At 34.2% G+C, this 144,179-nt stretch overlaps 2 protein-coding genes across 2 annotated transcripts; both read right to left on the bottom strand.

The window, feature by feature from the left end:
• Positions 1-57,990: 57,990 nt before the first annotated feature.
• LOC132270320 (mannose/glucose-specific lectin-like) lies at positions 57,991-104,579 on the bottom strand. Its single transcript, XM_059771504.1, has 6 exons — positions 104,379-104,579; positions 102,826-103,260; positions 86,973-87,407; positions 71,101-71,535; positions 58,615-59,049; positions 57,991-58,227 (listed from the first exon to the last, which is right to left on the bottom strand). The coding sequence occupies exons 1-6, from the start codon at positions 104,577-104,579 to the stop codon at positions 57,991-57,993; spliced, it is 2,178 nt and encodes a 725-aa protein (XP_059627487.1).
• Positions 104,580-114,160: 9,581 nt separating this feature from the next.
• On the bottom strand, positions 114,161-114,730 carry LOC132270319 (secreted RxLR effector protein 161-like). The gene has a single exon (XM_059771503.1). It carries the CDS (start codon positions 114,728-114,730, stop codon positions 114,161-114,163), a length of 570 nt encoding a protein of 189 aa, XP_059627486.1.
• Between the last annotated feature and the right edge of the window lie 29,449 nt (positions 114,731-144,179).

The raw sequence follows: 144,179 nt of genomic DNA, 5'->3' as shown, positions 1-144,179 counted from the left end.
AAGGGAATAAATTCTTTCGATGTTCCAAGCTTCCCTACCTTTTCAAATTGCTCGTGCCTTGAAATTTTCTGGGAAATGGTTTCGAAAAGCCAAAAATTTGATTTTTCTGAAATGGTCTTCAGTTGTGTTCCGCAATTTTAGACCGGCTTCTTAGACCTTCTCAGCCCTAATTTTCATTCTCGAAAATTTCCATCGCTTCCTAGCAATTTCATCGGATCTTGAGAATGCTTCTCATGTGCATATTTTCTCATTTTTAATGCACAAGTTGGAAATTTTCTCAAAATTCTCCATGCATTAGAGAGAAGCTGCAAGGTTTGAAAATTTTCTCAAAATTTTCCATGCATTGGAGATGAAATGCAAAGTTTGAAAATTTTTCATCCAGGCATTAGAAATGTTGAGCAATTTGACAATTTTTCCAAAAATTTTCCACCCATGCATTGGAACGGACTGAATTTGCAAGTTTGAAAAATTATCCATGCATTAGAGAAAAGTTGCCAAGTTTAAAAATTTTTTAAATTCATCCAAGCATTGGCGCACAATTGCAAAGTTTGAAGAATTTTCAAAAATTAATCCATGCATTGGATTGACATTGCAAGTTTTAAAAATTTTTCTACATTCATCCATGCATTCATGTTGGCTGAAAAATTCATTTCCATGTTGCTCACATTGCACATTCCATTGCAATGAATTCATTTTCGAGCCTACTGATCCAATTTCGAGCAATCTACCTTCCCTGTCAAGTGCTCGTTGCTGCCTCCAATCTTGCATGCACCACTGTCCTAATTTCGAGCATTCAAGATCCAAGTTAGAGTGCTCGCAGCTGCACACCAATTTCAGCCCATCATTCGCAGCTACTGCCTCTATTTTGAGCCCTCGAATCCCAATTTTGAGTGCTCGAACCTCCTCCACATCTTGCCAATCTCTCTGCCCCAAGCTCGAGCACTCTAGCTCCCATTTGGAGTGCTCGAGCCTAGCCAACATGCCCACCATGCAACAAACCAAGCAACCTTCCAATCATCAACCAACCTCTTCACCCCATCCTCTCCACCAACCTCCAACCAACCCACAACCCCTTCACCTCACCACCTCTCCCATTCTCGGCAACCCAGCAACCAACACGCATCCATCTTCACCCTCCACCATCAGCCCCATGTAACACACCACCCAACTCCAACCTTACCACTGAACACTTCTCTCTCTCGGCATCCCTCCACCAAACAACCACCCCTCAACCTTAAACCTTCTCTCTCTCTCAAACCAAGTTTCCACCATGCAGCTTCCCTCCCTCACTCACTGCATGTCCTTCGAGCACTCGAAGAACCCATTTCGAGTGCTCGAATTTCTTACCACCCATCTCCTCAACCTCCAACCCACCTCACCATGCCACCCACCAACCCCACACACCCCCACCATCTTGGCTTCACCCATTCCCACCCCTTCATCCAACCACCACCTTCTCTCTTTCTCTCCTCAACCCACACCATGTATGCACACCACCCACAAACTAACTAACCAACCTCCCAACCTCACCCCCTCACGCCACCTCCACTCTCAGCCACCATGCAGCCATGCATGTCACAACTATGCCCCCCCCACACCATGCCAACCATCTCCACAACAAACCCACCACACCAACCCAAACCCACCCCTCTCTGCCGATTTCTAGAGCACTCGAACCCAAGTTTCGAGTGCTCGCCATTGCCCGGGCTCTCTCATGCAAACCAGCCGAGGCCACTGCCCCCATTTCGAGCACTCGAAGGCACCGTTCGAGTGCTCGAACCAAGCCTCTCTCTCCCTCCCTTTTAAAACCCCAGCCCACCACTCTTACTCAACCTCATCTCCTCTCCTCGGCTGCCAACCCCTCTCCTCCACCAACCTCCCAACCTCACCACCCCATGCAAACCCACCTTCACCTCCTCCACCTTTTTCCCCACTCTCCTCTCACCCAAGCACCATCATCAACCTCCCACCCATCCCCACCATTTATCCCACGCACACAGGGCCCTTGGTTCTCCATTGTGGGGTAAGTTTCTCCTTCTCTTTCTCTTTCACATTTTTGGTATCAATGGAGGATGGGCTTGCATGCAATGGAGATTTGTGATTGTTTGGGAGTCGTTCTTACAATTGCAGGGCCAAAAATTTTTGGGTTTCATCCTCCACCCCACTCATTTTCACCTTCTCCTTTTTGTGGTGCACGCCAGGTGTTCGCTGAAATTCCTCAACCATGCCAACCAACCTCAACCCTCCTGCATGCATGCATGCAAGCCCATGCATGCATGCCCCTCACTCTCTCATGCCACCCTCTCGGCATCCCCACCTCTCCACTCTCCACCAAACAACCCACACCTCCCCACCCAAGCATGCAAACCATGCATGCTCCCCACCCTCAACCATGCATGTCTTCCACGGCCACCCTCCCAACACAATCCCAACCATTCACATCAACACCATGCACACACCAACCAAACCAACCAACACCCCAACCTTCACCCTTCTCTCATTCACCAACTAACCCTCACACCAGCCTTCTCCCTCTCGGCACATCAACCTCCCATCATGCACGCCAACCTTGCCAACCATGCAGCCATCCTACCCAAACCAACCAACCTTGGCTTCTATCCCCTTCACCCTCGGCATCCACCCTCACCCACCTCACCTTCTCACTCACCACAAACTCATGCATGCCATTCATTCCAAAAAAAAAAAAAAAAAAAAAAAAAACATAATACTATATATATATAATAATAATATTATAAAACAAATTTATATATATATATATATATATATATATAAATAAATAAATAAGTCCTGTTTTTCTTATTATTTATGTTTTGATTTTTACCTGTGTACATTAGTTGTGTTTTGATCGGTCTTCATGTCCAAGTTTGGGGGACACATTTGCACACTCACATGGCTGAACATCTACGACGTCGTCACTCCACTTGGTATTATTGTTCTTTTCCCCCCTTTACTCTTATTTTGTTTCACTTGTCTTCACACATTGAGGACAATGTGACATTCAAGTTTGGGGGTGCAATAGGACATTTTTGGTTTCACATTTTGACATTTTTGGTTTTATAATTTTTGCTAAGCAATGATAGTGTAACTTGGAACTTGTCGGAGATAAAGCATATGTTTAATACCTTGTGTATAGAAGCAATGGACATTTTTGAAAATAAAGAAAAATTTGAGTTGAAATGATCATGTAGATTCAAATTAGTCTGTATAAATGTCTCAATTAAATTCTCGCTGGATTTGACACTCTTTTAAGCTTCACAATGCACAGATGCACATTGGAAACTTAACTGTGAGGCATGCAACTTGATCGACCTTGACCTTGGCCTAGTTAATTTGATTTGATGAACCTGATAGATGAATATCTTTGGCATGATTTAAGTTGTCTAAAAAAAAAAAAAAAAAAAAACTGAAAAGGAAAGAAAATAATGACCAGTTGACGTTCGTAGCCTTTCCAACTCGAGCTATTAAGCCCTAGGAGTGTCTCTACACTTAACACCCTAAAGCCATCTGGTTTGGGAGTTGTTGGCCTAACGCTTGCTACAAGGGTTGGTTAGAAAGCTTAAAGGACTTAAACATTGCACGGTCATTCAAAAAAATAAACTGGTAATAAACATGGTTCGTTGGAGTTCGTAGCCTTTCCAACTTGAGTTATTAAGCCCTATGGAGTGTCTCTACACTTAACACCCTAAAGCCATCTGGTTTGGGAGTTGTTGGCCTAACGCTTGCTACATAGGTTGGTTAGAAAGCTTAAGGGACTTCAGCATTGCACAACCATTCTATGTTTCGCTTATGAGTTGCAATAAATTGTCAACAAGCAATAAAAGTTGTCTTGTAAATAAAATCATGCCTTAGGGACCTCATTTAAAGGGGAATTCAATGATTTGAAAACTTGTGCTTTGGAATTGGAAAAGAAAGTAAAAGCCGCATGTTGAGAATCCAATTCACTTTCACTGAAGCTAGAGTTGATTTCCATTCAAGAGATGATAATTGAGTTATTTATATAGACTTTGATGTTGATGCATGTATGTGGAAATGTATTTAGCCAATTTTTGTATCAATGCTTCATATATGCAAGGTAGTTTTCCCAATGACCACATCTCCAGTTTTTGTCTGTTTCAAGTTGTATTTGAGCTATGTATCTATCTCATTTTACCATGGATGATATTTTTGTAGTATCATGCCCATGGTTGTCTTTTCATTGAAGTATTCATTGTAGTTTTGCTAAGGGACTAGCAAAATGTAAGTTTGGGGGTGTGATAAGCGCCGAATATTATATATTCAAGTGCCCTAAATTGCATTAGTAAAGTCCGTTGTATGTTAATTTATGTAGATTATCTTCATTTCTATGTTTTTATGCATTTTCAGGTTCATTGGCCAAAATGGAACAAGAATAAGGCCTTGTGGAATCTTGAGCAACAAAAGGTGCCAATGCTGAATTCTGGCAGCAGTAGAACCTGAACTTTGCTTGCCATTTTGACCTTCCAAACTCGAGAACTGGACTTCCCTCATGACATGAAAGATTTAGAGCTCTGAATTAGCTTTCTAAATCTTCAAACGGTTTGTCATTCGGAGCTCGGAGCAGAGAGTTATGGACTTGTTACCAGAGGTGCGCAGAACTGCCTGGCAGCAATGAAATTCTGCCTTGATCTTCATTTTCGACCAACAATACTTGAGAATTGGATCTCCACTAAAACATAAAATATTTAGAGCTCTGAATTAGCTTTCTAAATCTTCAAACGGTTCATCATTCGGAGTTCGGAGCACAAAGTTATGGCTGTTTAACCAAAGTAGGTCTGGGCAGAGCAAGTGAAGCATGGGCATTTTTACACTAAATTCGAGTGCTCGAGGCCTTGCTTAGAGTGCTCGAATTTTGGGCAGAATGCCCTTCGGAAATGGCTCATTTCAGCCCACTTGCACCTTGGTTTCTTCATTTTGCTTTCCTCTTTAATGAAGTGGTTGGAGATGTTGGTTGGTGGCCTTTTGGTGGTAGATAAGAGGGATATGAGCCACACAATATGGGGGAGCTTCATTCTACAAGATTAGAGGAGAGAGAAGAGAGCAAATGAAGGAGAGTTCTTGGAGCAAGAAAGGGGAGCTCGAAAATGGAAGGAGGATCCATGGTTCTTCTTCATTCTAAGGCTCCCATGTGTAACTAACTCCTCCTCTAGGGAGGTAATGGAACCCCTCATTGTAAGCATGCTTTACTTTTGATTCTAGTTTGGGAAAAATAATGTATTTTTGTGGTGATTCCATAATCTAGAACTCTTACTTGATGTAATGAATTGATTTTGATTTAATGATCATGTTGGACCTACTTTCTTGTCTTAGAATGTATGTTTTCATGGTTGTATGGTTTACATTTTCATGGTGACAATGAAGATGAGATTTTTGGAATGGTTTTAATGGCATGTTGTTGAGAGATTTGATAGGCCATAGCTTAGGTTCTTCCTTTGATGGCTTATTCTTAATTCTTAGCTTCATGTGCTCTTATCATGTGATTGATGGTTTGACAATTTCTAGCTTAGTGAACATGTCTTAAATTACACTTTAGTTTAGGTAATTGAGCATGTAAAATCTTTGATAAATTGTTCTTGCCTATTGATTCCATGAATCCTTTGAAGGTAATGTAGTAACCATGAGTAACTACTTATCATAGCCACATATTTATGTTGTTTTTCCCCGAATGAATTATAATCTAGCATGTTTATATTGTAGGTGGTGAAGTTACTTCCCTAGTCTCTTTTACCAACATTTTATCTCTTTTAAATTCTTACAAGTTCTATTTTATGCATCTTAATTTCATAGCCTTAGTGACAAACCAAGCAAACACCCTATTCCCCCTTATCATTCTAAAACGATTCTAGACGCTTAGGTTGCCTTAAACTAGCGCAGTCCCAGTGGTTCGACTTACCCGACCAATAGCCCTATTTTACAATGATTCGTGCTATTGCGAAGGTTGATGTATGATTGACCAACCGATCAGTTAACATATATTAAATTGGAATCATTTGAATGAGAATTGCAACTTTTATTTAATATTTATCTTTGGTGAAAGTTAAATTTATATAGATGTAACTTGCATGAAATAAGCTTGTAATGTGATATTACAATAGGCCTTGCCATGTTCCCTAACATATGTTAATTTGAGAACATTTAGATGAATTTGAAAATCTAGAGATTTTAATTAAAATGATTAATTAAAATATATTTAATGATTCCCTTGGCTTAAATAAGTTTTTAACTTGATATTTGTAATGACCATGACTTATTTACTAGCATATAGTAATTTGGGACCATTTGAAGTTGCTTTAGAACATTGGGATTTAAATTAGCATGATTTAATTAAAATTCCACTTTATTGCTCCAACAACCTAATTGAGTTTTAGAATAGATATAGGTGATGATCATGCTATATCCTTTAATATGTATTAATTTGAGATTATTTGGAATTGAATTGGGATCTAGAAAATTTAATTGTGTTTATTTAATTAAATTCTATCTAATTGCTCCATGGATTTAATTGCGTCTTGGAAGTTGTTTCTATGTTTAAATCATGGACTTAGACTTGTTGTGTATTCACTTGGTTACATTTGAGCATTTGATAACATTATTGTTGTATTTAAATTCATGAGCTTATGTTTTCAATATTGAAAGATATTGTTATAGCGTGTAACGAATCGCACACTGAAGATTCGACATTTGTCATGCCATAGTAGTTGTGGACTTAGTACATGTATTGTATGTGTTTCCAAATTTGGTTGTGCTTAGTAGATAGTTGATATCTTGTATATACATGTTCATATATACGTTGTTGCACAACTTGTTGATTTTGGAAACTCGGGGATGTCATTGTTTGGCTACGGCTAGGACTTGGTTCTAGTACAGGGGATTGTCCCTCTACATAGTCTAGTGCGTACATAGGGAGATTACCCATGGGCTAGTAACCCTAAAGTAACTATAGTGTCAGTCTGATCCGGCGTGACGTCCAAGTATCCACTTTGGTTGATTTCACATTTCTTTTCAAGTTGATAACTAGATGATATCGTAACTTGTTGTTCTTTGTTTGATTTACCATTTTAAGTTGCAAGATGTTAACTTTGCAAAATCATGCTTTATGCGTTGTATTGGAAGTTTCAATGTTGGTTAAATTGTATCGATATCATGATTTGTGTTTTGATGTTCAAATATAATTTAGGAATGATCCTATAGATTCATTTTGAACATAGACATTAGATGTCATGACCCACTCTTGTTGTTTTCGTATTTTAGGTTTCAAGTTGATGACTTTAAGAATGTATATCTTGTTCCTTTGTATAACATGTTTCTATATTGTTGAAATGCATGAATGATGTGATTTATGCTAAAAATACTCTAAGGTAGCTTAGAATGCTTCCTGAGTCTCATTTTGATATAGACGTTAGGTGGCATGAACCTCTTTAACATGTTTCACCATAAGGTGATAAAATTGTAAAATGCTAGGTCGATGCATGCTCATCTCCTACGAGTAGCTTTATGTTACTCATCCACGTAGTGGGGAAATTTTTCAGGTACAGGAATCAATGTTGAGATTCTCATTATGCTTGAATGATTTGTGGACTTGAAGATTTCTATTCTTGTGAAGGTTGGCTTGAAATGTCATTTGTAGCCGTTTTGTCAAATGTGTATATTTGATTCCAAACTTGTATTATGTGCTTAAGCACACTTTTTGATATTTATTCTATGTATATAATTTGTGGTCAAGGGCCAAACTTTATTTGAAATCCATGAATATTCATGAATGTTGAATTTTGCCTTTAATGAGAAAAGTATGAAAACTAGGGTTTTGGTATGTCATTCTCGCACCGGTATGTGCATTTTGTGTGAAATTCATCCTTTAGCATTCATTTGCCATATGTGAGATGTGGCTAAGGGCCAAACACCATTTAGTTTTCATTTTTGCATTTTAGTTCACATATTGCATTTTTGGACTAAAATAGTAGAAACCGAGCCTTTAATGGTTCATTTTCAAATCGGGTGGTGCAAAGTATATTCTGGCACCTCCACTAGTTCTCATTAATCTTGTATGAAGTGTGGCCAAGGGCCAAACGGTCATTTGAAACCATTTCCTAATTTTGGTTTTCATTTTTCCCATTTCAAGTTCATTTTTGTCTTTTATCCATTGGGGGGTCGGATTTTGTATCGGTGGTAGTTTTAAACCATGGACTATTGTAGCGCGTCAAAATAGGTAAGTTACGTTTGCGTGCATGATCGTTTTTAAAAAAAACCTCTTCCTTGGCAAATTGAGCCTCCTAGGGATTCATATTGCACTTTTGTTGCATAATCTGATCTAGGGGTATTCTAGACCTTCCACATTAGTTTTATTTTCTTTTTTCAATATGGTCGCTTAGAAAACATGATTTTAAGGGAGGTTTCTTTTTTGTGTTTTTCCCGAAAATGTTGTCTTGGCATCAGAAATCCATCGCAAAGTTCAGCATTCAATTTTGCATTTAGCAGCTTTTTGGCCTTCAATGACCAGATTTTATGGAAGGGCCTTTTGGATATTTTACCGAGAGTTTTTTTTGAATTCTCACGTAAGTCATGTAGAAATATCGATTTCGGGAGGGGTTTCTTTTTCGTGTTTTTCCATAAAAATTCATCTTCTAGCCCGTTTCCGCTCTCAGATCAGGACAGTCACTGTAGCAACTTTTGCCCTCTTGTCCAGTTCTGATTTAGAGGCATTTCGGGAATTTTCTTTAAAAAATAAATTCCGATCTTGACATGGTCAGATAAAAAATATGATTTCAGGGGGGGTTTCTTCACAACATTTTTCCAAAAAATGTCATCTCGGATCCGAAAACCCCGCGTCAAATCTAATTTCCTGTGTGCACCTACACTATTTGAAAAAGTCTGTTGTAAGGGCATTTTGAGTATGTCATGTCAAAATAAAATTTTCTTTTGACATGGTCAGCTTGGAAAAAGTATTTTAAGGGGGGTTTCTTCTTCATATTTTTCCAGAAAACATCGTTTAGTACCTCAAAACGGCACATGACTTCAGCATTTTTCCCAGGTTACTATTCACGGCCGTGGCGACGTCAAAACTTTGTTTTGACTTTTCTCTTCCGTCTGGACTCCGAATCATGCAATTCTTGAGTCCATCTTAATTAGTTTTTCGTTGTCTTTCCGGCAGTGTGCTCGGTGGCACCCGAATCCATATTTTTAGAAAAGACCATTTTGCCTCTGGGGGCTTATTCGTCATATTTTCGATCTGCTGCTTCCGCATCAATTCTCATTTAGTTCCACGACCTCATGGAAGGTCACTTTGACTTCTTAGAGCATTGTTTTCTATTTTCGCTTCCGCATTTGGATCCATTATCGGGTAAATCTTCGGTTCATCACAGGATGCGCTGGCCTAAAAACCAGGGTCGTCACAATCGGTGTCTTTGGAGCATCGAATACCAAAAGAGGTACGAAGTGGCAAAGAGGTAAATCTTTTATGGTTGAAAGTTTTTTGTTGTATTGCATATGCACATATTAGTGACCATGTTAGGGGAAAGCTTGACCCCAAGTCACTAAAATGCATCTTTATTGGGTATGGCAGAAATGAGTTTGGTTATTGACTCTGGGATAATCAGAATAAGAAAATCATCAGAAGTAGAGATGTGGTTTTCAACAAGAAGGTGATGTATAAGGATAGAGATGCAGCACAGTCAATTAGTCCTGTACAGAGTAAGGCTGAGTTTATTGAGTTGGATAATGATCCAGAGAGCATTATCGCAGAGCACACAGATGAAGGTTCTTGGTTAGAACTCATAGAGCATAGTTCATCGCGGATTCCAACTCCTAAGCCTGGACCCAAAAGGTCTACGCGACATCATGTACCAAATCGAAAATATTTGGATTATATGTTACTCATAGATGATGGTGAGCCTAAATGCTATGATGAAGTATGTCAGGTTGAAGATGCTAGGAAGTGGGAGCTTGCAATGGAAGATGAGATGAAGTCCCTTATCTCAAACAAAACATGGGAACTAGCCAAGTTGCCCATGGGGAAGAAATCTCTTCACAACAAATAGGTGTACAGGGTAAAAGATGAACATGATGGTTCTAGGAGATACAAGGCGAGATTGGTGGTCAAAGGCTTTTAGCAGAAGTAAGGCATTGACTACACATACATTTTTTCCCCGGTTGTGAAACTAAGTACCATTCGCTCAGTTTTTAGCATTGTTGTAGTAGAGGGGTTGCACCTTAAACAATTAGATGTCAAAACTGATTTCCTCTATGGTGACCTAGAGGAGGAGATTTACATGCAACAACCGGAGGGTTTCTCAGTCAAAGGGAAAGAAAAACTAGTGTGCAAGTTAAAGAAAAGTTTGTATGGTTTGAAGCAAGCCCCTAGGTAGTGGTACAAGAAGTTTGATGGTTTTATGAAGTGACATGGCTACAACAAGTGCAATGCTAACCATTGCTACTACTTCAAGAGGTTTAAGTCAAGTTTCATTATCCTTCTACTTTATATTGATGACATGTTAGTGGCAGGTTTTGATTTTGAAGAAATCAGCAAATTGAAGAAATAGTTGTCTAGTGAATTCGAGATGAAAGATCTTGGTGCAGCAAAGCAAATTCTTGGGATGAGGATTAACAGAGACAAGCAGAAAAGTACTTTATAGTTATCTCAGGCTGAGTACATTGAATGGGTTCTGAAGAGGTTCAACATGAATAATGTTAAGGAGGTGAGTACTCCCTTAGCTAATCACTTCCGTTTATCTCAAGATCAGTGTCCGAAGACAGAGGATGAGAAAAACTTCAAGGCTAAAATTCCATATGCCTCAGCTATTGGAAGTTTGATGTATGCTATGGTGTGCACAAGACCGGACATTGCATATGCAGTGGGAGCAGTAAGCAGGTTAATAAAGGATTCGGGCAAGCTACACTAGGAAGCAGTGAAGTGGATATTGAGATATCAATGGGGTACCACAAATAGATGCCTATGTTTCAGAAGGGGTGAGGTGAAACTACATGGTTTTGTAGATTCAGACTTTACTGGTGAGGTGGACCATAAAAGAAGTACTACCGGATATGTGTTCATGGTGGATATAACTGCAATTAGTTGGGTTTCATAAATACAGAGGATTGTAGCATTATTTAATACAGAGGCAGAGTATGTGGCAATGACAGAGGCCAGCAAGGAGATGATTTGGTTACAAGGTTTACTAACAGAGTTGAGATTCGAACAAGTGAAGAATGTTTTGCACAGTGATAGTCAGAGTACAATACATCTGGCAAAGAATCGGCATTTCATTTAAGGACCAAGCATATAGGACTTCGGTATCACTTTATTAGATCTTTGTTAGAAGATGGGTTGTTAACACTTGAGAAAATACTTGGCACCAAGAATCCGGCTAACATGTTGACCAAAACAGTGACTATAGAGAAACTGAAGTTGTGCGCAACTTCAGTCGGTCTTCTAGCTTGAAGATAGAGAGAAATGTACTGATATGTATAGGACATGCATGAGAAGAAGATAGAATGGGTTTACAAGTGCTCTAGCCTCCAAGTGGGAGATTGTTGTGGTTTTGTGGAGTCTAATTAGGTAAAAGATTTTTAGGAAGATTTAATTATATGGAAACTTCAAGACTGTTGAATTTTAAGAAAAATTCAATTTCCTGATCTATTCGAACTTTTTTGTTGGTTTAAGGAAAATTCAGTTTCCTGATCTGATTTAAATTCTGTATTGGTTTTGGATTATACAAAAAGTAAGTTCTTGTAGGACAAGTTTGGAACTCTGTGAATATCAACTCTAATAAGATTTTAGAGTGTGTGAGAGTTGGAGATAAATTTGTGCCAATACAAGAGAGAGCAATTGAGAGAGATTGAGAGAAAATTATTCACTATAATTCAATTTGTTCGGTGTGCGCCATGGACGTAGCCCTAAGATTTAGCTGAACCATGTATATTTTGTGTTCTTGTGTGTAATTTTTTTTATTCTTTGTGATTGCCTGTTTATTCTTTTAACAGTGTTGTTTATTTTGCGTTTCCGCCATAATAACTAGTATCAAATCCGGTTGATTGTGTAGAGCAACTCCAACAGGGACAAGGGAATAGTGCACCACCAAATCTACCACAATATAAGAAATTTGCCAAAAGATAAGCGGAATCAGGAATAGCCGCAAAGAAAAGACATGACATGGAAAAAGAATCCATATCCCTAACCCACACACTAGACATGATTGAGAGACTAGAAGCAACCAGGACTATTCAACACAACAGAAAGAAGAAGTGAAGAAAAGGAAGGAAAATGGGAAAACTAATCAAGACAATCCCCCAACACACCACTCCGACAAGCAGAGATATCGCCTATGAAAAGGGAAAACTCTTATGAAAAGGAGAACTCTTTTGGAACTTTAGCCCAACCTTCCATTAAGGCTCAGTTTGGTACAACAGAAATTAAATATTACGATTTTGATACGATGATATCGTATCACTTATTCAAGCCACTTACTTTCACATGGAGTGATTAGAAACTGCACAAATAATACAACCTCTATTCCTTTAAATAAAATATTTCACATATTTTCATAAAATACTTTTAAAATTTTATAAAATTTCAAACTTACTTATATATATATATATATATATATATATTTATTTATTTATTTATTTATTTAAACTTGAAACAATAACTTAGTAATTTTCAAATTTAATAATGCAATAATAATATATGTCCTCTTAGAAAGTTCTACTCCCAAAAGGAACATCTATTATATATGTCCTCTTATCTAAGTTCTACTCCCAAAAAGGAATATCTATTATGGGGCAGAGGAAGTAATCCCAAAATTATTGGGGGTATGTGGGAAATTCAACTTTGCATGGTAGTAAGTTTTTAAATATTTTTTAAGACTTAAATCATAAAACCCCAAATAATTTCAAATTTTGATTATAAACCCCTAACTAATTTTGGAAAAGTACCTATACTTTAAAAAGTGATCACATTACCCCCAAACCCATATTTGACCAGTTAAATGGGTTGTGAAATGTTGAATTTAACCTTACTATTTAATATTAAATTTAAAAATATAAGTATTATTATATATATAATTAAGTTTGAATTTTTTTAAAATTTTAAGGGTATTTTATGTAAAGATATGAAATATGTTATTTAAATTTCCTATATATATATATATATATATATATATATATATATATATATATAAACTTGAAATGGTAGCTTTGTAATTTTTAAAGGGGACAATGCAATAATGACATGTCACCTTAAAAAGTTATATTTTCCAAAAGGGACATCTAATATGGGACAAAGGGAGCATATTGTATTAACAGAATCGAGTTATCACATTTTCTTATTGTAAAATACTTGACATGTCATGTTATTATGTATTAGCATCATTGTTCAAATATTCTACGGTATTCACTGCCCCGAGTTATTACGTATTTTCATAATAAAACACTCAAATGTTTGTCATTATGTATTAGCGGCATTATTCAACGAGTCTTGCTATTTCACCTGACTTAAAAAAAACCGACATATTGCGACTTCCACATGCATGTTAGTGTGTGGACTACTTTAAGACCAAAATATACCAATACAACTGATGATGACAAAAGCTTATGATTTTTTTTTTTATATATATATTTTTAATTTTCTCCACCAAAATCACAAAGCCTGTGATTTCCCACCAAAGTAATTGCATCTCTCTTCCATTCCTGGCAAAACTGGGTCTTCATTTTCACATCCGTTCTGTCGAAATCGTAGGCCGATCGCCAAAGTTGTCATCAACCCATTACTCGATTGATACACCGGAATGATGTGATACTATAATAACAACAATTTTCTGACTGGCCATCAACGTTTTAGGTAACAGAGAGATTTGGAGATTTTGCAAATTTGATATGGAGAAAGTGTGTGTGTGGGAGTAAGATATCTCAATTTGGTTAGGGCTAATCATACTATTGGGTCTGCATTTGGAACCAAAAAGTATAAAATATACTTTCTGAACAGGTAATACAAAAGACAAGATCAGGGATAAAATCAAAATCACAAATATAGACAAAAGGAGTGAGAGAAATATAAGATAGATAGGAGAGGGTTTTCTGAAGGAGTGAAAGAGAATACGGGGTAGTGCATATTTTTTCGAGCGGAGGAGGGAGTTGTCCATAGAAGAGAAAGAGTCGTCCTATTTTAAATTAGCCACCTGCTTAATCGGTTTTTTTCAGCTAAAATAAGTCGTTCAAAATATCATTTTCCTTATTCTATTATGTGAAAATAGAGTTACGCGGGGTGCAGAAACAGTTAGTTGATTTTAATTGTGATTAACTCTTTTAATGACCTAGATCTGATTATTAGGTCAACTTGCTCAATTTATGATTGGTTAAATTATATGATCAATTTAAACATCCACAATCACAAATATAAATACTGTAAAATAAAGTAAGTAAAAGTTTAGAAAGATTGCACCAGGATTTTTAGTGAGGAAACCCCAGTTGATAAAATATGTCAACTGTTTGCATGGGAAAAACTTCAGGACTATTCAGTCCAAAGTAAACCGATCCACTATGTTTGAAACAAAGTACACCGAACTTTGACTCTGGCTCACACCCTATCGTTCTACCAAACACCAATTGCTGACAATCCTTTGGCTTTACGACTCCGCGTCTAACAGCAACTTGACCTCAGGCTTATGCTTAATATTTGTAAAAGAGTAGTAGGTAGATCAGATAACACTCCTCGAATACTCTAACCCTTTCAAAGTGTGATTGCTTTTACTTTTGTTCTTCAAGATCTGAACTCAATGTAGAAGAATTAAATCATATTCTTCATACAAAATATCTGAATCTTCAATATAGCTCCAATTCCGATGAGATAGAGAACTACACTACTAAATCACTCATGAATATATGTGTGTGGTCTCATAAATAAATTCAGAACAATCAGATTTGATTTTCTGAATTTTCTTTCTCTAAAAGGCTTTCTCAACATATAGAATTGATTTTCCCTAAAGCCATGAATAAACCTATGTGTATGACAAGGTTTGCCATGGCCAACTTTGGTTTTTGAATCGATTCAGCTCCCTTGAACCGGTTTAAGATTGACAGATTTGAAATTTTGGCTTTTTCTGCTGAAGTTGAACCAGTTCAGCAGGGCTTAACTAGTTCAAGATGGCCAGAATTTATAAAATCCTTCCGAACCTTCCAAAACCCTACCTAAATATTCTCACTACCTCTAAAAACTTCTTAAAGCATTGTTTTCATCATCTCGGAGTGTAGTATATCATGAACATGCACTTGAATTTCTTCAAATCCGCATCCGATCTTCAATCTTAGAAATTGTGAACCGAAAAATTACAACTCGGTCGGACTTGTTTTTATAATGAAATTGGCCAATTACAAAATATATATTTCACAATCTCCCCCTTTGGCAATTTCATGACAAAACCCTAAAAACAATTCAGCAATCTACCCAAGTAGGAAAGTAAATTACAATGATTGTTAAAGAAAATAAGCCGCAGAAATTTTTCTTGAACCTCATGAAGCTTCAACACTTGTAGCAACCTATAATCTACACATTAGCTCAAACACAACTATCCGTGAAGCTTAATCAAGAAAATAACACACAAACATAAAAATAACATATTTTAATGCCTGAATATCAACGCAAAGTGAACACATGCAATGATAGCAATGGTTCTTCTCCCCCTTAATGTAAAAAGTATCTCTCCCCCTAAATGATAAGACTCTAAACTCTCTCCCCTTTTTGTCACAAATTAACAAGGGTCTCAAGGAAGAAATATCATAGAAGTAGAAAGCAACCAATCATATAAATATTGTAAATTAAAACTAATGAAAATATAGACTCCACAAGATTATATGTATCAACAGAAATAACCAAGATCAAATATTTTAAGTTTCACAAACTTAGTAAGTATAGTAAAATCACCACTAAGTTCCAAAAACATATGATCTGTCCAGGGCTGGCCCTAGCCCAAGGCGACCAAGGGGGTCGCCTAGGGCCTCAGAATATAAAGGGCCTCCAAATTTATAGGCCCATGTATGACGGGGCACCAAAAAAAAAAAAAACCAAATGCAGCAAATCAAAATTTATAGGCCCATTAATGTTGGGCCACCAAAAAAAATAATTTATAACCACAGCAAAGGGCCTCAAAAATGATGGGCTACCAAAAAAAGAAAAAGTCTAACCAAATGTAGCAAAAAGGGGCCTCAAAAAAAAAAAAAAAAAATTATACTTATCAAAAAAAAAAATTCGCACTTTTATAAAATAAAAAATTTACGCATGTGAAATTATGTATAGAGGGTCTCACATTTTAAGTCCGCCTAGGGCCTCTTGAGATTTTTTCTATCTCAGGGCCGGCACTGGATTTGTCAATTGTTCAAATTTATGATAATAAATCAATGAAATCACATATCCTTCGAAATTAAACAATCAACATGTACAAAAGACAATTTTTTTTTTTCTCTCTTTGTGCTCCCTTTTTTTTTTTTTTTTTTTTGCAGATTGGCGGCTTTCACGCTTATGGGTAGCTAGCTCTTTCCCTTATTCCCATTTGTTTCGAGTCAAGGTAGCTCTCGAACAAATCCCAAAGGTAACCTTTTCTATCTTACCTTTTTTTTCTAAACAGCAAATATTTTTCTTTCTTTTTCAAAAACTTTTTATTCCAAGATATTTTTCAGTTTTCTTTTCTTTTCACTCTTTTGGTCATGTCACGCCCGGATTTTTCCCTACCTCTAAGCGTTATATTAAACACTTAATGGGTTAGAAAAGAGGCTTAATGCGATAGAGTGACTATGATCAAATTATTATTTATTTTGGAGTCGCCACCTAACATAGGTTTTATTGGTGTGTTAGGTCACCCTATGATGTCTAAGGACTAAAAAAATAATATTTAAATATTATTGATTTGACATCCATTTTAGTCTACGAAAACCAGATTAATTGGTTCAGGGGTTTGATTGTGCATGGGAAAGGTGTTAAGCACCGCATGACACCCGTAGAAACACGGTTACCTTATTTTTATATTGCATTCCAAAAAAAATAGTTTTAAAACTTAGAGATATATTTATTCAATTATGATTTGTAAACTTGGTTCTATCAAATAGAAGATAAAATCAATGCTTTCATAGTAGTATTAATTAAAAGATAATGACTTTATATCTAAACATAATGATGAGCGCTGAAAAGTGCGCAATTAAACCCCTTAAGCTTGGGTACTCTAGAACCTTTATCTATCTTACTTTCCCATTTTAGACTGATTTCATGTTATTGCTGTTTTTAGATGCTTATTCCAAAAATAAGTCAATTCAGCCAAATAAGAGCACAAAAGAAGTTAACTTAAGCTGAATGGAAAAAAGGAGCAAAGTGAAGTAAAATTAAGCAAAGTGTGGAAAGTCAGCAAGTTCGATCGATCTCACCATCTATTAGATCGATCGAAAGTTCATCGATCTAAGCAGTTCAAGACGGATCCGAGCTTTTGTCCTTATCCACAAGATTCCACAAAGTTCGATTGATCTCAATATTTCTTCGATCGATCGAAGTGCTTGATCTTATCCACATGTACTACTCCAGCTGCCATTTTTGTCTTCTTCCCAAAAATATCTCAAAATATCTCAGAGATTTGTCCTTATTCCAAAAGGCGCCGTCGTAGATGATCGATCTCTGCAGTATTCGATGGATCTCAGCCATGTTTGATCGATCTCACCACAGTTCGATCGATCGAACTTCCTCAAGTCTGAAAAAAGACAAAATCCAGCTCATTAAAGGTTGGCTCATGGTGCAATCATTGGAGGAATACTGGTGTGCGAGCCCAGACCATTGGGTGTGACACTTAACCTACCTATATAAGGAATATGAGCCATTCTTGAGAGCATACTTGACATAACTTACATACTTGTATAACACATATCTTAGAGAGGAGGCTAGAGACATTCTTGAGAGCTCTTCCATTCTTCTAGGGTTTCCATCAAGAAGGAGTTCATTCCTACATGGAGATAGCCCTTGAGAATTGGATGACTACTTCAATGAGTGGCTAGACATATACTTGGGGCTAGAGTAGCCTTTAAGTTTGGTTCCTAGACTTAGTTCTTTGTGTATTTTTGGGGATTTATTTGTAACAAATGTTTTAATCTTGGATCTATATATATATCTTGTGATCTCTACTTGATGTGTATGGATTAATGATTCCAATTGATTATCTATCTCTAACCATATGTCTATGTATGCTAAAATGGATGATTCATATGCTTTTCTCTAGATCTAGTGGAATTTATGCATGTCTATGTGTATGGATAAAGTTAATCTAGAGATGGTCAAAACATAGAGCTTAATGGAACACTCTTACAATTTATTTGATGGTTCACACTTATTTCTTGATGGGTTGTGCCACACCTTTAGTTTACTTAGTTTAATTTCCATGTCTTTAGTGTAGATGTAATGTAGTTACTTAGATCCATAGATAGGTGGACAATCCATTCTTGTTCCTTGGTGTTCCATACTTATGAATGCAAAAAGTGCATGTTTCTAGATAATAATGTGTGTGCACAAATTGTGGTTTCATTGAATGGATGTTGGTCTCATTTGATAGGTTGTGCTTTCCATCTTATTTGGCTTGACAATCTATTCTTATTTCCCTTCCATGCTTAGTTTCAATTTATGACACACACACACACACACAAGTTACAATTCAATTTCCCTATTAATATACAAGTGCTAATGTCTAGTGAAGTCAAGTTTAGTTGTGAGCTCTAGTTCCCCAAGTCCCCTCCTCTATATCTTTTCCCCTAATATTTCCATTGTTATCTTTATCTTGCTTTAATTTTAATTGCATGGTAGTTTAATTAATCCAAACAAACCTACTAACCCTATCCTTATTTCCATTGCATATTGGTTGCAATCAAATCCCTTGGGACGATCCCTACTCGCCTTATCTATATTTTGTAGTTAGAGGTAGTAGTGGCTCTTATAAATTAAACACTTGGCCACATTGCACACCCACACTATTTGCACCTCTTTTAAGCATTGGTCCCGCGATAACACCACATAATAGTTTTTGGAAACGAAATGATCTTCCAGAAAAATGTGATTTAATAAAGTATTATTTTAGGCATCTGATTTTTTGAAGATATTATTTCCAAAAGAAAATTTGATTTCTTAGAAAATATGAAATTTTATATAAATAATTCCAAACTTTAATTTTGGAATCAAATATTTATATAAAAAAGGTGAATCTTGGATTATTTTAGAAAAATAATAGCTTTTAGGAAAGCTTTAAGAAAGTTTTATTTTAAGAGAAAATATTATTGTCTAAAGAAAATATAAGTTTAGATTATTTTAGAAAAATATATGATTTTAATTTATTTGAGAAAAAGATATGATTTTAGATTATTTTAAGAAACCATTTATTTGAAGAAAATATTATTTTTGTGAGAAATATAGTAACGGTTGATATATATATATATATATATATATATATATATATATATATATATATATATATTTCAAATATATGTTATTTGAAAAGATATGACTAATAAGAAAAATATTTTTATTTGGAGTTTTTAGAAAACAATATTTAGAAAATTTGTGTTTTAAGAGATAGAATGTTGGGGAAAGAAATGTGCATTTTAAACATGGGGGAAATGTTTAAAAGGAATTATATTCTAAAGTGTTTTAAAGAAAACTAGTAATTTAGGAAATTGTATATATGTTTCTAAGGAAACTTATATTAAAATATGTTTTTAAGGAACTTGTAATTTAAGTGTTTATGTGCATTCTAAGGGGACCTGTATCTTTGAAATATTTCTAAGGAAACATTATAATTTAAGGAAGTATATAATTATGTATATAAGCTTATATTTTAATAAAGTTCATTTCTAAGGAAAGTATATACATATTTCTAGGGAAATTTGTATGATTGAGGAAGCTAATATCTTAAGAAAGTATATGACTTTATTTAAGAAAATATGATTTCTAAAAAAAGTGATTTTTGGGAATTTTTTAGAAGATATGGTTGCTAAACAAAAATATGATTTTAGGGAGTACTGTTTATATATATATATATATATATATATATATATATATATTAGAAGATACAATTTTTAAAGAGACATGTCATTTCAAAAAAAAAAAAAAATCATAGTTTCATTTTTTAAAATATATGATATTTTAGAAAGTATCGTTTTCTAACTCAAAATATGATTTTTATAAAATATTATTTCTAAATATATATATATTAGAGAATATGATTTTTATCCAGAAGATATGAATTCTAGAGTAAAATTTTATTTAAGAAAATATGAACTTAGGAAATAATGATTTTTAAGAAAATCAAGAATGGGATTTGAATTGGGGGAAAAATTATATTTTCGAGGAAAAGTATTTGAGAATAAGATTTTGGATTTAGAGTTAAAAAGATTTAATTTGGAAAAACATGATTTTTAAGAAATCAAATTTTCTTTTGGAAATAATATCTTCTAAAAATCGTATGCCTAAAATAATACTTTATTAAATCACATTTTTCTGGAAGATCATTTCCTTTCCAAAAACTATTATGTTTAGATATAAAGTCATTATCTTTTTAATAAATACTACTATGAAAAACATTAATTTTATCTTCTATTAGATAGAACCAAGTTTAAAAATCATAATTGAATATAAATATCTCTAAGTTTTGAAACTATTTTTTTTGGAATGCAATATAAAAATAAAGTAACTGTGTTTCTACGGGTGTCGTGGGGTGCCTAACACCTTCCCCATGCACAATCAAACCCCCGAACCCATTAATCTGGTTTTCGTAGACTAAAATGGATGTCAAATAAATAATATTTAAATATCATTTTTTTAGTCCTTAGACATCATAGGGTGACCTAACACACCAATAAAACCTATGTTAGGTGGTGACTCTAAAATAAATAATAATTTGACCATAGTCACTCCGTCGCATTAAGCCTCTTTTCTGACCCATTAAGTAATATAACGCTTAAAAGGTAGGAAAAAATCTGGGCGCGACAACTGGCGACTCCGCTGGGGATAAACATATGCTTAAGTGGGTTTAAGCCTAAAAATATTTTTATATTGCATTCCTTTTATGGCATCATATTGTATTTTATGTAATGATAATTTGATAATATTCATTTTCACCCAAGGTATTTAATATAATGCCTTATATTATTAATATGTTCGTTTTGTGTTTCAAAGGTGCAAAATTAAAAGTTATATCTTCCTCGATTCATATTATTGATTATTTTTATGCTTTAAATAATTACTATATTTTATTATAAAAGCATGTTTGCCTCTCTTTTAACTACACACACTACACTCATTTTTGCATCGCATAACCCTATTTAACCTTGTAAGTTAGATAGAAGGGGTAGTATGCTGGCCACCCATTGGACACTAGTGTATGCCAGAGGCAATGGTAGCATAGCGGAAGCTCTCTCGCTCGAATCACCAACCCAAGATGGCCCCACTTTCACTTCCTCGAGGAGAAGGAAAGTGGCCAGAGGTTTGAAGATTCGGGGACCGAGCCTTGTTAGATTGCATTAGCCAACCGTGAATCTCATGCTACCCATAGTATAAATGCTGCATTTAGGACACTAAAAGAGAGAGATATCTTATTATTTAACTAACCTCTTATTTTATCTTTATTTATCATGTATATTTTAACTGTTATTTATAAATAAATAAACTATAGTAGAGACTATAGCAGTTAGAGGAAACCTACCCACTCAAATCTAAGGGTTATTCACAACCCTAAGACATTATTCCATGCATTCATATATTGTAGGTACTCCATAAATTAAAAGAATGTGTTTTCGACAAGTAAGAAGATTTCAAGAAAAAAACAAGTAAGATGATTTCAAGAAAAAAAAGAAAATGTCTAAAAAATCATAGTTGTATAGGATAGTTTATTTCCCTGTATTCCAATTTCAAGGTTGTAATCTAAGCCCCTAACTGGGGCAGTTTGTATAAGTTTTATTTCTAATAATATCAACAAGATACAAAAGTTTCCATCCAATGAGAAGGCCCATCCCTCCAACTTCTACATTTCATGTTTAGAGTTCCTTCATAAAGAAAAATTACCATTGAGGCATGCATTGTATAAAGTAAGTAGTTTTTCGTAATACTAATTCATTTTCTTTCTCTTATTCGAAAGGTTAATAAGCTAACAAAATTGTTCCAAAGAAACAATTATATTTTATTTTGTAGTCCAATACTCAACAAAGGCCAGGCCTTCTAAAAGCAATCAATCCAACAAGACAAACATTGACCATGAGATCCATCAAGAAGTTTGCAACAAACTATCAGTGGATCTTGCTAAATTGGCTAACATTGTCCAGGCACTTGTCAATACACACAATAGCCAAATCATCCATTCCATGGTGGTTGAAAGACAAGTTTCTCTTGATCCTACTAGTAAAAGGAAGGCTTCCATAGTTCAAGAAGACATGCCTACTCCTAAGCAAGAAGATATCAGCCTCAAGATCCATAGTCTCGAGGAAACGGTCAAGTCCATTAAGGGCATTGGTTACCTAAACCTTCGACTCATTTGGAAACATCGTCCGCATTTACATCATCAATAAAGCAAGAAATATTGGTAGAATTACGTACAGATCGGACTAAGAGACTTTCTAATATGAACCTCAGGGCTCTTTTAAGGCAGATGATCTCACAACTTGAGTTTTGTGATACCCCCTAATTTCAGAGACATGAGTTGATCAAGTCCACGCTAAAAAACTAGGAGATATCAAAACAATTAATTTTTAGCAAGCACAGAATATAAAGATGAATAATAAAGAATAAATAAACCGCTGAAGAAACTAATAAATAATAATTCCATTAACTAAAAATCCTCCAAAGGTTACAACTCGGGAATCCAATAATTTAAGGACCCCTTAACCAATATCCATTAATCTGAAATTCATAAGTAAAACTAAAGTCAAATAACTTAACAACATCCTACTTTGAAATAAATGAGAGTAGATGATGGATAAGCCTCTAAGCTGCGGATCCTCAACCTCGAGACCTGAATTTCTATGAACTTGAAAAATAAAATAAGGTGGGTCAAAACCCACGAACAAATTCCCTCTAACAAGCCCCTGAAAACCGATGAATAAAACATCTCTAATCACAACCATCCTAAACCAATTTTAGCCTTTAATATAAAGTGATAAATAATAATAATACATAACATCACCAATATTAATTAATACCTCCATAATCCCAAACCGTGGATTAATAAATATATATATAGATTTATATATATATACACACGACCATCCATACCAAACCGTTCTCATTACATGGAATTCCTCTTTCCAAAGTTAATCCAAATGGTTAATTAACCATTAATAATACCATGCTCAACCCTAGGAGCATTTTATTTCCTCCTATTTATATAACCATAACCATAGATGTTTATTTAATAATCTAATTCATATAGCATTTTATTCATGCTTTGGCAACTCATCCAAGCCTCCACAAGTATAATATATATACTTAACCAATTGACATTCCAATTATATCCTGGCAATTAATCCATGCCTCCAATAGTATGTTTTGTTCATACTTAGTTAATGACAACTTATTCAAATCTTTGGCAAATAATACATGCCTCTAATAGTATGTTCTTGTCCATACTTAGATACTGACAATTTATTTATATCTCTGGCAAATAATCCATGCCTCCTGAAGTATGTTCTCTACATACCACATTAAAATAATATGTTTAGACCTTAGCAAATAATCCATGCCTCCAAATCAACCATATCTCATAAACATAAATTAAAAGCACAATAAAGCATATAATAAGCAATATAGATACTATACAAGCATACACAAATAGATATAAACTAATCCTTTAAACTTCCCATCCCAATTACAGCAAGTCCACATATGATAAATATCATAGAACAATTTAATAAATTGCCTAAACATGCTTCCAAAACAAATAGCCGTATAAACATCCAAAACTTTCCTTTAAATTATTATTAATTTAATCATTCCTTTGTCAATCTATTTAGATTAATTAAAATAGGTTTAAAAATAATTCTGGACAATTAAAACCAACATCCAGGTCGTGGTCCAACTGAGCAGGCTGAGTTCCCAACTTAGCGTTGGAACTAAGTTGGTGCTGAAGTGTCTTCTTCGTCGCGACAACAGCTTCTGACCTCTGTAACTTGTCCGTCTCGCCTCCGATTCATGTGAGAACAATCCTAATTAAATTCTAGGACAATCTAATACATGTTCTAGCATCTAAATACCAATTATAAACATGATATAACATGATTCATTCACATCAAAACAACCAAAACCAATTCCTACAATTATATAAATACATACACATACAACCAGTTTCCTTCTATGCTTTTAACCCTATGTCTAGGTGGTTGGCATGCAATTACAGTCTAAATTATGATACCTAAGGTGTAGAACTCATGAGTTCTAAGAGGAGAGGTAGAGAAGAACTTGCCTGAAGTTTCAAAACGAAACTGACGCCGCAAGTATCTCTGATCTGTTCTGAAATTCCGGCTGCCCTCTTCTTTGCCATCCTTTGGTCCAGCCTCCCTTCTGGTTCGGCCTCCTTCCTTCTTCTCTCCTTCTCTTCCTCGGATCTCTCTCTCTCTCCCTCTTCTTCCTCTCGGCAGACTTCTCTGGCTCCTTTCTTTCTTACGTAAAACTTTTTCTAAGGGTTACACAATAAGTATATATATATATATATATATATATATATATATACATACACCTAGTCTCCGAACCCTAATATGATAATTCCTCATATTTTTATACGAATATACATATATAAATATAACTATTTAAATACTTCTTAAATAATAGTCCAAAGATATGTATGTATATATATATATATATATATATATATATATATATATTCCATTTAATATGTATATAATAGATTCCAAAATAATGATATTTATATGCATTTGCGGGCATACATATATATAACTCCTTATATAACTATATATATACATATATATATTTATATAATCTATTTAATATACATAATATATATATATATATATATATATATATATATATATTCATGCATAAATCCACGGGCCTTTAAACCTTCCAAATCCTCCAAGGCTTCCCATTATCGCCCAATACTAAATCCTTTAATCCATCTCTAAATCCAGTTCACTTAATAACAATAAATAAAAATTAAATAATTAAACATCTAATTACATATAGTACATACTCAACAAGAAACACAATAACAAAGGCATGTCATACAAACAAAGTCAACACACCAACAAATTAATTAACAATCTAACACATAAACATTCACACAATCAATCATACCAATAAATCAAATAAACAAATAAATTAATTTAAACCAGTAAATCCATTAAATCCATTTAAAGGCAATTTATTTAATTAAATAATTTCCTTAAAATCTAGGGGTATTACATTCTTCCCCCCCCCCCCCCCCCTAATCTACAAAAGGAATTCTGTTGTTGGTTTCCTTGATGGAGTCGCCACAACCAACAAAGCTTGAAAGTTGTGTGAATTTAGGAGGTGGCCAAGTTTTACATTTATAGAAAGCCACTACTACTTTTCTCTATATAAAATATAGATAGTGCGAGTAGGGATCGTCCCAAGGGATTTGATGGTGTATCGAATTGTGAAACTATGGTAATTAGGGTTAGTAGGTCGAGTGATCACACAATTGGTTGGTTGGTTGATTAAGCTAAATTGAATTCAACTAAATAAAATAATATGAGGTAAACAAGAGAGAGAGAGAGGTCTTGGGGTGTAGAGATCACCACCTAGCAATACTTTTCTATACTACTAACAAGTGATCAATTGAGGGTAATGGATGTGTTGCAATATGATAAGGGTGTGTGTGCATTAGGTTGATTCAATTGGCAAGGATGACAAATCAAGTAAGTATTGTGTAAACATCATGTGAAGAGCACAATATATCTAAACAATAGAGCATATATTGTCTAGACAACATGGGGATAGCACAATAGATCAAAACAAGTCATTAATCCTTCATTAAGCTCACAATCCACATGCAACACAATGTTAGAGGAATATGCCATTTGGACTCACAAGCATGGAACATCAAACATCAAGAGTAGATTGTCCTCCCATCTAACATTACACTACCACTACACTAAATCTACACTACTAGCATGAAAATAAAGCTATCTAGACTAGGGGAAAGGCACAAACCATCAAGAATAGGCATAAACCATCAAATGAACCAAAATAGTATTCATTAAGCATATCATCTTGATAATCTCTAGATCTATAGCATCAATATACATAGACATGCATCAAAAACACTAAATCTAGAGATAAGCACATGAATATCCTACTCTAGCATACATAGACATATGGATAGAATAGAATAGTCAATTGGAAGCATTAAACCATACAAACCATGAAATAATCAAGATTTATATATACATGAATATCAAGATGTATCATACAACACTAATCCCTCAATAATACACAAGATTAGAGTATAGAAAGCATGCTTGGGGCTAACTCTAACCCCAAGAAGATGTCTAGCCACTCATGGTAGTGATGATCCAACCCTCAAGGGCTAACTCCATGGCTGCTCCTTGTTGGTGAAGATCTCCTCCAATGGTTGCTCTAGCTTCCTCCCTTCTTCCTCTCCAAGAATAGCCTCCAAGATGATTTTCAATGTGTGACAAGAGACTCTAGAGCCCTCTCCAAAAAGTGTATCATATTCCTTATATAGGTAGGTCAAATACACCTTATAATAAGCTGTGGTCATGCAAGGCATATTCTCCAATGATTGGATGAAGGACGGAATAAATGAGCTGGACTTTAACTTTTTCTCGTTGGAGGAAGTTCGATCGATCGAACCTTAACTTGGATCGATCGAAGATGGGTTCGATTGATCTAACTGCATCTTGGATCGATCGAAGTGGTCTGACTCCTCCGGATAAAGACAAGGCTGAGATATTTCAAAGATATTTATGGGGAAAAGGACAAAAGTGGTTGGTAGGCGTACAGCTGTGGATAAGATCAATCATTTGAATAGGACAAAATAGGGTTCGATCGATCGAAGGTGATGTTGGATCGATCGAACTTGGAATTTCAGCAAAGGCCAAGGTTAGATCTATCGAGAAGTACTGTGATCGATCATAGATGTTCGATTGATCGAACTCTAAGTTGGATCGATCAAACTTTTCAGCTGCATAACTTAATTCCTTTTTACTCCTTTCTTTCTCCACTTTGCTCCCTCCTTTGGTTTATCTCAGGATTGCTTCAATTAAGCTCTTATTTGGCTGAGTTAGCTCAATTTTGGGATTATTGCCTGAAAATATAAATAACACGTAATAAGTCTAAAACGGCAAAGTAAGATAGATAAAGGTACTAGAATGCTTAAGCTTAACGGGTTTAAATGCGCACTTTTCGGTGCTCATCACACCCCCAAACTTACATATTGCTAGTCCCTAGCAATGAACTAAGAAGTAAAGGAATGAAATGAACAACTAAACAAGTATAAACTGGAAAGCAAGTAAAATGATAACACCATTTTCGTAGGGAACACGATTGCATTTAGCATATGCAACAAGCCTTTTAAACCCCTAGGTTACCCCTAGTGGACGAGTAAAGTCTCGTGAGGGTTTCCAGAAATGATACCCACAAACATTAAGCTCATTCTTTCAAAAGAGGCACCAATATTGCAAACAAGCATTGGGAGAAAACTACCTCAAGTATGCAATTTTTCAATCGTTTCCAAGCAATCTCCCAAAATCTCAACATCAAACAAGCAAGCATGGTCCTCCACACATCAAGAAAATGATCATGAAAATCGAAAAAAGTCTAGAATCCATGTGAGAGGTCCGGCATCAAGTGTGTTGCTATCTTAGCCAACTAGAGAAGTAATCACATCCTTACCCTCAAACTAGCACACAAATCTAGTCCCAATCATCAAGACAAAAAGTGGACCTTTTATTAAAGCTTTATTATTCTAGGTGCGCTTATTCTTTTCACTCTATTTTTTTTTTTCTTTTTTCTTCTTCTTTTTTTTTTATTTTTATTATTGAGGATCAAAGATGGAAATATTGTGCAATGTGTTGATCTCTTAAGCTTTCTAGAAGATTCATGTAGCGAGCTTTAGGTCAATGACTCCCAAACCAGATGGCTTTAGGGCATTAGGTGTTAAGACACCCCTACGGACTTACAAACTCAAATCAACTAGGCTACAAATCAAGACAACAACCATCTAATCATTTCCTACTTCTCACCTTTTGGGAGAAGTCCTCACTTTTATTGCTTTTGCAACTTTTTTTTTTTTTTTTTTTTTTGAAATAATCAATTATTAATTTAGAGTTTGGGCCCTCCACCTTTCGGCGCGAGAAGTTCACTGCTTAATGAGGCAAAAATCCCGGCTACTCAATGAAAAGGGGTTGTTATCCACCTTTATCAAGAATGAAAGCTTTCAATGCACTACTAGCCTAATTGGGATATAACCAATTCAATAATCAACAAAGCATGTACCCCACAAATGAATGCTAGTGTGCACCGGTGCTAGTGTAGAATCCTAGAATGAATCTCAAAACAATCACAAATTCAGGATGATGTGGATCACAAATGCAAGCAAGATATCAATCTTTTGAAAAATTTACTCCTAAATGGCATCCTCAAGGCATACAAGGAGTATTGGACTCTCAAGTCAAGCAATTTTTAAATTTTAAGCAATATAGTCCTCAAAAGATCAAAATCATAGCTAGAAATGGACCAAGTATAGAAATATCCCTCAAATACACAAGACATGCTCAAAATTTGAATTTTAAAGTAACACTGAAATATACACCAATACCCCCAAACTTAAACTGCACATTGTCCTCAATGTGTGAAGAGAACAAAGGAAAGAGTATACCAGTACTTTAGACATGAATGATCGGGATAGAAGTATCCAAAGTGGGTGGCATGGCCCCCCCAAACTTGGGATAAACTGTGGTCCTGAAAAGTTTACACTCGGATAAACTCATTAAATAACAAGGTAGGATAATCAGTGCACAGTGGACATGCAAGTGTAAAATGGGATAAATAGAGAATAGAGAGAGAGGTGTAAGAGTGGTCCTGAAAAATTGGGTAGCACTCTCTCACTGAAGTCACTGTGGTGTACCTGATGGAGTCAAACATACAAATATGAGATACTAAAAGACATCCATAATCAAAAAACAATATATAGAGAATATAAAGTGCAGGTACATCAATAAAATAATAAAGCCGATAGACCGGCCGCAAAGTATAATACAGTAACAGTGACAGTATAATACAGATCCAGAATAAAAGAAATGAAAGCATAGAACAACTGGAAGTGGAGTCTCAGGAGGCCTGATCGTGAAGATCTGCAGTGGCTGGAGGTGCAGGTGCGGGTGCAGGGAGTCGACTGGAGAGATCGGCAAAGCAAGCCATGACATCCGCCCTGAAAGAGGTGAACTCAGCTCGGTGGGCAGTGATGTCGGCTCGCATGGCTGCTACGTCCTCCTCCAGTGTCTGCAAGCGTGCTCCGAATCCGGGAGTGGGAACTGGAGACTCAGGCAGAGATGCCTCTAAAGAAGACTCCCAAACTCGCTCTTGAGCAGCGGCTCGATCACTGGTATCATCGACATCAGCATCATCTGTAGCATCGGCATACTCCTCCGCAGGTCGCTCCAGGTCAATGTCCATGCGATCGGTAGCCGGACCGACTGGTGCGTCGTCCGCTGCGATATCTGCTGCTGCTGGAGGTGCTGGCTGTGCCTGGGCTGCCTCCTCCTCCTCTAGTTCAGCTGCTGCCTCTACAGCTGGCTCCTGAAGACTCCGAATAAGAGCATTGTAGCTTTTATTCCAGTCGCTCCTCCTATAGAAGCTGGACCGTGCAAGGGGCTCCTCATCTGGGGGCACTCTGTAGCGCTGGTCAAGAAGGATCTGCGTGATGAGGTGTCCGAAGGGTAGGACCTTGGACCGCTTAGGGTCCTTCCTGGAAATGAAAGAATCATACAGCAACCTCATCACGCTCCAGATGAGGACTGGGATAGATACCCAGCAGCCCGTGTAAAAAGCGTAAAGAGCTGTCAAGTAGTCATGATGCCTCTGGATCTTGTGGCCCGCCATGTAAATGTTCTGGAAGAGAACTGTGTCGATGAACCAGAGGTCGTCAGGCAAGAAGGTCCTGGTGGCGAATGTCTGACCACCGGCATGATGGCCTGTCAAGGAGACAGCCATGTCAGAAAATGAAGGCCTATGCAGCCTCGGGTATGTCTCTGCAAGCTCAGGTGGACACCGGTGTGGGCACCGGCAAGCACGGGCCAGAGTGTCAACTGTGATGACAATCTCGTGGCCGTCCAGTGTAGTGATCATCTCTGCGGTAGATTGTGGTGAGGGCCGGAGATGCTGAAAGAATAGCCGCACCAGTCGCGGGTATACTAGGCCGGTGACTGGGGCAAGGATGGCTGAGAGGCCCCGCTGTATGATATCCTGATAGCCAGACCGGGTCAGGATAGACTCGGAGAAGTACTCAGTATCGAAGTACGACTCCTGAGCCACGGTCATGGCTGCATATCTTGGCAGCAACTGGTCACGGCGCTGAGCCGGTAGAGGTGGCTGGGGTGATGGCATGGCGGCTGTATCTGCCTGATGGCGCATAGGAGAAGGTGATGGTATGAAGGCTGGAGGAGCCTGGGACGTAGATGGCACGTGGTCAGCTCCCTCCTCAGCCTTGTGGGACGGGGACTGAGGGGGAGTAGCCTGTGCGGGCTCCTCCTGAGCATGAGATGGCTCTGCAACCATCTCTATCCTGGGCCGTATATGTCTGCGGGGTCGCTGTGGCCCCGAAGATCGCCTGGCTGTACTCTTGTACCGCGGAGCCATAATCTGCAAAAAGACAAGAAAATTTCAATATAAGTCAGTGCCAGATATAAGAATTTAAGTGCATAATAGAAACATGTATGTCAAATAAGATAGACAAAATACGGATGACATGAATCTATGATGATGATGAAATATGAATCATGCTAAGCAATGTAGGTATGAAATGCATCCAATGTGGAATATCACAGGCATTGTGCATATAAAGATAGCATGAAGACAACATGAGATGAATGGAGTGTGTATGTGTGATCTGTGAAAGTTCGATCGATCGAACTTTAAGTTCGATCGATCACAGAAATTTTCGATCGGTCGAAGTGAAAAATGTTCAAAAGTTGGATCGATCGAAGTGAATTGGATCAATCCAACACTTGGATCGATCGAAGCATGAAAGTGCACAAGATTGGATCGATCGAAAGTAGTGAAATGAAGTTCACTACTTCGATCGATCGAAGCACATGTTCGATCGATCGAACTGTGCGAATGCCGAATCTGAAAAGTCACAGATCTGTGAGCTCTAGAGCACGGGGCCCACACAAACGTGTTTGTGGGCCCATCTACACACCATACATCTAATCAACAACACCCAAACACTCCCCAACTTCAAATCAAATCAAAAATCCCCAATTTTGGTTCGGCCAAATGCATGTGTGAATATGTATATCATAATCATGAAATTGATGCTTCAAAATGGATGATTAATACGCATACAATATAAATCAATATAGAAAATCATGAATCATGCATCAATTAAACTTTTAAATCAAGAAATGGCTCGCGGTTTACCTCAAAACCGAGAGGGATGAGATGAGAGAGAGGGGGTGAAGCCGCAGTGAAAATAAGGCTTTACCTTGCCGGAATTGGCTCGCCGGAGATGAGGAAGATGATTTTGTTGGGTTTTTGCCAGATTAGGATGAGATTGAGAGAAGAGGGAGACTAGGGTTCAGTTTCCTTTTGAAGTTGGATCGATCCAAAGTGATCGATCCAACTCGGTTATATTTTAAAAACACGATATGCAGAGTTCGATCGATCGAAGATGGAGTTCGATCGATCGAACTTAGGTCTCCACTCTTAATGGCATTTTTTTTTTTTTTTTTTTGAAATGAATTTTGAAAAATCAAAGGAAATTAGATTAATGAGATGTAAATTTCGATCGATCGAAGAAAGATTTCGATCGATCGAAGAGGATAAAGAATTTACAAGTTTAAGGGTTCAAGAGTTGACACGTGTTAGAACCTTGGATCAATCGAACTTGGAATTCGATCGATCGAATATGAAAAATTTTGAAAAGTCCCGAGAGCATGCATTTTGGAATTTGGATGCAGGTCCAAAATTTTTCTAAGTGTTGGGACTCATGATCGATCGAACCACATGTTGGATCGATCGAAAGGTAGTTCGATCGATCGAAATGGTTTATGATCGATCAAACTTTTGAAAATTTGGAGATCCCGAGAGCATGCATTTTGGAATTTGGATGCAAGTCCAAAATTTTTCTAAGTGTTGGGTGCAAAATGAGAGCTGGATCGATCGAGTCCATAGTTGGATCGATCGAACCAAAACTTGGATCGATCGAAATTATGCCTAAATGCTCAATATGACTTGAATGCTCATGCAATCCCTTACTCAGTTCCTTCCAATGTATATGAACCACAAAAACAGTATCTAGACTTCACAAGAATCAAAATGCAAGATAGAAATGAGGGAGGAATAGGGTTTTGACATCCTACGAATTTCGGTGCTAGTCTTTAACGTCTCTAGCAAGACCTAGGGTTCTTTTAACCCGGATCAAAGATCTTGCAATGCATCCCCTCCTTTTTGGGATGAGAGATGTTTCGAGTCACTTCCAACAAATGGTTCTTAGAAGAACTTGTTGGGGTAAACGTCTTGAGTTCCTTGTCAAAACTTTCCTTGGGCTTCCACGCCCTTTCACAACAAGAGTTCGAAATCACTTTTCTTGCATGCAATGCTGAAGATGAAGATGAAGGCTTTGAAACATTGTTCATGCACAAAAGCTCATTCCTTTCACAAGCAAGATCATGATATTCCTCTACTACATTAACCTCTTCCTCATATTTGTCAAATGGATTGGGTGTGGGGTTAAAGATGTTCAACTTCACTCTCATGTGCCGAAAAGAAATCTTCATTATCCCCGTCCTACAATTTATGTTGGCATTTGAGGTTGCCAAGAAAGGACGGCCAAGGATAACCAAAATTTGGTTCGTTGGATTGGGCACCGGTTCCGTGTCAATGACGACAAAGTCAACCGGGAAGAAGAACTTATCAATCTTAATCAACACATCCTCAATTATCCCCCTAGGCTTCTTAATGGATCGATCGGCAAGTTGTAAAACCACCGACGTCAGTTTCAATTCACTTAGGCCCAATTTGACATAAACCGAATAGAGAAGAAGGTTAACACTAGCCCATAAGTCAAGAAGTGCCCGGTTGATGACATGTTCACCAATGACACAAGATGTTGTAGGTGCACTGGGGTCCTTAAACTTTGGCAAAGTGTTGTGTTGTAGAATGGAACTCACTTGTTCGATTAAGACCATTTTTTTTTATGTTTGGCTCTTGTTCTTCCGCTTTTGGGTACATAAGTCCTTCAAGAATTTGGCATAAGCCGGAATTTGCTTAATTACGTCCAAAAGTGGAAGATTGACTGTGACTTGCCTAAACATATCCATTATCTCATTGTTCTTGGTCTTTTGCCTTTCTTTTGAAATGGACCCTTTCAAGGCATCCGGAAATGGAGCTTTTTCAAAAACTTTTTCAACATTTTCTTTCAAAGAATTTTCAGCATTGGACTTGTTCGATTCATTGGATTTCAAATCACTTTTCAAAGAAGAATCATGAATAACATTTTTCAAAGAACTTTTCTCAAACACATTTTTCAACACTGTTTTCAATAAATCTTTTTGGAAATCATCTTTCAACTCACAATTTGAGGGCTTCTCATTCTCAAGATCATGCACATGCAATGAAGGAGGAATAGTGTGTGGAACGGGACGGGTGACAACTTGAGGTTGTACCGGTTTACTCTCTTCATTAGGCATTCTAACTTGATTGTCTACTACCCTACCACTTCTCAAGGTTGTTACCGCATTGACATGCTCAACATTATGCCCTTCCAATGAGGATTTGGTTTCTACAACACATTGTTGTTTGATTGGGGCATTCATGTGCATCTTTCCCTTCTCTCTAGCATTAAGTGTTTTAGCTATTTGCCCTACTTGGGTTTCTAGCTTGGTAATTGATTGAGAATGAGAATGCAACAATTGAGTATTTGCTTCTAGAGTGCCCAAAGCATTTAAAACATTTTCCTCAAAAGCGGAACCTCTAGAATTTCCTTGAGAATATGATTGGTTAGGAAAAGGAGAACTAGCAAATTGATTTCCTTGTGAGTTATATGGTCTTGAACCTTGGGATCCTTGGTTTTGAAGTGGAGGTGGAATGTATTTCTCTTGAAAACCACCTTGGGAAGAGTTCGAGCCCTCCCCTTGGTTTTTCCAAGAAAAAATAGGATGATTCCTCCAACCGGGATTGTAATGGTTACCATAAGGATTGTTCCCTTAGTTCACAAATGTTGCATTAACTTGCTCAATGGGTTCATTTTGAATTTGTCTATGAGGACAATTAGAAGTAGAATGAAGAACACTAGAACAAGTCATACATGATTCATTTTGAGCTCTAGGAGAATGGTTAGGAAAGGAAGACACTTGATTCGCCAAGTTTTGTTTGATCAATTGATCAAACTTTTGAGATAAAGACTTCATCTCGGCGGTTATATCATTTGAGTGGTCAACTTGATGCAAGCCAACACTCTTCCTACCTTGAGAATTTCTACCATTCCTAGATGACAATGTTCTATGCAAAGAGTTTTCACTCATGCTCTCATAAAGACGCCACACGTCTTCTTCTTGCCGGTCTATATAAGAACCTCCCATTGAAGCATCAACCATGCCTTTATAATTGTCCGATAAGCTTTCAAAAAAAAATTGGACCAATTGCCATTTAGGCATGTCATGGTGAGGACACTTCCTAAGCAATTCATTGAAGCGTTCCCATGCCTCGTGGAAAGTTTCTCCCTCCCCATGTGTGAATTTCCTAATGGCGGTTCTCATAGCATTGGTCTTCGAAACCGGATATTACTTTTTCAAAAATTCTTGTTGCATTTCTGCCCAAGAAGTTATAGAAAAAGGCCTAAGGTTGTTAAACCAATACTTCGCCTTATCTTTAAGGGTGAATGGAAAAAGTTTCAGCCTTAAAACTTCTTCCGGCATGTCCGTGTATCGAACGGTAGAACAAACTTCAAGAAACTCATCCAAATGCTTGTAAGGTTCTTCACTAGGAAGTCCATGAAAGTTAGGTAGCATTTGGATAGTTTGTGCTTTAATCTCATAATGGTGTGCTCTAAATGGTGGCAATTGAATGCATGTGGGTGCATTATACTCATTAGGCACATAGTGATCTCTCAATGCGAGTGGTGGATTAGGAACTTGAGGTGCAACATGGACACCTTGGTTATATTGAGCTTGATTAATGATGGGGGGTTGTGGTGCATACATTGGCCTTGGAATTCCCATTGGAATTTGGCCTTGTTGTTGAGGAGGTTGATGAATGTATGGCCTAGGCATGCCTAATGGAACTTACATATTATTATTTTGCACATTAAGGTAAAGGATGCCTTGTTGGTCTATGTGACCAAGGTCTTCAACATGATCATCATTGAGAGCGTCCATTGGTAGATTGGTTCTATGTGAACTTCCTCTTCCCCTTGGATTCCTAATAGTGGATTCTAAATGCAAATCAAGAGGGACAAGAGTAGGTCTCAATGAACGACAACCATGCATGTACAATGGAACACGAATAAGCAACTTTTTCAACAATGCAATTAAACTTCACAACCACAATTTTCAAATGCAATGTATGTCAAATAAATGCCTCCACGTGGGCCCCCGATTTAACTAAGGAGATTGAGTAAGAAGGTCTCACAATAGTCCTTTAGCAATTCAACTCCAAATTTAAAAGCTTAGCTTAGCAAATTTTTTTTTTTTTTTTTTTTTTTTTTTTTTTTTTTTATTTTTTTTTTGTTTTGCTTGGCTCCTTAGCTTTGAAGTTCTTTGCTAGCTCCTTGCTCAATGCACCTTGTTAATGAAGAACAAACTTAATAAGTAATCAAAAATAGAAAATAAAAAGAAAGTAAAGACACGATCAAAAGAGTACTAATCCTAATTGAATTTCACAACTCGACGTTGCCAATTTAAAATCCCCGGCAACGGCGCCAAAAACTTGTTGTTGGTTTCCTTAATGGAGTCGCCACAACCAACAAAGCTTGAAAGTTGTGTGAATTTAAGAGGTGGCCAAGTTTTATATTTATAGAAAGCGACTACTACCTTTCTCTATATAAAATATAGATAGTGCGAGTAGGGATCGTCCCAAGGGATTTGATGGTGTATCGAATTGTGAAGCTATGGTAATTAGGGTTAGTAGGTCGAGTGATCACACAATTGGTTGGTTGGTTGATTAAGCTAAGTTGAATTCAACTAAATAAAATAATATGAGGTAAACAAGAGAGAGAGAGGTCTTGGGGTGTAGAGATCACCACCTAGCAATACTTTTCTATACTACTAACAAGTGATCAATTGAGGGTAATGGATGTGTTGCAATATGATAAGGGTGTGTGTGCATTAGGTTGATTCAATTGGCAAGGATGACAAATCAAGCAAGTATTGTCTAAACATCATGTGAAGAGCACAATATATCTAAACAATAGAGCATATATTGTCTAGACAACATGGGGATAGCACAATAGATCAAAACAAGTCATTAATCATTCATTAAGCTCATAATCCACATGCAACACAATGTTAGAGGAATATGCCATTTGGACTCACAAGCATGGAACATCAAACATCAAGAGTAGATTGTCCTCCCATCTAACATTACACTACCACTACACTAAATCTACACTACTAGCATGAAAATAAAGCTATCTAGACTAGGGGAGAGGCACAAACCATTAAGAATAGGCATAAACCATCAAATGAACCAAAATAGCATTTATTAAGCATATCATCTTGATAATCTCTAGATCTATAGCATCAATACACATAGACATGCATCAAAAACACTAAATCTATAGATAAGCACACGAATATCCTACTCTAGCATACATAGACATATGGATAGAATAGAATAGTCAATTGGAAGCATTAAACCATACAAACCATGAAATAATCAAGATTTATATATACATGAATATCAAGATGTATCATACAACACTAATCCCTCAATAATACACAAGATTAGAGTATAGAAAGCATGCTTGAGGCTAACTCTAGCCCCAAGAAGATGTCTAGCCACTCATGGTAGTGATGATCCAACCCTCAAAGGCTAACTCCATGGCTGCTCCTTGTTGGTGAAGATCTCCTCCAATGGTTGCTCTAGCTTCCTCCCTTCTTCCTCTCCAAGAATAGCCTCCAAGATGATTTTTAATGTGTGACAAGAGACTCTAGAGCCCTCTCCAAAAAGTGTATCATATTCGTTATATAGGTAGGTCAAATACACCCTATGATGAGCTGTGGTCGTGCAAGGCATATTCTCCAATGATTGAATGAAGAACGGAATAAATGAGCTGGACTTTAACTTTTTCTCGCTGGAGGAAGTTCGATCGATCGAACCTTAACTTGGATCGATCGAAGATGGGTTCGATCGATCGAACTGCATCTTGGATCGATTGAAGTGGTTTGACTCCTCCGGATAAGGACAAGGCTGAGATATTTCGAAGATATTTATGGGGAAAAGGACAAAAGTGGTTGGTAGGCGTACAGCTGTGGATAAGATCAATCATTTGAATAGGACAAAATAGGGTTCGATCGATCGAACTTGGAATTTCAGCAAAGGCCAAGGTTGGATCTATCGAGAAGTACTGTGATTGATCATAGATGTTCGATCGATCAAACTCTAAGTTAGATCGATCGAACTTTTCAGCTGCATAACTTAATTCCTTTTTGCTCCTTTCTTTCTCCACTTTGCTCCCTCCTTTGGTTTATTTCAGGATTACTTCAATTAAGCTCTTATTTGGCTGAGTTAGCTCAATTTTGGGATTAGTGCCTAAAAATATAAATAACACGTAATAAGTCTAAAACGGCAAAGTAAGATAGATAAAGGTACTAGAATGCTTAAGCTTAACGGGTTTAAATGCGCACTTTTCGGTGCTCATCAAATTCCGTCCTCAGAATTCACGAATCCTTGAAATGAAAAATTTGATTATTTATACCAAATTTCCATTGTTCTATTTCCGCGTGGAAAATAACTCCATCCCCACATACATAACACATAATTAATTTTATTATGAACACATTAACCTAATCCGTAATTGTTGCATTTATTTGCTACCTAACTTCACCAACGTATCTGTGTTGGTAACTATCCCCATTGCTATATTTTCTTACATGGTTGGGTAGTACTAAAGTTCTTGGTCCTATATACATTTTAAGGACACATTGTTGTGAGATACTCTTATCAGAGATCTTATGTGCACCACTAGACTAAGCGGAATGGTTGTAAATGGCATAAACTGGTATATTCAAGTTTGAGGGATAGGAAATGCGTTATTACTCCATATTATCTTCCCTTTATAGTGTAAGGTAATTTGGTAAGGAGGGAGGATTGTTACCTCAGTCACTAATTATCTCATATTATGATTGAATAGGCCATAGCCTATTTTTTGCGCTACTAATATAAAGTGATAAATAATAATAATACATATTACCATCATCAATCAAAACGATCCAAATACAAATGAATGTGATGCACTTGTATCTAAAAAATATGTTTATGTATAATATGAATAGAAAACATGCCCTCAATTTGTGCGAGGTGCCCATGCATCATATGGTACAACATTGTACACCCTGCCCAGATGCACCTGATGAATTAGCTGCCCTTGTGGTGGCCATGGTGCTGGCAAAGCTGGATAAGCCTGAGCCGGCACATTCGAGAACTGTGGAGCCGATAATGGTTACTCTTATCCCTGTTGCCCATATTGTCTCGAAGCCATCCTAGGACAACGTTTGGATGAATGCCCATATTCTCCACACTTATAGCAATGACCTCTAAAAAGGTCTATTTACCCCTGTACTTGACCCTGTCTTGTCTGTGGTGCCCCAATCTGCTGTCTTTGAGTAGGAACCCCCTCTATCTGAACCTCTGAAGTACCCTTATGCTTCTTCCACGGCTGGTGTCCTTGGAATTTGCCCTTATCCTTGTTTCTAGCTCCATTGCCCTCAACAGAGTGATTAGGAGAGTCTTTATCACTCCTATTCTCATCCCTAGATCACTTGTAGTCCTTCTTAGCCTGGTAATGTTGTAAAGCTGCATCAACCACCTGTGAATATGTGGTGTATGCGGGACTCCCCAAAATAACCTTCTTAATGGGCCAAGTCAACCCATTTAGAAAGCATGCCCTATTCTTTACCTCTGTATTTACTTCCTCTGATGCAAATAGAGACAGGTTTTTGAATTCCTGCTCATATTCTGTAACTGTCCTATCCTCTTCTATAGGTTAAGGAACTCATTTTTCTTAGCTGCTCTGACCGAAAACGAAAAATATTTGTCGTCAAAACGATCCTGGAACTGATCATATGTCAATGTGGTCCTTTCCTCCGTAGTGGTGATAGACTCCCACCACTGTAGCACATCTCCCACTAGCTTGAAAGTGGCGAGCATTTGTTTTTGAGTTTCTGTGCACTCCACCATACGAAGATGACGCTCGATATCCTTCTTCCACTGATGTACAGTCTTCACATCTGTGGACCCTGAAAACTCCGGTAGACTCCCTTTAATAAAGTAACTCCTCGCTTTCTCCCAAGCACTTGGTTGTCCCACTGGTATAGGACCGGGTGCCTACGGAAGAAATTGCTGATTCTGAATTATAGCCGTCATTGCTATAGTAACAGCCTGAGTAATGATATGAACCATATTAGGAGAAATCTCTTGTTCTCTCCCTTGGTCATCATCCTGATCCTGTTGCTCCAGCACAACACTTTAGTTTTGTAGACGATTCTGACGCCTACGTTCTTGCCTCCTCTGATACATTCCAAAACGTGTCCTACCATTTTTCTAATAAGACAATAACGATTCTACGTTAGAACGCACTAACGGACCGAGTATAGAATAAAAAAAATCCTATTACCTAGGCTCTAAGCAAAAACATGCAACGCGGAAATCATATAATGAAAGACACTCCTAAGGACACTTGAACCTGGAGTGCCCTGATACCAACTGTGATACCCTCTAATTTCAAAGACATGAGTTGATCAAGTTCATGCTCAAAAACCAAGAGATATCAAAATAATTAATATTTAGCAAGCACATAATACAAAGATGAATAATAAAGAATATATAAACCACTGAAGAAACTAATAAATAATAATTCCATTAACTAAAAATCCTCCAAAGGTTACAACTCGGGAATCCAATAATTTAAGGACCCCTTAACCAATATCCATTAATCCCAAATTCATAAGTAAAACTAAAGTCAAATGACTTAACAACATCCTACTTTGAAATAAATGAGAGTAAATGATGGATAAGCCTCCAAGCTGCGGATCCTCAACCTCGAAACTTGAACTTCTATGAACTTGAAAAATAAAATAAGGTGGGTCAAAACCCACGAACAAGTTTCCTCTAACAAGCCCCTAAAAACCGATGAATAAAACATCTCTAACCACAACCATCCTAATTCAATTTTAGCCTTTAATATAAAGTGATAAATAATAATAATACATAATATCACCAATATTAATTAATACCTCCATAATCCCAAACTGTGGATTAATAAATATATAAATAGATTTATATATATATACGCACGACCATCCATACCAAACCGTTCTCATTACATGGAACTCCTCTTTCCAAAGTTAATCCAAATGGTTAATTAACCATTAATAATACCATGCTCAACCCTAGGAGCATTTTATTTCCTCCTATTCACATAACCATAACCATAGATGTTTATTTAATCATCTAATTCATATAGCATTTTATTCATACTTTGGCAACTCATCTAAGCCTCCACAAGTATAATATATATACTTAACCAATTGACATTCCAATTATATCCTGGCAATTAATCCATGCCTCCAATAGTATGTTTTTTGTCCATACTTAGTTAATGACAACTTATTCAAATCTTTGGCAAATAATCCATGCCTCTAATAGTATGTTTTTGTCCATACTTAGATACTGACAATTTATTTATATCTCTTGCAAATAATCCATGCCTCCAAATCAACCATATCTCATAAACATAAATTAAAAGCACAATAAAGCATATAATAAGCAACATAGATACAATACAAGCATACACAAATAGATATAAACTAATCCTTTAAACTTCCCATCCCAATTACAGCAAGTCCACATATAATAAATATCATAGAACAATTTAATAAATTTTCTAAACATGCTTCCAAAACAAATAGCCGTAGAAACATCCAAAACTTTCCTTTAAATTATTATTAATTTAATCATTCCTTTGTCAATCCATTTAGATTAATTAAAATAGGTTTAAAAATAATTCTGGGCAATTAAAACCAACATCCTGGTCGTAGTCCAACTAAGCAGGCTGAGTTCCCAACTGAGCAGACTGAGTTCCCAACTTAGCAGGCTAAGTTCCAACTTAGTCGGCTAAGTTGGTGCTGAAGTGTTTTCTTCATCGCGACAGCAGCTTCCGACCTTTGTAACTTGTCTGTCTCGCCTCCGATTCATGTAATAACAATCCTAATTAAATTCTAGGACGATCTAATACATGTTCTAGCATCTAAATACCAATTATAAACATGATATAACATGATTCATTCACATCAAAACAACCAAAACCAATTCCTACAATTATATAAATACATACACATGCGACCAGTTTCCTTCCATGCTTTTAACCCTATGTCTAGGTGATTAGCGTGCAATTACAGTCTAAATTATGATACCCCAGGTGTAGAACTCATGGGTTCTAAGAGGAGAGGTAGAGAAGAACTTGCCTGAAGTTTCAAAACGAAATTGACGCCGCAAGCTTCTCTGATCTGTTCTGAAATTCCGGCTGCCCTCTTCTTTGCCGTCCTTTAGTCTAGCCTCCCTTCTGGTTCGGCCTCCTTGCTTCTTCTCTCCTTCTCTTCCTCGGATCTCTCTCTCTCTCCCTCTTCTTCCTCTCGGCAAACTTCTCTGCCTCCTTTCTTTCTTACGTAAAAACTTTTTCTAAGGGTTACACAATAGGTATATATATATATATATACATACACCTAGTCTCCTAACCCTAATCTGATAATTCCTCATATTTATATACGAATATACATATATAAGTATAACTATTTAAATCCTCCTTAAATAATAGTCCAAAGATACGTATATATATATATATATAATGTATGTATACTTATTATATATATATATTCCATTTAATATGTATATAATATATTCCAAAATAATAATATTTATATGCATTTACGGGCATACATATATATATAACTCCTTATATAACTATATATATACATATATATACTTATATAATCCATTTAATATACATAATATATATTCATGCATAAATCCACGGGCCTTTAAACCTTCCAAATCCTCCAAGGCTTCCCATTATAGCCCAATATCAAATCCTTTAATCTATCTCTAAATCCAGTCCACTTAATAACAATAAATAAAAATAAAATATTAAACATCTAATTAAACATAGCATATACTCAACAAGAAACACAATAACAAAGGCATGTCATACAAACAAAGTCAACACACCAACAAATTAATTAACAATCAAACACATAAACATTCACACAATCAATCATACCAATAAATCAAATAAACAAATAAATTAATTTAAATCAAAAAATCCATTAAATCCATTTAAAGGCAATTTATTTAATTAAATTATTTCCTTAAAATCTAGGGGTATTACAAGTTTCCACTCCTCCATAGACAACATAACTAAAGTAAGTCGGAATCAATTTTATTCAAGAAGAAACTTTGGTAAAAGGAGAAAGCCCCGGGACTTTCTCCTAAGCATTTACTTTTAGCACAATATTATATATATATATATATATATATATATATATATATATATATATATATATTCTTTATTTTCTTTATAGTGAATACGTTGCGTAAAACTTCAATTTTGTTAAAGTGGTTTTATAAAGCTCCAGTTTTATCTAGTAAAATAATTCGGATATTATATTATTAATATCCTTCATTAAAAAAAAATATCCAAACTCTATTTTCAGGGCTCCTAAGCATTTTTCTTTTAGCATAATATTATTCTGCTTTAATAAGTTTCGTAAAAATTCAATTATGATAAAGGGCTTTGTAAAGCTTCAGTTTTATTTAGTAAAACAACTTAGATATTATATTATTAATATCGCTCAGTTTTCTAAAAATCTAAACTCAATTTTGATGAACTATAAGCATTTTAGTATATTATGCATCTGTTTTTGCGATAATATATTTCTTAAAAACTTCAAATGAAGCTTTGTAAAACTCCAACTTCATATATTATATTATTAATATCCCTATTAAATATATGTATATATATATCTAAACTCTTTCTTTTTGTCAGGATGCCACGTTTGGAATGCTGTGATACTTGGGACATCATTTACTTACTCTTAACGAACATAACTCTTGAAATAGAGTTTGATTTTAAACTAATGGGCTTTGACCAAGGAAGACTCATTTGACACACCTTAAGAAATCATGGACATGAACAATCGCCCAGCCCACCTTCCAAAACCTTGAAGTAGACAAACATCGTTAGGGGATAAATCACAGAGTTGATCAAAACAGATATTAACATCGATCACATACCTACCAAGTAGTAACAGAAGAAAATGATCAACTTTCCTACCATCTTATTTGAAGTCAAGACATACATGAAGAATTCAAGAAAAAGATTATCATACTCAAACTGCAGACTCTCAAGATCAAGGCCATCCTCAATGATCAAAACATTTTTCTCAAGCTGTACGCTCTCAAAATCGAGGTCATATTCAACAATTAAGGTATTTTTTCCCAAGCCGTAGAGTTTCAAGATCAAGATCATAATTAATGATCAAAGTAATTTTCTCAAGCTGTTGACTCTCAGGATAAAGGCTATCACAGAACTACGCATGACCTGATTCTTGACATAATTAAGATACGTAGGCAGCTTTGGTCGATCCCTAAGCTCGGTCACCGCAAAAAAAAAAATCTACATTGAAGGTCAAGATATGTACTACTATGTCAAGCTAAGGGTCACTCCCTATGTTTGGAAGCAACAATCAAGTAAATTTTATTCATACTAAGACAGTGAAATGCTAATAAGCAAGAGCTTCAATGCCTAGGTGATTATACCCAAAAGGACTAGAGGCCATCATTTCTACTATCCTATACACTATTATCCATTACTAGCCCCTTATGCTGTAATAAATTTTCCTTTCATGTAGCCCACCGATGATCACACCCCACACTGGGGCAATTTCTAAGGTAATATCACAAATCCAACTAATCTCATGTCACGCCCCAAAAATTCTAACATAAGAACCGTTATCTTATACTAAAATCTGGTACGTGACTCACATCATTCATCCACAATAATCCATGATTAAACAGTAAGATACATTGTATTTAAAAATCCATCAATCCAAAGGAAATTTATTACAACCCCAACTAATAAAAATTCCACCAACTAAATGAATCTTATTACAAAGTGTTTGCTAAGAAACAATAATAAAACCAAAATGTGGAAAATCCGAAAAATCTTTATCTCCCATTAAACCTCCTTTGCAAGTTAAATCCATGTGCACCTGAAAGTGATAAAGGAGTGAGCTCACAAGCTCAGTAAGAAATTGCTAAACACTATCATCGTTCAGCAAGTCAATCCTCACTTAATCCGTATATATATACATATATAAGTGACCACAAAAATATCTACTAATCATCGTCATTCTATAACATTAACTCAAACTGTGAACTTATAACCCATCAAGAATTTAAATTACTAAAATTCCACTTACCTCACATGAGCCCCTGGCTCCCCTCAATTAGTTGGCGTTCTAATGCCATTACCTCACATGAGCCCCTAGCTCCACTCCGATTAAGGTGTGAATTGCAAAGTCCCTGACTATCAATTGCACACATGTGGCTAGGTTGTATGTCTACTCACCCAGATAATCCCTAATCACGTCCACACAACAAGGCTCATTAGACCCATGGCCATAACACAAAATAATGCACTCGCATAAGGTTGGTCCCTGACCATGCCTAACTGATCCGATAATCTCGACCAATCATTAAGAGGTTAGTCCCGAACTACTACTCCGTCTAGTTCACATACCTCATCTAAATACCAAAAGCATTGCTTTAATAAATATCTTTATCATTTAGTAATCATAACTCATAATTTCCCAAGTACACCAAATACCTTAATTAATTACCTAAATAATTAATAAATAAAAACATTCCATAACAAACTCGTAGTCTTAGATTTTGCAACCTGCTAACTTACATTCTAAAAATCACCCTCATTATCGGCCAATCTGAGTTGACTTTAACTGCATTCACCATCATCTATACCATAGCTTAACTTCTAATACTAGTTCAATTTCTTTACTGAAATCCACGGATCTTTAATTGACACATATATAACCATGGATTATATATACCATAGACACAAAGCTACAAGCAGCTAAGTTGAACTAATTGAACAACTAATCCATATATATGTGTGCAATAAAATACCATCTATTAGATATATCTCTAAATTCTTCATAATATTTATGTACAACACATGCACAACATTAAGAGTTCATAATTCTCCCAAATAAATTCTTACACTAGATTATTAAATAATTATCTCCCAATCAATAATCCAACATTCAGTATTCATGACATGTAAAACCTCAAAACCCATTTACCGCCAACCACCACCATCATCTTATTCATTACTCCAATAATTTAATACTTTTAATCACCATTATCAATTCATGTGTGATAACTAAAGCAATTTCTATTCTTTGTAAAATACAGAACTCCAAGCATTTACTCTTTTTCAAACCACACAATGACTTATACTCCATTAAGACAACATCTGTTAAATATGCTACGAACATGGTCCCATAACCTATAAACCAGTCCTTAATTGGTTAAAAATAATCATCTCATCTTGGTTCAATATCTCTTTTGCTACTGACTATACAGGTTATGAAACAAATTCTTCTGACAATAATTTATATTAACGACAACAAAACTAGAAACCTAATCTATGTAAATATAGGTATTGTGTCATCTATGAATACATATGCACTATAGTGCTCTACTACAGGCCACACAAAAGTCCAATACATGTAATCAATTTAACTGATATATAATTCCCAACCCCTGCAATAATATCAGTCTCTCTCTAAATCATGATTATATAAATACAATTAATAAATCAAAACAATCTACCCAAGCGTATCACTAGGATAACCATTATGAGATAACAAAGGAATAATAACGCATAAACTATGTCAAATTTAAGATGCGTCATAAACTCATAGCTAATTCTATTGGAGATTGACAAAATTCCAAAATGACTTGTAAACATCACTAGTAATTCTCCACAGTATCCTTATACAAGAATAATTCAGAAGTACAGAATATAGCATCATACAAATCTATAACATCAGATTAACTCAGTGCTTCTATATACAATCTCCACCATTCTAACCAAATCAAAATTCATGAATTCTATAATTAAATCATAAATAATGATCTTAGCACAAATATATAAAAGGGGTTACAAGCAAGAATTAACTTGCCTGACTTTTCTTCGCTTCACAACAATGAATGCGTAGAATCCTCGGGATAACAACGTAGGTAAAAAACATAATACAACCAATTCTAGACATATACATATATATCCAGTGGTTGAGTTCAATTAAAACTCCTTTAAATTTCAAAATAAATTAGATGATAGCTTTATCTGCTTATATAAATAACTAACGATATATATATATATATATATATATATATATATATATATATATATATATATATATATAACATGTCTCTTAAAAAAATCGTGGTTGTTACATTCTATCCCTCTTAAAAGAAATTTCATCCTCGAAATTTTCTAGAATGCATCATTTCAACTCAACTTCCAAAAACACATTTACTTTAATCATTGAATCATGACCTTATATAGAAATTCTCCTTCCACGAATTTAGCAGAAAATCAATCTAATGTAGGAACAAGATTAACTCTCTAGAAGGTCATACTAGGACATGCAAAACATTCCCTTCTATAAAAATTTTATAAAACTCCATAGATTTCTAAAACTTCTCTCATATTCTAAACTATTATAACCACTTCCAAATGAGTGCTAATAAGGTATCACGCCTTACACTTCTATAATCATGTCCTACGCTTCCACTGCGCACTCTGATCACAAGTCATAACATAATATCTATCTAGTCCATATATACTTAAATCATGGGAAAAAAAAACAGTCTATCAAATTTGCCAAATTATAATTCGATGTTCCAAAACAATCTAATACCTTTGCTCTGATACCAAACTGTCACGCTCCAAAAATTCTAACACAAGAACCATTGTCTTATACTAAAATCTGGTACGTGACTCACATCATTCATCCACAATAATCCATGATTAAACAGTAAGATACATTGTATTTAAAAATCCATCAATCTAAAGGAAATTTATTACAACCCAACAAATAAAAATTTCACCAACTAAATGAATCTTATTACAAAGTGTTTGCTAAGAAACAATAATAAAACCAAAATGTGGAAAATCCAAAAAATCTTCATCTCCCATAAAACCTCATTTGCAAGATAAATCCATGTGCACCTGAAAGTGATAAAAGAGTTAGCTCACAAGCTCAGCAAGAAATTGCTAAACACTATTATCGTTCAGCAAGTCAATCCTTACTTAATCCGTATATATATACATATATAAGTGACCACGAAAATATCTACTAATCATCGTCATTCTATAACATTAACTCAAACTGTGAACTTATAACCCATCAAGAATTTAAATTACTAAAATTCCACTTACCTCACATGAGCCCCTGGCTCCCTTCAATCAGTTGGCGTTCTAATGCCATTACCTCACATAAGCCCCTGGCTCCATTCCGATTAAATGGTGTGAATTGCATAGTCCCTGACTACCAATTGCACACATGTGGCTGGATTGTATGTCTACTCACCCAGATGATCCCTAATCACTTCCACACAATAAGGGCTCATTAGACCCATGGCCATAACACAAAATAATGCACTCGCATAAGGTTGGTCCCTGACAATGCCTAATTGATCCGATAATCTCGACCAATCATTAAGAGGTTAGTCCCGAACTACTGCTTTATCTAGTTCACATACCTCATCTAAATACCAAAAGCATTGCTTTAATAAATATCTTTACCATTTAGTAATCATAACTCATAATTTCCCGAGTACACCAAATACCTTAATTAATTACCTAAATAATTAATAAATAAAAACATTCCATAACATACTCGTAGTCTTAGATTTTGCAACTTGCTAACTTACATTCTAAAAATCACCCTCATTATCGGCCAATCTGAGTTGACTTTAACTGCACTCACCATCATCTATACTATGGCTTAACTTCTAATACTAGTTCAATTTCTTTACTGAAATCCACGGATCCTTAATTGACACCTATATAACCATGGATTATATATACCATAGATGCAAAGCTACCAGCAGCCAAGTTGAACTAATTGAACAACTAATCCACATATATGTGTGCAATAAAATATCATCTATTAGATATATTGTGATACCCCTCGAATCCGAGACGCAGGTTGATAAGGCCCAGGCCCAAACCCGAGGAATATCGAACAATTAATATGTTAAAACGAACACAGAATGCAAAATAATGAATTAAAGAAATAAATAATAACGCTGAATGAATACTAAATTATAAAATCCTCAATTATTAATTATTAAAACCAAACTTTCCAAAACCTCCAATCCATACAACTCAGGAATCCATCCTGTGGACCCCTAATAAAATCCCAAACTGAAACTGAAACAACAGAAATGAAAACTAAAGCTAAACATATAGAGTAGTTCTACGTAGTCGGAGGAATGAGTGTCTGTATCTGCTCTACATGTCCAAGCTCTAACCTTGGAACTGACGAACACCTGGAAAAATAAAAGAGTGGGTCAGGCCCACATACAAGTTCTATTCTACTACAATCCAAACAGTAATCTGATATGCATATACATCCTAGGAAAACTCAACAATATCTAGAGTAGTTCATATATGTACATTGTACATACTATAGGATGCTCGCTAGTCCAGTAGGTCTGTCTTAGCCTGAATAGAAGGCTACATGCAAATACGCACCCTAAGGTGGGTATGAGTACCTAGACCTACTAGGGAACAACTCCTATGTCCAGTTATCCATCCTAGGCGATATACATGACCTAACCATGGTCATGAGACTCAAGCTCATACCACGGTACCATATAAAATATATGTAAAGTCCGTACTCCTACTAATACAAAATACCATCCATCTGTGTAGTGGTCTAATATATGTATAACAAGTCCATCATGAAACCATAGTAGGTCATTCAATTCTCAATTGATGTGACACAAGTAGGTGATGGACTTAACCTATATGATTAATCCAAAACTTAATCCAAGTTAGGTGGAACTTAGTGTTTGAACTAGTCTACACCTAGTATGTCACCGTCCCATACCGGTACATACAATCCTCCAGTTAATGCAGTTGATAATATAGTAATTAAATAGCCATCGACTATACTTCAGACTATGCACAAAATAAATTTAATGCGTATACATCTAACAGACATTCAATATAGAGCCAAAAATCCAATTCCAGTAGTGTAAACTGCTATATTAAATTTAAGCATTTACATCCTCTAACATAGTCCATGAATTGATACATTTAATAACAATTTAAGTACCAATTATATCCAACCTAAGTATAGTTGGGTTTAATTAAATCACCATACTTAAAACACTGTAAAACATGATTTATATATATAATTAAATCATATATTAAAACTTTGCAAAGTTCCGGAACATAACTAGCAAAACGGTGTGCAACGTATAGATTTATCCTGAGCTTCATACTGTCCAATCCCTATTCAATTTATGAACTATTGTTTCTCTTTGTTATTACAGGTCCACAACAATCCTATAAAACATTTAAAACAATTTAAATGAGGAGCTAACACTCTGTATAGTCCAAACAGTGCACAAAAACCCAAACTGGCCGTTTAAATCCAAAACCCCAATTGAGCAAGCTAAGTTACAACTGAGCAGCCTAAGTTGCTAACTTAGGGGGCTGAATTGCTAACTTAGGGGGCTGAATTGCTAACTTAGGCGCCTCAGTTAGTGTTGAGGTCTTCTTCTTCTTCCGTTCAACCTCTATAAACCCTAAAACTTCATTGATAAGGCCCCTAAGCTTCAACCTAAGTCCCATACGTCTATACTAAATTATTTTAAGTGTTTTAGTAGGCAAAGATTCAAGTTAAACCACAAATCATACATAAAGATCTAAGAAAATAATGAAATCACGCACAAGTATATATAACCATAAAATTCTCAGTTTTAGTCCGTTAAGCATGCATGATTACTTCATTTTATCATTAGGTAAACCCCTGGAGTCTAGCTAGGCATGCACAGAACACAGATTAAAGGGAAAGAATAGAACAAAGACTTGCCTTAGATTTCAGTCCAGAAATCTTAAACCTCCGTCTCTAAGTTTTCGTCAAAGTCCTAGGCTGCCGTTAAACACCTCCAGTGCTCTTGGTTCAACCCAGAAGCACTCTACCCCTTCCTCCTTGATCCTCTCTGTAAACCTCTCAAGGTTCACTATCTATTTCTCTCCAATTCTTTCTCTGTCGCTCACTGTGTTTTCTCTCTGTTACGTGAATAGGGTTAACAAACCCTTGGCAGACGTATACTTAGGTATTTATAGGCTTTATTGGAAACCCTAAATTAAATCCTAAACCAACTATATGTGTCGGCTCAAATCCTAGACACGATTTAATTACAAGCAGAAGGAAACCCTAACTCTAATTAATTAATTAATTCTCCTAACTTAATTCAATTTAAAACAAATAATTAACAATAAAATAAATTATTCAATTTAAAACAAATAATTAATAATAAAACAAATAATTAACAAACAAATATAATTAAAACCCCAATTAATTCAAGTAACAAACAAATAAAACAATAGAAATCTGAAAAATGCAATTAAATAATTAATTACAATACCAGGACTATCCTTTTAAAATTAGGGGTATTACATTCTTCCCCCCTAACAAAAAGAATTCCGTCCTTGGAATTCGCTCTTACCTTCTTCCCATAATTCAGGAAACTGCGAGCAAATGACATCCTCCTGCTCCCAAGTGGACTCAGCCTTATTGTGATGACTCCACTGAACACGCACCAAAGGAATAACCTTATTACAAAGAATTTGATCCCTACGGTCGACATTACGACCCGGTGGCTCCAAATATGTTGCATCCGACTGCAACGCAATCTCCCCTACATCGATATGTTGATACCGATCCTTATCTCGCAGAAATTTCTGCAATATGAAAACATGGAACACATTGTGAACACGATCTAAAGTATCCGAAAGTGCTAACCGATAAGCAACAGCTCCAACGCGATCTGTGATCATGAATGGACCGACAAACCACGGTAACAACTTCCCTTTCTTCCCAAAGCGCATAACACCTTTCATCGATCTTGAGAACCCTCGATTCTATTTTTTTAAAACATTCCCGACAGAGTTCGATCGATCGAACTCAACTTTGATCGATTGAACTTTGATGAACTCTCTTCAAAGTTTTTTTTTTTTTTTTTAAATTAAATTAAATAAACACTTAATAATTAAAAATTAATTAAGATATTTTGGGATTTTTGAAAATGTAATAAACTAAAATGAAAATAAAATAAAGTAAAATGAAATAAAATAAAATAAAAATGAAGATATTTTTGGATTTTTGAAATTTTGAAAAGTCAAAATAAAGTTAAAATAATGAAATGAAGATTGAGATCGATCGAAACAAGAGTTCGATCGATCAGACAGAGAGCAAAAATATGTAAGTTTTTGGTTCAAAAATTTGGCTAAGTGTTGGAACATGAGATCGATCGAACTGGGAAGTTGGATCGATCAAAGAACTTTCAGATCGATCTTGGAATGTTTCGAACGATCAGACAGAAAGCTGAAATATGCAGGTTGATGCAGGCTCAAAATTTTTCTAAGTGTTGGAAGTTGGATCGATCGAAGGTCTCTTGATCAATCTTGGAGTTGGTTCGAACGATGGGATAGAGAGGTGATTTGGATGCAGGTTTCTGCAGGTCAAAATTTTTTCTAAGTGTTGGATGCAGAGAAGAGTTCGATCGATCGAACTCAAGTTTGAGATCGATCGAACTATGCAGAATGCTCAATAATGACATGAAAGCTTATGCAATCCTCACCAAAGTTCCTTGAAATGCATATGAACCAAAAACAAGTATCTAGACTTCGCAAGAAATGAAATGAAAGATAGAAATGGGGGGGGGGGGGCAATAGGGTTTGACACCCTACGAATACTTTTGCTAGTCTTTAACATCTCTAGTAAGACATTGGGCTCTTTTAGCCCAGATCAAAGATCTTATAATACATCCCCTCCTTGTTGGGGTGATAGATACTTTGAACTCCACCCAACAAAATGGTTCTTTGAAAAACTTGTTGGATTAAGCTCAAAAGAAGTCTTTGGTCCCTTGTCTATACAATTACAACCTTTGGGCTTCCATGCCTTTTCAAAGCAAGAGATTGAAACAAGACTTTTAGAATGCAAGGTTGAAGATGATCCTTTGGAAGTTTTGGTTTTACACAAAAGCTCATTTCTTTGGCATTGAAGATCATGACATTCATCTACAACATTGACTTCTCCTTCATATTTGTCAAATGAATTGGGTATGGGATTAAAGATATTCAACTTCAGCTTCATGTGGCCAAATGAGATCTTCATTATCCTCGCCTTACAATTGATGTTGGCATTAGCGGTTGTTAAGAAAGGACGGCCAAGGATAACGGGAATTTGGCTCTTATGATTGGGAACCGGTTCTGTGTCTATGACAACGAAATCAACCGGGAAGAAGAATTTGCCAATCTTTATCAAAACATCCTCAATTATACCCTAGGCTTCTTAATGGATCGGTCGGCAAGTTGCAAAACTACCGACGTCGGTTTCAACTCTCCTAAGCCCAATTTGACATAAACCGAGTATGGAAGAAGGTTAACACTTGCTCCTAAGTCAAGAAGTGCCCGATTAATGATATGATCACCAATAATGCATGATGTAGTGGGTGAACCAGGGTCCTTAAACTTTGGAAGAGTGTTATGTTGTAAAAATGAGCTTACTTGCGCCGTCAAAACCACTTTTCTTGGTGCTTGGCTCTTGTTCTTCCGCTTTTGGGTGTACAAGTCTTTCAAGAATTTGGCAAAAGCCAGAATTTGCTTGATTGCATCCAATAGTGGAAGATTAACTTTCACTTGCCTAAACATTTCCATGATTTCATTGGTTTTTGCCTTTTGTTTGTCTTTTGAAATAGATCCTTTTAAGGCATCCAGAAATGGAACCTTTGGTTCAAACACTTTTTCAAAATTTTCTTTTGAACTCTCTTAAACACAAGAAGTTTTCAAATCATTTTTCAATAAAACCTTTTAACATCATTTTTCAAAACTTCTTTTCCAAACACATCTTTTAAAACTTTCTCATTTATAAGATCATGTATATGCAATGAAAGAGGAATGGGATGTGAAACGGGACGGGTGACAACTTGAGGTTGCACCGGTTCACTCTCTTCATTAGACATTCCAACTTGATTGTCCACAATCCTACCACTCTGCAAGGTAGTCACCGCATTAACATATTCAATGGTGTGGCCTTCCGATGAGGAATGGGTTTCCACAACACATTGTTGCTTAGGTAGGGCATTTATAGGCATCTTTCCCTTCTCTCTTGCATTGAGAGTGCTTGTTATTTGCCCTACTTTGGTTTCTAGCTTTGCAATAGATTAAGAGTGAGAATGAAGTAATTGAGTGTTAGCCTCTAAAGTGTCCAAAGAATTCAAAACTTTCTCTTCAAAGGCGGGACTTCTAGTATTACCTTGGGAATAGGTTTGGTTGGGAAAATCAGAATTAGCAAATTGATTCCCTTATGATTGATAAGGTTTATAACCTTGGGATCCTTGGTTTTGAAGTAGAGGTGGAATGTACTTCCCTTAAAAACTGCCTTGGGATTGAGCCCTCTCCTTGGTTTTTCTAAGAGAAATTCGGATGATTCCTCCAACTTGGATTATAATGAGCACCACAAGGATTGGTCCCTTGGTTCACAAAAACCGCATTGACTTGTTCATTAGGTTCACTTTGCACTTGTCCGTGAGGACAATGAGAATGGTTGGGAAAGGAAGATACTTGGTTTGCCGAGTTTTGGTTAATCAAACCTTTGAGATAAAGACTTCATTTCGGCGGCTATTTCATTTGAATGGTCGACTTGATGTAAGCCAACACTCTTCCTACCTTGTGAATTTCTACCATTCTTGGGTGATAGTGTTCTATGCAAAGAATTTTCACTCATGCTCTCATAGAGACACCACACGTCATCCTCATGCCTATCAATGTATGAGCCACCCATGGAAGCATCAACCATGCCCTTATAGTTGTCCCATAAGCTCTCAAAGAAGTATTGAACTAATTGCCATTTGGATATATCATGATGTGGATACTTCCTAAGCAATTCATTGAAGTGTTCCCATGCCTAATGAAACGTTTCTCCATCCCCATACGAAAATTCTCGAATTGAGGTCCTCATGGCATTGGTCTTAGAAACCGGATAGTACTTCTTCAAGAACTCTTGTTGCATTTCTGCCCAAGAAGTAATTGAAAAAGGCCTAAGATTGTTAAACCAATACTTTGCCTTGTCTTTTAAGATGAATGGAAAAAGTTTGAGTCTTAAAACCTCTTCCGGCATGTCTGTATATTTTACGGTGGAACATACTTCAAGAAACTCATCCAAATGCTTGTAAGGTTCTTCACTTGGAAGTCCATGATAGTTAGGAAGCATTTGAATGGTTTGTGGCTTAATTTTATAATGATGTGCTATAAATGGAGGCAATTAGATGCATGTAGGTGTATTATACTCATTAGGCACATAATGGTCTCTTAAGGCAAGAGGTAGATTAGCTACTTGAGGTGCAACATGAACACCTTGGTTTTGAATTCCTTGACTGTTGATGGGAGGTTGTGGAGCATACATTGGCCTTGGCATTCCATATGGAACTTGGCCTTGTTGTTGTGGTGGTTGGTGAATGAATGGCCTAGGCATGCCTAATAGTTCTTGTATGTTCTCATTGTGCACATTGGGATGAAGGATACCTTGTTGGTCTATGTGACCAAGGTCCTCAACAAGATGATCATTATGGTCATCCATTGAAAGATTTGCTCTATTTGAACTTCCTCTTCCCCTAGGATTTCTAATGATAGATTCTAGATATAAATCAAGAGGGACAAGAGTTGGTCTCAATGAACGACGTCCATGCATGCACAATGCGAAACACAACAAATACAAAGAATAACAAACACTATGCCTTCACAACAATGCAATTAGACTTCTTTCACAAACATTTAATTCATACTCCCATACTTCAACTAAGGGATTGAGTAAAGAAAATCTCACAAAGGTCATTTAGCACTTCAACTCCAAATTTAAAGCTTAGCTTAACAATTTTAAATTTTTTAGCTTTTTGCTTTCTTTGCTTGCTTGAATTGAATGCTTGATGGCTCCTTTGCTTGCTTCCTCTTCAACAATGCACCTAGTTAAGTAATCAACACAATAAGTAACCAAATAAATAAATAAAGTAAAGACACGATCAAAAGAGTACTAATCTTAATCAATTCCACAAATTCGACGTTGCCAAATCTAACCGTTAATCCCCGGTAACGGCGCCAAAATTTGATGACGGGCGTTCCTTGTACGCCAAAATTAATGTAGTGAATGTGCGGTTCAAGAAACGCTTTTTACGTCAAATTTAAATTTATAAAAATCACTACCAACACTACTACTAACATAACAAAAGTGAGTAGGGATCATCCCAAGGGATTGTGGGGATCGAGCAATGTCGTGGAATCACAATTAGGGCTAGTAGGTCGAGTGATCAAACAATTGGTTGGTTGGTTGATTAAAGAGTAACTAAATTAAATTAAATGATAGCAAAAGAATGCAATTAAGAGTAAGTAAGAGAGAGAGATCTTGGGGTTTAGAGATCACCACCAAGCAATGCATTTCTATATCATTGACAAGTGATTAATGAGGGCAAATGGTGTGTTACAATATTGGTGTGTGTGTGTGTGTTTGGTTAATTCAACAGATTTGTTTCAACTTTTTATTTATCAATCTTTGAAGGAGGAACTATATGCTCAAGAGTCCATTCTTCGGGGAAGGTGACTTCACTCCATGTTATGGTTCTTCGGACGTAGGTTTGCGAATTTTCATCAGTGGCATGGAGTAGGGTATAATAAAACAAAAAAGTATAATTTTCATCACCTTATATATATTTTAAGGTGATAAACGCTAAAACTTTAGTCTAAAAAAGTACCATGAAAATCATTTTATGACTTTTTAAAGGTTTTATACAATTAACAATTAAAAGATAAAACAAGTAGAGTATAATAAAACAAAAATAAAAAAGTGCTAATCTCACTATAAAAATAAAATAAAGTTAAATATCATAAATCAACGTAAGGAACATTTTGGCACCAAATTGTAGCCAGATTTTTTTATTAAAAAATTGTAAAATTATGGACAGTCTGATTGCCAACTCAAACACATCAAATAAATTTTTATTAATAATTTGTTTGCTAATAGAATAAAAATATTTTTATTAATAACAACTAAGGCATTTATGTCTCCATATGCTAAAGCTTTTAAATTTGTTATAGTAACCTTGTAACAGTGGTAGCTAGTTTTCTCTGTTATTTACAATTTTTCTTCGAAAATTTTGTTTACAACTTTATGTAAAAGACATGAATTATTCAAAAAAAAATATTATATATATATTTTCCTCTTTGAGGTATGATCGATGTTCTAAAGCTAAAAACAGAGTTTTGAATCTTGGATGAAGCACAATTTTTCTACACAAATTATCCATCTACAAAATAAATCCAATGTCATATGATGATTTTATCAAACCATATATTTAAACAAAAGAGTGTTAGGATGCGTTTCAAATTCCTGAAGGATATAAGTTGTTCTGAAAAAGTTCAACTGGTCTCACTTTCTTGGTTCGGAGTTCTGAAGATGCTAGAAAAGTCTGAAGGGTCACATTATTTGGGACCGATTGCATTTGCCTAATGAGTTGCGGATATAGTTTCTTAAATAAAAGATGTTATTTCCAAGAGGCTGTACATTTGTGGAGGAAGATCTTTCTGATCATTAGGTTTCTCTACAGTTGTCAATTCTCTTCTTGATTCATAGTAGTGAAAATTATCTCCGTGGCTCTAGTTTTAGGTGAACTACATAAATATTGTGTATTGTGCTTCACTGATATAGCATGATGTGATGTGATGTGATGATATTCTTTCGTTGTGCTTGAATGCAAAGGGATTTAATTTACAATAACGGGCATCAAAGCTAGTTGGACGGAGTTTCCTAACATAGAACATAAATTTTTTTACAACCAAAAAGATTATTCAATTGCAAGTAAGACACCCAATTTATTATAATGAACACCAGATATAACATTTGGCATCTCATCACTGAATTGCATAGTTTTACAAAATACATAACAAACCCAAGCTTTCAGGCTCAAACACACAAGAAAACATGAAAATTACTTGAAATCAAACACACAGACACAAGTTTGTGTTGCCTTAACCACTTTCACTAAGTTTTAAGGACAACACATAACATCCATTATTATCAATGCAAATGTCATTATTATTAATGATTAAAAGAGTACTAAAGCTCATGGTCATTGTGAAAAATTTATCCTCACTTGCCGAGATATGCTCCAATTGAAGTAAGATATTTGTCAGACCTTCCATGGAATCCGATGATCTTGTCACAAGTACTTGATATGGATCGAAATTTCTCTCCTTCTTCCGTGCCAAATGGTCCAATCATTCTTTTGTTGCTTTGAAATCCAAGGGACCGGATAACAATCTTCTTATCTACTTCTCCAAAGGACCCCGAAATTGTAATCAAATATTCATCCGAGTCTAATGTGACCTACATAAGTTGTATTGGTAAAGAAAAGTATGTGTAAGCAGGCATGGCATTCATATTTGCACAAATGAAAGCATGAGCATTAAAACCTTCAACAAAAAAAAGAGATTTTTGTTGTTATTATTATTATTTTTATGTATTAAATGGCAAATTATAACAAACTTCAACTTTTGTGCCAGATTCACTACCATGCTTGGTGGACCACTAGGATGGCCAATATATATATGTATCTTTTTAGATGTTTTGTTCTCTAGCTAGCTAGTTTTTAAAAAACATGAGAGGCATGACAAATATAAAATCAAATGAATTTGTGTATATATGAGTCACAAATTTAAAAATTATTATAAATGTACACACACACACACACACACACATATATATATATATTACCTTAGTTTCTTGTCCGCCATCAGTACCATGCTTTTCGCCCAATAGTGCTCTTCCTTCAATATCATAGACAACTTGGATGGAATCAATTAGCCATCCGGAGTGTATAATTATTTCCCTTATCGTGCTATAGATTTTGTCTTCCCACTGTTTTCCACTGGTAGTTCCAAACAGACCAACACTAGGTATTGTAATTTGGAATGGCTTAATGTGTACTCCAATATTATCCATACGTTCACCCACCCTTCCAAAGAATCCAACAATCTTGCCAGCAGTTAACGGGGTTATAAAACGACTTCCTTCTTCTTTTCCATATGGTCCGTATTGCTTTATATTGCTTTGTACTGTAATAGATTTCACAACAAGATAACTATTTTTATAGTATCCACAGTAACCCGATATTGAAACGAGATACTCGGTTGGATAGTTTAATTTCACCTGTAATATTTCAATAAAAAAGAATAAACTTAGATATTGTGACAAAGCGATGGATAAAAATAATATAGAAAAATGACAAAAAAAACCGTAGCGTTCACAATGAAGATCAACAAAAAGATTTCATATGCAAATAAATAGAGATTACAAGTTTTTAGTTCCACAATAGTTTGTCTATCCCAAACTCAATTTTGTCTTTCAATGTTTTCTCCTGCCACACTACAAAACCTAGTTAAAATAGAGACTAGAATCCGGGTCCACAAGCCACAAGACAAAAATGGGCCAAAATTTTTTTTCCGAGAGGCAAAGCCTAATAATCGGATCAAAATCAGGTTACAACAGATCTCAGGCGAAAACAAAATTTGGATAAAAAATTTAGTGGTTACTGGTTAGTATATCAAGATATGTATATAAAGTTGTATGTTTCATAATGTGGATTGTGGAGTTTTAATATTTGTATATATCATTCATATGCAATGACAAAACCATTAGATTTCATTTTAAGAAAATTTTGATTTATTGAGAAAGTTTTGTAAACTTATGTTATTATCCTGGTTTTTTTTTTTTTTGATAAGTTACATGCAATTCAAATCATAAAATAATAATTTTACAAAATTTTCGTGCAAAATTTTCATGCTAACCAAATTGGCGTTAAAAACTTAATTTTCTTTTACTTCGCTATCTTTTACATTCACTTTCCACCACTAGTTTCATCCAAACCAAACTAGTGGTGGAGATGAATTTGAATACTAAAAGAGAAAAAAAAGATAAAAGTTAAGACATATTTTAGTAATTAAATATTATAGGGAGACATTAGTGTGATATGAAAGTGACTTGACGATTTGAAACCTTGAAATGCTAATGTGGCTTAATTATTAGATTTTTTTCAATCGTTTTAGTCATTGAGTTTAAATTTCTTTTTCTTCTTTCTATTTTCTTTCTTCATATACACAAAATAATGAGATGATATTTTGTCTTGTTACCTAATTTTTACAAAACCTGAGAAGCATGGCAAATATATGTAGAATCAAAACTTTTGCATGAGTGGCAAGTTTGAAAATCAAATTGCATATATATATATATATATATATGTATAGAAATTTGAAAGATCAAGCAACTTAGTAATTTTCAAAGGTGATAATGCAATTATTATATATCATCTTAGAAAGTTCTACGTCCAAAAAGAGCACATATTATGGGACACTATTACAGGACAGAGGGTGTAATCCTAAAATTGTTGGGGTGCTTGGGAAATTGTTCAACTATTAATCACAGAGTTAGCAAAGTTATTAAATTTTTTCATTCTAGTTGTAAAACACACTCAAATGTTTATGTTATTATGTATTAGCGATATTATTCAATTATTGTTGGGTAAAGTGTAAAAAAATTCCTCTAAACGATTTTTGAATTTACAAATAATTTTTTTAAAGTATATTTTGTGCATAAAACTTTCTGAACTATCACATTTAGCTGCAAAATGTCCCAATATCTTGACTATATTTTATTAAATGACCATAATGCCATTTCTAATTAAATTACACTTAATCTATTTTTCTTATTAAAATAAACTATATAAAAAAAATTATACTAATTTGATGACATATTCTTTATTAAATTTTCATAAAATTTACCTTTAATTTTTTTAATCAATTTTTAAATAAAATTCTTAAGTGGAAATTTTTATTACAATTTAAGTGATTTCTTAATTTTTAATGAATATATTGCATAAAAAAATGTATTTTTTATTTAAGTAATTTATTTATTTTTTATGAATATAATGCATGAAGAAGATGGTATTTTTATGGTAAAAAAGTTTAGTGAGTATAAATTTTTTTATTATAAATAATAAAATTTTAATAATAAATTAATCATTTTAAAAAATTAGTTAGCTACTAGGAAAAGAAGGAAGAGCCGTCTTGAAATAAAAAAGGGAGATGGCATGGGTATATAGAGCCAATGGACTCAGCAATTATGAGTTTAAAAAAATACCCTGTTCAAAAATATATACATTCATTTCTATTTTTTTCATTATTAATTAATAACCGGGTCATATTAGTTAGTTGGTCAATAAATTTTATTCATTTCAAAGTGGATATATATTTTGAGACGGAGAGAATCCTCTTTGTGCTGATAAGGGATTCACATACCTTGTTAATGTTAACCCACCACCATGCTCAAAAGGGATTCACCTACCTTGCTAATGCTAACCCACATATATATATATATATATATATATATATATATATATATATATATTATTTTTATTTACTGTATATATTTGTGATCTAATTAATTAATAGTTACAACTTTCAAAAAGAATTAATCAATAGTTAATCATATCACTTGATTTTCTTAATATTATATTGTGGATACTCAAATAAATATGCATGTAAGATACACATTTAAAATTTAAAAAATTTACTATTCATTAATGTGTGTTATTTTTAATTTGTATCCTAAAACTTGACATGATCCACATTGCGCGGTAACGGCATGTGGGCTACATTGTTCAATTATTATTATACTGTATTAACAAAAGACATGTCTGTCTTTATGTATTAGCGGTATTATAAAACAATAAAAGATAAATCGACCCATGCACTCATATTCCACATCTCACTTTTTTTTTTTCGCCCAGGTGGATCTCAAAAAATGAGACAGCAAATCTTTGTATTCACATGTGAACTTATTAAACCAAGACAAAACTCTTAATTATTAAAATAAAAATAGATAATTCCAGTATATAAATATAAATAAATAAATATATATATATATATATACACACACTACAAGATAAGTCCAGTTCATCAGTGGTTATTGAATTTTATTCATGAAATTTTGATTGTTAAGTGTTACTATATTCATTAATGTGCCGTTAAAAGTTAAAATTTAACATAGAGCCGTGCGGAAATGTCACGTGGGCAAGATTCCCTCGTCAAGGAGAAAATCCGAATCCTTAATATAGTATCATTCACATCTGACAGTTCATTATATATGTAATATTTACATTGTTCAATTATTATTATATGGTATTAACATAATGGAGTTATCACATTTTCTTATTCTAAAATACTTGGCATGTCGTGTCATTATTATGTACTCGTATTAGCATTATTGTTCAAATATTTTATTGTATTCACTGGCCCGAGTTCTTACGTACTCTCATAGTAAAACACACAAATTTCTGTCATTTTATCCTCGTCTTACAATTGATGTTGGCATTAGCAGTTGTTAAGAAAGGACGACCAAGGATAACGGGAATTTCGCTCTTATGATTGGGAACCGGTTCCGTGTCTATGACAACGAAATCAACCAGGAAAAAGAATTTGTCAATCTTTATCAAAACACCCTCAATTATACCCTAGGCTTCTTAATGGATCGGTCGGCAAGTTGCAAAACTACCGACGTCGGTTTCAATTCTCCTAAGCCCAATTTGACATAAACCGAGTATGGAAGAAGGTTAACACTTGCTCCTAAGTCAAGAAGTGCCCGATTAATGATATGATCACCAATAATGCATGATGTAGTGGGTGAACCGGGGTCCTTAAACTTTGGAAGAGTGTTATGTTGTAAAAATGAGCTTACTTGCTTGGTCAAAACCACTTTTCTTGGTGCTTGGCTCTTGTTCTTCCGCTTTTGGGTGTACATGTCTTTCAAGAATTTGGCAAAAGCCGGAATTTGCTTGATTGCATCCAATAGTGGAAGATTAACTTTCACTTGCCTAAACATTTCCATGATTTCATTGGTTTTTGCCTTTTGTTTGTCTTTTGAAATAAATCCTTTTAAGGCATCCAGAAATGAAACTTTTGGTTCAAACACTTTTTCAAAATTTTCTTTTGAACTCTCTTCAACACAAGAAGTTTTCAAATCATTTTTCAATAAAACCTTTTAACATCATTTTTCAAAACTTCTTTTCCAAACACATCTTTTAAAACTTTCTCATTTATAAGATCATATATATGCAATGAAAGAGGAATGGGATGTGAAACGGGACGGGTGACAACTTGAGGTTGCACCGGTTCACTCTCTTCATTAGACATTCCAACTTGATTGTCCACAATCCTACCACTCTGCAAGGTAGTCACCGCATTAACATATTCAATGGTGTGGCCTTCCGATGAGGAATGGGTTTCCACAACACATTGTTGTTTAGGTAGGGCATTTATAGGCATCTTTCCCTTCTCTCTTGCATTGAGAGTGCTTGTTATTTGCCCTACTTTGGTTTCTAGCTTTGCAATAGATTAAGAGTGAGAATGAAGTAATTGAGTGTTAGCCTCTAAAGTATCCAAAGAATTCAAAACTTTCTCTTCAAAGGCGGGACTTCTAGTATTACCTTGGGAATAGGTTTGGTTGGGAAAATGAGAATTAGCAAATTGATTCCCTTATAATTGATAAGGTTTATAACCTTGGGATCCTTGGTTTTGAAGTAAAGGTGGAATGTACTTCCCTTAAAAACCGCCTTGGGATTGAGCCCTCTCCTTGGTTTTTTCAAGAGAAATTCCGATGATTCCTCCAACTTGGATTATAATGAGCACCACAAGGATTGTTCTCTTGGTTCACAAAAACCGCATTGACTTGTTCATTAGGTTCACTTTGCACTTGTCCGTGAGGACAATGAGAATGGTTGGGAAAGGAAGATACTTGGTTTGCCGAGTTTTGGTTAATCAAACCTTTGAGATAAAGACTTCATTTCGGCGGCTATTTCATTTGAATGGTCGACTTGATGTAAGCCAACACTCTTCCTACCTTGTGAATTTCTACCATTCTTGGATTGTAATACCCTGATAATTTAAAGGATTTATTAATTGGGATTAATGAATTTTATTTTATTTTTAAATGATTTATTTTATTTAATTGAATGTTTAGATTAATTGTCTCATTTTAGTTAGATTTTATTTTGTGATTATATATTTATTGAATTGATATGATGATTGATGTGTGTGTATTTAATTATTGATTGAATTGTGGCGTATTGATATGATGTGACTTAGTTGTAAATTCTTATTTGTTTATGTGTTTTATGTAATTAGTATTTTAGTTTAAGTATTTATTTAATTATTTTATTTATTTAGATTAATTGGTTTGGGCTTAAGGAATGTTGGACCAAAGGATATGGTCTTGGGCTTGGATGAAGCCTTGATGGGTTAATTAATAAAGGCCAATGGGTATTTGATTATTTAAATAATCATTTTTATTGATTTAATTATATATAAATATAATTAATTGATAAGTGTTACAGAAGAATATAGGTTTATGGATATATATATATAGGATTTAGGATTTAATTAACCGATGGTTAATTATGGGAGATATATATATGCATAAGTAATATAATATATGTTTATATATATATATATATATTATATTATTTAAATAATATTAGTTTATTATTTTATTTTGTAATCCTACTAGGAATAGGATTTAGGGTTTAATGTGTATAAATATACACATAAGGTTTAGGGTTAAGAAGTTTTCACGTTAGAAAAATAAAAGAGACAAAGAGGGAAAAAGAAGAGAGAACGGACAAGGAGTAGGCTGGATCTGAGAAAGCGGATACCGAAATTGGAAGAGACAATCAAAGGTTAAAGCTTCGATTTCGTTTCGAAATCTTCAGGCAAGTTGTCTCTAACTCTCCTCTTAGGACCCATAAATTTATCACCTTGGGTGCCAAAATTTAGTTTAAAATCATTAATTAAATCATGTTAGATCGAAAAAAATATATATATAAATTATTATATTTAATTTGTGTATTCATTGGATTTTAATTATGTATATAGGTATGGTATATATGTTTTTAAAATCAATGTATAGGTAAATTTGTGACCCAAAGGGTTAATTATTTTTCTGGAATTTTTCTAGAATTTTCGGAATTTTTCTATATTTTTCTGGATTTGTTTTATATTTTTATGATATTTTTAGAATTATGTATGTGTATAAAAAATTAATATATATGCATACTGGGTACACAAATTAGAGGTCTCTGTGCATAAAAACGATTCTGATTCGGTGCGGTCAGGTGCATTACACTACGGTGCGCCTCAAATCAAGACCATGGGATGGTCCTGATGACCAGCGAAGGTTCTGGTGTGATACGGTGCATAGGAATTTGGTACACAAGCTGATCTTGGCCATTGGATTATTTAAAGTTAACTAGATTGATTCAGTGTAATGCGGGTACATGGAGGTTCAATGTACCATAAATTTGAACCTTAGATGTGGCTGATTGAAAGTAGAGTTGATGTGATGAGGTGCTAGTGCATGGAGGTGTATAGAGATGCGGTGAACTGATCCTATGTGACACGCGCATAAGGACCAGTTTACATCCAGCAAATGAAAGAGCGCCACGTCAGCCAGAGGAAGAATCAGGTGCATGGGCGGCGCGTGAGAGCGCGTGGGGGCGCGTGAAGCCACGTGGCTTCTTGTGGAGGCGCGTTCCAGAGTTTTAGGCGCGTTTGGCGGCGCGTGGGGGCGCGTGAGGAGGTGTTCGGAGTCCCGGAAAGGTCCTGTGGGGTCCGGTGAATTTTTAGAATTGATTTTAAGCCTGTGAGGGTTGAAAATAACCACTTGAGGAGGTGTTCTTGGTATTCTAAGAACCATAGAGTGTTACTACGAGGATTAGTAGTAATTATTTGGAGTAAATATAATAATATATTATATTGTTATGGAGGGTGGTGTATATATGTGTATATATATTTATATATATGTATATATGTGTACACATAGAGTTTTGATTTAATTATGATTAGTATGGAAGAGAGTATTTATATATATGTATATATATAAATGGAAGGTATTATACATATATATTATATAGTATATGTGTATAGGTATATATTATTTAAGATAATTAATATTAGTTATTCTTATTTAATATATTTGGATAGACTAATTATTAAATGGTAATATGCTTATAATGTGCATGAGATGTTTATGTATGAATTAGACATGGTTTAATTGTCAAAGGTATAAATAAATATACTTAGAGGGGCATGGTTGATTTGCCAAAGTTATACATGAATATACTTAAAGGAGGCATGGTTGAGTTGCCAATATATAAATAAATATATTTATAAGAGCATGGTTGATTTGCCAAAGTGTATTATTGTTATGTGTTAGATGATTAAAATATATCATCTATAAGTATTGCATGTATAGGTTGGATTAGGATTAATTAGATATTCTTAAATTAGAATAGTCTAATACTTTCAGGATAGTGTATTACTTTATACATATTAACAAAATAATACTAGTGGTGACATGGATGATTTGTCAAAGCCTAGCGGTGTGATGTAAATACTTATAATCATTATTGGTTTTGGAAAATAAATATAAATGATGGATTTAGTCTAGGTATGATTGATAATTAATCGTTGGTGATTGGTTTCAACAAATTTAGTGAACCTATTAATAGATAGGATTATTTTATTTATATATAATTATTTATATAAATTTGTATCATCTTATATTAAAGGTTAAAACTTTAATTGGGATGATTTTGGTTAGAGATGCTTTATTTATTGGTTTTCAGAGGCTTGGTAGAGGGAACTTGCTCGTGGGTCTAACCCACGATTTATTTTTCAGGTTATTAGAAGTTCCAGTCTCGAGGTTGAGGATCCGCAACTGGGAGACTGTCATTCATCTACTCATCTTGTTTACCTTTAATTAGTATAGTTAATTATTGTTAAATGTTTTGTATAAACTGGTGGTTTATAAGATTTTGGTTTAGGGGTCCTTAACTTATGGGATTCCTGAGTTGTATAATATTTTCAGAATTTGAAACTCATGGAAATATTTTTGTAAAAGAGATTTAATTTTATTAATAGAATTCCATTCAGCGATTTAATCATTTTTTTTTATTCCTCTTGTATTCTGTATTCGTTTAAGTACTATATTGTTTTGATATTCTCGCATTTTCGGGTGTGGACCTGGCCAGCCTACACGTGGAAATGTGGGGGTATCACATGGATGATAGTGTTCTATGCAAAGAATTTTCACTCATGCTCTTATAGAGACACCACACGTCATCCTCATGCCTATCAATGTATGAGCCACCCATGGAAGCATCAACCATGCCCTTATAGTTGTCCGATAAGCTCTCAAAGAAGTATTGAACTAATTGCCATTTGGGTATATCATGATGTGGATACTTCCTAAGCAATTCATTGAAGCGTTCCCGTGCCTCATGAAACGTTTCTCCATCCCCATGCGAAAATTTTCGAATTGAGGTCCTCATGGCATTGGTCTTAGAAACCGGATAGTACTTCTTCAAGAACTCTTGTTGCATTTCTGCCCAAGAAGTAATTTGAAAAGGCCTAAGATTGTTAAACCAATACTTTGTCTTGTCTTTTAAGATGAATGGAAAAAGTTTGAGTCTTAAAACCTCTTCCGGCATGTCTGTATATTTTACGGTGGAACATACTTCAAGAAACTCATCCGAATGCTTGTAAGGTTCTTCACTTGGAAGTCCATGATAGTTAGGAAGCATTTGAATGGTTTGTGGCTTAATTTCATAATGATGTGCTCTAAATGGAGGCAATTGGATGCATGTAGGTGTATTATACTCATTAGGCACATAATGGTCTCTTAAGGCAAGAGGTGGATTAGCTACTTGAGGTGCAACATGAACACCTTGGTTTTGAATTCCTTGACTGTTGATGGGAGGTTGTGGAGCATACATTGGCCTTGGCATTCCATATGGAACTTGGCCTTGTTGTTGTGGTGGTTGGTGAATGAATGGCCTAGGCATGCCTAATAGTTCTTGTATGTTCTCATTGTGCACATTGGGATGAAGGATACCTTGTTGGTCTGTGTGACCAAGGTCCTCAACATGATGATCATTATGGTCATCCATTGAAAGATTTGCTCTATTTGAACTTCCTCTTCCCCTAGGATTTCTAATGATAGATTCTAGATATAAATTAAGAGGGACAAGAGTTGGTCTCAATGAACGTCGTCCATGAATGCACAATGCGAAACACAACAAATACAAAGAATAACAAACACTATGCCTTCACAACAATGCAATTAGACTTCTTTCACAAACATTTAATTCATACTCCCATACTTGAACTAAGGGATTGAGTAAAGAAAATCTCACAAAGGTCCTTTAACATTTCAATTCCAAATTTAAAGCTTAGCTTAACAATTTTAAATTTTTTAGCCTTTTGCTTTCTTTGCTTGCTTGAATTGAATGCTTGATGGCTCCTTTGCTTGCTTCCTCTCCAGCAATGCACCTAGTTAAGTAATCAACACAATAAGTAACCAAAAAAAAAAAATAAATAAATAAAGTAAAGACACGATCAAAAGAGTACTAATCTTAATCAATTCCACAAATTCGACGTTGCCAAATCTAACCGTTAATCCTCGGTAACGACGCCAAAATTTGATGACGGTCGTTCCTTGTACGCCAAAATTAATGTAGTGAATGTGCGGTTCAAGAAACGCTTTTTATGTCAAATTTAAATTTATAAAAATCACTACCAACACTACTACTAACGTAACAAGAGTGAGTAGGGATCATCCCAAGGGATTGTGGGGATCGAGCAATGTTGTGGAATCACAATTAGGGCTAGTAGGTCGAGTGATCAAACAATTGGTTGGTTGGTTGATTAAAGAGTAACTAAATTAAATTAAGTGATAGCAAAAGAATGCAATTAAGAGTAAGTAAGAGAGAGAGATCTTGGGGTTTAGAGATCACCACCAAGCAATGCATTTCTATATCATTGACAAGTGATTAATGAGGGCAAATGGTGTGTTGCAATATTGGTGTGTGTGTGTGTGTTTGGTTAATTCAACAGATTTGTTTCAACTTTTTATTTATCAATCTTTGAAGGAGGAGTTATATGCTCGAGAGTCCATTCTTCGGGGAAGGTGACTTCACTCCATGTTATGGTTCTTCGGACGTAAGTTTGCGAATTTTCATCAGTGGCATGGAGTAGGGTATAATAAAACAAAAAAGTATAATTGTCATCACCTTATATATATTTTAAGGTGATAAACGCTAAAACTTTAGTCTAAAAAAGTACCATGAAAATCATTTTATGACTTTTTAAAGGTTTTATACAATTAACAAATAAAAGATAAAACAAGTAGAGTCTAATAAAACAAAAATAAAAAAGTGCGAATCTCACTATAAAAATAAAATAAAGTTAAATATCATAAATCAACGTAAGGAACATTTTGGCACCAAATTGTAGCCAGATTTTTTTATTAAAAAATTGTAAAATTATGGACAGTCTGATTGCCAACTCAAACACATCAAATAAATTTTTATTAATAATTTGTTTGCTAATAGAATAAAAATATTTTTATTAATAACAACTAAGGCATTTATGTCTCCATATGCTAAAGCTTTTAAATTTGTTATAGTAACCTTGTAACAGTGGTAGCTAGTTTTCTCTGTTATTTACAATTTTTCTTCGAAAATTTTGTTTACAACTTTATGTAAAAGACATGAATTATTCAAAAAAAAATATTAAATATATATTTTCCTCTTTGAGGTATGATCGATGTTCTAAAGCTAAAAACAGAGTTTTGAATCTTGGATGAAGCACAATTTTTCTACACAAACTATCCATCTACAAAATAAATCCAATGTCATATGATGATTTTATCAAACCATATATTTAAACAAAAGAGTGTTAGGATGCGTCTCAAATTCCTGAAGGATATAAGTTGTTCTGAAAAAGTTCAACTGGTCTCACTTTCTTGGTTGGGAGTTCTGAAGATGCTAGAAAAGTCTGAAGGGTCACATTATTTGGGACCGATTGCATTTGCCTAATGAGTTGCGGATATAGTTTCTTAAATAAAAGATGTTATTTCCAAGAGGCTGTACATTTGTGGAGGAAGATGTTTTTGATCATTAGGTTTCTCTACAGTTGTCAATTCTCTTCTTGATTCATAGTAGTGAAAATTATCTCCGTGGCTCTAGTTTTAGGTGAACTACATAAATATTGTGTATTGTGCTTCACTGATATAGCATGATGTGATGTGATGTGATGATATTCTTTCGTTGTGCTTGAATGCAAAGGGATTTAATTTACAATAACGGGCATCAAAGCTAGTTGGACGGAGTTTCCTAACATAGAACATAAATTTTTTTACAACCAAAAAGATTATTCATTTGCAAGTAAAACACCCAATTTATTATAATGAACACCAGATATAACATTTGGCATCTCATCACTGAATTGCATAGTTTAACAAAATACATAACAAACCCAAGCTTTCAGGCTCAAACACACAAGAAAACATGAAAATTACTTGTAATCAAACACACAGACACAAGTTTGTGTTGCCTTAACCACTTTCACTAAGCTTTAAGGACAACACATAACATCCATTATTATCAATGCAAATGTCATTATTATTAATGATTAAAAGAGTACTAAAGCTCATGGTCATTGTGAAAAATTTATCCTCACTTGCCGAGATATGCTCCAATTGAAGTAAGATATTTGTCAGACCTTCCATGGAATCCGATGATCTTGTCACAAGTACTTGATATGGATCGAAATTTCTCTCCCTCTTCCGTGCCAAATGGTCCAATCATTCTTTTGTTGCTTTGAAATCCAAGGGACCGGATAACAATCTTCTTATCTACTTCTCCAAAGGACCCCGAAATTGCAATCAAATATTCATCCGAGTCTAATGTGACCTAAATAAGTTGTATTGGTAAAGAAAAGTATGTGTAAGCATGCATGGCATTCATATTTGCACAAATGAAAGCATGAGCATTAAAACCTTCAACAAAAAATAGAGATTTTTGTTGTTATTATTATTATTATTATTATTATTATGTATTAAATGGCAAATTATAACAAACTTCAACTTTTGTGCCAGATTAACTACCATGCTTGGTGGACCACTAGGACGGCCAATATATATATGTATCTTTTTAGATGTTTTGTTCTCTAGCTAGCTAGTTTTTAAAAAACATGAGAGGCATGACAAATATAAAATCAAATGAATTTGTGGATATATGAGTCACAAATTTAAAAATTATTATAAATGTACACACACACACACACACACACACACATATATATATATTACCTTAGTTTCTTGTCCGCCATCAGTACCATGCTTTTCGCCCAATAGTGCTCTTCCTTCAATATCATAGACAACTTGGATGGAATCAATTAGCCATCCGGAGTGTATAATTATTTCCCTTATCGTGCTATAGATTTTGTCTTCCCACTGTTTTCCACTGGTAGTTCCAAACGGACCAACACTAGGTATTGTAATTTGGAATGGCTTAATGTGTACTCCAATATTATCCATACGTTCACCCACCCTTCCAAAGAATCCAACAATCTTGCCAGCAGTTAACGGGGTTATAAAACGACTTCCTTCTTCTTTTCCATATGGTCCGTATTGCTTTATATTGCTTTGTACTGTAATAGATTTCACAACAAGATAACTATTTTTAAAGTATCCACAGTAACCCGATATTGAAACGAGATACTCGGTTGGATAGTTTAATTTCACCTGTAATATTTCAATAAAAAAGAATAAACTTAGATATTGTGACAAAGCGATGGATAAAAATAATATAAAAAAATGACAAAAAAAACCGTAGCGTTCACAATGAAGATCAACAAAAAGATTTCATATGCAAATAAATAGAGATTACAAGTTTTTAGTTCCACAATAGTTTGTCTATCCCAAACTCAATTTTGTCTTTCAATGTTTTCTCCTGCCACACTACAAAACCTAGTTAAAATAGAGACTAGAATCCGGGTCCACAAGCCACAAGACAAAAATGGGCCAAAGTTTTTTTTCCGAGAGGCAAAGCCTAATAATCGGATCAAAATCAGGTTACAACAGATCTCAGGCGAAAACAAAATTTGGATAAAAAATTTAGTGGTTACTGGTTAGTATATCAAGATATGTATATAAAGTTGTATGTTTCATAATGTGGATTGTGGAGTTTTAATATTTGTATATATCATTCATATGCAATGACAAAACCATTAGATTTCATTTTAAGAAAATTTTGATTTATTGAGAAAGTTTTGTAAACTTATGTTATTATCCTGGTTTTTTTTTTTTTTGATAAGTTACATGCAATTCAAATCATAAAATAATAATTTTACAAAATTTTCGTGCAAAATTTTCATGCTAACCAAATTGGCGTTAAAAACTTAATTTTCTTTTACTTTGCTATCTTTTACATTCACTTTCCACCACTAGTTTCTTCCAAACCAAACTAGTGGTGGAGATGAATTTGAATACTAAAAGAGAAAAAAAAGATAAAAGTGAAGACATATTTTAGTAATTAAATATTATAGGGAGACATTAGTGTGATATGAAAGTGACTAGACGATTTGAAACCTTGAAATGCTAATGTGGCTTAATTATTAGATTTTTTTCAATCGTTTTAGTCATTGAGTTTAAATTTCTTTTTCTTCTTTCTATTTTCTTTCTTCATATACACAAAATAATGAGATGATATTTTGTCTTGTTACCTAATTTTTACAAAACCTGAGAAGCATGGCAAATATATGTAGAATCAAAACTTTTGCATGAGTGGCAAGTTTGAAAATCAAATTGCATATATATATATATATATATATATATATATATATATATATTACCGAGTTTGGTGTTCGGTAGAAACCACCATTTATTTTTCCGGATACTTCCTTTCCTTCGTTATCGTAGACAACTTTGATGGCAGAAAATTCTCCATCGGTAGTATATATAATTAATTCCCTTATTGTGCTGTATTTTCCATCATCCCAATTGCCTCCTGGTGCACCATAGGGCCCGAAAGAAACTGTCTGCCCAGTCTCCATGGAGTCCAAACTGTAGCTAAGTTTAGTACTTGAAACTTGCATGAGAAAATAGTTAGATCAAAAATGCATATATATCTATATATATATATAGATAGATAGATAGATAGATAGATATGTGAGGGTCTATGTGTGCACACAAGTATGCAATTAAAGAAAAAGTAGAAAGGCAAATTCGTTGCCGATGAATATGAATCCTTAATTAATGAACTAGTTGAATGCAGAGTGAAGTATTAATTAAGGATTAGAAATACTTACATACCAAAAAAGAAGAGATGGCAAACAGTGAAATACTCGGAGAAAGACCTGTCCAGAGATGATCAAAATGGAGATTAGCAGCTACTAGGAAAAGAAGACTTGAAATAAAAAGGCAGATGGCTTGGGTATATATATATAGCCAATGGACCCAGCAATTACGAGTTTAAAATAGTACCCTGTTCAAAAATATATATATATTCATTTCTTTTTAATCCTAACCCATATATATATATATATATATATATATATATATATATATATATATATAGGGTTTCACCTACCTTTTAATGCTAACCCATATATAAATATAATTTTTTTTCCACTCAAATTATCATTTGGGAAGAGAGTTTGTACTAGCTAAGGTTGCGTCTATTAACGAGAAACGTTTTTTATTTTCTGTTGTCAACCTCTAAAAAGGCAAAATGAAAACAAAAATCGTGTTCAATAAAATGTTTTTGTTTTTCTATAACAGAAAACGTTTTCAATTTTTGTGAAAAAAAGAGAAAACATCACAATGATGTTTCTTATGTTTTCGACACTGTAGCAGAGAAATGCTTTCACTAATGTTAATGCACAGACGCTATTCATTTTAAATAAAATTCATATTATTTGTGTTATATACTAAGTTTCATACTAAATGTTAATAAAAAAATATATTTTTAATATAGAATAAATTAAATATTGTATATTATTTTTTATTTGATAAAAATATATTTTAATATATAATATATTAAATAATAATGTAAATGATTTTTTGTGACAAAATAATTTTGGATATAAATAATAATGTTATTAAATTATGAAGCAGTAGATATTTATATTATTATATATCATATCTATATTATATTATATGTAAATATTAAATTATAATTAATTTACAATATTATAACACAATATATATTTTATTACATATAAGATATATTATTTAATATTTTTTATTCATAATAAATTATCATATGCTAAATATATTATATATCACATAATAAATGTATACATCATGCATATACATGTATTTATATACATAATTGGTGGGAATGTTTTTGTCTTGGCATATCTAATTTTGTACTTATGATATATTGGGTATTTTTAAGATTTATAATTTTAAATTAAATTTTCTAGATTTATGGCTTTTTTATATTAATGGAAGCAAGTGTCGTACTTGAGTGGTTGGGTTGCTCCCTGTATCCGAGAGTCCATGTTCATCATCTACCCTCCCCTCTAATCACTAACTCCTAAAATTTTTGCCATGAAAAAAATAAAATAGAAATGAAAAAAATAAAAAATAAAATTAAATAAAAAAATTAAAGAATATTATGTACATTTTGTAACAATTATGTTCTATTACTAAACACAATTATTGTTTTATGTTTTCAAATTTGTAGCAACAACAAGTGTTAGCAAACGTCATTTCTGTTTTCTATTTTCACTCAAGAAAACAAAATCATGTTTCTGCTTTCTTAAGATTGCAGAAACAAAAAACGAAAACGTTACTAAACACATCCTAAGCTTTTACTCATATTTTGCATACAAAGGCAATGTTAATCGAGTGCAGAACATTTAGTCTCCGTTTGTTTGGATATAAAATATTTAGAAAATATTTTTTTATTTTTTTGGTGTTTGGTTGTCCTAAAATATTTACGAAAAATAAAATATATTAAAATTTAACAAAAATAATTTATCTATAAATTTTCGATAAGTTATTTTACATGTCCCACTCGATAGATTCTGCCTCAATCTCGACGTAAACCTTTGACAAACACCGACAAAGTAAAAATAAAATAATATTTTATTTAACAAAAATATATATTTTTCAAAAAAAATGGAGCCTTAATATTAGAGTTTAGATACCTCATCCCACAAAAACCTCGGACTTTTCGTGACTCTTACCTAAAACAGTCAAATTGATTGTGTCAAACTTTAAGGGAGGTTGATCACACTTTTGAAAATAGTTTCACCCTACTAAGATAGTTTAGACAAAACCTCACTAGAGATTAAAGTAATATTTTTTTAGGTTTTTACTACATCAAATTTAGGTCAATTTAAATTCACATTGTAAGATTTGAGGTGGAACAAAGAAAATTCCGTTTTTTTTATATTTTTTAAAATTTTGAGAAACTTTAAAAAGTTTAATATTAATTTAACCCATTTCAGTGCAATTTTTTTTTTTTCATAAATATTTTAATTGGGTTTCTTTTGAATTTTTACTTTTAAAATTAGAATTTTAGAGTCCGTTTAAATTTATATATGTTGAACTTTGTTATCAATTAGTTCTATGGGGTGGCACTAGGTATATAAGACTCAAAATAGGTTGACATGCAATTAAATTTTGTTTACAAATGATTTCAGGAAAATAAAAAAAATTCATTACCAAACAAGAGAAAGAAATAGGTGTTTTAAAATTAATTAAAACAATGAGCGGTCTTTAGTAGGGCTGTTGAATGTCTGAAACAATTTACTGTATATATTTGTGATCTAATTAATTACTGGTTACAACTTTCAAAAAGAATTAATTAATAGAGAATCATATCAGTTGATTTTCTTAATATTATATTGCGGATACTCAAATAATTATGCATGTAAGACGTACATTTAAAATCATAAAGAAGGACTGGCATTTGATACTGTTGTAGATGCTACCATTTTTACAAACTAGTTTAATTATAAATAATACTAGTTAACTTGGACTTTAGCAGTTCTATAATTGTGAAGTGTTTGTTTACTCCGAAAGCCTTTTAATAATTATAACAATGATGCTAATCAGAAATTATATATTATCGAATCACTTTTTTTTTTTTTTTTCGTTAAGTCACCAAATAATACTACCTCCGTCCCATTAAATCAATCATTTTATATTTTTTCATAAAATACTCTTACAATTTTATAAAATTTCAAAGTTAATTATATATATATATATATGTATAGAAATTTGAAAGATCAAGTAACTTAGTAATTTTCAAAGGTGATAATGCAATTATTATATATCATCTTAGAAAGTTCTACGTCCAAAAAGAGCACATATTATGTGACACTATTACAGGACAGAGGGTGTAATCCTAAAATTGTTGGGGTGCTTGGGAAATTGTTCAACTATTAATCACAGAGTTAGCAAAGTTATTACATTTTTTCATTCTAGTTGTAAAACACTCAAATGTTTATGTTATTATGTATTAGCGATATTATTCAATTATTGTTGGGTAAAGTGTAAAAAAATTCCTCTAAACTATTTTTGAATTTGCAAATAATTTTTTTAAAGTATATTTTGTGCATAAAACTTTCTAAACTATCACATTTAGTCGCAAAATGTCTCAATATCTTGACTATATTTTATTAAATGACCATAATGTCATTTCTAATTGAATTACACTTAATCTATTTTTCTTATTAAAATAAACTATATAAAAAAAATTATACTAATTTGATGACATATTCTTTATTAAATTTTCATAAAATTTACCTTTAATTTTTTTAATCAATTTTTAAATAAAATTCTTAAGTGGAAATTTTTATTACAATTTAAGTGATTTCTTAATTTTTAATGAATATATTGCATAAAAAAATGTATTTTTTATTTAAGTAATTTATTAATTTTTTATGAATATAATGCATGAAGAAGATGGTATTTTTATGGTAAAAAAGTTTAGTGAGTATAAATTTTTTTATTATAAATAATAAATTTTAATAATAAATTAATCATTTTAAAAAATTAGTTAGCTACTAGGAAAAGAAGGAAGAGTCGTCTTGAAATAAAAAGGGGAGATGGCATGGGTATATAGAGCCAATGGACTCAGCAATTATGAGTTTAAAAAAATACCCTGTTCAAAAAAATATATATTCATTTCTATTTTTTTCATTATTAATTAATAACCGGGTCATATTAGTTAGTTGGTCAATAAATTTTATTCATTTCAAAGTGGATATATATTTTGAGACGGAGAGAATCCTCTTTGTGCTGATAAGGGATTCACATACCTTGTTAATGTTAACCCACCACCATGCTCAAAAGGGATTCACCTACCTTGCTAATGCTAACCCACATATATATATATATATATATATATATATATATATATATATATATATTATTTTTATTTACTGTATATATTTGTGATCTAATTAATTAATGGTTACAACTTTCAAAAAGAATTAATCAATAGTTAATCATATCACTTGATTTTCTTAATATTATATTGTGGATACTCAAATAAATATGCATGTAAGATACACATTTAAAATTAAAAAAATTTACTATTCATTAATGTGTGTTATTTTTAATTTGTATCCTAAAACTTGACATGATCCACATTGCGCGGTAACGGCATGTGGGCTACATTGTTCAATTATTATTATACTGTATTAACAAAAGACATGTCTGTCTTTATGTATTAGCGGTATTATAAAATAATAAAAAGATAAATCGACCCATGCACTCATATTCCACATCTCACTTTTTTTTTTTCGCCCAGGTGGATCTCAAAAAATGAGACAGCAAATCTTTGTATTCACATGTGAACTTATTAAACCAAGACAAAACTCTTAATTGTTAAAATAAAAATAGATAATTCCAGTATATAAATATAAATAAATAAATATATATATATATACACACACTACAAGATAAGTCCAGTTCATCAGTGGTTATTGAATTTTATTCATGAAATTTTGATTGTTAAGTGTTACTATATTCATTAATGTGCCGTTAAAAGTTAAAATTTAACATAGATCCGTGCGGAAATGTCACGTGGGCAAGATTCCCTCGTCAAAGGAGAAAATCCGAATCCTTAATATAGTATCATTCACATCTGACAGTTCATTATATATGTAATATTTACATTGTTCAATTATTATTATATGGTATTAACATAATGGAGTTATCACATTTTCTTATTCTAAAATACTTGGCATGTCGTGTCATTATTATGTACTCGTATTAGCATCATTGTTCAAATATTTTATTGTATTCACTGGCCCGAGTTCTTACGTATTCTCATAGTAAAACACACAAATTTCTGTCATTTTATCCTCGTCTTACAATTGATGTTGGCATTAGCAGTTGTTAAGAAAGGACGACCAAGGATAACGGGAATTTGGCTCTTATGATTGGGAACCGGTTCCGTGTCTATGACAACGAAATCAACTAGGAAGAAGAATTTGTCAATCTTTATCAAAACATTCTCAATTATACCCTAGGCTTCTTAATGGATCGGTAGGCAAGTTGCAAAACTACCGACATCGGTTTCAATTCTCCTAAGCCCAATTTGACATAAACCGAGTATGGAAGAAGGTTAACACTTGCTCCTAAGTCAAGAAGTGCCCGATTAATGATATGATCACCAATAATGCATGATGTAGTGGGTGAACCGGGGTCCTTAAACTTTGGAAGAGTGTTATGTTGTAAAAATGAGCTTACTTGCTTGGTCAAAACCACTTTTCTTGGTGCTTGGCTCTTGTTCTTCCGCTTTTGGGTGTACATGTCTTTCAAGAATTTGGCAAAAGCCGGAATTTGCTTGATTGCATCCAATAGTAGAAGATTAACTTTCACTTGCCTAAACATTTCCATGATTTCATTGGTTTTTGCCTTTTGTTTGTCTTTTGAAATAGATCCTTTTAAGGCATCCAGAAATGAAACTTTTGGTTCAAACACTTTTTCAAAATTTTCTTTTGAACTCTCTTCAACACAAGAAGTTTTCAAATCATTTTTCAATAAAACCTTTTAACATCATTTTTCAAAACTTCTTTTCCAAACACATCTTTTAAAACTTTCTCATTTATAAGATCATATATATGCAATGAAAGAGGAATGGGATGTGAAACGGGACGGGTGACAACTTGAGGTTGCACCGGTTCACTCTCTTCATTAGACATTCCAACTTAATTGTCCACAATCCTACCACTCTGCAAGGTAGTCACCGCATTAACATATTCAATGGTGTGGCCTTCCAATGAGGAATGGGTTTCCACAACACATTGTTGTTTAGGTAGGGCATTTATAGGCATCTTTCCCTTCTCTCTTGCATTGAGAGTGCTTGTTATTTGCCCTACTTTGGTTTCTAGCTTTGCAATAGATTAAGAGTGAGAATGAAGTAATTGAGTGTTAGCCTCTAAAGTGTCCAAAGAATTCAAAACTTTCTCTTCAAAGGCAGGACTTCTAGTTTTACCTTGGGAATAGGTTTGGTTGGGAAAATGAGAATTAGCAAATTGATTCCCTTATAATTGATAAGGTTTATAACCTTGGGATCCTTGGTTTTGAAGTAGAGGTGGAATGTACTTCCCTTAAAAACCGCCTTGGGATTGAGCCCTCTTCTTGGTTTTTTCAAGAGAAATTCGGATGATTCCTCCAACTTGGATTATAATGAGCACCACAAGGATTGTTCCCTTGGTTCACAAAAACCGCATTGACTTGTTCATTAGGTTCACTTTGCACTTGTCCGTGAGGACAATGAGAATGGTTGGGAAAGGAAGATACTTGGTTTGCCGAGTTTTGGTTAATCAAACCTTTGAGATAAAGACTTCATTTCGGCGGCTATTTCATTTGAATGGTCGACTTGATGTAAGCCAACACTCTTCCTACCTTGTGAATTTCTACCATTCTTGGATTGTAATACCCCGATAATTTAAAGGATTTATTAATTGGGATTAATGAATTTTATTTTATTTTTAAATGATTTATTTTATTTAATTGAGTGTTTAGATTAATTGTCTCATTTTAGTTAGATTTTATTTTGTGATTATATATTTATTGAATTGATATGATGATTGATGTGTGTGTATTTAATTATTGATTGAATTGTGGCGTATTGATATGATGTGACTTAGTTGTAAATTCTTATTTGTTTATGTGTTTTATGTAATTAGTATTTTAGTTTAAGTATTTATTTAATTATTTTATTTATTTAGATTAATTGGTTTGGGCTTAAAGAATGTTGGACCAAAGGATATGGTCTTGGGCTTGGATGAAGCCTTGATGGGTTAATTAATAAAGGCCAATGGGTATTTGATTATTTAAATAATCATTTTTATTGATTTAATTATATATAAATATAATTAATTGATAAGTGTTACAGAAGAATATAGGTTTATGGATATATATATATAGGATTTAGGATTTAATTAACCGATGGTTAATTATGGGAGATATATATATGCATAAGTAATATAATATATGTTTATATATATATATATTATATTATTTAAATAATATTAGTTTATTATTTTATTTTGTAATCCTACTAGGAATAGGATTTAGGGTTTAATGTGTATAAATATACACATAAGGTTTAGGGTTAAGAAGTTTTCACGTTAGAAAAATAAAAGAGACAAAGAGGGAAAAAGAAGAGAGAACGGACAAGGAGTAGGCTGGATCTGAGAAAGCGGATACCGAAATTGGAAGAGACAATCAAAGGTTAAAGCTTCGATTTCGTTTCGAAATCTTCAGGCAAGTTGTCTCTAACTCTCCTCTTAGGACCCATAAATTTATCACCTTGGGTGCCAAAATTTAGTTTAAAATCATTAATTAAATCATGTTAGATCGAAAAAAATATATATATAAATTATTATATTTAATTTGTGTATTCATTGGATTTTAATTATGTATATAGGTATGGTATATATGTTTTTAAAATCAATGTATAGGTAAATTTGTGACCCAAAGGGTTAATTATTTTTCTGGAATTTTTCTAGAATTTTCGGAATTTTTCTATATTTTTCTGGATTTGTTTTATATTTTTATGATATTTTTAGAATTATGTATGTGTATAAAAAATTAATATATATGCATACTGGGTACACAAATTAGAGGTCTCTGTGCATAAAAACGATTCTGATTCGGTGCGGTCAGGTGCATTACACTACGGTGTGCCTCAAATCAAGACCATGGGATGGTCCTGATGACCAGCGAAGGTTCTGGTGTGATACGGTGCATAGGAATTTGGTACACAAGCTGATCTTGGCCATTGGATTATTTAAAGTTAACTAGATTGATTCAGTGTAATGCGGGTACATGGAGGTTCAATGTACCATAAATTTGAACCTTAGATGTGGCTGATTGAAAGTAGAGTTGATGTGATGCGGTGCTAGTGCATGGAGGTGTATAGAGATGCGGTGAACTGATCCTATGTGACACGCGCATAAGGACCAGTTTACATCCAGCAAATGAAAGAGCGCCACGTCAGCCAGAGGAAGAATCAGGTGCATGGGCGGCGCGTGAGAGCGCGTGGGGGCGCGTGAAGCCACGTGGCTTCTTGTGGAGGCGCGTTCCAGAGTTTTAGGCGCGTTTGGCGGCGCGTGGGGGCGCGTGAGGAGGTGTTCGGAGTCCCGGAAAGGTCCTGTGGGGTCCGGTGAATTTTTAGAATTGATTTTAAGCCTGTGAGGGTTGAAAATAACCACTTGAGGAGGTGTTCTTGGTATTCTAAGAACCATAGAGTGTTACTACGAGGATTAGTAGTAATTATTTGGAGTAAATATAATAATATATTATATTGTTATGGAGGGTGGTGTATATATGTGTATATATATTTATATATATGTATATATGTGTACACATAGAGTTTTGATTTAATTATGATTAGTATGGAAGAGAGTATTTATATATATGTATATATATAAATGGAAGGTATTATACATATATATTATATAGTATATGTGTATAGGTATATATTATTTAAGATAATTAATATTAGTTATTCTTATTTAATATATTTGGATAGACTAATTATTAAATGGTAATATGCTTATAATGTGCATGAGATGTTTATGTATGAATTAGACATGGTTTAATTGTCAAAGGTATAAATAAATATACTTAGAGGGGCATGGTTGATTTGCCAAAGTTATACATGAATATACTTAAAGGAGGCATGGTTGAGTTGCCAATATATAAATAAATATATTTATAAGAGCATGGTTGATTTGCCAAAGTGTATTATTGTTATGTGTTAGATGATTAAAGTATATCATCTATAAGTATTGCATGTATAGGTTGGATTAGGATTAATTAGATATTCTTAAATTAGAATAGTCTAATACTTTCAGGATAGTGTATTACTTTATACATATTAACAAAATAATACTAGTGGTGACATGGATGATTTGTCAAAGCCTAGCGGTGTGATGTAAATACTTATAATCATTATTGGTTTTGGAAAATAAATATAAATGATGGATTTAGTCTAGGTATGATTGATAATTAATCGTTGGTGATTGGTTTCAACAAATTTAGTGAACCTATTAATAGATAGGATTATTTTATTTATATATAATTATTTATATAAATTTGTATCATCTTATATTAAAGGTTAAAACTTTAATTGGGATGATTTTGGTTAGAGATGCTTTATTTATTGGTTTTCAGAGGCTTGGTAGAGGGAACTTGCTCGTGGGTCTAACCCACGATTTATTTTTCAGGTTATTAGAAGTTCCAGTCTCGAGGTTAAGGATCCGCAACTGGGAGACTGTCATTCATCTACTCATCTTGTTTACCTTTAATTAGTATAGTTAATTATTGTTAAATGTTTTGTATAAACTGGTGGTTTATAAGATTTTGGTTTAGGGGTCCTTAACTTATGGGATTCCTGAGTTGTATAATATTTTCAGAATTTGAAACTCATGGAAATATTTTTGTAAAAGAGATTTAATTTTATTAATAGAATTCCATTCAGCGATTTAATCATTTTTTTTTATTCCTCTTGTATTCTGTATTCGTTTAAGTACTATATTGTTTTGATATTCTCGCATTTTCGGGTGTGGACCTGGCCAGCCTACACGTGGAAATGTGGGGGTATCACATGGATGATAGTGTTCTATGCAAAGAATTTTCACTCATGCTCTTATAGAGACACCACACGTCATCCTCATGCCTATCAATGTATGAGCCACCCATGGAAGCATCAACCATGCCCTTATAGTTGTCCGATAAGCTCTCAAAGAAGTATTGAACTAATTGCCATTTGGGTATATCATGATGTGGATACTTCCTAAGCAATTCATTGAAGCGTTCCCGTGCCTCATGAAACGTTTCTCCATCCCCATGCGAAAATTTTCGAATTGAGGTCCTCATGGCATTGGTCTTAGAAACCGGATAGTACTTCTTCAAGAACTCTTGTTGCATTTCTGCCCAAGAAGTAATTTGAAAAGGCCTAAGATTGTTAAACCAATACTTTGTCTTGTCTTTTAAGATGAATGGAAAAAGTTTGAGTCTTAAAACCTCTTCCGGCATGTCTGTATATTTTACGGTGGAACATACTTCAAGAAACTCATCCAAATGCTTGTAAGGTTCTTCACTTGGAAGTCCATGATAGTTAGGAAGCATTTGAATGGTTTGTGGCTTAATTTCATAATGATGTGCTCTAAATGGAGGCAATTGGATGCATGTAGGTGTATTATACTCATTAGGCACATAATGGTCTCTTAAGGCAAGAGGTGGATTAGCTACTTGAGGTGCAACATGAACACCTTGGTTTTGAATTCCTTGACTGTTGATGGGAGGTTGTGGAGCATACATTGGCCTTGGCATTCCATATGGAACTTGGCCTTGTTGTTGTGGTGGTTGGTGAATGAATGGCCTAGGCATGCCTAATAGTTCTTGTATGTTCTCATTGTGCACATTGGGATGAAGGATACCTTATTGGTCTGTGTGACCAAGGTCCTCAACATGATGATCATTATGGTCATCCATTGAAAGATTTGCTCTATTTGAACTTCCTCTTCCCCTAGGATTTCTAATGATAGATTCTAGATATAAATTAAGAGGGACAAGAGTTGGTCTCAATGAACGTCGTCCATGCATGCACAATGCGAAACACAACAAATACAAAGAATAACAAACACTATGCCTTCACAACAATGCAATTAGACTTCTTTCACAAACATTTAATTCATACTCCCATACTTGAACTAAGGGATTGAGTAAAGAAAATCTCACAAAGGTCCTTTAACATTTCAATTCCAAATTTAAAGCTTAGCTTAACAATTTTAAATTTTTTAGCCTTTTGCTTTCTTTGCTTGCTTGAATTGAATGCTTGATGGCTCCTTTGCTTGCTTCCTCTCCAACAATGCACCTAGTTAAGTAATCAACACAATAACTAACCAAAAAAATAAATAAATAAATAAAGTAAAGACACGATCAAAAGAGTACTAATCTTAATCAATTCCACAAATTCGACGTTGCCAAATCTAACCGTTAATCCTCGGTAACGACGCCAAAATTTGATGACGGTCGTTCCTTGTACGCCAAAATTAATGTAGTGAATGCGCGGTTCAAGAAACGCTTTTTATGTCAAATTTAAATTTATAAAAATCACTACCAACACTACTACTAACGTAACAAGAGTGAGTAGGGATCATCCCAAGGGATTGTGGGGATCGAGCAATGTTGTGGAATCACAATTAGGGCTAGTAGGTCGAGTGATCAAACAATTGGTTGGTTGGTTGATTAAAGAGTAACTAAATTAAATTAAGTGATAGTAAAAGAATGCAATTAAGAGTAAGTAAGAGAGAGAGATCTTGGGGTTTAGAGATCACCACCAAGCAATGCATTTCTATATCATTGACAAGTGATTAATGAGGGCAAATGGTGTGTTGCAATATTGGTGTGTGTGTGTGTGTGTTTGGTTAATTCAACAGATTTGTTTCAACTTTTTATTTATCAATCTTTGAAGGAGGAGCTATATGCTCGAGAGTCCATTCTTCGGGGAAGGTGACTTCACTCCATGTTATGGTTCTTCGGACGTAAGTTTGCGAATTTTCATCAGTGGCATGGAGTAGGGTATAATAAAACAAAAAAGTATAATTGTCATCACCTTATATATATTTTAAGGTGATAAACGCTAAAACTTTAGTCTAAAAAAGTACCATGAAAATCATTTTATGACTTTTTAAAGGTTTTATACAATTAACAAATAAAAGATAAAACAAGTAGAGTCTAATAAAACAAAAATAAAAAAGTGCTAATCTCACTATAAAAATAAAATAAAGTTAAATATCATAAATCAACGTAAGGAACATTTTGGCACCAAATTGTAGCCAGATTTTTTTATTAAAAAATTGTAAAATTATGGACAGTCTGATTGCCAACTCAAACACATCAAATAAATTTTTATTAATAATTTGTTTGCTAATAGAATAAAAATATTTTTATTAATAACAACTAAGGCATTTATGTCTCCATATGCTAAAGCTTTTAAATTTGTTATAGTAACCTTGTAACAGTGGTAGCTAGTTTTCTCTGTTATTTACAATTTTTCTTCGAAAATTTTGTTTACAACTTTATGTAAAAGACATGAATTATTCAAAAAAAAATATTAAATATATATTTTCCTCTTTGAGGTATGATCGATGTTCTAAAGCTAAAAACAGAGTTTTGAATCTTGGATGAAGCACAATTTTTCTACACAAACTATCCTTCTACAACATAAATCCAATGTCATATGATGATTTTATCAAACCATATATTTAAACAAAAGAGTGTTAGGATGCGTCTCAAATTCCTGAAGGATATAAGTTGTTCTGAAAAAGTTCAACTGGTCTCACTTTCTTGGTTGGGAGTTCTGAAGATGCTAGAAAAGTCTGAAGGGTCACATTATTTGGGACCGATTGCATTTGCCTAATGAGTTGCGGATATAGTTTCTTAAATAAAAGATGTTATTTCCAAGAGGCTGTACATTTGTGGAGGAAGATGTTTCTGATCATTAGGTTTCTCTACAGTTGTCAATTCTCTTCTTGATTCATAGTAGTGAAAATTATCTCCGTGGCTCTAGTTTTAGGTGAACTACATAAATATTGTGTATTGTGCTTCACTGATATAGCATGATGTGATGTGATGTGATGATATTCTTTCGTTGTGCTTGAATGCAAAGGGATTTAATTTACAATAACGGGCATCAAAGCTAGTTGGACGGAGTTTCCTAACATAGAACATAAATTTTTTTACAACCAAAAAGATTATTCATTTGCAAGTAAAACACCCAATTTATTATAATGAACACCAGATATAACATTTGGCATCTCATCACTGAATTGCATAGTTTTACAAAATACATAACAAACCCAAGCTTTCAGGCTCAAACACACAAGAAAACATGAAAATTACTTGTAATCAAACACACAGACACAAGTTTGTGTTGCCTTAACCACTTTCACTAAGCTTTAAGGACAACACATAACATCCATTATTATCAATGCAAATGTCATTATTATTAATGATTAAAAGAGTACTAAAGCTCATGGTCATTGTGAAAAATTTATCCTCACTTGCCGAGATATGCTCCAATTGAAGTAAGATATTTGTCAGACCTTCCATGGAATCCGATGATCTTGTCACAAGTACTTGATATGGATCGAAATTTCTCTCCCTCTTCCGTGCCAAATGGTCCAATCATTCTTTTGTTACTTTGAAATCCAAGGGACCGGATAACAATCTTCTTATCTACTTCTCCAAAGGACCCCGAAATTGCAATCAAATATTCATCCGAGTCTAATGTGACCTAAATAAGTTGTATTGGTAAAGAAAAGTATGTGTAAGCATGCATGGCATTCATATTTGCACAAATGAAAGCATGAGCATTAAAACCTTCAACAAAAAATAGAGATTTTTGTTGTTATTATTATTATTATTATTATTATGTATTAAATGGCAAATTATAACAAACTTCAACTTTTGTGCCAGATTAACTACCATGCTTGGTGGACCACTAGGACGGCCAATATATATATGTATCTTTTTAGATGTTTTGTTCTCTAGCTAGCTAGTTTTTAAAAAACATGAGAGGCATGACAAATATAAAATCAAATGAATTTGTGGATATATGAGTCACAAATTTAAAAATTATTATAAATGTACACACACACACACACACACACACACACATATATATATATTACCTTAGTTTCTTGTCCGCCATCAGTACCATGCTTTTCGCCCAATAGTGCTCTTCCTTCAATATCATAGACAACTTGGATGGAATCAATTAGCCATCCGGAGTGTATAATTATTTCCCTTATCGTGCTATAGATTTTGTCTTCCCACAGTTTTCCACTGGTAGTTCCAAACGGACCAACACTAGGTATTGTAATTTGGAATGGCTTAATGTGTACTCCAATATTATCCATACGTTCACCCACCCTTCCAAAGAATCCAACAATCTTGCCAGCAGTTAACGGGGTTATAAAACGACTTCCTTCTTCTGTTCCATATGGTCCGTATTGCTTTATATTGCTTTGTACTGTAATAGATTTCACAACAAGATAACTATTTTTAAAGTATCCACAGTAACCCGATATTGAAACGAGATACTCGGTTGGATAGTTTAATTTCACCTGTAATATTTCAATAAAAAAGAATAAACTTAGATATTGTGACAAAGCGATGGATAAAAATAATATAAAAAAATGACAAAAAAAACCGTAGCGTTCACAATGAAGATCAACAAAAAGATTTCATATGCAAATAAATAGAGATTACAAGTTTTTAGTTCCACAATAGTTTGTCTATCCCAAACTCAATTTTGTCTTTCAATGTTTTCTCCTGCCACACTACAAAACCTAGTTAAAATAGAGACTAGAATCCGGGTCCACAAGCCACAAGACAAAAATGGGCCAAAATTTTTTTTCCGAGAGGCAAAGCCTAATAATCGGATCAAAATCAGGTTACAACAGATCTCAGGCGAAAACAAAATTTGGATAAAAAATTTAGTGGTTACTGGTTAGTATATCAAGATATGTATATAAAGTTGTATGTTTCATAATGTGGATTGTGGAGTTTTAATATTTGTACATATCATTCATATGCAATGACAAAACCATTAGATTTCATTTTAAGAAAATTTTGATTTATTGAGAAAGTTTTGTAAACTTATGTTATTATCCTGGTTTTTTTTTTTTTTGATAAGTTACATGCAATTCAAATCATAAAATAATAATTTTACAAAATTTTCGTGCAAAATTTTCATGCTAACCAAGTTGGCGTTAAAAACTTAATTTTCTTTTACTTCGCTATCTTTTACATTCACTTTCCACCACTAGTTTCATCCAAACCAAACTAGTGGTGGAGATGAATTTGAATACTAAAAGAGAAAAAAAAGATAAAAGTTAAGACATATTTTAGTAATTAAATATTATAGGGAGACATTAGTGTGATATGAAAGTGACTAGACGATTTGAAACCTTGAAATGCTAATGTGGCTTAATTATTAGATTTTTTTCAATCGTTTTAGTCATTGAGTTTAAATTTCTTTTTCTTCTTTCTATTTTCTTTCTTCATATACACAAAATAATGAGATGATATTTTGTCTTGTTACCTAATTTTTACAAAACCTGAGAAGCATGGCAAATATATGTAGAATCAAAACTTTTGCATGAGTGGCAAGTTTGAAAATCAAATTGCATATATATATATATATATATATATATATATATATATATTACCGAGTTTGGTGTTCGGTAGAAACCACCATTTATTTTTCCGGATACTTCCTTTCCTTCGTTATCGTAGACAACTTTGATGGCAGAAAATTCTCCATCGGTAGTATATATAATTAATTCCCTTATTGTGCTGTATTTTCCATCATCCCAATTGCCTCCTGGTGCACCATAGGGCCCGAAAGAAACTGTCTGCCCAGTCTCCATGGAGTCCAAACTGTAGCTAAGTTTAGTACTTGAAACTTGCATGAGAAAATAGTTAGATCAAAAATGCATATATATCTATATATATATATAGATAGATAGATAGATAGATAGATATGTGAGGGTCTATGTGTGCACACAAGTATGCAATTAAAGAAAAAGTAGAAAGGCAAATTCGTTGCCGATGAATATGAATCCTTAATTAATGAACTAGTTGAATGCAGAGTGAAGTATTAATTAAGGATTAGAAATACTTACATACCAAAAAAGAAGAGATGGCAAACAGTGAAATACTCGGAGAAAGACCTGTCCAGAGATGATCAAAATGGAGATTAGCAGCTACTAGGAAAAGAAGACTTGAAATAAAAAGGCAGATGGCTTGGGTATATATATATAGCCAATGGACCCAGCAATTACGAGTTTAAAATAGTACCCTGTTCAAAAATATATATATATTCATTTCTTTTTAATCCTAACCCATATATATATATATATATATATATATATATATAGGGTTTCACCTACCTTTTAATGCTAACCCATATATAAATATAATTTTTTTTCCACTCAAATTATCATTTGGGAAGAGAGTTTGTACTAGCTAAGGTTGCGTCTATTAACGAGAAACGTTTTTTATTTTCTGTTGTCAACCTCTAAAAAGGCAAAATGAAAACAAAAATCGTGTTCAATAAAATGTTTTTGTTTTTCTATAACAGAAAACGTTTTCAATTTTTGTGAAAAAAAGAGAAAACATCACAATGATGTTTCTTATGTTTTCGACACTGTAGCAGAGAAATGCTTTCACTAATGTTAATGCACAGACGCTATTCATTTTAAATAAAATTCATATTATTTGTGTTATATACTAAGTTTCATACTAAATGTTAATAAAAAAATATATTTTTAATATAGAATAAATTAAATATTGTATATTATTTTTTATTTGATAAAAATATATTTTAATATATAATATATTAAATAATAATGTAAATGATTTTTTGTGACAAAATAATTTTGGATATAAATAATAATGTTATTAAATTATGAAGCAGTAGATATTTATATTATTATATATCATATCTATATTATATTATATGTAAATATTAAATTATAATTAATTTACAATATTATAACACAATATATATTTTATTACATATAAGATATATTATTTAATATTTTTTATTCATAATAAATTATCATATGCTAAATATATTATATATCACATAATAAATGTATACATCATGCATATACATGTATTTATATACATAATTGGTGGGAATGTTTTTGTCTTGGCATATCTAATTTTGTACTTATGATATATTGGGTATTTTTAAGATTTATAATTTTAAATTAAATTTTCTAGATTTATGGCTTTTTTATATTAATGGAAGCAAGTGTCGTACTTGAGTGGTTGGGTTGCTCCCTGTATCCGAGAGTCCATGTTCATCATCTACCCTCCCCTCTAATCACTAACTCCTAAAATTTTTGCCATGAAAAAAATAAAATAGAAATGAAAAAAATAAAAAATAAAATTAAATAAAAAAATTAAAGAATATTATGTACATTTTGTAACAATTATGTTCTATTACTAAACACAATTATTGTTTTATGTTTTCAAATTTGTAGCAACAACAAGTGTTAGCAAACGTCATTTCTGTTTTCTATTTTCACTCAAGAAAACAAAATCATGTTTCTGCTTTCTTAAGATTGCAGAAACAAAAAACGAAAACGTTACTAAACACATCCTAAGCTTTTACTCATATTTTGCATACAAAGGCAATGTTAATCGAGTGCAGAACATTTAGTCTCCGTTTGTTTGGATATAAAATATTTAGAAAATATTTTTTTATTTTTTTGGTGTTTGGTTGTCCTAAAATATTTACGAAAAATAAAATATATTAAAATTTAACAAAAATAATTTATCTATAAATTTTCGATAAGTTATTTTACATGTCCCACTCGATAGATTCTGCCTCAATCTCGACGTAAACCTTTGACAAACACCGACAAAGTAAAAATAAAATAATATTTTATTTAACAAAAATATATATTTTTCAAAAAAAATGGAGCCTTAATATTAGAGTTTAGATACCTCATCCCACAAAAACCTCGGACTTTTCGTGACTCTTACCTAAAACAGTCAAATTGATTGTGTCAAACTTTAAGGGAGGTTGATCACACTTTTGAAAATAGTTTCACCCTACTAAGATAGTTTAGACAAAACCTCACTAGAGATTAAAGTAATATTTTTTTAGGTTTTTACTACATCAAATTTAGGTCAATTTAAATTCACATTGTAAGATTTGAGGTGGAACAAAGAAAATTCCGTTTTTTTTATATTTTTTAAAATTTTGAGAAACTTTAAAAAGTTTAATATTAATTTAACCCATTTCAGTGCAATTTTTTTTTTTCATAAATATTTTAATTGGGTTTCTTTTGAATTTTTACTTTTAAAATTAGAATTTTAGAGTCCGTTTAAATTTATATATGTTGAACTTTGTTATCAATTAGTTCTATGGGGTGGCACTAGGTATATAAGGCTCAAAATAGGTTGACATGCAATTAAATTTTGTTTACAAATGATTTCAGGAAAATAAAAAAAATTCATTACCAAACAAGAGAAAGAAATAGGTGTTTTAAAATTAATTAAAACAATGAGCGGTCTTTAGTAGGGCTGTTGAATGTCTGAAACAATTTACTGTATATATTTGTGATCTAATTAATTACTGGTTACAACTTTCAAAAAGAATTAATTAATAGAGAATCATATCAGTTGATTTTCTTAATATTATATTGCGGATACTCAAATAATTATGCATGTAAGACGTACATTTAAAATCATAAAGAAGGACTGGCATTTGATACTGTTGTAGATGCTACCATTTTTACAAACTAGTTTAATTATAAATAATACTAGTTAACTTGGACTTTAGCAGTTCTATAATTGTGAAGTGTTTGTTTACTCCGAAAGCCTTTTAATAATTATAACAATGATGCTAATCAGAAATTATATATTATCGAATCACTTTTTTTTTTTTTTTTCGTTAAGTCACCAAATAATACTACCTCCGTCCCATTAAATCAATCATTTTATATTTTTTCATAAAATACTCTTACAATTTTATAAAATTTCAAAGTTAATTATATATATATATATATGTATAGAAATTTGAAAGATCAAGTAACTTAGTAATTTTCAAAGGTGATAATGCAATTATTATATATCATCTTAGAAAGTTCTACGTCCAAAAAGTGCACATATTATGGGACACTATTACAGGACAGAGGGTGTAATCCTAAAATTGTTGGGGTGCTTGGGAAATTGTTCAACTATTAATCACAGAGTTAGCAAAGTTATTACATTTTTTCATTCTAGTTGTAAAACACTCAAATGTTTATGTTATTATGTATTAGCGATATTATTCAATTATTGTTGGGTAAAGTGTAAAAAAATTCCTCTAAACTATTTTTGAATTTGCAAATAATTTTTTTAAAGTATATTTTGTGCATAAAACTTTCTAAACTATCACATTTAGTCGCAAAATGTCTCAATATCTTGACTATATTTTATTAAATGACCATAATGTCATTTCTAATTGAATTACACTTAATCTATTTTTCTTATTAAAATAAACTATATAAAAAAAATTATACTAATTTGATGACATATTCTTTATTAAATTTTCATAAAATTTACCTTTAATTTTTTAATCAATTTTTAAATAAAATTCTTAAGTGGAAATTTTTATTACAATTTAAGTGATTTCTTAATTTTTAATGAATATATTGCATAAAAAAATGTATTTTTTATTTAAGTAATTTATTAATTTTTTATGAATATAATGCATGAAGAAGATGGTATTTTTATGGTAAAAAAGTTTAGTGAGTATAAATTTTTTTATTATAAATAATAAATTTTAATAATAAATTAATCATTTTAAAAAATTAGTTAGCTACTAGGAAAAGAAGGAAGAGTCGTCTTGAAATAAAAAGGGGAGATGGCATGGGTATATAGAGCCAATGGACTCAGCAATTATGAGTTTAAAAAAATACCCTGTTCAAAAAAATATATATTCATTTCTATTTTTTTCATTATTAATTAATAACCGGGTCATATTAGTTAGTTGGTCAATAAATTTTATTCATTTCAAAGTGGATATATATTTTGAGACGGAGAGAATCCTCTTTGTGCTGATAAGGGATTCACATACCTTGTTAATGTTAACCCACCACCATGCTCAAAAGGGATTCACCTACCTTGCTAATGCTAACCCACATATATATATATATATATATATATATATATATATATATTATTTTTATTTACTGTATATATTTGTGATCTAATTAATTAATGGTTACAACTTTCAAAAAGAATTAATCAATAGTTAATCATATCACTTGATTTTCTTAATATTATATTGTGGATACTCAAATAAATATGCATGTAAGATACACATTTAAAATTAAAAAAATTTACTATTCATTAATGTGTGTTATTTTTAATTTGTATCCTAAAACTTGACATGATCCACATTGCGCGGTAACGGCATGTGGGCTACATTGTTCAATTATTATTATACTGTATTAACAAAAGACATGTCTGTCTTTATGTATTAGCGGTATTATAAAATAATAAAAAGATAAATCGACCCATGCACTCATATTCCACATCTCACTTTTTTTTTTTCGCCCAGGTGGATCTCAAAAAATGAGACAGCAAATCTTTGTATTCACATGTGAACTTATTAAACCAAGACAAAACTCTTAATTGTTAAAATAAAAATAGATAATTCCAGTATATAAATATAAATAAATAAATATATATATATATACACACACTACAAGATAAGTCCAGTTCATCAGTGGTTATTGAATTTTATTCATGAAATTTTGATTGTTAAGTGTTACTATATTCATTAATGTGCCGTTAAAAGTTAAAATTTAACATAGATCCGTGCGGAAATGTCACGTGGGCAAGATTCCCTCGTCAAAGGAGAAAATCCGAATCCTTAATATAGTATCATTCACATCTGACAGTTCATTATATATGTAATATTTACATTGTTCAATTATTATTATATGGTATTAACATAATGGAGTTATCACATTTTCTTATTCTAAAATACTTGGCATGTCGTGTCATTATTATGTACTCGTATTAGCATCATTGTTCAAATATTTTATTGTATCCACTGGCCCGAGTTCTTACGTATTCTCATAGTAAAACACACAAATTTCTGTCATTTTATCCTCGTCTTACAATTGATGTTGGCATTAGCAGTTGTTAAGAAAGGACGACCAAGGATAACGGGAATTTGGCTCTTATGATTGGGAACCGGTTCCGTGTCTATGACAACGAAATCAACCAGGAAGAAGAATTTGTCAATCTTTATCAAAACATTCTCAATTATACCCTAGGCTTCTTAATGAATCGGTAGGCAAGTTGCAAAACTACCGACGTCGGTTTCAATTCTCCTAAGCCCAATTTGACATAAACCGAGTATGGAAGAAGGTTAACACTTGCTCCTAAGTCAAGAAGTGCCCGATTAATGATATGATCACCAATAATGCATGATGTAGTGGGTGAACCGGGGTCCTTAAACTTTGGAAGAGTGTTATGTTGTAAAAATGAGCTTACTTGCTTGGTCAAAACCACTTTTCTTGGTGCTTGGCTCTTGTTCTTCCGCTTTTGGGTGTACATGTCTTTCAAGAATTTGGCAAAAGCCGGAATTTGCTTGATTGCATCCAATAGTAGAAGATTAACTTTCACTTGCCTAAACATTTCCATGATTTCATTGGTTTTTGCCTTTTGTTTGTCTTTTGAAATAGATCCTTTTAAGGCATCCAGAAATGAAACTTTTGGTTCAAACACTTTTTCAAAATTTTCTTTTGAACTCTCTTCAACACAAGAAGTTTTCAAATCATTTTTCAATAAAACCTTTTAACATCATTTTTCAAAACTTCTTTTCCAAACACATCTTTTAAAACTTTCTCATTTATAAGATCATATATATGCAATGAAAGAGGAATGGGATGTGAAACGGGACGGGTGACAACTTGAGGTTGCACCGGTTCACTCTCTTCATTAGACATTCCAACTTAATTGTCCACAATCCTACCACTCTGCAAGGTAGTCACCGCATTAACATATTCAATGGTGTGGCCTTCCAATGAGGAATGGGTTTCCACAACACATTGTTGTTTAGGTAGGGCATTTATAGGCATCTTTCCCTTCTCTCTTGCATTGAAAGTGCTTGTTATTTGCCCTACTTTGGTTTCTAGCTTTGCAATAGATTAAGAGTGAGAATGAAGTAATTGAGTGTTAGCCTCTAAAGTGTCCAAAGAATTCAAAACTTTCTCTTCAAAGGCAGGACTTCTAGTATTACCTTGGGAATAGGTTTGGTTGGGAAAATGAGAATTAGCAAATTGATTCCCTTATAATTGATAAGGTTTATAACCTTGGGATCCTTGGTTTTGAAGTAGAGGTGGAATGTACTTCCCTTAAAAACCGCCTTGGGATTGAGCCCTCTTCTTGGTTTTTTCAAGAGAAATTCGGATGATTCCTCCAACTTGGATTATAATGAGCACCACAAGGATTGTTCCCTTGGTTCACAAAAACCGCATTGACTTGTTCATTAGGTTCACTTTGCACTTGTCCGTGAGGACAATGAGAATGGTTGGGAAAGGAAGATACTTGGTTTGCCGAGTTTTGGTTAATCAAACCTTTGAGATAAAGACTTCATTTCGGCGGCTATTTCATTTGAATGGTCGACTTGATGTAAGCCAACACTCTTCCTACCTTGTGAATTTCTACCATTCTTGGATTGTAATACCCCGATAATTTAAAGGATTTATTAATTGGGATTAATGAATTTTATTTTATTTTTAAATGATTTATTTTATTTAATTGAATGTTTAGATTAATTGTCTCATTTTAGTTAGATTTTATTTTGTGATTATATATTTATTGAATTGATATGATGATTGATGTGTGTGTATTTAATTATTGATTGAATTGTGGCGTATTGATATGATGTGACTTAGTTGTAAATTCTTATTTGTTTATGTGTTTTATGTAATTAGTATTTTAGTTTAAGTATTTATTTAATTATTTTATTTATTTAGATTAATTGGTTTGGGCTTAAGGAATGTTGGACCAAAGGATATGGTCTTGGGCTTGGATGAAGCCTTGATGGGTTAATTAATAAAGGCCAATGGGTATTTGATTATTTAAATAATCATTTTTATTGATTTAATTATATATAAATATAATTAATTGATAAGTGTTACAGAAGAATATAGGTTTATGGATATATATATATAGGATTTAGGATTTAATTAACCGATGGTTAATTATGGGAGATATATATATGCATAAGTAATATAATATATGTTTATATATATATATTATATTATTTAAATAATATTAGTTTATTATTTTATTTTGTAATCCTACTAGGAATAGGATTTAGGGTTTAATGTGTATAAATATACACATAAGGTTTAGGGTTAAGAAGTTTTCACGTTAGAAAAATAAAAGAGACAAAGAGGGAAAAAGAAGAGAGAACGGACAAGGAGTAGGCTGGATCTGAGAAAGCGGATACCGAAATTGGAAGAGACAATCAAAGGTTAAAGCTTCGATTTCGTTTCGAAATCTTCAGGCAAGTTGTCTCTAACTCTCCTCTTAGGACCCATAAATTTATCACCTTGGGTGCCAAAATTTAGTTTAAAATCATTAATTAAATCATGTTAGATCGAAAAAAATATATATATAAATTATTATATTTAATTTGTGTATTCATTGGATTTTAATTATGTATATAGGTATGGTATATATGTTTTTAAAATCAATGTATAGGTAAATTTGTGACCCAAAGGGTTAATTATTTTTCTGGAATTTTTCTAGAATTTTCGGAATTTTTCTATATTTTTCTGGATTTGTTTTATATTTTTATGATATTTTTAGAATTATGTATGTGTATAAAAAATTAATATATATGCATACTGGGTACACAAATTAGAGGTCTCTGTGCATAAAAACGATTCTGATTCGGTGCGGTCAGGTGCATTACACTACGGTGCGCCTCAAATCAAGACCATGGGATGGTCCTGATGACCAGCGAAGGTTCTGGTGTGATACGGTGCATAGGAATTTGGTACACAAGCTGATCTTGGCCATTGGATTATTTAAAGTTAACTAGATTGATTCAGTGTAATGCGGGTACATGGAGGTTCAATGTACCATAAATTTGAACCTTAGATGTGGCTGATTGAAAGTAGAGTTGATGTGATGCGGTGCTAGTGCATGGAGGTGTATAGAGATGCGGTGAACTGATCCTATGTGACACGCGCATAAGGACCAGTTTACATCCAGCAAATGAAAGAGCGCCACGTCAGCCAGAGGAAGAATCAGGTGCATGGGCGGCGCGTGAGAGCGCGTGGGGGCGCGTGAAGCCACGTGGCTTCTTGTGGAGGCGCGTTCCAGAGTTTTAGGCGCGTTTGGCGGCGCGTGGGGGCGCGTGAGGAGGTGTTCGGAGTCCCGGAAAGGTCCTGTGGGGTCCGGTGAATTTTTAGAATTGATTTTAAGCCTGTGAGGGTTGAAAATAACCACTTGAGGAGGTGTTCTTGGTATTCTAAGAACCATAGAGTGTTACTACGAGGATTAGTAGTAATTATTTGGAGTAAATATAATAATATATTATATTGTTATGGAGGGTGGTGTATATATGTGTATATATATTTATATATATGTATATATGTGTACACATAGAGTTTTGATTTAATTATGATTAGTATGGAAGAGAGTATTTATATATATGTATATATATAAATGGAAGGTATTATACATATATATTATATAGTATATGTGTATAGGTATATATTATTTAAGATAATTAATATTAGTTATTCTTATTTAATATATTTGGATAGACTAATTATTAAATGGTAATATGCTTATAATGTGCATGAGATGTTTATGTATGAATTAGACATGGTTTAATTGTCAAAGGTATAAATAAATATACTTAGAGGGGCATGGTTGATTTGCCAAAGTTATACATGAATATACTTAAAGGAGGCATGGTTGAGTTGCCAATATATAAATAAATATATTTATAAGAGCATGGTTGATTTGCCAAAGTGTATTATTGTTATGTGTTAGATGATTAAAGTATATCATCTATAAGTATTGCATGTATAGGTTGGATTAGGATTAATTAGATATTCTTAAATTAGAATAGTCTAATACTTTCAGGATAGTGTATTACTTTATACATATTAACAAAATAATACTAGTGGTGACATGGATGATTTGTCAAAGCCTAGCGGTGTGATGTAAATACTTATAATCATTATTGGTTTTGGAAAATAAATATAAATGATGGATTTAGTCTAGGTATGATTGATAATTAATCGTTGGTGATTGGTTTCAACAAATTTAGTGAACCTATTAATAGATAGGATTATTTTATTTATATATAATTATTTATATAAATTTGTATCATCTTATATTAAAGGTTAAAACTTTAATTGGGATGATTTTGGTTAGAGATGCTTTATTTATTGGTTTTCAGAGGCTTGGTAGAGGGAACTTGCTCGTGGGTCTAACCCACGATTTATTTTTCAGGTTATTAGAAGTTCCAGTCTCGAGGTTGAGGATCCGCAACTGGGAGACTGTCATTCATCTACTCATCTTGTTTACCTTTAATTAGTATAGTTAATTATTGTTAAATGTTTTGTATAAACTGGTGGTTTATAAGATTTTGGTTTAGGGGTCCTTAACTTATGGGATTCCTGAGTTGTATAATATTTTCAGAATTTGAAACTCATGGAAATATTTTTGTAAAAGAGATTTAATTTTATTAATAGAATTCCATTCAGCGATTTAATCATTTTTTTTTATTCCTCTTGTATTCTGTATTCGTTTAAGTACTATATTGTTTTGATATTCTCGCATTTTCGGGTGTGGACCTGGCCAGCCTACACGTGGAAATGTGGGGGTATCACATGGATGATAGTGTTCTATGCAAAGAATTTTCACTCATGCTCTTATAGAGACACCACACGTCATCCTCATGCCTATCAATGTATGAGCCACCCATGGAAGCATCAACCATGCCCTTATAGTTGTCCGATAAGCTCTCAAAGAAGTATTGAACTAATTGCCATTTGGGTATATCATGATGTGGATACTTCCTAAGCAATTCATTGAAGCGTTCCCGTGCCTCATGAAACGTTTCTCCATCCCCATGCGAAAATTTTCGAATTGAGGTCCTCATGGCATTGGTCTTAGAAACCGGATAGTACTTCTTCAAGAACTCTTGTTGCATTTCTGCCCAAGAAGTAATTTGAAAAGGCCTAAGATTGTTAAACCAATACTTTGTCTTGTCTTTTAAGATGAATGGAAAAAGTTTGAGTCTTAAAACCTCTTCCGGCATGTCTGTATATTTTACGGTGGAACATACTTCAAGAAACTCATCCAAATGCTTGTAAGGTTCTTCACTTGGAAGTCCATGATAGTTAGGAAGCATTTGAATGGTTTGTGGCTTAATTTCATAATGATGTGCTCTAAATGGAGGCAATTGGATGCATGTAGGTGTATTATACTCATTAGGCACATAATGGTCTCTTAAGGCAAGAGGTGGATTAGCTACTTGAGGTGCAACATGAACACCTTGGTTTTGAATTCCTTGACTGTTGATGGGAGGTTGTGGAGCATACATTGGCCTTGGCATTCCATATGGAACTTGGCCTTGTTGTTGTGGTGGTTGGTGAATGAATGGCCTAGGCATGCCTAATAGTTCTTGTATGTTCTCATTGTGCACATTGGGATGAAGGATACCTTGTTGGTCTGTGTGACCAAGGTCCTCAACATGATGATCATTATGGTCATCCATTGAAAGATTTGCTCTATTTGAACTTCCTCTTCCCCTAGGATTTCTAATGATAGATTCTAGATATAAATTAAGAGGGACAAGAGTTGGTCTCAATGAACGTCGTCCATGCATGCACAATGCGAAACACAACAAATACAAAGAATAACAAACACTATGCCTTCACAACAATGCAATTAGACTTCTTTCACAAACATTTAATTCATACTCCCATACTTGAACTAAGGGATTGAGTAAAGAAAATCTCACAAAGGTCCTTTAACATTTCAATTCCAAATTTAAAGCTTAGCTTAACAATTTTAAATTTTTTAGCCTTTTGCTTTCTTTGCTTGCTTGAATTGAATGCTTGATGGCTCCTTTGCTTGCTTCCTCTCCAACAATGCACCTAGTTAAGTAATCAACACAATAACTAACCAAAAAAATAAATAAATAAATAAAGTAAAGACACGATCAAAAGAGTACTAATCTTAATCAATTCCACAAATTCGACGTTGCCAAATCTAACCGTTAATCCTCGGTAACGACGCCAAAATTTGATGACGGTCGTTCCTTGTACGCCAAAATTAATGTAGTGAATGTGCGGTTCAAGAAACGCTTTTTATGTCAAATTTAAATTTATAAAAATCACTACCAACACTACTACTAACGTAACAAGAGTGAGTAGGGATCATCCCAAGGGATTGTGGGGATCGAGCAATGTTGTGGAATCACAATTAGGGCTAGTAGGTCGAGTGATCAAACAATTGGTTGGTTGGTTGATTAAAGAGTAACTAAATTAAATTAAGTGATAGCAAAAGAATGCAATTAAGAGTAAGTAAGAGAGAGAGATCTTGGGGTTTAGAGATCACCACCAAGCAATGCATTTCTATATCATTGACAAGTGATTAATGAGGGCAAATGGTGTGTTGCAATATTGGTGTGTGTGTGTGTGTGTTTGGTTAATTCAACAGATTTGTTTCAACTTTTTATTTATCAATCTTTGAAGGAGGAGCTATATGCTCGAGAGTCCATTCTTCGGGGAAGGTGACTTCACTCCATGTTATGGTTCTTCGGACGTAAGTTTGCGAATTTTCATCAGTGGCATGGAGTAGGGTATAATAAAACAAAAAAGTATAATTGTCATCACCTTATATATATTTTAAGGTGATAAACGCTAAAACTTTAGTCTAAAAAAGTACCATGAAAATCATTTTATGACTTTTTAAAGGTTTTATACAATTAACAAATAAAAGATAAAACAAGTAGAGTCTAATAAAACAAAAATAAAAAAGTGCTAATCTCACTATAAAAATAAAATAAAGTTAAATATCATAAATCAACGTAAGGAACATTTTGGCACCAAATTGTAGCCAGATTTTTTTATTAAAAAATTGTAAAATTATGGACAGTCTGATTGCCAACTCAAACACATCAAATAAATTTTTATTAATAATTTGTTTGCTAATAGAATAAAAATATTTTTATTAATAACAACTAAGGCATTTATGTCTCCATATGCTAAAGCTTTTAAATTTGTTATAGTAACCTTGTAACAGTGGTAGCTAGTTTTCTCTGTTATTTACAATTTTTCTTCGAAAATTTTGTTTACAACTTTATGTAAAAGACATGAATTATTCAAAAAAAAATATTAAATATATATTTTCCTCTTTGAGGTATGATCGATGTTCTAAAGCTAAAAACAGAGTTTTGAATCTTGGATGAAGCACAATTTTTCTACACAAACTATCCATCTACAAAATAAATCCAATGTCATATGATGATTTTATCAAACCATATATTTAAACAAAAGAGTGTTAGGATGCGTCTCAAATTCCTGAAGGATATAAGTTGTTCTGAAAAAGTTCAACTGGTCTCACTTTCTTGGTTGGGAGTTCTGAAGATGCTAGAAAAGTCTGAAGGGTCACATTATTTGGGACCGATTGCATTTGCCTAATGAGTTGCGGATATAGTTTCTTAAATAAAAGATGTTATTTCCAAGAGGCTGTACATTTGTGGAGGAAGATGTTTCTGATCATTAGGTTTCTCTACAGTTGTCAATTCTCTTCTTGATTCATAGTAGTGAAAATTATCTCCGTGGCTCTAGTTTTAGGTGAACTACATAAATATTGTGTATTGTGCTTCACTGATATAGCATGATGTGATGTGATGTGATGATATTCTTTCGTTGTGCTTGAATGCAAAGGGATTTAATTTACAATAACGGGCATCAAAGCTAGTTGGACGGAGTTTCCTAACATAGAACATAAATTTTTTTACAACCAAAAAGATTATTCATTTGCAAGTAAAACACCCAATTTATTATAATGAACACCAGATATAACATTTGGCATCTCATCACTGAATTGCATAGTTTTACAAAATACATAACAAACCCAAGCTTTCAGGCTCAAACACACAAGAAAACATGAAAATTACTTGTAATCAAACACACAGACACAAGTTTGTGTTGCCTTAACCACTTTCACTAAGCTTTAAGGACAACACATAACATCCATTATTATCAATGCAAATGTCATTATTATTAATGATTAAAAGAGTACTAAAGCTCATGGTCATTGTGAAAAATTTATCCTCACTTGCCGAGATATGCTCCAATTGAAGTAAGATATTTGTCAGACCTTCCATGGAATCCGATGATCTTGTCACAAGTACTTGATATGGATCGAAATTTCTCTCCCTCTTCCGTGCCAAATGGTCCAATCATTCTTTTGTTGCTTTGAAATCCAAGGGACCGGATAACAATCTTCTTATCTACTTCTCCAAAGGACCCCGAAATTGCAATCAAATATTCATCCGAGTCTAATGTGACCTAAATAAGTTGTATTGGTAAAGAAAAGTATGTGTAAGCATGCATGGCATTCATATTTGCACAAATGAAAGCATGAGCATTAAAACCTTCAACAAAAAATAGAGATTTTTGTTGTTATTATTATTATTATTATTATTATTATTATTATGTATTAAATGGCAAATTATAACAAACTTCAACTTTTGTGCCAGATTAACTACCATGCTTGGTGGACCACTAGGACGGCCAATATATATATGTATCTTTTTAGATGTTTTGTTCTCTAGCTAGCTAGTTTTTAAAAAACATGAGAGGCATGACAAATATAAAATCAAATGAATTTGTGGATATATGAGTCACAAATTTAAAAATTATTATAAATGTACACACACACACACACACACACACACACATATATATATATTACCTTAGTTTCTTGTCCGCCATCAGTACCATGCTTTTCGCCCAATAGTGCTCTTCCTTCAATATCATAGACAACTTGGATGGAATCAATTAGCCATCCGGAGTGTATAATTATTTCCCTTATCGTGCTATAGATTTTGTCTTCCCACTGTTTTCCACTGGTAGTTCCAAACGGACCAACACTAGGTATTGTAATTTGGAATGGCTTAATGTGTACTCCAATATTATCCATACGTTCACCCACCCTTCCAAAGAATCCAACAATCTTGCCAGCAGTTAACGGGGTTATAAAACGACTTCCTTCTTCTTTTCCATATGGTCCGTATTGCTTTATATTGCTTTGTATTGTAATAGATTTCACAACAAGATAACTATTTTTAAAGTATCCACAGTAACCCGATATTGAAACGAGATACTCGGTTGGATAGTTTAATTTCACCTGTAATATTTCAATAAAAAAGAATAAACTTAGATATTGTGACAAAGCGATGGATAAAAATAATATAAAAAAATGACAAAAAAAACCGTAGCGTTCACAATGAAGATCAACAAAAAGATTTCATATGCAAATAAATAGAGATTACAAGTTTTTAGTTCCACAATAGTTTGTCTATCCCAAACTCAATTTTGTCTTTCAATGTTTTCTCCTGCCACACTACAAAACCTAGTTAAAATAGAGACTAGAATCCGGGTCCACAAGCCACCAGACAAAAATGGGCCAAAATTTTTTTTTCTGAGAGGCAAAGCCTAATAATCGGATCAAAATCAGGTTACAACAGATCTCAGGCGAAAACAAAATTTGGATAAAAAATTTAGTGGTTACTGGTTAGTATATCAAGATATGTATATAAAGTTGTATGTTTCATAATGTGGATTGTGGAGTTTTAATATTTGTATTTATCATTCATATGCAATGACAAAACCATTAGATTTCATTTTAAGAAAATTTTGATTTATTGAGAAAGTTTTGTAAACTTATGTTATTATCCTGGTTTTTTTTTTTTTTTTGATAAGTTACATGCAATTCAAATCATAAAATAATAATTTTACAAAATTTTCGTGCAAAATTTTCATGCTAACCAAATTGGCGTTAAAAACTTAATTTTCTTTTACTTCGCTATCTTTTACATTCACTTTCCACCACTAGTTTCATCCAAACCAAACTAGTGGTGGAGATGAATTTGAATACTAAAAGAGAAAAAAAAGATAAAAGTTAAGACATATTTTAGTAATTAAATATTATAGGGAGACATTAGTGTGATATGAAAGTGACTAGACGATTTGAAACCTTGAAATTCTAATGTGGCTTAATTATTAGATTTTTTTCAATCGTTTTAGTCATTGAGTTTAAATTTCTTTTTCTTCTTTCTATTTTCTTTCTTCATATACACAAAATAATGAGATGATATTTTGTCTTGTTACCTAATTTTTACAAAACCTGAGAAGCATGGCAAATATATGTAGAATCAAAACTTTTGCATGAGTGGCAAGTTTGAAAATCAAATTGCATATATATATATATATATATATATATATATATATATATATATATATTACCGAGTTTGGTGTTCGGTAGAAACCACCATTTATTTTTCCGGATACTTCCTTTCCTTCGTTATCGTAGACAACTTTGATGGCAGAAAATTCTCCATCGGTAGTATATATAATTAATTCCCTTATTGTGCTGTATTTTCCATCATCCCAATTGCCTCCTGGTGCACCATAGGGCCCGAAAGAAACTGTCTGCCCAGTCTCCATGGAGTCCAAACTGTAGCTAAGTTTAGTACTTGAAACTTGCATGAGAAAATAGTTAGATCAAAAATGCATATATATCTATATATATATATAGATAGATAGATAGATAGATAGATATGTGAGGGTCTATGTGTGCACACAAGTATGCAATTAAAGAAAAAGTAGAAAGGCAAATTCGTTGCCGATGAATATGAATCCTTAATTAATGAACTAGTTGAATGCAGAGTGAAGTATTAATTAAGGATTAGAAATACTTACATACCAAAAAAGAAGAGATGGCAAACAGTGAAATACTCGGAGAAAGACCTGTCCAGAGATGATCAAAATGGAGATTAGCAGCTACTAGGAAAAGAAGACTTGAAATAAAAAGGCAGATGGCTTGGGTATATATATATAGCCAATGGACCCAGCAATTACGAGTTTAAAATAGTACCCTGTTCAAAAATATATATATATTCATTTCTTTTTAATCCTAACCCATATATATATATATATATATATATATATATATATATATATAGGGTTTCACCTACCTTTTAATGCTAACCCATATATAAATATAATTTTTTTTCCACTCAAATTATCATTTGGGAAGAGAGTTTGTACTAGCTAAGGTTGCGTCTATTAACGAGAAACGTTTTTTATTTTCTGTTGTCAACCTCTAAAAAGGCAAAATGAAAACAAAAATCGTGTTCAATAAAATGTTTTTGTTTTTCTATAACAGAAAACGTTTTCAATTTTTGTGAAAAAAAGAGAAAACATCACAATGATGTTTCTTATGTTTTCGACACTGTAGCAGAGAAATGCTTTCACTAATGTTAATGCACAGACGCTATTCATTTTAAATAAAATTCATATTATTTGTGTTATATACTAAGTTTCATACTAAATGTTAATAAAAAAATATATTTTTAATATAGAATAAATTAAATATTGTATATTATTTTTTATTTGATAAAAATATATTTTAATATATAATATATTAAATAATAATGTAAATGATTTTTTGTGACAAAATAATTTTGGATATAAATAATAATGTTATTAAATTATGAAGCAGTAGATATTTATATTATTATATATCATATCTATATTATATTATATGTAAATATTAAATTATAATTAATTTACAATATTATAACACAATATATATTTTATTACATATAAGATATATTATTTAATATTTTTTATTCATAATAAATTATCATATGCTAAATATATTATATATCACATAATAAATGTATACATCATGCATATACATGTATTTATATACATAATTGGTGGGAATGTTTTTGTCTTGGCATATCTAATTTTGTACTTATGATATATTGGGTATTTTTAAGATTTATAATTTTAAATTAAATTTTCTAGATTTATGGCTTTTTTATATTAATGGAAGCAAGTGTCGTACTTGAGTGGTTGGGTTGCTCCCTGTATCCGAGAGTCCATGTTCATCATCTACCCTCCCCTCTAATCACTAACTCCTAAAATTTTTGCCATGAAAAAAATAAAATAGAAATGAAAAAAATAAAAAATAAAATTAAATAAAAAAATTAAAGAATATTATGTACATTTTGTAACAATTATGTTCTATTACTAAACACAATTATTGTTTTATGTTTTCAAATTTGTAGCAACAACAAGTGTTAGCAAACGTCATTTCTGTTTTCTATTTTCACTCAAGAAAACAAAATCATGTTTCTGCTTTCTTAAGATTGCAGAAACAAAAAACGAAAACGTTACTAAACACATCCTAAGCTTTTACTCATATTTTGCATACAAAGGCAATGTTAATCGAGTGCAGAACATTTAGTCTCCGTTTGTTTGGATATAAAATATTTAGAAAATATTTTTTTATTTTTTTGGTGTTTGGTTGTCCTAAAATATTTACGAAAAATAAAATATATTAAAATTTAACAAAAATAATTTATCTATAAATTTTCGATAAGTTATTTTACATGTCCCACTCGATAGATTCTGCCTCAATCTCGACGTAAACCTTTGACAAACACCGACAAAGTAAAAATAAAATAATATTTTATTTAACAAAAATATATATTTTTCAAAAAAAATGGAGCCTTAATATTAGAGTTTAGATACCTCATCCCACAAAAACCTCGGACTTTTCGTGACTCTTACCTAAAACAGTCAAATTGATTGTGTCAAACTTTAAGGGAGGTTGATCACACTTTTGAAAATAGTTTCACCCTACTAAGATAGTTTAGACAAAACCTCACTAGAGATTAAAGTAATATTTTTTTAGGTTTTTACTACATCAAATTTAGGTCAATTTAAATTCACATTGTAAGATTTGAGGTGGAACAAAGAAAATTCCGTTTTTTTTATATTTTTTAAAATTTTGAGAAACTTTAAAAAGTTTAATATTAATTTAACCCATTTCAGTGCAATTTTTTTTTTTCATAAATATTTTAATTGGGTTTCTTTTGAATTTTTACTTTTAAAATTAGAATTTTAGAGTCCGTTTAAATTTATATATGTTGAACTTTGTTATCAATTAGTTCTATGGGGTGGCACTAGGTATATAAGGCTCAAAATAGGTTGACATGCAATTAAATTTTGTTTACAAATGATTTCAGGAAAATAAAAAAAATTCATTACCAAACAAGAGAAAGAAATAGGTGTTTTAAAATTAATTAAAACAATGAGCGGTCTTTAGTAGGGCTGTTGAATGTCTGAAACAATTTACTGTATATATTTGTGATCTAATTAATTACTGGTTACAACTTTCAAAAAGAATTAATTAATAGAGAATCATATCAGTTGATTTTCTTAATATTATATTGCGGATACTCAAATAATTATGCATGTAAGACGTACATTTAAAATCATAAAGAAGGACTGGCATTTGATACTGTTGTAGATGCTACCATTTTTACAAACTAGTTTAATTATAAATAATACTAGTTAACTTGGACTTTAGCAGTTCTATAATTGTGAAGTGTTTGTTTACTCCGAAAGCCTTTTAATAATTATAACAATGATGCTAATCAGAAATTATATATTATCGAATCACTTTTTTTTTTTTTTTTCGTTAAGTCACCAAATAATACTACCTCCGTCCCATTAAATCAATCATTTTATATTTTTTCATAAAATACTCTTACAATTTTATAAAATTTCAAAGTTAATTATATATATATATATATATATATGTATAGAAATTTGAAAGATCAAGTAACTTAGTAATTTTCAAAGGTGATAATGCAATTATTATATATCATCTTAGAAAGTTCTACGTCCAAAAAGAGCACATATTATGGGACACTATTACAGGACAGAGGGTGTAATCCTAAAATTGTTGGGGTGCTTGGGAAATTGTTCAACTATTAATCACAGAGTTAGCAAAGTTATTACATTTTTTCATTCTAGTTGTAAAACACTCAAATGTTTATGTTATTATGTATTAGCGATATTATTCAATTATTGTTGGGTAAAGTGTAAAAAAATTCCTCTAAACTATTTTTGAATTTGCAAATAATTTTTTTAAAGAATATTTTGTGCATAAAACTTTCTAAACTATCACATTTAGTCGCAAAATGTCTCAATATCTTGACTATATTTTATTAAATGACCATAATGTCATTTCTAATTGAATTACACTTAATCTATTTTTCTTATTAAAATAAACTATATAAAAAAAATTATACTAATTTGATGACATATTCTTTATTAAATTTTCATAAAATTTACCTTTAATTTTTTTAATCAATTTTTAAATAAAATTCTTAAGTGGAAATTTTTATTACAATTTAAGTGATTTCTTAATTTTTAATGAATATATTGCATAAAAAAATGTATTTTTTATTTAAGTAATTTATTAATTTTTTATGAATATAATGCATGAAGAAGATGGTATTTTTATGGTAGAAAAGTTTAGTGAGTATAAATTTTTTTATTATAAATAATAAATTTTAATAATAAATTAATCATTTTAAAAAATTAGTTAGCTACTAGGAAAAGAAGGAAGAGTCGTCTTGAAATAAAAAGGGGAGATGGCATGGGTATATAGAGCCAATGGACTCAGCAATTATGAGTTTAAAAAAATACCCTGTTCAAAAAAATATATATTCATTTCTATTTTTTTCATTATTAATTAATAACCGGGTCATATTAGTTAGTTGGTCAATAAATTTTATTCATTTCAAAGTGGATATATATTTTGAGACGGAGAGAATCCTCTTTGTGCTGATAAGTTATTCACATACCTTGTTAATGTTAACCCACCACCATGCTCAAAAGGGATTCACCTACCTTGCTAATGCTAACCCACATATATATATATATATATATATATATATATATATATATATTATTTTTATTTTCTGTATATATTTGTGATCTAATTAATTAATAGTTACAACTTTCAAAAAGAATTAATCAATAGTTAATCATATCACTTGATTTTCTTAATATTATATTGTGGATACTCAAATAAATATGCATGTAAGATACACATTTAAAATTAAAAAAATTTACTATTCATTAATGTGTGTTATTTTTAATTTGTATCCTAAAACTTGACATGATCCACATTGCGCGGTAACGGCATGTGGGCTACATTGTTCAATTATTATTATACTGTATTAACAAAAGACATGTCTGTCATTATGTATTAGCGGTATTATAAAACAATAAAAAGATAAATCGACCCATGCACTCATATTCCACATCTCACTTTTTTTTTTCGCCCAGGTGGATCTCAAAAAATGAGACAGCAAATCTTTGTATTCACATGTGAACTTATTAAACCAAGACAAAACTCTTAATTGTTAAAATAAAAATAGATAATTCCAGTATATAAATATAAATAAATAAATATATATATATATACACACACTACAAGATAAGTCCAGTTCATCAGTGGTTATTGAATTTTATTCATGAAATTTTGATTGTTAAGTGTTAATATATTCATTAATGTGCCGTTAAAAGTTAAAATTTAACATAGATCTGTGCGAAAATGTCACGTGGGCAAGATTCCCTCGTCAAAGGAGAAAATCCGAATCCTTATTATAGTATCATTCACATCTGACAGTTCATTATATATGTAATATTTACATTGTTCAATTATTATTATATGGTATTAACATAATGGAGTTATCACATTTTCTTATTCTAAAATACTTGGCATGTCGTGTCATTATTATGTACTCGTATTAGCATCATTGTTCAAATATTTTATTGTATTCACTGGCCCGAGTTCTTTCGTATTCTCATAGTAAAACACTCAAATGTCTGTCATTTTGTATTAACGGCATTACTCAATTATAATATTGTATTCATAGGCTCAGTTATCACGTTTATCATGGTAAAACAATAAAAAGACAAATCGACCCATGCACTCATATTCTACACATCACAGGCGGATCTCAAAAAATGACACAGCAAATCTTTGTATTCACATATGAACTGATTAAACCAAGAAAAAACTCGCAATTGTTAAAAATAATAATAATAATAATAAGTAAATAGACAATTCTAGTATATATATATATATATAAACAAGATAAGTCCAGTTCACGGTAATGGTAATTCTGATTTTGAAGCGTTACTATATCACTGAATGGTTGTGGAAAACAACTATGGAAGTTTTTAGAATGGTGAATAGGTTGGACTTGTCTTTTAAAGTTTAAAGTTTACCAAAATAAAATTAGATAATCAACTCATAATAGAAAAATTAAAGTGCAAGTAAAGTAAAATAGAGTTAGAGTATGGCTAAACCTTAATTAGAGAAAATTATCCAACCTTAGGAAAAATCTCAGAGACTGTCACGCGGTCTTGAGTGAAACCATCCATTATAGATGAAGTGAAATACAATGGACTTCGACTCAAGCTTACACCTATATGCTATACCAAGAACCAATCGCTGAACATCTTCAGCTTTGCAACTCCCCCATCCAAACGCTCTTGACTTCAGGTTACTCCCTTGATCCATGTAGAAAGATTGCTGGTAGATCAACAATGAAGTGAAAATCAGCACGACTCCATCGGAATGGCGACGTTTACCTGCAAAACAATGGAGGTTACATCACCTCGGATGGCAGCCGAAGACCCTCCGACAATCAATTTAATGTTTAGGCTCGTATAACATAAAATTTAGGATTAATTACAACGACACCCCCTGAGGTTTGGGGTATTGACAAACATATATAAGTTAGCCATTTTTTGAATACTCACACCCTCTGTCAGAAATTTAATCCAAACAAGCCCTTAAAAGTTGTAAAAAGACGAGATTGCCTTTCAATAAAATATCAATTATTAATCTAAAATATCAATATATATATATATGACAGAATTACCCTAGGTTTCTCTCTCTACCCTCTGCTCCGAAAAAACCCAAACTCGATGATCGATGCCGCGACACCCACGCTGCAGTTCCGATCTCTGCGCCGTCACTGCTACAGTTCCGAGCTCTGTGTTGAGGACTGACAATGATGCCATCGAGCCGTTACAGGAATCACGAATCGTGAACCAGAAAATCGTCGCCGGAATTGCGACTAATTCCTCATTGCCGACTCGGATTCTGATTTGCCTAGCAACAGCCTTTGGCCAAGAAAAACTCCGGCATATTTTCCGACAACAACCCCTGCCCGAACCCACACAGTTATTTATTTTTAGCAAAAAGGAGACTTGGCAGGATGAAGCGACAACCAAGAATAGTGGCTATGATGGATCCGGGGAGAATGGGCTAGCGGTGAGTTCTGGGAAGATGAACTCGGCCTCGGTTATAGAGATCTCGGTCGGTGGAGAGCTTAACTGTGGATGGCTCGGCTGTGGAGGACTCGCGGTGGCTGGTGAGGGCTCGGCCATTATGAAGACGACCTCGGCTGTGGGGGACAGGAATACGGCCTCGGTTGTGGGCGATGGGCTAATAGCACTAAACGCCAATGGATAGCTTAGCTGGATGGAATTGCCGGCAGTTGGCTCGGTTGACTTCGGAACGGTGGTGATGGGCGCGGCTAACTAACAGTGGCAGTGATAGGCGCTGACCCGTCCGAGTTGGACTCGGTGGTGGCAGAGGTCCGAGTTGGACTTGGTTGGGTTCAACGGCTATGCTTAGAAGGATCATTGGCAGAGAGCTCGGAAGGTGGAAAGATAGGGATGGCAGATAGCTCGGGTTCAATTGGTTGGGTTTTAGTTTTTAATGGGTTCAATTAGCTGGATTTTTTGTGGGTTTTTCATGGGTCAAGTGATGGGTTTTGGTTGTGGTGGCAGAGATTGCAGTGGTGGGTAGACAGAGAAAAGATAGGAGGGCAGTATTGGCGGTGGCGGTGATACGGTTGGGTTCAATGGCTGCCTCTGCTATATGTTTTGTATGTATGTATATATGTATATACATGTGTGTAATTTTGAATTGTTGAGTTTGTGTGATGGTGGTGGAACAATGAAGAAGATGGTGGTTGTGGAGGTTGCGGTGGTGGTAACCGGTGAGTGATGGTTGTGTATATTGGCTGAGGCTATTTTGGTTATTTTTATTGGACCAAGAGGGGGGTGAATTGGTTAAAACCTTTTCTTATATAAACTTAACAGCAATCAAAACAAGTAAGCAATAGGTAGTGCAACAGTATTTACAAGGAAACCCTTTCAATTAGGGAAAACCTTAGTTCTTGGCCTATGCTAATTCAATCATCCACTAGCTGTAAGTAAGCTGTTACACACACAGCTGTCTCACTCTCTACACACACCCTTGTCACAAAAGTAGACACTAGTTTTCACACACTCTACTCACACACTAGCTCAAAACAGTGTAAACACACAATCCCCCCGTCCTAGGCAACCCTGCCTGGACCAAACAAGCTCTCAAAACTCACCAAATACACCATAGCAGATGTAAAACAATATTAACAAGTCCTTCCTACAATTGAAATAGGTCAGACAGCTCAAAACTCCAAGATACAACCTCAAAACCTAAATATCCTGCAGTTAGGGTTTGAGGGGTAAAATAGGAATTTCCTCTCGAGATAAACTCAACAGCACCTTATACAATCTTCATTCACTGTAGTACTCATGATCATAGCTTTAAACAATGAAGTATAGCATAAGAATATCACAAAGTTCATTACAGTCCTTGTTTCAGCAAAACACAGCTTAAGCCTTAGGGTTTGAATACTGAAAATTACAGCTAACCAAATTTATGTCACAAGGCCAACTTCAACAGTCTTGATTTATCAAAATATACTTGCTAGCAGATTAAAAACTCATGAAATAGCAAGGCATAATCAATCAGTGCTTGAATCCAAGAATAAACTAGTAAATTAAGCATAACAGGTGAGCTCTCTGTCCAAATTTGATTTCAGCATGTTTTCAACAAAACTTTGTACTGAGCAAGTGTAAAAAGATGAATTATACCTGTGTCAACCCTCAGAATAGACCACACCACCTTGGAACTCAAAAACACTACTTAGTCCAGCCCTTGTAGCAGTAAAAATAATAGCAGCAACATCTCCTCAGTTAATACACTAACAAGGCTTGAATCAGTGAGTTTTCCTAGCATGAATCATCTTTAAAACACTCAGAAAAACAAGTTCATTCAATACTCTCGAGAGAATAATAGCTGCAGCTCAATTTTTTTTTTTTTTTTAACAATTCTCATAAGGCTTGAAACCCTAAAAGCTCTATAACAGCATATATATAGTAAGGCTGAGTACACAAAGCTTCATACACTTAGAGCATACACTTGTCACCTTCAGCCAATGACTGATAGAGCTTAGATCAGATATTTTCAGGAGAGAGAACCAATCACAACAAGCCACTTCAGCTATTTTGTCACATTGCACACCAGAAATCATACACACACAATACACTGCTGTAATTTGCATTTTCCTCCAGACTTATCCTCCAAGAAATGTAATATTCTTGCATATACCAGCTCTCTAGGACCACTGAGGCGTGTCACATTCTTGAGCATATCTGGAAAAGACCATAATGCCCTCAAAACATATTTAACTCTTCTTAGCATTGTGACAGACCTGAGACTGTATTCCTCACAATTCAGGTCCAATCAAGACAGTTTAGTGCAATGCAGCTACCTAAACATACGCATATATATGTAATACAACTAAGAAAAGACAATGCTGCCCCTGAGAACACTTGTAGTAACTTTTCAAAAGCTGAACCTCAATTAATTCAGCAAATTTAGCTAAAACAGGTAATAACACTGAGATACACATAATGAGGCCAATGAGAAGAATATAGCACTAGTAAGGAGATGACTATACTACCCTTGTATCTTATTTCAAACACTAATAAAGAAGAGTAAACCCTTTAAAACCACTGAAAAATAGGTTATTGACATTAAATAGGCAAACACTGCTTAGGGACCTTAGGACCAACAATCTCCCCCTTTTACCTTTAATGACAAAAACATTAACATGAAATAAGATCTCAGTGAACCACAGTCGACCATAGCAAGCATAGTAAAAACAACACCAAATAAAAGGAATAGCTAAAAAGCTACCCTTATTTCAGCCCATTCTCCCTCTTTTTGACATTGAAGGACAAAAGGTGAGAAGAACCAACAATGATAAACTTAGAAAGGTGGTTGGATAACCCTGAGAAGAGCTCTAAGGGTTGAAAATCTCTGAGGGAGAAGAGGTTTGGTCATGATATCTGCTATCGGTGGCTAAATAAGTGATGTCAATGAGACCTTTTTGGACTTTGTCTCTAAGAAAGTGATACCTGATATCAATATGTTTGCTCTTCCAGTAAAGTGTGGGATTCTTGCTGATTGCAATGGCACTTTGATTATCACAATAGAGCTTAGGAGGACCTAAAAATTGAAGTCCAAGGTCAGTCAGAGTAGTTGTCATCCAAAACAGTTGTGATTCAGCTTGAGAAACAGCTATACACTCAGCTTCTGAAGTAGAGAGGGAGACAGTATCCTGCTTCTTACTCAACCATGAGACAACATTTGAGCCAAGGAGATAACAGCAACCTGAAGTACTTTTTCTGTCAGGTAGGTATCTACCCCAATTAGCATCTGAAAAGGCTGTAATAGACAATGTAGGGGAGAAAATGTAGTGCAAACCATAGGAGATAGTTCCCTTGACATATCTAAGAATCCTTTTGGCAGCTTGAAGATGAGAAGATCTTGGATTGCTTTGAAATCTAGCCACCAAACCAACAGAATACATTATATCAGGTCTTAAAGTTGTGAGATACAATAGACTTCCAATGATAGACCTATAAAGAGTGGAGGGGACAGGCTCTGTGGTACACTTAAGAGATAATTTGGTATTAGGACATAGTAGTGTGGACACAGTCTTATAATCATCCATATTGAATTTTTTAAGTAGCTCAGAAGCATACTTATGTTGAGAAATGAAAATCCCTGTGGATATTTGATTGATTTGAAGACCTAAGAAGTATCTAGAAGTTCCCAAAAGTGACATTTCAAATTTGGTTTTCATTAGATTGGCAAATTCTGATGCTAATAAAGTGTATGAGCCACAAAATATGATGTCATCCACATAAATCTAAAGAATGAGAAACCGGTCTTGATGGATTTTTACATAAAGAGTGCTATCAACCTTCCCTCTGTGAAAACCTTATTCAACCAAGAATTGATGTAGCTTTTCATACCAAGCTCTGGGAGCTTGTTCGAGACCATACAAAGCCTTATTAAGCTTGAATACATAAGAGGGATACTTGGGATCGTCAAAGCCTTCAGGTTGTTTCAAGTAGACTTCTTCTTTTAAATCTCCATTCAAGAAGGCAGACTTAACATCCATTTGATAAACTTTTACTTGTTTGTGGCAGGCAAAGGACAAGAGCATCCTAATAGATTCCATTCTAGCAACTGGTGTAAAAGTTTCATCATAATCAATACCTGCTTGTTGAGAGTAACCTTTGCAAACCAGTCTTACTTGTTTCTAATAACAGACCCTTTCTTATCCAACTTGTTCCTGTAAATCCACTTGGAACCAATGACATTCTTAGCTACAGGTCTAGGAATTAAAGTCCAAGTATCATTTTTGTGAATCTGGTCAAGTATTTCTTGCATCGCCACTATCCAATCTTCACTTTTCTGTGCTTCATTATAAGACTTTGGTTCAATTGAGGATAACATAGCAAAATGATTGTACTATTCTCCATCTTTAGCTTCTAATTCAATCAGCCTTTTCTTGTGCCTTGTTTGAACACCAGCCTGAGGTGATCCAATGATGTTTTCAGCTTGAACTTGTTTTTGTAACTCTGGAAAAGTAATCTCCCTTTGATTATCAGACCCTGAAGTGGATTGAATGGTTTCATTTAGACCTTGAATTGAAAAAGAAGGACTGGCTTTTGTTAATCCTGGTATAGAACAATTGTCATTACTGATACTGGACTGATGACTTTCATCAAATTTAACATGAATTGATTCAACAACTTTGGAAGATCTGAGATTTTAACATCTAAAAGCCTTGCTTTTGATAGAGTAACCCAAGAATATCCCTTCATCAGTTTTAGAGTCAAATTTCCCCAAGTTGTCTATATGATTGAGAATAAAACATCTGCTGCCAAACACCTTGAAGTAATGGACTGTTGCAGGCCTTCCATACCATAAATTATAAGGAGTTTTAGTTGAATTTGGTCTGAGAAGCACCCTATTGATGATATACACTGCAGTACTTACAGCTACTGCCCAAAATCCCTTAGCAAGACCCTTTTCAAGCAACGTAGTTCTCCCAATTTCTTAAACAGTCTTATTCTTTCTTTCCACAACCCCATTTTGCTGAGGAGTAACTAAAGTTGAAAACTTTTTCTTGATACCCTTTACATCACAATAGCTTTCAAATTCTCTCATTGTAAATTCAGAGCCAAGTTTTTTTTATAGTGTAGCCCTTTTCATTTTCAACTAGATTTACAAACTTGATAAAGTGAGAAATAGCTTCAGATTTTTCTTTCAAGAAGTAAACCCACATCATTCTACTGAAATCATCAATAATGAGAAGCATAAAGTATTTACTTCCACCAATACTAGTAGTTCTAGTAGGGCCACAGAGATTCATGTGTATCAAATCAAGAGCTTTGGAAGTGTTGATTTCTTTGGAGGGGAATGAAACTTTAGTCTATTTTCCTTGTTGACAGGCTTTGCAAAGATGATTATTACTGAAGTTTAGATCAGGTAAGCCTTTCACAACTTTTAGCTTCTGGATTTTGGATAGATTTTTTGAATGAAGATGACCTAATCTCTTGTGCCATAATATAGCTTCATCAAAAGTGGTTAAATTGCATTGAGTAGCTTCTTCAGTAACAATGTAGACAATTCCAGAGGATTTACAAGCTAAGAATAGAACCTTGTCAGATTCAATGTCAACCTCATTGCATTTTTCTTTGTCAAAGTACACATTCTTTCCATTGTCACACAATTGGCTGACACTTAAGAGATTATGTTTGAGGCCTTCAATAAGTAAAACTTCTTTAATCTCAGGCAGTTTTTCAGTTTTGCATATAGTACCAATGCCTATAATTTTTGCTTTTTGATTATCTCCAAAGATCACATTTCCACCATCAAAATTCTTCAGAGAAACAAACTTGGAACCATCACCTATCATGTGTTTAGAGCAGCCATTGTCAACATACCATTTATCATAAGAGTTACCTGCCTTGAAGGCTGTATACACCAACATACTCACTGATTCATCTTATTGGGCATCCACATCATCTTGGACTTCACAAGAGATCCTTTGCTTTTGACCTTCTAAACTTGAGTCAAGTCAGATTTCTTCACATACATTTTGGTAACTTTGAAGTTTCTGATGGATGATGTAACAAAATCACTTCCATTCAACCTTAAGCTATTGTAGGTGTTGTCAAGTATATCACACCTTGATCTCATTGGTTTTACAATTGGAAACTTTGCATACACCTCATCAGTGGTGGCCTTAACAAATATAGAGTGGTTTTGTTTAACTTTGGTTGCAGTGTTACAGATGTAACCAATTCCAATCTTCCTAATTTGCTTTGTGGATTGCTTCCAAATCTCAGTCATTTTCATAGACCTTTCTTCAAGAATTAGTGAGAGTTCTTTTCTACATCTTTTTGTAGACCATTCAGTATAGGATTGAGACTTCATTAGACTTAAGAAGATAAAAGAAACTGAACACAAGGTTGACAACTTAAGCTTGAAGTGTTTAGCAAGAAGTTGTTTGGATTTTTGCAATTCAGAACTAAGGGCTTTCAGCTGAGACTTTTGTTGATTGCATTTCATAGCAAGTCTCTCACATTCTTCAAGTATTTCTTCAATCTCTGAGTCACTATCTTCACTATCTTCTTTAACTTCAGTTGCTGTCTGTGGTGTTTCAAGAATAGCCATAAATAAACACTCATCTTCTTTTGATTTTTTAGGTTTGTCTTCTTCTGAAACTGAATCCCAATATGAAATAAGATCCTTCCTTCCAAATATTCCCTTAAAGTTTCCCCCTTTTTTCTTCCTTTGGTTTTGTCCTTTTGAAGTTGGACAACTCGAGACATAATGGCCAGGCTTGCCACAACCATAACAAGTTAGATTTTGGGATTGATTTCTCTTCTTAAACCTGAATTTTTTGAACTTCTTTGACAGATAGGCCACTTCATACTCTTCAAGATCATCTTCTTCAGACTTTGGTTCAGATTCTTCTCTAACTTCTTTGGCTTTAAGTGCAACTTCTCTTCTTTGAATAGTTGGAACTCCAATTCTCATTTCATAGGCTGTAAGAGAAGCTTGTAGATCATCAATCTTCATTTGAGGTAAGTTTTTATCCTCAAGAATTGTAACCTTTGCATTGAATCTAGGTGTAAGAGACCTAAGTATCTTCTTGTAAACATCAGAGTCTTTAATGTCTTCACTAAGGGATTCCATGTTATTGACAATGTCATTGATCCTAAACAAATACTCAGCCACAGTTTCCCTTTCTTCCATCTTACAAGCTTTATATTGAACTTTGTAGAGCTGAATCTTGTTTTCTTTAATAACAGCCTGAAGAGAGTCCCATATTTCTTTAGCTAACTTACAATTCTTGACTCTGATGAACTCTTGTTACTTTAAAGCACAGTAAAGAACATGTTTGGCTATACCATCATTAGCCACAACAATTTTATCAGCTTCAGAGGGATTATCAGGATTAAGAATCACAATACCATGCACAGCAGCATGCCAAACATCATAAGAGTGAGACATTAAGAATGCATCCATTCTGATTTTTCATTAATCATAGTTGACACCACTAAACCCTGGAGCTTTGTTTGTAACTTGGCATTCATCCATTGCTAAGATCAACTACAGGCTTGCTAGAACCCTACATAATAGACCAAAGCTCTAATACCAATTGTTGGACCAAGAAGGGGGTGAATTGGTCAAAACCTTTTCTTATATAAACTTAACAGCAATCAAAACAAATAAGCAATAGGTAGTGCAACAGTATTTATAAGGAAACCCTCTCAATTAGGGAAAACCTTGGTTCTTAGCCTATGCCAATTCAATCATGCACTAGCTGTAAGTAAGCTATTAGACACTCAGCTATCTCACTCTCTGCACACACCCTTGTCATAGAAGTAGACACTAGTTTTCACACATTTTACTTACATACTAGCTCAAAACAGTGTAAACACACACTCCCCCTGTCCTAGAGAACCCTGCCTGGACCAAACTGGCTCTCAAAGCTCACCAAATATACTATAGTAGATGCAAAACAATATTAACAAGTCCTTCCTATAATTAAAATAGGTCAGACAGCTCAAAACTCCAAGATACAACCTCAAAACCTCAATCTACTGCAGTTAGGGTTTGAGGGGTAAAATAGGAATTTCCTCTCGAGATCAACTCAACAGCACCTTATACAATCTTCATTCACTGTAGTACTCCTGATCATAGCTTTAAACAATGAAGTATAGCATGAGAATATCATAAAGTTCATTATAGCCCTTGTTTCAGTAAAACACAGCTTAAGCCTTAAGGTTTGAATACTGAAAATTACAACTAACCAAATTTATGTCACAAGGCCAACTTCAACAGTCTTGATTCATCAAAATATACTTGCTAGTATATTAGAAACTCATGAAATAGCAAGGCATAATCAATCAGTGCTTAAATCTAAGAATAAACTAGTAAATTATGCATAATAGGTGAGCTTACTGTCCAAATTTGATTTCAGCATGTTTTCAACAAAACTTTGTACTGAGCAAGTGTAAAAAGATGAATTATACCTGTGTCAACCCTCAGAATAGACCACGCCACCTTGGAACTCAAAAACACTACTCAGTCCAGCCCTTGCAGCAGTAAAAATAACAGCAGCAACATCTCCTCAGTTAATACACTAACAAGGTTTGAATCAGTGAGTTTTCCTAGCATAAATCATCATTAAAACACTCAGAAAAACAAGTTCATTCAATACTCTAGAGAGAATACTAGCTGCAGCTCAAATTTTTTTTTTTTTTTTTTAACAATTCTCAAAAGGCTTGAAACCTTAAAAGCTCTATAACAGCATATATATAGTAATGCTAAGTACACAAATCTTTCTACACTTAGACCATACACTTGTCACCTTCAGCCAATGATTGATAGAGCTTAAATCAGATAGTTTTAGGGGAGAGAACAAATCACAACAAGCCACTTCAGCGATTTTGTCACCTTGCACACCAGAAATCATACACATACGATACACTACTGTAATTTTCATTTTCCTCCAGACTTAGCCTCCAAGAAATGTAATATTCTTGCATATACCAGCTCTTTAGGACCACTGAGACTTGTCACATTCTTAAGCATACCTGGAAAAGACCATAATGCCCTCAAAACATATTTAACTCTTCTCAGCATTGTGACAGACCTGAGACTGTATTCCTCATAATGTAGGTCCAATCAAGACACTTCAGTACAATGCAGCTACCTGAACATACGCATATATATGTAATACAACTAAGAAAAGACAATGCTACCCCTGAGAACACTTGTAGTAACTTTTCAAAAGCTGAACCTCAATTAATTAAGTAAATTCAGCTAAAACAGGTGATAACACTGAGATACACATACTGAGGCCAATGAGAAGAATATGACACTAGTAAGGAGATGACCATACTACCTTTGTATCTTATTTCAAACACTAATGAAGAATAGTAAATCCTTTGATGCCACTGAAAAATAGGTTTTTGACATTAAATATGCAAACACTGCTTAGGGAACCTTAGGACCAACAATTTTACATGGTTAAAGGGTAAACATGTACTTTCATCATGTTTAGGATGCTATTGTTTAAGTTTGTAAACTTGGGGGGTCTCATTATCCAAAAAGGTGCTAACTTATATATGCCTGTCAATACGGCAAACCTCAGGGGGTGTCATTATAATTAACCTTAAAATTTAATTCTATATTAAATGTTTAAAAGTTTTTTTCTCATACCTTATTCGATGGCTCTCAATCGTATTTAAGGTTGCATCGAGATCCAGTCGGTTGCGCAAATGTCGATTGGGAAGATTTGGTTTATCTTCCTTAATTGATCTCTCCTATTTCTCGTCAATTGAATGATAATAACCTTCTCATTATTGTATGTTGTTGCTATCCTCTTTTCCACGAAAAGATAGTCGAAGGGAACTAATTGATCAAGGCGGCTAGTCAAACCTAGGGTTATTTTTTTCCCATCAATTGCCCCATATTTCCTTGTTCGAAACGGACTAGGAAATGTCTTCTTCTTTTTTTTTTTTGCTTTGGGCACTGTTCCAGAGGTGAATTATTTTACCCAATCACTATTCCCGAGGTGAACAATTCCACATCGGGTACTATTCCCTAGGTGAACAATAACTTTTGAGTTTTTTTAACCTTGGGCATTATTCCCGGGGTGAACATTTCTACCTCGGGTACTATTCCCGAGGTAAATAGTAACTTTTGAGATTTTTTACCCCGGACACTATACCCAAGGTGAACAGTTCCACCTCGTGTACTATTCTTGAGGTGAACAGTAACTTTGAGATTTTTTTTTTTCCCTCGAGCAGTATTCTTGAGCTGAATAGTTTTTTTTTTTTTTTTTTAAGGTCTTGAATGATCATGCCTTAATCTTGGATGACCAGGCCATTTGCATGCCTTAGCAATTAGGCATTGAACTTGGATTACTAAACCTTTGTAGGCTAGGCCCTATTCTTGGATGTCTAGGCCTTGGTGTGAACGAGACCTTTTCTCTTGGAAATCCAGTTATTGTGCACGGTTGGGTCATTCCCTTCGGGTAATGTGCTTACCCAGTGGTGATGTTCCTTACTAATGTTAGGTTTAGAAAACGCTCTATTTTTTGGAGCTTTGTCTTGATTTATTGGATTAATATAGTCTCGTCCCTTAATAAGGGGACTTGTTTATTATTGCCCCTTTAATAAGAGGTTTGTAATAGGTTCAAGCTTCACTCAGCTTGCCCCGCCCCATCGATAAATGGAATAATCATTTCAAGCTTCACCCAGCTTGCTTTTTTAATAAAAGGTTTAATTTTTTTGAGTTTTACTCAGCTCGACCTTTTAAAAAGGTTAATTTTTATAAGCATCACCCAGCTTGCCCCTTTAATAATGGGATGTTTTGCCCAAACTTTATAAGCTTGCTCTTTAATAAGGGAATATGCCTTTCAAAGTTTCGTGAGCTTGCCCTTTAATAAGGGAGTTGTTGTGACAAAATCTGTCCTTTTCCTTGTAGTAAAGAAAAAATCCAATTCATTTCTAAATACCATGTTCTTGACATGAGCATTAACTTCTATTGTCTCTGAGGTTTTAGTCATACTCTTCGACGGGGTTGACCACATCTCTCTATACAGCTGACCAATATTACCTGGTCAAATAGCCTTGCACGATTATGGCGTGCCCCAAGACTGGCTCTCTTTTGAGATACCCGTATGGGTTCTCCTATTGAAGAACTTAGTGTTCTGATTTCTCTTGATCTTGAGGCTTTAGATCTTCTACCTGAGTTTGAGACTAGGCTAGGCATGGATGAAACTCACGAGCTTGGTATGGATGAAGCCTGCATGGCTTGATGTGATGACATAGATAAGATTTACCCGACATGATGTGGCTAAGACCCACCAGACTCGATGTGGATGAGACTAGGCTTGGTGCCTGGTGGTCAAAAGTTTCCTTGGACATAGGACCGCCTTGGACTAAGTGACCTTTTTCATCGTAGAAACTTTCCTGGATATAGATTCCTTCTTAACGTATAGAAACCTACCATGTTATGGTTTAGATGATCGGACATTGATCTTATATGACCATGTACATCTTGGTACCTGATTTCGGAATACCAGACCTTGGTAGTGCGTATGCCATGTACTGTTTATCGATAAGAGAGACCTACTTGGTCTTGGTAAGAGACCTGATTTGCCTTAACTTTGCAAGACTCGATGTGGATAAGGCTTTGTTATTCCGAGGCTCGATCTGGGTGAGGCTTTGCCAAGGGCTTGGTGTGAGTGAGCGTTAATAATGGCTAATGTGGATGAACCCTTTTTACTGTGAGGCTTGGATCTGCCCCTGGCTTGATATGGCTTAGACTCGCCAGGCTTAATATGCATGTGACCATGCTTGGTGGAAGATGCCATTCTTGGCATTCGATAGTCAAAAGCTTCATTAGGCATGGACCACCTTGAACGTGGTGAACTCCCCGATTGTGGAAACTTCCTTGGACATGATGTCCTTCCTGGAGTGTAAAGACCTACCAGGCTATGGTTTTAAATGATCATATCTCGGTCTTGGATGACCAGGTCCCAGTGTCTGGTCTCGGAAGACCAAGCCTTAGTTGCACGAAAGGCTAAGAACTGGCTAGTGAGAGAGACCAGGAACATGGTTGGCTTGGTGTACCGAGGTTGATATGTCAAGCTTCTAGACCTTGCCCTAATCTACAGGGTGGTATTATGCGAATCACCGTTCTACCCCTGAATATAATGGGTGGGGGACCTTGATGCAAAGACCCATCCTTCCATAAGAGCGAAGATCTGTTGTTGTGAACTTATTGTGATACTTTTTAATGGATATTTTCTTTACGATTTCTATGATAAAAAACCTTAGTCCTGTCGTGCGAACCGAATCGCATCAGATTATTATTTCTCTAAGGAACTAATCAGTTTCCCACAGACGGCGCCAGCTGTTGAAGTGAAAATCAGCGCGACTCGAAATGACGTTTACCTGCAAATCAATGGAGATTACATCACCTCGGATGGCACCAATGGGGTGTCGGTTGAGGACCCTTCAACGATTAAGTCAGTGCTTGGGCTCGTATAACAAAAAAGTTAATTATGTATTAAATGTTTAAGAGTTTTTTCTCATGCCTTATCGTATTTAAGGTTGTCTTGAGATCTAATTGGTTGCGTAGATGTCGATTGGGGAGATTTGGTTTATCTTCCTTAACCGATCTCTCCTATTTCTCGTTAACTGAATGATAATAGCCTCCTCATTATCGTATGTTGTTGCTACCATCTTTTCCATGAAAGAAGAGTCAAAGGGAACTAATTGGTCAAGGCGGTTAGTCAAACTTAGGGTTATTTTTTCCCCATTAAACAGCATTCCTCGAATGCTTTGACCCCTTTAAAGTATGATTGCTTCCTCTTTTTCTTCGAAACTAAAATAAGGAAGATAAAAGAAGCTCTTCTTTTTCTGAACAGTATCAATGTATCTTCAAAATCGCAAACTCTGATAAAATAGAGAACAACATCCAAAATCACTCACGTGTATAGTATGTGTGCTCTTAAGATGAAAATAAAACACTATGAAAATCTCACAAATTGGTTCTCTCTAAATTGCTGAAAATTATATTCAAAAGCCATAGAAAATCCTAGGTAAGAAAAGGTGTTTATATAGATTTTATAGAGACCTAAAATAACTTGGAAAACAAGTTTAATTATAGTAGTTCTATAATTGTGCTTACTCCAAAAGCCTACCCCCCACCCCCCGCCGCAGCCGGCCCCGCGCCGCCTGGATAGAATGATATTGTTAATAAGAAATTATATATCGCGAATACCACCTTCATTCCAATTTAGTTGTTTATTCTTTTCTTTTTCTTTTTTTTGGTTGTTCTAAACTACTTGTCCTTAATAGGTTTAAACAAATATTTCACAATTTTTTTTTATCAAATACCTTTGAAGTTTTATAAAATTTCAAACTTAATTTTATACCGTTGAGTAACTTTTGTTGGGGTGTTAGGGAAATCTAACTTTTTTATTTATTTTTTTATTTTTTTTTATGTTAATAGTTTTTTAATACTTTTTTATTGTATTGATGAGAGTGAAGTTCTAAATTTATCTACAAATGAGTACTCGTAATTAGTGCATTTGTTTAATCAAGGTCAATGTCAAAAAAATAGTTTGAAAATATTAAAAAAAAAAAATAGTATATCTATTTTTGGAATGAGACATGTATTTTAAAACATACCAAAATAAAAGGAAAAAACTTCCAAATTAATCTATGCATGGTTGATGGTTTAAGAAAGCAACAACTTTGGACTTAACAAATATTGTTATTATAATTTTTTCCTATAAGTTTAAATAAAAAAATTAATTAGGTGCGGCGGTGTTATCTGAGTGGTAAATGATTAGGCCTTAAATGTCCCCCACTCTATGTTTTTAGGTTCGAATCTCCTTCTCTTAACCCCTACTAACTCCTAACTCTCTAACTATTGCTAGGTAATAAAAGAAATTAATAATAATTAATTAATTAATTATCGATATTGAAGGGCATAAAGAAAGGATCGAAAGCCAGATAAGCCACCCATATAATTTTTGTATCCAAAGCCAATTATAATTCACAGGGAGGTGTCATAGTTTAAACATGAAAAGCATATAAACGTAGGAATTGAAAATTATTGTGTGCTCTAGTATTGTATCATATACAATATATTTATATTTTACTATTTGTATTTTATGTGAGATATTATTTTATTTTTCGCAATTCTCATAGACAAAACAAGTCCAATATTAGTTATAATTGAAAATAATTGGTCTGCAAGTTATCAAGTTCGACAACGACTACAGAACTGGGAAGTTGTTCAAAGTTACCATGATTGAAGATCTTTTGAAGAAAAGGGTAAGAAGAACACATTAAGAAGAATTCTAAATAGGTGAGGACACATTCTATACTTTCCATATTTTTTAGAACTGCCCTAGAATGTGTTTAGGCTGAAAATTACCAAATTCAAATTCTGGACAACTTGAACCGGTTCAGCCCCTCTGAACCGGTTCAAGGGCTTAAGTTTGGCTTTGAAATTCTTTTTACCAATCTTGAACCGGTTCAGCCCCTCTGAACTGGTTCAAGAATTCCTGTTCACAATACAGTTTTTAGTTTCCTTTTCCTGTTTTCTTTCCAGTTGGTCTAGAATTGTACCAAATCCTACGCACAAATTTTTCCTTATTTTCAAAGGGATTAGGTCATTCTATACTCTATATAAACCTTGTCATATACATTGGTTTATTCACGGTTTTTGCATTATCAGTTTATTATTCTTAAAAAGCCTTAGGAAGATTTTTGTCTCAGAAATTCTTAGAGAATTTTCTGTTTATCTTTCTAGAACATATACACATAAACACTTAGTGAGTTTGGAGTTGTGTTGTTCGAATCCTGATCGTGATCATACAGTTACTGTGACGACCCTGGTTTTTAGGCCAGCGTGTCCTGTGATGAACCGTAAGGATGATCCGATAACGGATCCGAATGCGGAAGTGAAAACAGAAAATAAGACTCTAAGAAGTCAAAGTGATCTTCTATGAGGTCGTGGAACTCAACAAGAATTGATGCGGAAGCAAAAGATCAAAAATATGACAAATAAGCCCCCAGGGACAAAATAGTCATTTCTAAAAACTATAGATTCGGGTGCCACCGAGCACACCGCTGGGAGGACAATGAAAAACTAATCAACATGGACTCAAGAATCGCATGATTCGGAGTCCGGACGAGGGAGAAACGGCATGACGAAGAAAAACGAGCACTTAAGGCAAAAAGGGTAAACTGGTAATTATTCAGGAAGAACCGAGTGCAATCGAGCACACCGTTGGAAAGATAGCGAAAAATTAGTCAAGTTCAACAAAAATTCACTTGAATCGGAGTCCGGACGAAGGAGAAAAGCCCAAAAGAAGAATTGACGTCGCGGCGGCCCGACGAGGGGCCATGACAGCCCCATGCGCACGCCCATGCACGCCGCGCGCGCACTGAGTGCACCATGGCTGGCAGCAGCAGCCCATAAAGCTGCTATGGGGTTATTTTTCAGAAAAATCCAGAACGGAGGCTGAATTTGGAGGCCTAGATGATTTTTTTTGCAAAAACACAGAAAAGAAACCCACCTCAAAATTGAGTTTTCTACGTGATTCGCAAGAGAATTAAAAAAAAAATGCAATGTAGAATGCCCGAAATGCCCCTCCATGAAATCTGGTCATGGATGTCCAAAAAGCTGCTATTTTGAAAACTGAGAACTGAATTCGTAAGCGATTTCTGATATCAAGCCGACATTTTCTGGAAAAACACGGAAAAGAAACCCCCCCTAAAATCAAGTTTTCTATTCAACCATGTTGAAAGAAGAAAATAAAATCACCGTGAAAAGTCTATAATGCCCCTAGATCAGAATATGCTAAAAAAGTGCGAAATGAATTCACAAGAGGCTCAAAACACAAACGATAAGGTTTTGCCCAGAAACGACCATGCACGCAAACGTAATTTACCTATTTGGACGTGCTACAATGGTCCACGACTTAAAAATACCACCGATACAAAATTCAACCCCCCAACGGGCAAAAAGGCAAAAATAGAACTTGGAATGAAAACTCGGAATCCAAAAATACAAGATGGGATCAAATGACCGTTTGGCCCTTGGCCACACTTCATACAAGATTAATAAGACCCAATAAAAGAATGAAAATGGAATTCCACACTTGATGCAACCATGGTGAAGCAATGACTTGCGATTTTTTCAAGGTTTTCATAACATTTCATGAAGTAAAAAAGTACATAGAATACAATATAATGGTCATTGGCCTCCGGTCCCATCTCATACATATCAAATACATTGAAAGGAGTGTACTTAAGTACACACTACATACATAGAATCAAATATACATATTTTGACATATAAGTCTACAAAATGACATTCCATGCTAACATTTACATGAAATGGAAACTTGAAAGCTACACGACATCCAAGGAATGCTAGGCGTCATGAACCAAGTCTTCGTACCTGAAATATGCCCCAGTATCGTAGGGGTGAGTAACATAAAGCTACTCGTAGGAGATGAGCATGCATCGACCTAGCATTTTACAAATTTATCACCTTAAGGTGACACATGTTAAAGGGGTTCATGCCACCTAACGTCTATATCGAAATGAGACTCAGGGAGCATCCTAAGCTATCTTAGAGTGTTTTTAGCATAAATCACATCATCTATGCCATTTAAACAATATGGAAGCACATTATACAAAGCAACAAGATATAGGTTCTCAAAGGTATTAACTTGCAATCTCGAATACAGAAACAACTAAAGTGATCATGTCACCTAAAGTCTATATTCTAAATAAGTGTAAGGAATCATCCTAGGCCATGCTGAACAATCAAACACAAATTTCAACTTCAATGTAGTCTAACCACATAAAAGCATATTATACAAGGCAACAAAATACAATTTCTTAAAGCTATCAGCTTGGAATCTAAAGCACGAAAACAACAGAAATGGGTCATGCCACCTAACGTCTAAGTTATAAAAGAATCAATAGGATCAATCCTAAGCTTTATTAGAACGTCAAAATACGATTTTCAATATGGATGCAATTTAACCAACATTGGAACTTCCAATACAACGCATAAAGCACAATTAAGAAACAACAAGTTACAACATCATCTAGTTATCAACTTGAAAATGAAATGCAAAATCAAACAAAGTGGATACTCGGACGTCACGCCGGATCAGACCGACAACATAGTTACTTTAGGGTTACTAGCCCATAGGTAACCTCCCTATGTGCGCACTAGACCATACTAGAACCACGTCCTAGCCATAGCCAAACAACGACATGCCCAAGTTTCCAAAATCAACAAGTTGTGCAACAATGCATATATCAACAGGAATATGCAAGATAATCAACTATCTACCAAGCACAACCAAATTTAGAAACCTATACGATACATGCTCTAAGTCCACAACTAATATGATGTGATGAATGTCGAATCTTCAGTGTGCGATTCGTTACACGCTATGCATGAATGATGTTAAATACGAAATGTGCAAATCATTACATAAGGCAACAATATATTCAATAAGGAAAACATATTCTCATGAATACAAACATAGCAACTATGTTATCCAATGTTCAAAACATAACCAAATGAATATACAACAAGTCCATGTCCAGGATTTTGATATAGAAACGACTTTCAAACACAATTAAATCCTTGGCTCAATTCGATAGAATTTAATTAAATAAAAATAATTAAATTCCCTAGATTCTAATTCAATTCCAAATAACCTCAAATTAATACATATTAAAGAACATGGCATGGTCATCACCTATATCCATTCTAAAACTCAATTAGGTTATTGGAACAACAAAGTAGAACTCTAATTAAATCATGCTAATTTAATTACCAAGGTTCTAAAGCAACTTCAAATGGTCCACAATTAATATATACTAGTAAACAAGTCATGGCCAATACAAATATCAAGTTAAAATCTTAATTAAGCTAATAGGACCACAAAATAGATTTTAATTAATTCTTTTAATTAAAATCTCTAAATTTTTAAACTTAACCAAATGCTCTCAATTTAATATATCTTAGAAAACATGCCAATGACTAATGTAATATCACATTACAAGCTTATTTCATGCAAGTTATACCTATGAAAATTAAACTTTCACTAAAGTTAAATATAAAATAAAGGTTGCAATTCTCATGTAATTAATCCCAATTTAATATATGTGAACAATCGCACCAAAGCTTAATTTTCTAGTATACCACAATTCAATTCCAAGTTGTATATCACCATGAGGATTAAATCTTAAACAAGGAAATTAATTAAATGAAAGGTTTCAAAACCTCACCGAATATTCTAAATCAAATATGTGTGAAGCTATATGGCATGTAGATCAAGAATATCAAGTCAGAATTCAAATGGAGTGAATAGTGCACTCGGGGCAAATTAATTAATCAAATTAATTAATAATTACTAATTTTCAAAACACCTCCAATTACTTTCAAATTCAACTTTGTTGAAGAGCATGCTAAGGCCTAATATAATATGCTAACACATATTAATTTCAAGCTAGTTAAGGCCATGTAAATTAGTCTTTCACCTAAGATAAATATTAAATAAAATTTTTAATACTTATTCAAATGTTCCAATTTTAATACACGACAATGAGCATATCAAGGGGTAATATAAAATCATGGTACATGTTTCAACCAATTCATGAGCAACCGGGAAAATTAGATCCCGTACAAGAAAAATAAATAATAATATCTCTAGATTTTCTATTTAATCATGCAAACAAGTAGTATAAGCGTCACAAGCATGCTATATAATAATAATTTAAACCTAGAATATCTACTACCTCAATTTGAGATTAAAATCTCAAATCCCATCAAAATGGAACGGCTCCGAATCCGACGAAACTACTAGGTTTTGTCGGGGACAACGCTGTGAACATAACTCCCATGAAAGCCCCATCAAAATCATAACTTGACCTCAAAACCAAACTCAAGAAATGGTCAAAACTGAATTCTAATAAGGGGGAAAGGTAGAGCACGGTGAGGGGAACAACAAACGTTAAGGCCGAAGATTTTTCATCAAGGAAAAGTGAACCAAAAGAGGAGAGAGAAGATGGCAGCACCCCTTGGGCTGCCATGGGAGCTCCAGGTCATGCATGAAGAGGGGAGAAGATGAAAAATGAAATATCTCACCCCCCTTTTATAGAAATCTCAAAAAGTGCCCCGAACGGGCCCCGCCGGGTCCGAAAAAGTAAATTTTGAGCAGACGCACTCAAATGGCAAAACTTTGTGAACGAAAAAGATTCAAAATGATAAACTATAAACAACGGAAGAGATAGTGTCGAAAACCGAGTCCCGATCTGAAAGTTATACCCAAAACAAGTTTGGCGAAAATCGGGGCCAGAAACCCTGAAATTGGAAAACATCGACCAGGAGGAAATTTTAAGAGTACACAACTCGACGAAATGTGAAAATAAATCTTATACGAGGATCCAGGCTCAAAATAAGACATTTTGCAATAACTTTCATTAATTGCACAATGGCCCCTACAAAAAGGGTTAACTGTGAAATTGCCCAGAATGAAAATATCTTCCAAAAGATATTTTCTTATAAACCCCTGAAATAAAATATCTTCAAAATATATTTACGAAAAACACCCCAAGAAAAGAAAATAATTTCAAAGAATTTTGCATCCTTGTCCCTATGGACACCGGGAGCAACTAGAGTACTTTCTTGCAAAAGTAAAGATACGTATGTTGTGGAAACCACTAAAGATGAAGGCAGGTGAAGTCAAAAACCAACTCCGAGCATGAGAAGTGAGGTTGTGCCAAAAACTGACAAATGGAGATAAGACAGAATAGGGAAAATGACGAAATAGTGCATAGTGTCAAAAAACGAAAAATGTGAAAATGACTCAGTCCTCAAAGGAAGTTGTCAATCCACGAAAAAAAGTCTCAGGAACCAATTCTGAGCACTCAAGATGACACTAAGCGACACGAAATAGAGCTCAGAAAAGAAAATTAAACGAAAAAAATTCATTCGTAAAATTTCAGGAAAAAGGAAAGGAAGGCAAATGACCGGGTCGTTACAACCTACCCTCCTTAAAGGAATTTCGTCCCCGAAATTTGGAACATACCAGAGAGAACAGAATAATGACCAAACAAAAGGTCAAATCAAATGACAGCTCACAACGCGCTGAAGGACAAATCCTGAAGTCTCAAGATCCACTGAAGGAATGCGAAACACGAGCTGAGATGTCATCTCATACGAATCGGCATGTTAACTTAACGTCAACTACCGAGAGAATCCTAAGACAACAAAACGTTGAAACATGATAGAAGAAGAGAGTAACAAGGCAGTACGAACAATGACCAGAACCCGCCCACACTTACTCGTCAGCAAGGTAGCATAACAGTATAAGGCACTAGTTCGTAACATGCACCAAAAGGGAACTTTTCGATACTAATGACATCAATGTCTAAAATGATCATTACCAAAAGCACCGCGGGAACCAGGTATTTGCGAGAGTTGGGGTAGTTAATCCCAAAACTCTGACAACAATGACACTGGCACCATTACGCTTAAGGCCTTAGATCTAGAAGCCACAAAGGAAAAGGAAATGAAACGGTGTCTCCCTGGCACACGTCTCACTCCACCAAACAAGGATTGCGATTCTACGCTTACATGAGCCTTACTCGCATCAACAAAACAGACAAGAAGGTTCCCGACATGGGTCTTTACAGAATGAATTTCTCCTATCCAAGGAAAAAACTCGTGAAACAAGAATGCATCCAAGGAATATGACAAATCCTATAAGACAATGTCAAAACCTGACATAAAGGAAGTAGCTAGCATGCAACATAGCAATGGACTATCTACTCACACAAGGAGTAAACAAGTTGCCACATAAGCAAATAGGCATATTATCAAATCAAACATGTTATCAAGAAGCACGTAAGTATATGGTACGACAAAACACGTGAATGAAAAGCGTAAGGTATGCCAACATACGTCGCATACGGTCATGCTAACATAAGCACGCAGACATGATAGAAACCCAGATCATGTTATCAAGAGCATATATACACATAAAGCATGCTTAACAAATAATAGATGCCTCGAAACACCTAAGCATATGAACATGTTATCATACAAGACATGTTATCAAGATACAAATGACATATCAAAGCAAAACAACATGAGCATGATATGCACCCAAAACCCGTCGTCCAAGGTATTCGAACCCGAATGCTCTGATACCACCTGTGACGACCCTGGTTTTTAGGCCAGTGTGTCATGTGATGAACCGTAAGGATGATCCGATAACGGATCCGAATGCGGAAGTGAAAACAGAAAACAAAACTCTAAGAAGTCAAAGTGACCTTCCATGAGGTCGTGGAACTCAATAAGAACTGATGCGAAAGCAAAAGATCAAAAATATGATAAATAAGCCCCTAGGGGCAAAATAGTCAATTCTGAAAACTATAGATTCAGGTGCCACCGAGCACACCGCTAGGAGGACAACAAAAAACTAATCAAGATAGACTCAAGAATCACATGATTCGGAATCCGGACGAAGGAGAAACGGTATGACGAAGAAAAACGAGCACTTAAGGCAAAAAGGGTAAACTGGTAATTATCCAGGAAGAAAAGGGTGCAACCAAGCACACAGTTGGAAAGATAGCGAAAAATTAGTCAAGTTCAAAAAAAAATTCACTTGAATCGGAGTCCGGACGAAGGAGAAAAGCCCAAAAGAAGAATTAACGTCGCGGCGGCCCGACGAGGGGCCATGACAGCCCCATGCGCATGCCCATGCGCGCCGCGCGCGCGCTGAGTGCACCATGGCTGGCAGCAGCAGCCCATAAAGCTGCTATGGGGTTATTTTTCAGAAAAATCTAGAACAGAGGCTGAATTTGGAGGCTTAGATGAATTTTTTTGCAAAAACACAAAGAAGAAACCCCCCTCAAAATTGAGTTTTCTACGTGAATCATAAGAGAATTAAAATAAAACACAATATAGAATGCCCGAAATACCCCTCCATGAAATCTTGTCATGGAGGTCCAAAAAGCTGCTATTTTGAAAACTGAGAACTGAACTTCGTAAGCGATTTCCGATATCAAGACGACATTTTCTGGAAAAACACGGAAAAGAAACCCCCCCTAAAATCATGTTTTCTATTCAACCATGTTGAAAGAAGAAAATAAAACCGCCGTGAAAGTCTATAATACCTCTAGATCAGAATATGCAAAAAAAGTGCGAAATGAATTCACAAGAGGCTCAAAACACAAACGATAAGGTTTTGCCCGAAAACGACCATGCACGCAAACGTAACTTACCTATTTGGACATGCTACAATGGTCCACGACTTAAAAATACCACCGATACAAAATCCGACCCCCCAACGGGCAAAAAGGCAAAAATGGAACTTAGAATGAAAACTCGGAATCCAAAAATACAAGACGAGATCAAATGACCGTTTGGCCCTTGGCCACAATTCATATAAGATTAATAAGACCCTATAAAAGAATGAAAATGGAATTTCCACACCCGATGCAATCATGGTGAAGCAATGACTTGCGATTTTTTCAAGGTTTTCATAACATTTCATGAAGTTAAAAAGTACATAGAATACAATATAATGGTCATTGGCCTCCGGCCTCATCTCATACATATCAAATACATTGAAAGGAGTGTACTTAAGTACACATTACATACATGGAATCAAATATACACATTTTGACATATAAGTCTACAAAATGACATTTCATGCTAACATTTGCATGAAATGGAAACTAGAAAGCTACACGACATCCAAGGAATGCTAGGCGTCACGAACCAAGTCTTCATACCTGAAATATGCCCCAGTATCGTAGGGGTGAGTAACATAAAGTTACTCGTAGGAGATGAGCATGCATCGACCTAGCATTTTACAAATTTATCACCTTAAGGTGAAACATGTTAAATGGGTTCATGCCACCTAACGTCTATATCAAAATGAGACTCAGGGAGCATCCTAAGCTACCTTAGAGTGTTTCTAGCATAAATCACGTCATCTATGCCATTTAAACAATATGGAAGCACGTTTTACAAAGTAACAAGATATAGGTTCTCAAAGGTATTAACTTGCAATCTCGAATATAGAAACAACTAAAATGATCATGTCACCTAACGTCTATGTTCTAAATAAGTCTAAGGAATCATCCTAGGCCATACTGAACAATCAAACGCAAATTTCAACTTCAATGTAGTCTAACCACATAAAAGCATATTATACAAGGCAACAAAATACAATTTCTTAAAGCTATCAGCTCGGAATCTAAAGCACGAAAACAACAGAAGTGGGTCATGCCACCTAACGTCTAAGTTATAAATGAATCAATAGGATCAATCCTAAGCTTTATTAGAACGTCAAAACACGATTTTCAATATCGATGCAATTTAACCAACATTGGAACTTCCAATACGACGCATAAAGCATAATTTCGCAAAGTTAACATCTTGTAACTTAAAATGGAACGACAATTAAGAAACAACAAGTTACAACACCATCTAATTATCAACTTGAAAATGAAATGCGAAATCAAACAAAGTGGATACTCGGACGTCACATCGGATCAGACTGACAACATAGTTACTTTAGGGTTACTAGCCCTTGGGTAACCTCCCTATGTGCGTACTAGACCATATAGAGGGACTATCCCCCGTACTAGAATCACGTCTTAGCCATAGCCAAACAACGACATCCCCAAGTTTTCAAAATCAACAAGTTGTGCAACAACACATATATCAACAGGAATATGCAAGAGAATCAACTATCTATCAAGTACAACCAAATTTGGAAACCTATACAACACATGCTTTATGTCCACAGCTAATATGATGTGATGAATGTCGAATCTTCCATGTGCGATTTGTTACACGCTATGCATGAATGATGTTAAATACGAAATGTACAAATCATTACACAAGGCAACAATATATTCAATAAGGAAAACATATTCTCATGAATACAAACATAGAAACTATGTTTTCCAATGTTCAAAACATAACCAAATGAATATACAACAAGTCCATGTCCAGGATTTTGATATAGAAACGACTTTCAAACACAATTAAATCCATGGCTCAATTCGATAGAATTTAATTAAATAAAAATAATTAAATTCCCTAGATTCTAATTCAATTCCAAATAATCTCAAATTAATACATATTAAAGAACATGGTATGGTCATCACCTATATCAATTCTAAAACTCAATTAGGTTATTGGAACAATAAAGTAGAACTCTAATTAAATCATGCTAATTTAATTACCAAGGTTTTAAAGCAACTTCAAATGGTCCACAATTAATATATACTAGTAAACAAGTCCTGGCCAATACAAATATCAAGTTAAAATCTTAATTAAGCTAATAGGACCACAAAATAGATTTTAATTAATTCTTTTAATTAAAATCTCTGGATTTTCAAACTTAACCAAATGCTCTCAATTTAACATATCTTAGAGAACATGCCAAGGACTAATGTAATATCACATTACAAGCTTATTTCATGCAAGTTATACCTATGAAAATTAAACTTTCACTAAAGTTAAATATAAAATAAAAGTTGCAATTCTCATGCAATTAATCCCAATTTAATATATGTGAACAACAACACCAAAGCTTAATTTTCTAGCATGCCACAATTCAATTCCAAGTTGTATATCACCATGAGGATTAAATCTTAAACAAGGATTTTAATTAAATGAAAGGTTTCAAGACCTCACCGGATATTCTAAATCAAATATATGTAAAGTTATATGGCATGTAGATCAAGAATATCAAGTCAGAATTCAAATGGAGTGAATAGTGTACTCGGGGCAAATTAATTAATCAAATTAATTAATAATTACTAATTTTCAAAACACCTCCAATTACTTTCAAATTCAACTATGTTGAAGAGCATGCTAGGGCCTAATATAATATGCTAACACATATTAATTTCAAGCTAGTTAAGGCCATGTGAATTAATCTTTCACCTAAGATAAATATTAAATAAAATCTTTAATACTTATTCAAATGTTCCAATTTTAATACACGAAAATGAGCATATCAAGGGGCAATTTAAAATCATGTTACATGTTTAAACCAAGTCATGAGCAACCGGGAAAATTAGATCCCGTACAAGAAAAATAAATAATAAAATATCTAGATTTTTATTTAATTATGCAAACAAGTAGTATAAGCATCACAAGCATGCTATATATAACAAGAATTTAAACCTAGAACATCTCCTACCTCAATTTGAGATGAAAATCTCAAAATCCATCAAAATGGAACGGCTTCGAATCCGACGAAACTACTAGGTTTTGTCGGGGACAACGCTGTGAACATAACCCCCATGAAAGCCCCATCAAAATCATAACTTGACCTCAAAACCAAACTCAAGAAATGGTCAAAACTGAATTCTAATAAGGGGGAAAGGTAGAGCACGGTGAGGGGAACAACAAACGTTAAGGCCGAAGACTTTCCATCAAGGAAAAGTGAACTAAAATAGGAGAGAGAAGATGGCAGCACCCCTTGGGCTGCCATAGGAGCTCCAGGTTGTGTATGAAGAGGGGAGAAGATGAAAAATGAAATATCTCACCTCCCTTTTATAGAATCCCAAAAAGTGCCCTGAACGGTCCCCGCCGGGTCTGAAATAGTAAAATTTTAGCAGACGCACTCAAATGGCAAAACTTTGTGAACAAAAAAGATTCAAAATGATAAACTATGAACAACGGAAGAGGCGGCGTCAAAAACTGAGTCCTGAGCAGAAAGTTATGCCCAAAACAAGTTTGGCGAAAACCGGGGCTAGAAACCCAGAAACTGGAAAATATCGACCAGGAGGAAATTCCAAGAGTACACAACTTGATGAAATGTGAAAATGAATCTCGTACGAGGATCCAGGCTCAAAATAAGACATTTTGCAATAACTTTCATTAATTGCACAATGGCCCCTACAAAAAGGGTTAACTGCGAAATTACCCCAGAATGAAAATATCTTCTAAAAGATATTTTCTTATAAACCCCTGAAATAAAATATCTTCAAAATATATTCACGAAAAACACCCCAAGAAAAAAAAATAATTTCAAAGAACTTTGCATCCATGCCCCTATAGACACCGGGAGCAACCAGAGTACTTTCTTGCAAAAGTAAAGATACGTATTTCGTGGAAACCACTCAAGATGAAGGCACGTGAAGTTAAAAACCAACTCCGAGCATGAGAAGTGAGGTTGTGCCAAAAACTGACAAACAAAGATAAGACATAATAGGGAAAATGACGAAATAACACATAGTGTCGAAAAACGAAAAATGTGAAAATGACTCGATCCTCAAAGGAAGTTGTCAATCCACGGAAAAGAGTCTCAGAAACCAATTCTGAGCACTCGAGATGACACTAAGAGACACGAAACAGAGCTCAAAAAAGAAAATTAAACGAAAAAAATTCATTCGTAAAATTTCAGGAAAAAGGAAAGGAAGGCAAATGACCGGGTTGTTATAGTTACATCTACTTCGATTAGATAAAGGCAGATCTACTTCTACATCGAATTCAGATTATTGAAGAATAGAAGTAAAAGCGATCACACTTTGAAAGGGTTGGAGCATTCGAGGAGTGTTGTCTGATCTACCTGTTATTCTTCTACAAAGATCAGGCATAAGCCTGAGGTTAAGTTGTTGTTGGACGGGGAGTCGCAAAGCTAGAGGATTGTCAGCAGTTGGTGTTTATTAGAACGATATGGTGTGAGCCAGAGTCAAAGTTCAGTGGACTTTGTTTCAAGCATAGTGGATCGGTTTACTTTGGACTGAATAGTCCACGAGGTTTTTTCCAGGCAAATAGTTGATGTATTTTATCAACTGGGGTTTCCTCGCTAAAATCCTGGTGTCATCTCTAACTTTACTTTACTTTTATTTTAGATTGCATGACATTAATTTATTAACTGCTAAAATAAAGTAAGTTAGAAAAATATAAGATCTATTTTTAAAATAATCAAAACTTTCTTAGAACATTCCGCTGCGTACAACTCATAATTTGGTATCAAGGCCAATCTTTACACATTGAGTTGATCCTTGTTGGAAAGTTTTGTTTTGTTTTTCAAAAATTGTTTTCAAAATCATATTTTATGCGTTGAAAGAAGGTAGTTCTAATCAACGTGGTCCTTTATTTGAAGGAGATAATTAAAATTTTTAGAAATCAAAGATGAGAGCCTATTTGCAAAATTTTGGTGGTAAAACTACCTACAGTAGATACAACTGTGGATGGTAAAGTATTCAAAAAGTTAAAAGATGCTTTTGTTTTTACTGCTGTTGAAACTGAGCGTAATGATGCTAATGGCAAAGCTTTATATGCAATTATTAATTCTGTTGTTCCATCTGAATATGCTAGAATTTCTTATTGTAAAACTGCTAAAGAAGCTTGGGATATTTTGTAGGTTACTCATGAAGGAAATTCAAAAGTGAAGTTATCCAAAATTCAGATGTTTTCTCATAACTTTGGGAACATCGTGATGAAAGAAGATGAATCATTTTCTGATTTTTATTCTAGTCTTCTTGAAATAATTTCTGAACTGCATCACTTAGGTAAAAAAGTTAGTGATAAGAAAATCTATGAGAAAATCTTAAGGTCTTTACTGTTGTTAGTTTCCTTGATGGAGTCGCCACAACCAACAAAGCTTGAAGAGTTGTGTGAATTTAGGAGGTGGCCAAGTTTTACATTTATAAAAAGCCACTACTACCTTTCTCTATATAAAATATAGATAGGGCGAGTAGGGATCGTCCCAAGGGATTTGATGGTGTATCGAATTGTGAACTATGGTAATTAGGGTTAGTAGGTCGAGTGATCACACAATTGGTTGGTTGGTTGGTTGATTAAGCTAAATTGAATTCAACTAAATAAAAATAATATGAGGTAAACAAGAGAGAGAGAGGTCTTGGGGTGTAGAGATCACCACCAAGCAATACTTTTCTATACTACTAACAAGTGATCAATTGAGGGTAATGGATGTGTTGCAATATGATAAGGGTGTGTGTGCATTAGGTTGATTCAATTGGCAAGGATGAAAAATCAAGCAAGTATTGTCTAAACATCATGTGAAGACCACAATATATCTAAATAATAGAGCATATATTGTCTAGACAACATGGGGATAGCACAATAGATCAAAATAAGTCATTAATCCTTCATTAAGCTCACAATCCACATACAACACAATGTTAGAAGAATATGCCATTTGGACTCACAAGCATGGAACATCAAACATCAAGAGTAGATTGTCCTCCCATCTAACATTATCCTACCACTACACTAAACCTACACTACTAGCATGAAAATAAAGCTATTTAGACTAGGGGAGAGGCACAAACCATCAAGATTAGGCATAAACCATCAAATGAACCAAAATAGCATTCATTAAGTATATCATCTTGATAATCTCTAGATCTATAGTATCAATACACATAGACATGCATCAAAAACACTAAATCTAGAGATAAGCACATGAATATCCTACTCTAGCATACATAGACATATGGGTAGAATAGAATAGTCAATTGGAAGCATTAAACCATACAAACCATGAAATAATCAAGATTTATATATACATGAATATCAAGATGTATCATACAATACTAATCCCTCAATAATACACAAGATTAGAGTATAGAAAGCATGCTTGGGGCTAACTGTAGCCCCAAGAAGATGTCTAGCCACTCATGGTAGTGATGATCCAACCCTCAAGGGCTAACTCCATGGCTGGTCCTTGTTGGTGAAGATCTCCTCCAATGGTGCTCTAGCTTCCTCCCTTCTTCCTCTCCAAGAATAGCCTCTAAGATGATTTTCAATGTGTGACAAGAAACTCTAGACTCCCCTCCAAAAAGTGTATCATATTCCTTATATAGGTAGGTCAAATACACCCTATGATGAGCTGTGGTCGTGTAAGGCATATTCTCCAATGATTGGGTGAAGGACGGAATAAATGAGCTGGACTTTAACTTTTTCTCGCTGGAGGAAGTTCGATCGATCGAACCTTAACTTGGATCGATCGAAGATGGGTTCGATTGATCGAACTGCATCTTGGATCGATCGAAGTGGTCTGACTCCTCCGGATAAGGACAAGGTTGAGATATTTCGAAGATATTTATGGGGAAAAGGACAAAAGTGGTTCGTAGGCGTACAGCTGTGGATAAGATCAATCATTTGAATAGGACAAAATAGGGTTCGATCGATCGAAGGTGATGTTGGATCGATCGAACTTGGAATTTCAGCAAAGGCCAAGGTTGGATCTATCGATAAGTACTGTGATCGATCATAGATGTTCAATCGATCGAACTCTAAGTTGGATCGATCGAACTTTTCAGCTGCACAACTTAATTCCTTTTTGCTCATTTCTTTCTCCACTTTGCTCCCTCCTTTGGTTTATCTCAGGATTGCTTCAATTAAGCTCTTATTTGGCCGAGTTAGCTCAATTTTGGGATTAGTGCCTGAAAATATAAATAACACGTAATAAGTCTAAAACGGCAAAGTAAGATAGATAAAGGTACTAGAATGCTTAAGCTTAACGGGTTTAAATGCGCACTTTTCAGTGCTCATCACACCCCCAAACTTAAATATTGCTAGTCCCTAGCAATGAACTAAGAAGTAAAGAAATGAAATGAACAACTAAACAAGTATAAACTGGAAAGCAAGTAAAATGATAACACCATTTTCGTAGGGAACACGATTGCATTTAGCATATGCAACAAGGCTTTTAAACCCCTAGGTTACCCCTAGTGGACGAGTAAAGTCTCGTGAGGGTTTCCAGAAATGGAACCCACAAACATTAAGCTCATTCTTTCAAAAGAGGCACCAATATTCCAAATAAGCATTGGGAGAAAACTACCTCAAGTATGCAATTTTTCAACCGTTTCTAAGCAATCTCCCAAAATTTCAATATCAAGCAAGCAAGTATGGTCCTCTACATATCAAGAAAATGATCATGAAAATTGAAACAAGTCTAGAATCCATGTGAGAGGTCCGGCATCAAGTGTGTTGCTATCTTAGCTAACTAGAGAAGTAATCACATCCTTACCCTCAAACTAGCACACAAATCTAGTACCGATCATCAAGATAAGAAAGTGGACCTTTTATTAAAGCTTTATTGTTCTAGGTGCGCTTATTCTTTTCACTTTATTTTTTTTATTTATTTTTATTTATTTTTTATTGAGGATCAAAGATGGAAGTATTGTGCAATATGTTGATCTCTTAAGCTTTCTAGAAGATTCATGTAGCGAGCTTTAGGTCAATAACACCCAAACCAGATGGCTTTAGGGCATTAGGTGTTAAGACACCCCTACGGACTTACAAACTCAAATCAACTAGGCTACAAATCAAGACAACAACTATCTAATCATTTCCCACTTCTCGCCTTTTGGGAGAAGTCCTCACTTTTATTGCTTTTGCAACTTTTTTTTTTTTTTTCAATTATTAACCTAGAGTTTGAGCCCTCCACCTTTTGGCGCGAGAAGTTCACTGCTTAATGAGGCAAGAATCCCGGCTACTCAATGAAAAGGGGTTGTTATCTACCTTTATCAAGAATGAAAGCTTTCAATGCACTACTAGCCCAATTGGGATATAACCAATTCAATAATCAACAAAGCATGTACCCCACAATTGAATGCTAGCGTGCGCCGATGCTAGTGTAGAATCCTATAATGAATCTCAAAATAATCACAAAATCAGGATGATGTGGACCACAAATGCAAGCAAGATATCAATCTTTTGAAAAATTTACTCCTAAATAGCATCCTCAAGGCATACAAGGAGTACTGGACTCTCAAGTCAAGCAATTTTTAAATTTTAAGCAATATAGTCCTCAAAAGATCAAAATCATAGCTAGAAATGGACCAAGTATAGAAATATCCCTCAAATACACAAGACATGCTCAAAATTTGAATTTTAAAGTAACACTGAAATATACACCAATACCCCCAAACTTAAACTGCACATTGTCCTCAATGTGTGAAGAGAACAAAGGAAAGAGTATACTAGTGCTTTAGACATGAATGATCGGGATAGAAGTATCCAAAGTGGGTGGCATGGCCCCCCCAAACTTGGGATAAACTGTGGTCCTGAAAAGTTTGCACTCGGATAAACTCATTAGATAACAAGGTAGGATAATCAGTGCACAGTGGACATGCAAGTGTAAAATGGGATAAATAGAGAATAGAGAGAGAGGTGTAAGAGTGGTCCTGAAAAATTGGGCAGCACTTTCTCACTGAAGTCACTATGGTGTACCTGATGGAGTCAAACATACAAATATGAGATACTAAGAGACATCCATAATCAAAAAGTAATATATAGAGAATATAAAGTGCAGGTACATCAATAAAATAATAAAGCCGATAGACCGGCCGCAAAGTATAATACAGTAACAGTGACAGTATAATACAGATCCAGAATAAAAGAAATGAAAGCATAGAACAACTGGAAGTGGAGTCTTAAGAGGCCTGATCGTGAAGATCTGCAGTGGTCGGAGGTGCAGGTGCGGGTGCAGGTGCAGGGAGTCGGCTGGAGAGATCGGCAAAGCAAGCCATGACATCCGCCCTGAAAGAGGTGAACTCAGCTCGGTGGGCAGTGATGTCAGCTCGCATGGCTGCTACGTCCTCCTCTAGTGTCTGCAAGCGTGCTCCGAATCCGGGAGTGGGAACTGGAGACTCAGGCAGAGATGCCTCTGAAGAAGACTCCCGAACTCGCTCCTGAGCAACGGCTCGATCATTGGTATCATCGGCATCAGCATCAGCTGCAGCATCGGCATACTCCTCCGCAAGTCGCTCAAGGTCAATGTCCATGCGATCGGTAGCCGGACCGACTGGTGTGTCGTCCGCTGCGATACCTGCTGCTGCTGGAGGTGCCGGCTGTGCCTGGGCTGCCTCCTCCTCCTCTAGTTCAGCTGCTGCCTCTACAGCTGGCTCCTGAAGACTCCGAATAAGAGCATTGTAGCTCTTATTACAGTCGCTCCTCCTATAGAAGCTGGACCGTGCAAGGGGCTCCTCATCTGGGGGCACTCTGTAGCGCTGGTCAAGAAGGATCTGCGTGATGAGGTGTCCGAAGTGCAGGACCTTGGACCGCTTAGGGTCCTTCCGGGAAATGAAAGAATCATACAACAACCTCATCACGCTTCAGATGAGGACTGGGATAGATACCCAGCAGCCCGTGTAAAAAGCGTAAAGAGCCGACAAGTAGTCATGACGCCTCTGGATCTTATGGCCCGCCATGTAAATGTTCTGGAAAAGAACTGTGTCGATGAACCAGAGGTCGTTAGGCAAGAAGGTCCTGGTGACGAATGTCTGACCATCGGCATGGTGGCCTTTCAAGGAGACAGCCATGTCAGAAAATGAAGGCCTATGCAGCCTCGGGTATGTCTCTGTAAGCTCAGGTGGACACCGGTGTGGGCACCGGCAAGCACGGGCCAGAGTGTCAACTGTGATGACAATCTCGTGGCCGTCCAGTGTAGTGATCATCTCCGCGGTAGATCGTGGCGAGGGCCGGAGATGTTGAAAGAATAACCGCACCAGTCGCGGGTATACAAGGCCGGTGACTGGGGCAAAGATGGCTGAGAGGCCCCACTGCATGATATCCTGATAGCCAGACCGGGTCAGGATAGACTCGGAGAAGTACGCAGTATCGAAGTACGACTCCTGAGCCACGGTCATAGCTGCATATCTCGGCAGCAACTGGTCACGGCGCTGAGCCGGTAGAGGTGGCTGCGGTGATGGCATGGCGGCTGCATCTGCCTGATAGCGCACAGGAGAAGGTGATGGTGTGAAGGCTGGAGGAGCCTGGGATGTAGATGGCATGTGGTCAGCTCCCTCCTCAGCCTCGTGGGATGGGGACTGAGGGGGAGTAGCCTGTGCGGGCTCCTCCTGAGCATG

Source organism: Cornus florida, unplaced genomic scaffold (genome assembly GCF_030987335.1).
Source record: "Cornus florida cultivar Cherokee Brave unplaced genomic scaffold, ASM3098733v1 CherokeeBrave_3.0.0_Hap2_Chr08, whole genome shotgun sequence".
NCBI lineage: Eukaryota > Viridiplantae > Streptophyta > Magnoliopsida > Cornales > Cornaceae > Cornus > Cornus florida.
This window is presented reverse-complemented; position numbering and strand designations above follow the sequence as displayed.

What these genes read in the sequence shown, in the direction of transcription:
- LOC132270319 (XM_059771503.1), bottom strand. Translation starts at nt 114,730, where the DNA reads ATGTATTCTGTTGGTTTGGTGGCTAGATTTCAAAGCAATCCAAGATCT.
- LOC132270320 (XM_059771504.1), bottom strand. Translation starts at nt 104,579, where the DNA reads ATGGAGACTGGGCAGACAGTTTCTTTCGGGCCCTATGGTGCACCAGGA. An exon ending in TCTACCGAACACCAAACTCG is followed by an intron (nt 103,261 to 104,378) that starts GTAATATATATA and finishes GAAATATTACAG; the next exon opens with GTGAAATTAAACTATCCAAC. An exon ending in ATGGCGGACAAGAAACTAAG is followed by an intron (nt 71,536 to 86,972) that starts GTAATATATATA and finishes GAAATATTACAG; the next exon opens with GTGAAATTAAACTATCCAAC.